This window comes from Manacus vitellinus, unplaced genomic scaffold (assembly GCF_001715985.3).
Source record: "Manacus vitellinus isolate BGI_N305 unplaced genomic scaffold, ASM171598v3 scaffold_5_pilon, whole genome shotgun sequence".
NCBI classification, from domain to species: Eukaryota; Metazoa; Chordata; class Aves; order Passeriformes; family Pipridae; genus Manacus; species Manacus vitellinus.
In genome coordinates, this window is record NW_021940682.1 from 4,360,920 (window position 1) to 4,466,673 (window position 105,754).

Genomic DNA, 105,754 nt, shown 5'->3' on the forward strand with positions numbered 1-105,754 from the left:
CGTAACACCTCCCCTCCGTTCCCCTTTTGTTTGCCCGTGCCCTGCGGGGCCCGTACCTGCTCGGCACCTCGCTCCGCTCCCCGAGTCCATCCGGGTGCGGTTCGGTACCGTTCGTGGTCCCTCGGGGCACCTGATCTGTATCCCTGATTTAAACATCCTAACAAAGGTCACCCTTTCCCTGAGCAGCACAGAACAGTTACATTCTGTCCTTCTACAGAACAGTTATATTCTTTTCTTCTACAGGACAGTTACATTCTTTCCTTCCTTTCTTTTCCCCTTGTTTTACGCTGAAAACCCTGTTGCCTTGAGGTTATTTTCAGCCAAAAAAAAAAAAAAAAGAGCCCAGTCTATACCACAGGATTTTACTAACCAAGAAAAAATATTATCCAATCCTTTTCAGAAATATTTTGATGCTCCCCCTAATATTCCTATGAGTACCTGCCTTCCATCACAGTGTGTGATCTTCCCACATAGGAAGCGCTGAACAAGAAGTTCTGTAAAAACAGCTTTATTGAGTTTGCTGAAGACACAAGAACTATGTAAATAGAGTAATGGTTGGTCACTTCCCTAAAGAGTTGTGACTCTAAATAGACACACGTCAGGGGAAAGAGAAACAATTTGTGCTCAAAATGTACAGTGCCGTGAGGGAAGCAGCTAGTTCTACAGGTTTAGTTCTCACGAATTTCATGTGTGTTCCTCTCCAAAAGTGCAGTGCATTGTCAAATTTCCCATGCTGTCACCCACGACCAACTTGTGAACGGGTCTTGTCTTTTACCAACAACTGCAGTCTCCTCATCGCCGAAAGGTTTTGCACGACTTCACTATGTAACTGCACCATTGTTTCTATTCCTATTATTTCTGTTGCTCAATAAACAAGTTTTCCTTCTGTTGTATTTTAAATGAAAATTTAAAGTTTATAGGTTGGTGTTATTAGTGTAAATATGTTATTCTACATTAATATCCTTTTTCTATCGAGGACTAAAAAGGTAAGAAGATTGGAGTCTGAACCAAATTTCAAATGCCATAAAATTTCCAGATATAAATGTTATAGCTTGAGTACATTTCTAGTGGCAAAATGCCTTTGTTTAAATCTGTTCCCTAAAAAGACTCTTTCAGGTTTTATAACCCTCTTTCCTATGATTTTGTGCCATTTATGTACACTGACTCAACGCTTTCTTAGAATCTCCCTTCTCCATCTCACCTGATTGGACCTACCCATTCCTTCCATTAGCCCACTCCACTTTTTGTTCTTTGAAAGCAAAAGTATTTTGGAAGTTAAACACTTTGAAAGATAGGTTTCTTTAAACACGCTCACCTTTATACATTGTTCAGCCCTATAAGTCAGTATTACCATAGTAACATGGTATCATTCTACCCGATCAAGCATGTGATACATGGTGATGTGACCTCTGCTTCTGCTTAGGCAGTTTGGTAGATGATAAACTAAGATTTATTTATGGATTAAGGGCAAAGTGACGTTTTTGTAGAAATAAAATATCAAAGGTTGAATGCTCCAGCTTCCAAATGTTAATTTCAACAAGAGCTCGTCTCAACAGAGATTCAATCTCGCTAATGCTGAGCACAATAGGCTCTGAGAAGCCTTGCTAACTTACCCAAGTCCAACTAGATTTCCATAAGTTGTTTGAGAGTGTATTTTAAACATAGAGGGGGGAAGTTAGAGCAGCCATAGTGCTTAGATTTTTTTTCTGAATGATGGGAGCTGAATTTCTGAAGTAGATGAAAGAACCAAGAACACTTTGGCAGTAATACCCTCATCTTTTTGGTCATGGTAGAAAGACATATCTTTTTTGCTTGTCCTCGTGGAACACTGGGGTTTCTTAATTCCTGTTTTAAAACAGTTCAATAGAAATTATAGTTATGTACTTACATAATTTCCTTTTTACCTTTTGTTTCCTGCAAATATTTGCTGTGTCCAAATCAAACCCTAGAAAACATTTTCTGAAGGCTGGGACTCTTTCTCAAGGTTCCAAGAATAGTACTTTTTTCCTTTTTTTCGAAAAATTTATTTTCATTTTTCTTTTTCCCCCCTCTAGACACCTGTACTCTACAAACTGTGAAATTCCTTAGTAGGAGCTCTAGTAGCTACAAAATATTCAGGTCAGCTGTAGACTTGTTCTAAGAAAACCTCATGTTACGTGAAGTGAGGGCTCAGGATTAAAGAGAGTGTGTTTTCTCTTAAACATTTGCCTTATACATTTGTAGGTACACCATGCTGAGGTGACCAATAAGGTCTGAGGCTGACCATAGATGTACACAGCATGGAACTGAAGAAAACAGGGTGCTCTGCCTGTCTACCAGGCAGCCTGTCTGCTTATCCTCACTGTTGTACCATTCTCTTCCTTTCTGCTGGTCAGGAACCAGGCTGTGCCATTTAATCTATTCCTACATTTTCCACCTTGTCTTTACATCAGTGCTGGATGCTTTATAAGCTGTTTAAAAAAGAATAAATAATTAAAAAAAAAAAAAAAAAAAAAAAAAGGGCACGAAGAGCAACATCAGACCCAGAACCAGTTTTAACCTCCCAGGTGCAGTTCACCTGGCTGCTTTCCAAAGCCAGTGATTCAGTAATTGCTTCAGGAGGACTCATTGCATAAAAGTGACTATAAATGGAAAATTCGCCCCTTCTAGCCATAATTAATTTTTATAACATTTTGCATAGCAGAGAGTCTCAAAATACTTTCTGTCGTTCTAATCTCACAAATAAAAAACCTGAGTCATCAGAAGGTTAAATCTGCCATTAGACTAGCCAGACAACTGGCCTGAACACAATTTTTTAACTTCCAGTCCAGTCCTTTGATCACAGGATTTCTTCAGTGCTTTCAAGCATGTCATTTCTGTTCATTATCCTGCATGTATTATTTGTGTCAAGATGAATCACATCTCTCTACAGACAGTGTAAAACTGTAAGTCAATGCTTTTATTTATTTATTTATCATAATGGTTTTTAAAGCATGTAGTGGCCTAGCATCCGTATTGATTTACCAGCAGCAACACTCAACACACAAAGTTGATCATTCTGTCACATTTGTTGTACTCAGTAAACAGATTTCATTTTAATCTTGGTGAAGACGAGCTTGCAATAGTTTATTTTATGGGAATCTTGACAGTTTAGAAATTTCTCTAAGATCAATACGGTTTGTTGTTGAAAGGGTAAAAACTGCTCTCTTGTGCAGCTGCTTGACACAATAATAGGTTATAGCTTTTTCAAGTATATTTTGAAAGCCATATACAACAGCAGAGTACAAGCCTCAATGCTCACAGCAGCTTTATGGCTTATTTTTCCAGTGGGCTACCAATTAGTGACACTCATTTAACACATTCCACGTGATAACCTAGTTCCTGACCAGCTAACTCCTTTTTCCAACGTGGCACTGGCGTGGTGCATAATGTAATGTAGTAACAGATGTGATTACGTGGGGAATAGAAAAGTCATTCCCAGCTCTTTCAACTTTCTGGGGTTTCACCTGGAAACCTCAGAAGTTTCTAGTGGAAGTCTGGACATCTGTGCCAACAGGATTGGTCACCTCCCAGGCCTCTTCAGATGAATGCACAGGAGTCCTCCCTCTGTGCTGTCCCTGGCTCCAAGTCCATGAACTCATAGGCTGAACTACCATGAGAAGTTACCCAGTTACATGTCCTGCAGGAAACCTAAGTTAACTAAGCACAACCCTTAAACAGATCTGTTAATTAATCTCAACACCAGGAACAGACAAAACCTGGTAAAACCTGCTTAGGTCAGTAGGACCACATACATGCTTATGCTTAAGCAGGTGCTAAATCAAAATGAGCAGTTTAGCAAGGAATTCTGCAATTTCTCCACGCTGTACACTTGTTTAGGGACATTTATAAAACAATATAGCCACTGGGTATAAAGAAAGAATTAAAAAAATCTTATACTGATTACACCACTCAAAAATACAGGTTAAATAAAGCAGTACAAAATTGTAATTAAGGCCAGTGCCTTCATTCATTTTCATAGACATATCTGTATTTTAAAATACAAAGAGTAATTACAAGTTGACTGATCCCTGACTAAACTCGAACTGTCCAATGATTTACCATATCCTGGGATTTTTCTCAAGGTCAACGAGTACATATACAGTGTAAGTACCCAAAAAGAGTCTACTTCAGCATATTTAGGATCCCTTGCACACATGAATAAATTCACCTGCAGCAATATAGGAGGAGGAGTTGTATCTTCTAGAAATTTACACTTTTCTAACATTTTATTGACTAATCAAACATCCTCCTATGAAGAAAAGTTATAAACATCAGCAATTCAAAACACAGTCTGTGAACAAAGACAATATCAAACATGAATTTAAATGTCATGCAAGCTGGTAGAAGAAGCACAAAATGCTTTTTCCTATTTTTAAGGTACCATCAGAATGTCATTCTGTATTCTCTTGTGAAATCTCTAATCAATTTTACAGCATAAAGGAGTGGAGGGAGGAGATAGCTGAACTAAATTAAAACAATTAAAAAATGAGTACAGAATTATCTTAAGAGACTGAGAGTACAGTTATCACATATAAATGACTGCCACTTCACATTCAGACTGAATCAATAATGAAGAAGAGAGAAATCTGGTGTTTTGAGAACCAGATGAATGGTAGAGCTCAGGAGTTTCTGAACAGTGGTGCAGAGTCCAGCTGGAGGCCTGTGGTTTACTGGTGTCCCCAGGGGTCAGTGCTGGGGCCAGTCCTGTTCAACTTATTCATCAGTGATTTGGATGAAGGGACAAAGTGTACCCTCACCACATTTGCTGATGATACAAAGCTGGGAGGAGTGGCTGACTCACCAGAAGGCTGTGCTGCTGTTCAGAGAGACCTGGACAGGTTGGAGAATTGGGTGGAGAGGAACTTAAAGGTCAACAAAGGCAAGCACGGAGTCCTGCACCTGAGGAGGAATAACCCCCTGCACCAGCACAGGCTGGGGTCTGGCCTGCTAGGAAACAACTCTGCAGAGAAGAACCTGGGGGTCCTGGTGGACAACAGGCTGTCCATGGGCCAGCAGTGCCCTTGTGACCAAAAAGGCCAATGGGATCCTGGGGTGCATTAGGAAGGCCAGCAGGTCAAGGGGGGTTTTATCCTCCCCCTTTACTCAGCCCTGCGAGGCTGCATCTGGAGTGTTGTGTCCAGGTCTGGGCTCCCCAGATCAAGAAAGGCAAGAAACTACTTAAGACAGTCCAGCAGAGTGCTACTGAGATCATTAGGAGCTTGGAGATTCTCTGTTTTGAAGAAAGGTTGGTAGAGCTGGGCCTGTTTAACTTGGAGAAGAGACAAGGGAGAGGAGATCTTATCAACACCTCTTATCAAGGGTAGGTGTCAAGAGGATGGAACCAGACTCTCATCAGTGGTGCTCTGAGACAGGACAAGGGGTGCTGGGCACAAACTGAAACACAGAATATCCGACTAGGAAGGAAAACTTCTTTACTTTAAAGGTGACAGAGCACTAGAACAGGCTGCCCAGAGGGGCTATGGAGTCCCTGTCTCTGGAGATATTCAAAACTCACCTGAACTTGATCTTGTGCAACCTGCTTCAGGTGTCCCTGCTTGAGCAGAGGGGTTGGTCTACAGGATCTCCAGAGGTGCATTCCAAGCCCAGCCATTCCATGATTCTGTGAAAGGAAAGGAAGGGTGGCAAAGGGGGGAGATGAGAGACAATAGGGGAAGAAAAGAGCAGGAAATTGTTGCAGCCCCGTGTTAACAACAGAAGAAATTACTAAACTGGCTTAAGTGTCTTCCTCACAAAAACACTATTCCCAGCAACATTCTTGGTAGTTTCAATAAGTGAAGGACTGAAAAAAAAAACCCCAAAATTATGCAGAAGTTATGTTGCATTATTGTGTTTATGTCCAATTCCTTTACATTAAGTTGACAGAGAACTGGGAGGACCCTGAGGCAACACCACTACATCCTTTTCATGAGCATTCGAGTTTGTGTGCTGAGTCTTGTGTGTCCAGTAGACTCCAAGATGGATGCTGTTTTGGTGCACTTGTGTGTACCTTTTCTCTAAGCTTTACTTCCAGCCTTGTTTATAACCTGAATTAAGGTTAATGTCTCTTTGTGTCTACCCTCCCTTAGTAACTTGAGAAAGAGCAACTTCAGAATTTCATTGGGATTTTAAATCTCAAAGACAGTTTTAAATCCTGCAACTGCAAATTACTGAACAGGTGAAAAGAATCACTATTATTTCTCACTGCAAGGAAGAATAAGCTAAACTTTTGCCCATTTTCTTACTGCCAACGAAGTAACCTGTTTAGATTTTGTCTCTATAATTGCCACTTTCTCTCAGCTGGGTAGAAGGGAGAAATCCCTTCACTTTTGAAAGGTGTGTAATCCCAGTTTCTCTAGATTAAAATTGACTAGCATAACCTAGTTTAGTTAGCATAACCTGTTCAGACTATGCCTCCTTTTTCTTTCTTTTGATCCTCTTGCCTTGTTTCTCATGTAGTGTTCTGCTGCTTCGGTTCTTTCCTGTTGGTAGAGCAGTAGCTCCTTAATGAAGGAGTTCATTACATCCAGGAAACAAGCAACAGCACCCCAAGTTAGTCTGTCTCTGCAGTCATTCTCTTTTTCTGGAGCTCTTTTGTTTGCTCCATAACAGACACACTTTTTTTTAGCTTGGATTTTCACTGCATCTCAGGGTGGGTTTTTTTGGGTTTTTTTTTAGCCAATTCCTGTTTCCCTGTAGTCTTCTCCTTCTTTTGTTGTATCCCAGCATGGTTAAAATCAGTTAGGCCAGAGGAGCAGACCTTTGAGCCGCCTGTTCAGCTTCCATTGCCGTCACCAGGATCACCACCACCGCTTACTTCATTAGGAGCCAAATGAAGTGAAGCAGGCTGCCTACGTCTGTACAGTCACATGAGCCTGGATTAAAGTTCAGAGCAGAGCCCTGCTCCCTCATTGCCATCCCCCTCACCCAGTGAGGGCACAGATTCCACCCACCTCTTGGGGTGCAGCACCCCGTAGTGCTCCGGGGATTTGGGAGCGTGGGGCCTCCCCTTGGGGTGGCAGGGCAGGCTTCATCCCAACTCTTCAGCCAAGGAGCAGGACAGGTGAGGCTGAAAGGGAGTCCTGAGGAGGCCACTAAAGCCCATGAGCAACCCCACAGTCTGGCAGCACCTCACTGGTTCCACCCCAGGGCAAAACACCCGACTCGTAAGAGGATAGAGAAGTAGGAAATCTGACTTTCAGAGGGGCAGGCTCACATTTCCATTCTGAGCCTACAAGCTGTAGGTTATCATTTCAGGCTGCTTTTGAAAGTCCTATAGGTTATTATTGTTTTCAGGATTGTTTATTTCATTATTTATCCTACAGATTTTATTTACTCCCAAGGTGTTGAGTCTCGGGGGCCTTACCGAAGAAGTACCGTGGGCATAACAGAAGAACAGCTCAGAACAGCCTGATATTTAATCATAGGCTGTAAATATCTTTTACAGACTTCTCTGTTTGCAATTTGCAACTGTTGCTAAGCATAGAAAAATTACTGAATTAGTCAGCTTCATTTGTATTTTTGCTAAGGGAGAGATTGGAACATTAATTAAATTACATTTCAAGTTTAAGGATAAGAAAGGTATGTATTCCTATTGGAAAAGTAAAACAATAATATGATAGAAAATAAATATAATATAAGAAAATTATAGCAACTATGCCAAAAGTAAAGGGCCAAACTTTGCCAAATTCTCTGTCTTCCCTTCCATAGGGTTGTAGAGCTCAACAACCACAGAAGACTGCAAGTGAGAAGAACTCCTTCCCTGGCTCCCCCCAGCTTGGACAACAAGCATTAAGCAAGCAGGAAGGTTATCAAGGAGAAAGGTAGCAAGAGTTGCCCTGTGTCAAGAGCATTGTGTCTTACTAGGAGCTCCCAGTGCAAGTGAAATTCAGAGTTTAAGTTTTATCAAAACACCCAGAAAGAGAACTGGAAGCCTCATTGCTGTGTAAGCAAACATATATTTAATCATTACCAGCTTTCCTAGATTCTGTTTCTTTCTCATCTTCCCTTAAAATATTTTGGTTTGTGCAGCAGATCCAACTCTACAGCCTTTGCACTTGAAGATGTGACATACCAGAAAGGTTTGTGTTTGTTTGAATCCACAAAGCTTTTAAAATGTGAAAAGGAAAGAATATTCATTCTGGCTGCACCCCCCTCCCCAAAGCCCAGAGGTGCAGAGCTATGCCTCTGAGTCTTTCTCACTCTGGAATTTTGCATTTCTATGTCAGCTGGGCCTCCCTGCCCTCAATCCTTAAGGCTGAGGTTCACCCAGGGTACAGCAGAAAATCTTTTGCAAGCGGTTGCAGCTGCAGCATTTTGTTTCCTTGTGAGCCCTGTATCTTTTGTCTCAATGTTATTCTTATAGTTACATTTTTATCTTGATTTTAAGTTTCTAAGTGAGCAGCATTTTTGTTTGGAAGATACTGTTTTCCCTGGTATCGTTACAACTGGCTGTGTTTCGAGTATGTCAGGAGCTTAGTCAGCTGTTCGTGCAACCGAGACTTGTTTTTCTTCTTTTTATCCCTTTCATCCAGTGGAAAAAGTTTCCTGCTGCTCTCCCTACTGATATTTGATATCCTGGCTCCAACTGATGTACGTCTTTAACTTTTAAAGAACAGCATGTCAGCTACTCTGTTAATTATGACTCTTTTTGGTTCTGAGTTGTTTGGTTTTCGGGTTTTTTTCGGTGGGGGGGGGATGTTTGGCTTTTTTTCTTGTTGCAAGATTATTTTGGAGGTGTTACTTCTCAGAGGAATGACTTTTTCTAATCCAACTCCTTCTTCTTAATAATAATAATAATAATAAAAATCACTTGGTCATGCTTTGCAGCAATTTATTTAATCTACAGAATAAAAGGAATGCCTAGGGTGAGCAACACAGCCAGTCAGCAGCTTTTCTGAATGTCTGTTACAAGTCATTATAATGCAAAAACCCAGAGAACTTGGGATATTTTTTTTTGTTTCTCTAAAAGTGTTTTCCACACTAATAGCTTTCCTGATAATCATCTTTCCTCCTCTTTTTACCAGAAATACTATTTCTGGCCCCACCAGCAACTACCTACATCAGAAAGAAAGAGTGGGAAGCCATTACTATGCAGTTATTGATCATGTTATCAAATGTATCACTAAGAGTCATGTTAAAAGCTGTCCACAATGAGTAAATGTCAAAAACATTACCAAAACCTTATTCATTGAACACAGAACTCTCTGTTTACCTTTACAAGTATTTGTTTCCCACTGTCTTTGGTAACAGAAAGCTTGAAGAGATAGAAAACACAAGTATACACAAGCAGAAACACTGAAGGAATGTTTGAAAGGTAGATTGACTGATTTTACAATCTCATGGATTAATTGCCCAGATCTATGTTATTTATAAAAACCCCTGCAATGTTGTTCATATACCCTTAGGGGTGGACAAGTGGAACTCCTGAGATGGCAGCTCTGATACGGTCACTTCTAGTTCAATAAATCGTTGTCTTCCTTTGCTAAACTGCATAAAGTCACTGGCTCAAGGTCAACTTCTTTGTGATCCTTGAAGTGTCCCCAAACCAGCTCTGCCACAGCCTCATACAAGGCAGCACCACACTGTAATGAAAAATATAGAATACACCCAGATATTTGAACCTTCAGAATCCACTTTTAAAAACCACCTTTAAAACCCCTTTGATGAATTAAAGGTCACGGCTTATTTGTAGTTCACTTTCTGCCAGCCAGGGATTTATATTTCCTTCACCAAGAAGAAAAACTTTTCCACCAAGAAAGCTGATGCCAAAACCCAAATCTCTGCCAGAATTATTTTTCCTATAATAATATCTCCCTTGCTTACTGTTTTATAAAGCAAACTCCTTAATTGCTTCCAGGAATATTCTGGACTTCTGTTCTTCTCTGGTATATTTCAACTTGTCCTTTTTTATCTTTTGTGATGCTTTTCAGCATTCTTTCTTTGGCTAGCTGTTCAAATCTGATTCTCATAATTCACTAGATGTTGTAATTGGAAAAAAAAAAAAAAGAAAATAGGAAAAAAAGAAAACAACCCTGAGGCTTCTCTTTAAATGAAAAGCTCACAAATAAGAGGTTTTACCTGACCAAAAGACCCTGGAAAAATCTGAATTTCATATGGGAAGGATCACAGAGCAGAATACAAATACAAGAACAAAGCACACTTTTAAAGCAGTTGCTGAAAGCATAAGCAAGATCAGAAAAAAGTTAGAAAATTAAATGTAATTAGTACAGGGTTTGGGGTTTTTTGAATACTGTATTGGGAAACACAGTCTTAATTGGGGGGGGGAAGGGGAGATGATAGAAAAACTGCATGATAGAAGCTTAGGCTCAAAGTTCAAGAAGTAGCTGAAACAGGCACAGAAGTAGCCATGGAGAATTTACAATTTTACAAAACCCCAAAGGTAATTCCAGTTTTACATGAGTAAGAGCTGTTTCTGCGTGAACACAAGGGGAGTGAAAGCAGTGCAGGCATTAAAAAAATAAGATAAGGTGTTTCTATAGACATAGCCTACGGAAACCTTTTCCAAAAATTAATCACTACTTTTATGTCCCTTATCAGCAAAACCAAGGAATTCATCCAGTAAAATTTATGTCCATTGAATTTAGAATAAATTAAAGAAAAGCATTTTTACCTGCAATAGTTGTATGGAAAATAGTGCTTTGGGCAGTTAAGTAAATTTTGTGGATGAATAATTTTATGGCTGATAATAATACCTGCAGTTATCACACATACCAAGTTAAGGAGAATTAAGAGAAGGGCAATTAAATCTTATTCTTGTATGGTATAAACTAAACTGGCAAAAATCTTCCAAACTTTATTTATTATGGAACTCTATATAATTTTTAGGTGATACAAAAATATGTTCACCTATTTTTGGAAGCCTTTGCTTCTTGGATACAGCTGATAATAGAACAGTGGATCACTGATATCATCTGGCATCAGACTATTTTTGGTGCCTTTGGTGGAAACCCACAAGGCCTGCAAATGCAGAGGCCAAAATTCACAGCAAGAACAACGTATTGCATTGTGTATATATTCTAAAGGATGTTAAAACATCAATGTGGCCATCTTTAGTATGTTTTTAATTTCCTGCCTGGGTGCTCTGTAAGGCTTAGAACCTTTTTCTACACTGAGTATTCAGAGCACACGCTGCTGCATGTTGGCGTGGAGATCTGAAAGAAGGAGTTCTGTCACCGAGAATTTCTACGACCTTAATGAGCTTCCCAGCCCTTCATGGACTGCTGAGGAAATCCAAGTCCTTAGAGGGATAATTCTCAGTGGTTTTTTTCATTCACAAGCCCAGCTGCATATCAACTGGTGCTGCGTGTGTAGAGCACACAGATTATCTTTTAATTTCTACAACTCTATTTTTATAATTGCACTCTCATAGGCCATTATTTATTCTGTTTTTATTAACTTGCCTGTCTTACTAATACAATGCACTTGTCAAAAAGGCAAAAGGAATCCCAGGAGGTATCAGCAAAGATAGTCACAGCAGGGACCACCTGCAAATACAAAGGTACATGGGGTGCAGAAGTAGGGGGACTGTAGTACAAAGCACTGTTGAGGCCTCATCTGAAATACCATGTGTAATTCTGGTTTCATATATTAAAAAACAAAACAGGTGGATAAACATGATTAGGTAAATGGAGACCACCATTCTCTTGTAAGAGAAGTCTGAAGCTTGGTAAGTTCCACATAGTACAAGAAAAGCTGTGTGTGTACAGAACCATTCAACACACATTTCTGCACAGATATATCCTGAAGGGAATATATCCATTTAGGCTATAAAATAATATTGGTGTGCAAAAAATAAATCAGGCATAAACTGATGCTGGAGTTCTAGCTGGAAATTTCTAATCATCCATGGAAGTTCCAAAACAGCCTTCAAATATGAGGAATGGGGACATGAAATGTCTTGTAATTAAAAAACAAACAAACAAACAAACAAACAAAACCCAAACCAAAACAGTTATGCACAGTTAAATCACAAGAAAGTAAATCACTCAGTCCTCTTTGATACTAAATAAAAAAAAAATGCACTTCTTAATGTTGGGCAGTGTAATATCCCTAAGAAATACCAGACATTCCCACATGTTTATTCTCATCAGAGAGGGAAGTGGAGAACAAGAGTTAGTAGGCTATACTTTACATTCAGTGTTCTACTATTTTCAGTTGTGGCTATTTGGAATAAGAAGGGCTATGTAGAGAGGTATAATCGAGTCTACATCCAGCCCACCCCTACGTAAGAGCTTGGATACTTCTCTGCACCTGACCACATGGTTATCTGATGCAGCAAGACAGAATTATTCTTTTTCCAGTTTACTTTTCAGCTGCAACAATTTCCACTGCTTGACTTTGTTCATCACAATTTAGGTACTGCCAGTTAACAAAGCCGTGAGTGAGGATTGCATTTTACTACATAACAAAGTTCTTTTCAGTGACTGCATGAAAGAAAAGTGTACAGCCACCATGAACAGAAAATGAAACCGTGACACGTATCTGGTTTAGGAGCTGAAGATTCACTTTCCCCTGGGAGCCATTCAATATCCCAGATAGATTTGAAATACAACTTCTCTAACAGCAGGCCCTGATAACAAAGCCTCAGTTAGAGACTGGAAAAGATCATAGCTGCAAAAGCTGTATCTGAAAGACTGAGCTATTACTTCTCTGCTGCAAGCAGATAGCAAAAAGTGTCCATGGAAACAATTTTTGTGCTTATCTAACAACCACTGATGAGCAAAAAGACTTGCAGGATGTGAGTTACAAAGGACAGGCAAATATCTAAATTGATAGGGGGAGTCATCATCCTTTCCACACTTTTCCATCAGTTCCTCTAGCTTGGTAGCATCACTCCCAAAGAGATTTTGCCTCAGTCTCTTAGTTCTCACACATGTTCTGGTCTGTCTAAGGCATCATGCTAAGAATTCCTGGGTCAGTGGAATATCAGAGTATGTGATAGACCGTGTGTGAATCTCAAATTAGAATCACTTAATAGCACATTCATGAGAATTTCTACCTGTGAAGAATAAGCAGTAAACCTCTACCAGAGTTTCCCCCTAGGCCACCAACTCAGCTTTTAGACTATGAGTGGTCTGACCACACCAACTACCAGCCCCATGTCAGTGGCTACCAATTAATTTGAATCTACCTGCAGTACAACTCATCTCTTGTGATAGTTCACAGGTTGTCTTATCTCAGTGGCACCTAAAAACCAAACCCAAATGTTACGTGCATGTTTTTATAAAACAAGGCCGTACATGGAAGCTACACAAGAAAAATGTTTCAAATGTTATCTGAGACAACTCGTGCTTTTTCAGACTTGAAGATCAATGTTGTCAAGCTGTTTCTCCACACATGCAAACAGTAACAAGGCTAAAATAATATTAGGTCTGTCTTAATTTCAAAACAATCCTCCAAACTGAAGTGAAGGCTGATGAAGTGATTAATCTGCTGACTTAAAGCACAGAACCTTACATAGTGCTTTGAGATAATCTCTTGCATAAATGGAAAATCACTGGAAAGGGAGGCCACGGATAAAATATGATACTACAGGTGACAGCAGTTAACTCTTTGGATTCAGAAACTCTGTGAGAATTAGGCCTTCAAAAATTCAAGGCCTTGTCTTCACACAGATCACAGCCATGCTTTGCAACATATTCTTTAAAGAGTTGACTTTTGCAAAAATTACACGGACACTTAGCTTTGAAAAATTATTATATCAATCTTCTCTGCCTTTCTTTGTTGAAGTGTTCAGGACTCACAGCAATAAAATCAGGAAAATCAGTAGATTTTCATACTACTGAAAGTCATCCATGAGACATCTCAAGACTAGGAGTGTAAAATTACGATACAAGTTTAGTGAATGTGTTCAAAATTGAGGATGGATACTGGAACATTTTTATTTCTCCCTGCCTCTTTCAGACTGTTAAAAGTAACCAAGGCAGGTCTGTTACACTTATGCTTAATAATGGCAAGATAGCAGAGGTCTTTCTTACACCAAGATCCTAAACTGATCCTAAATAGCTCTTATGGAATGGCAAACTTACATACAAGAAAACTCCTCTCAGCTACTGTAGAGAGGAATTTTTTGTTACTCCTTGAAATATAGTAGTGTATTTCCATATTTAGTGTTAATTTATTTTTAATTTTAGCAGAATTTTCCCAGCTGCTAGATGCCTTGAGTGGTAGTTAGCAGCCTACTTACCCTAAATTCCAACTTGAACAGTGTGCCCTCCTTGAGGCACTGACTACACCAACACAATTAGACCAGGTCCAATTGCTCTCACCAGTCTGCATCCACCTGCCCCCATAATTCTCCATTTGTAGTCCCTTCCACCTCTCTCCTCAGCCTTTAGCTGTCAGCACCTGATTGAGCACCAATGCATCACAGCTGCATAGCTTTTGTGAAAACAGGTAAGTGCTGAGAAAATACTGGCCTGTAGCCTCTGCAGCTTCTATCCCTACAGGGAAGGAAGGAGCTGGGCATAGGCTCAGGTCCCAGCCCTCACTCCTTCCTTAGACCTCGCCTGAGAGGTCTGGTGGGTCAGCAGGATCATAGCCTGGCCTTGCTACATTCTCTTAGCTTTCAACCTGCCTCTACAGACCTGATTGCTAATTACCAAGCTGCTAATTGAACTCTGTTACCATCACTGGAGCCTCTCACCTATTCTTATTTGGGTGGTGTGAGATGGCACCCTGGTTGGTGATGTCCCTGCCCCTGCCTCATGTCACCTTCAGCTCCTGACTTGTCTAATTAAGGTCTATATTTAACTTTCATGCACTGGAAGATGCACTGTCATTCTACAGAATTATTATGTATAATTAAGCGACATATTTAGCATGTTTTTGTCAAGTTGTGCTTTTTGTGATAATCTTCGCTAAGAAAATCAAAGCAGTGCCTCCCTCAGCTGCTATCAAGACAGTCCAAGGTGATGATCATAATTCTCCTGCACATAAAAGAAGAGGAAAGCAGAACAGGCCTGATGAATGAGAATTTTTGTACTTTGAAGGCAGTCTGAAGACACTGCCCTCATATTTCAAAAGCCCTATAAATTGCCATTAACAGGGTCAAATGCTGCATTGAACATGACTCTTGTCAGGAATGAATTAATATAGTACTCAGAAAACAGGAACCAATGACAGGCTTCTCCCTTAGCCAGATTTCACTCTACAAGTGTTTTTACTTAAGAAGTAACATGGTAAGTAATGAAAATAAAGAGCTTCTTTCAATGGCTGGTAATCAAGAGAATAAACTTCATTAATTCTCATTGGATAATAAGGCATGGTCAGTACTAAGACTGTCCATCTTACTTCCACTGTACATAATTCAGCCATATAAATCCACAGCTATATATAAATTAAGACTTTTTTTTTTTAAATAAAGTTTTTGTGGGCTTCAGTTATCCTGCAGTTCTTGAACTTTTATGCTTTCTCTGTGAATGTGTATTTCCTTTTGACCTCAGATGGGAATGTGCTCAGGACTCACGACAGGACTAAAATAATTATTTGCTTTGTTAGAATTAGTCATCTTTCTTGTTCCATTAACTCATCAGCCATGAGTAAAAACACTCAAAGCCTCTATTCTACTTCAGGCTTCTGTGTGGCTTCTTATACAGCATAAGATTTGATCACTAAAATTTGATTCCTAGTGCAGAACCTCAAATCCTGGAGCAGCAGCGTCGTTCTCTCATCACACCATACAATGCACATTCTCAATAGAAAACCTGAACTTGGGGCTTCTAGCTGGGGCTCTCTGCCCACCCCCTTTCCCTGAGAGCTCTGTATAAGAAGAGGGCAGATTCTTCCACTTCTTCAGCTTTTTCCCCCACCACTGGGCACCCAAAGGGAGAGTTTTTGAAATCTAGCCTGTGAAGTGCTTCACCTTGTAGCAATCACAGTTCCCTCTCCTATATTCACGAGATGTGCCAGGACCACTTTGCTAAGACGAGCTTGGCTGACATTTTCTGCAGCAGTAGCACATACTTTCCACAAAAAACAGTGATGGAAAGTGGTTTATGGGGACATTGCTTTTTGATTACAGTTTAAACTTCCAACTTTACCAGCCTGAGTTAGGAACTTAATTTTATTGCTTTGTCTGTACTCAGGGATGAGACAGAATTCAGGTCATGAGCCTCTTTGGTATCCTTTGGCTTGGCACAATGCAAACCCCTCTGTATCAGATGTTTTCACAGCACATGGTATCACTGTGTAGACAGAAGTTTGCATTCCACTTTTGTAAGAAGCTGAACATGCTGCTGAAAACCAAAACTCACTGGTTTGCTTTGTGAATGAATTTTTATTGTTTATATATTAAAAACTTTACCGTTTAATAACTTACCATGGCTGTTCCAAATGGGACAGAAGAAGCAAAAGCATCACATGGTTATTAAGAACTGCATTCATTCCATGTTTTAGAATACAAAGATTTATTGTTTTGATTTTAATCCAAATTAATCTCTTTAATGCACCAGGAAATAACTTGCATATCTTGTGAAGGATCTTGAAGACTACTCTATAGATAGTTTATGCAGTTACTATACTTAAAATAATCTCTAAGGCACAGACTGACTTGTTGAGCAGTATGTATGTGTTCTTGCTGCCTATGCCATAGTTGTTGATGAGATATACAGGGACCATGGCTTTAATAAGAATTAACCTACTTCAAAATTTCAGGATCACCATCTTTCATCCTGATAGAGATTTCAATACATAAATATACACAGTCATTAATATTTCCATGTGTTGGTGTGACACCTGAATAAATGATCTTTTGATTATATTTAGATAGGAAAAGGAAAATACCAACAGTGTTAAGCAGAATAAAATAACCAGCAAATATAACTGGTTTAATAACTAAGTCTAATTCATATTACAATCACAGTTAAATATCTCATTTGTCTCAACCCTTAAAATGAGGAAAGGCAGAAATGCTGAAAGTGTCACTGAAGGACTAATTATCTTTTAATGATAGAAATAGTGCTGCTGACAATTACATTTAATTAAATTATTTACTAGGCATTGACTAATTAACTAGGGTTTTGTATGTGTGAAGGAATCTGAGTAGCTATTATTGTTGTACTGCTTGTAACTCAATATATTTGCTACAGCATGTGTACATGGATTCTGCTGCAATCTCTGTGAACTGATATCCCAATTATGCCATTGCCACTCATTGCTCATAAACAGCACCAAGTCATATGCAATGTTATTTCCCTCACAGAACTGTGAGAAAGAGAAATGAAATCCAATTACTAGCTGAGAACATGACATCAGATCCAGCTGTTTGATTCCCCCAGTAGGTAATTGTATACATCCCTGTGTTGGTGAATATTTATTTTATCCAATTTCTTTTAAGTCTGTCTGGAAAATTGAGACCTTCATACAGCAATGGGATAATGAAATGGAATATTTTGATGGCTTTCCGCTCTTACAAATTGCTTGATGTGGACCAAATCCCAAGCTGCTGAAGTCAACAGAAGATTGACATGACTAGACTGTTGGAAAAGTGTCACATTCAGCAGAATATAAAGTGTTGAGATCTCATTTCCAAAGAAAAGACTTTCATTTGATAGCCAAGAAACATAAAGAAACCAGAAATATAATTTTAGGACTATGACATAATGGTCTTTATTTTTACCCTCTTAGTGTAAGCCTTTAGAGTAATTCTTGGCTTCTGTTTTTCCTCAAAGAACAATCAGGTTTTATTCAATTCACTAGATCTGCATGGGAATGTCATTTTGAATATCGTTGTAATTAGAGTTCATTGAATAAGCTTTTTTTCCTATGTATCACAGGACATTTAAAAGACAAGTAGATGTGGCACTTACGGTCATGGTTTAGTGCTGGACTTGGCAGTGTCAGGGTGATGGTAATGGACTCGATGATCTCAGAGGTCCTTTCCAACCCAAATGATTCTATGATTCCATGACATGAGCACATTTATCTGGATCTGATTATCTGTTGTATCACCAGGACAGGATTTGGATTTCCTGAGAACGCTTAACTTCAAAAAATTAATTCCAAAACACTGTCTCCATGTACATTCTGTTTTACTTCCCATATCATATACAAGAATATCACCAATGTCACTTCTGTTAGCCTGGGAACAGCTTGAAACAGACTCAGGACAAAAATAAACTACCCATGTGTACCATTACTCATACCTTTAATTTCATCAAATTTCCACCATGGAAATCACTGACTATGACCATTTAACTTTTACCTAACAGTTACAGCATCAAGATTAAAAAGCACTATTGAGAGATGCTGCTTTAGGCAGTGCAGGATGAAGTCAACAAAACTGAGCCCATAAGAGCCTCCCCAAGTAACTGAGAAACAAAGTGAACCTGAAGTACATATTTCAAATTTTAATTGGTCCTGCTCAGGCTTCCATCTTTTCCTTATCACACCTGCTATATTAGAGACCCTTATGGTAGCAGGAATTTGTTCCTGTGGATAGTAATAGACATTAATATTGCTGTAATCTTGTGTTTAAACAAGCTAACTACAGTGAGCTCCTCCAGTGTACATCAGAAACCTCTGTAATGAAGCCTTTGTTCATCCCAGGAGTTCACAGCAAAACTCATCTCTTTATTTCAGTGAGTTTCACCTTATTGATTTTATTGAGGCAGGATTTCACTCCAGATCCTTTAATCTAATGAGAGGGATTAGGGTTGCAATGTCATATCAGATACACAAAGGCAATTCTAAATAGTAGTGATTGGGATTTTGCCCCTGTCTAAATCCTTGTAGTGGGGACACAGCACAGCACACACAGAGTGGAAGGCAGTTTGGGGTTTTTTTCTGGGATGCAGGGGTCCTCTACTAAAGATCTATCACCCTGGATATAGGAGCCCTGCGAGCATTATTCAAAATAGTTTTGAATTGGTGTCCAGCAGATTTAAGCCAGATCGATTTGAAATGTGTGGGTTTACAAAGAAATATAGGGATTTTTCCAGAAACCAAAAACTGTCACTGCAGTTTTCAGTGATAGTTGAAAAAGCTTCCTGTTTCAAAGACTTCTTATCAGAGTAACTGCAGTAGAAATGGAGCCAGTAGCTTCTGTGAACAGCACATACAAAGCATTTTTTGTGTGTTTCAACAAATTAAAAGAAAAAAAAACAAAAAGCAAAAAAACTCCAAACAAACAAGCAAACAAACAAAAAAACCCAAAACCAAAAAATCACCACCTTTTTTATTCATTTCTGTTGAAACCAGCTCAATGCAATATAATACAAAAGCCCTTTTCCCTATGGTTAAGAGACAGCCCATCACATCCCAGGTCATGTTGTAAGCTGAGGAAAGCCTAGACTACCCCCTTCTAACCTGTATCTTGAAGGCTGGTATGTCAATATAATTGAAACCTACCCTGAAGTGATGGTCAGCAGACTGAAGTTACAGGGAAAGCCTTTTCTTTGAAGTATCAACTTCCAAACTAAGGGTTCAACATTCACGTCTGTCTCAAACTCTCTCTCTAGCATACTTAAAACAACTGAAAATAAAGGAACACGTGGATCTTTAGATTTAAGTGGCAAAATCTCCCAGCTTGCCAACACAAAACCCTCCCATTTTCCTGACACTCACTGTTCCACAAAAGATGCCTTTAATGTTGTAATTAGCAACATTATTGGTTGTCTAATTGAGTTACAATGCTATTTCATACATGACAAAGCCTGCTCAAGTAAGACAATGCTGGTTTTGAAGCATATCATACTTGTTATCTTATTGAAACATGACTTCTATTGTCATGACCTTTTCAGCAGAAAGAAAAAAGCTCAGCAAGAAGCCAATGCCAAGGTGCAAAGTCAGGTATCACATCTTTTTTTTTTTTCTTTGTTATGAAAAAAACACCTTTTAGTATTTTCTGTGGAGTTCTGGCATGAATTTTACTGAGCAAGTACTTACTATAGCTTTAGTTTCAAGTATATCCATTGTATTTGCCTAAAACTGAGGGAAATGCAATGCTGTTTTGGAAGCCTCAAATAGGTCATAAATTTTAGGGTTTTGAGTATACTTTCAGCTGAGTCCCTTCTGCCTTCCACAAGTTCCCACTGGCCTTAAAGAACTGGAATACTACTGGCATGAAATGTGTGAAGTAACATGCAAATTTACAGAAAGACAGGTCTCATTCTGCCAGTATAGAAAATCCTCTGCCCCGAGGCAGGTAAAATACACCAAGCAGGTTTCTTAATGCCTTAAATCATTATCTAATTGATCTTCCCTAGTACCTCAAAACCAGATTTGAACTGGTTCTCCAAAACAGGTGTTTTCCACGTTTCCAGTCCCTTGACTACCCAAATCTTCCATGGAAAAGCTAGATCCTCAGAAATTTTTTGAGAAAGAAATATGCATCGCATTGATCCCCGTATTTCATAATCACAGGGAGAGGGAGATGTTCACCAGGCAACACTGGTAAATCTTCCCTGGAATTTTAGTTCCTGTTTGAGACACAGGAAAAGTGTCTCTTTTTTTAAGAAAAAACCTGGCCTATTCAGAGAGTCTTCAAAGGGAAATTAAAAAGAATGTTTAGAGGCAGAAAAAAGACCAGTGACGAAAGAATGGAAAAGTTTAAGTTACTTATCTCAAACAAGTCAATTAAAAGAGTTAAATGGTAAGTCCATTAAAAAAAGTCCATTAAAAACTCCGCATGAATAAAGGGGAACAATTCTTCATTTCCTCTTGTAAGACATAGGAGCCAACAAGTAAAACCACTTTGTAAATTCAAAATAAAAAGGAGACAAATTTTCCCAAAGCAGATAGTCAATCTGTGGATCTTACTGCACCAGATGCTATGAATTAAACAAGAACAAAAATTATCTCAAAGAATATGTAGCAGTCTAGTACTGAATCCAGTAAGTCTTCTAGTATTTGTAAGAGAATAACCTGTTCTCTAAGTTCAGCAAATAAGACAAGAACAGATATGTATTTCAGCACAAAAACCCAAACCAAAACAAAAAACCCCACCCCACCCCAAACCAACAGTTTTAACTTAAAAAAAATATCTTTTTTTAAAGTTTGAGAATAAGAATCATTGAGGTGGGTTGTCTGGGAAGATGAGAGACTGTCTTTCAAAGTCAGGAGTGCTGCTACTACAAGAATAGCACATTTAGCCGGGTATTCACTGTCTTAACTGGCCATTGGTCAGGCAAATTGTCCAATCTTCGGTGAATAAAAAGCTCCAGAGTTTTGTTTGATGTATTCAAGGACTGAAGAGGGGTTTAGGAAGACTCTGGCATCAGAAACACTTTGATAGAGCCTCGTACCCATCTGTAAAGAGACAGATAAACTACATTTGTGTCCTTTTGCTTATAACATACAAGGCAGTTTCCATCTTTTGTTCAATGAGCTACACATTCCTCTTCCAAATTAAAGATTTTTTTTTTTTAAAGATTCATGTCCTTTTAAACAAAATTTTACTACATATGAGACATGCTGTAAAATCATAGAATGGTTTGGATTGGAAAGGATTGTAAAGATCTCTCGTTCCAACCCCCCTGCCATGGGCAGAGACACCTCACACTAGACCAGGTTGCTCAGAGCTCCTCCCAACCTGGACTTGAAATCTCAGCAACTAAAGTGTTTTTTAATAATTGTTGCACTGCAATTCAGCTAGCAAGAGCAGCAAAGAAACAGAAGTTTTGCCAGAAATAAAGAACACATGGCAAACTTTACTTTTACATTGCTTTAATTTTTTTGTAGTCCCACCTGCTGGTTGTTTTTCTACTCTAATGGGGAAGTTAAGACATGAGAATGGCTATGTTAACAAGTAATGTAGTGGATCAATGGCCCCATCTTTAGGGTGAAACAGTGCTGAGGAACTATCACCCATACCACGTGCAGCTCTGGGGAGTTAATTTGATTCCAGCCTTAATTTGCTGCCACAGACCAAATGCCCTTACACAGCTACAATGTATTTGATGTACTGCTACCTTACCTTTTCAGTTCAGCCCCATCCAAACGAAATATTCAGCTCATGCACTCTATTATTGCCCAATTATGTAAGCCAAAACGAAACTGAGGTGAGATCAGGAGATTCCACTCAAAAAGCATATTTCTGGTCTAAACTTAACATTAGTAGTATGTTTTCTGTTTCTGATTTCCTTCCTGGATCTTTGCTCTTTACTGCTATCCTGCCTCCAGAGCACTCTCAGAATCACAGAGACATTAAGGTTGGAAAAGACCTCCAGGATCACCGAGTCCAGCCTTTGACTTATCACCACCTCTGGTCAACTAGACCAGAGCACTAAGTGCCACATCCACTTGTTTTTGAACACCTCCAGGGATGGTGACTCCACCAACTCCCTGGGCAGCCCATTCCAATGCCTGACCACCCTTTCAGTGAAGAAATTCCTGATGTCCAAACTGAACCTCCCCTGGCACAGTTTGAGGCCATTTCCTCTTGTCCTGTGACTTGCTACCTGGGAGAAGAGGCCAATCTCCATCTGGCTACAATCTCCTTTCAGGTAGTTGTAGAGAGCAATAAGGTCTCTCCTGAGCCTCCTTTTCTCCAGGATAAACACCCCCAGCTCCCTCAGCTGCTCCTCACAGGACTTACTCTCCAGAGCTTTCCCCATCTCTGCTGCCCTTCTCTGGACCCTCAATGTGAGGGGCCCAGAACTGAACACAGGATTTGAGGTGTGGCCTCACCAATGCCAAGTACAGGGGAACAATCCCTGTTCCTGTCCTGCAGATCACACTATTTCTGACACAGCCAGGTTGCCATTGGCCTTCTTGGCCACCTGGACACACTGCTGGCTCAATGTGCAGCACCCCCAGGTCCACTGGGCCGTTCCCATTACAGTATTCCACTTGAAAAAGGATGGATGAGGAAAAAATACACCTGTTTATAGTTTACTTGGATACAATGAATACTAGCAGCAGTATGGACTGTTCCAAAGACAACTTCAAAACAAGCTAAAGAGAGGAAGTGTTGTGTCAGTGAGGCTAACTGCAGCAAGTTGGAGGACAGATAGCCTAAGATCTTCTGTACATTAATTTGCTATGCCCCACACTGCTGCATTCCAGTCATGTGGTTTGTTTGATGTATCATATTCCAGCCCATAAGATTATTTAGTCTTTTTGTAAGATTAGAAAGAAGGGAAAATAATCCAAGCAGATCTACTTTTTGGCTCAACACCTGGAGACTGCTTGACCAAAACACAAGGGTTCTTTTATGTTCCTGCTCCTGACCACACCAGTGGCACAACCCGTGTCCCACAGGTTCTCACATATCCTGGTTCCGTACTCCCACGTGTAGGACCACGCCTGATCCAACTCCTGGCCCCACTCCTTTGCTTTGCCCCAAGCTTCCATGGTACTATTTCCCAAACAAAGAGCTTTTTCAGGCATCAGAAAGTCAAAACCTGGCTACAGGAACCGTATCAAATCCTATTTCTGATAACTAAATTCCATCTAATCTATTCATAATCCTTCAAACACTGTAAATATTTGTCTTTTGATTAAAAAGACAAAGCTAAAGCCACAGGGGGAGAGGGTTGCATTGAAACTCTTTGCAGAACTCTCCCACCAGGTGCCTGGGGATGCACGTGTGCTCCAGCTCTCCCTTTTAAGGAGCCCTCATCCCAGAGGCTTCACCAGCTCCTTCCTCGGGGAAGGCAGAGCATCCCCAGGGTGCACCGGTTCCTTCCTCGGGGAAGGCAGAGCATCCCCAGGGTGCACCGGCTCCTTCCTCGGGGAAGGCAGAGCATCCCTAGGGTGCACCGGCTCCTTCCTCGGGGAAGGCAGAGCATCCCTAGGGTGCACCGGCTCCTTCCTCGGAAGGCTAGAGGCAGAGGTTGCAGCAGCGGAGCAGTCCCGAGGCTGCAGCAGCTCCTTCCTCGGGGAAGGCAGAGCAGTCCCGAGGCTGCTCCAGTGGCCCCGATGCGGGATGCGGTCCCGACCGCAGTTGGATTGACCGGGACGGCAACTCCCGGGCATCGATCACTCGGCACTCAAGCCCGCCGCCTACCCTGGGCGCCGCCGCAGCGCTACAGCGCGGGACCCATCGAGGAGTCGGCGCTCGATTGCCAGCGGCGTGTCCGAGGCCGCGGCCGCCATGTTGGAGCCTGGCAGGAGCGACCCCGGGGGCGTCCAAGAAGGGCAAGGGCAGGTCCTGCTCCTAGGGAGGAATAACCCCGAGTCCCAGCACAGCCTGGGGGCTGATCTGCTGGAGAGCAGCTCTGGCAGCCTCGGTGGATGACAAGTTGACAATGACCCACCAGAGTGCCCTTGATGCTAGGAGAGCCCATGGGATCCAGGGGTGCATTGGGAAGAGCACGGCAGGTCGAGGGAGGTGATCCTGCCCCTCTACTATGACCTGGTGAGGCACATCTGGAGTGCTGTGTGCGGGTCTGGGCTCCTCAGCGCAAGAGGGAAAAGGGGCTGCTGGAGAGGGTCCAGTGGAGGCCACGACGATGATGAGAGGTCTGGAGCATCTCTCTAGTGAGGATGGACTGCGGGAGCTGGGCATGTTTAGTCCGGAGAAGACTGAGAGGGGATCGCATCAATGCACGTAAATATCTCAAAGGCAGGTGCCAAGACGACGCTGCCCAGCGACAGGACGAGAGAAGCAATGGCCATAAACTAAACCACAAGAAGTGCCCACCCCAACGTGAGGAAGAACAGCTTTCCACTGAAAGTGGCAGAGCCCTGGCACAGGCTGCCCAAGGGAGGGCGTGGAGTCTCCCTCTGTGGGGCCATTCCAAACCCCCCTGTTCCTGTGCCGCTTGCTCGCGGTGCCCCTGCCCCGGCGGCGGGGTCGGACGATCCCCAGCGGTCGCTGACGCCGCCGCGATCCCGTTCCCGCTCCGTGGGCGGAGCGGCGGCTGGAGCGCCGCGCATGCGCAGCCGGGCCGCGCGGCGGTCCATGGCACAGGCGCGGTCGCGCCGTCCCTGCAGCCCGCGGGAGGAGGAGGAGGGCGAGGGCGAAGGGGGGGGGAGAAGATGCCGGGGAAGCTGAAGGTCAAGATCGTGGCAGGGCGCCATTTGCCGGTGATGGACCGCGCCAGCGACCTGACCGACGCCTTCGTGGAGGTTTGTGGCGGCGGAGGGGGAGGGGCGGCGCGCAGGGCCGCGCGCTGGAGGCACCTGCCGGGCCCGCTCCGCGCCCCCGCTGTGCCGGGGAACCGGCGGCGGGACGGGAGGGCACAGCCTTGGCATTGGACATCAGCGGGAATTTATTCACGAAAGGGGGTGATTAGACATTGGAATGGGCTGCCTGGGGAGGTAGTGGAGTCACGGTCCCGGGAGGTGTTCGGGGAAAGACTGGACGTGGCACCCGGTGCCGTGGTCCTGGTGCCATGGTCTGCTGGTGTTCGGTCGTGGGTTGGACTCGGTGGTCCCAGAGGTCTTCTCCAGCCTCATTGGTTCTGTGATTAGGCAGACGCGTTGTAAGGAGGAGGGAGAAGTAATAAAAGCATCTTTAAATCGTTTGTATCACTAAATATATAAGCGGTTGTATAGACTTTGCTTTTAAGGCCAGTATTCGTGTTTCCGTTTAAAATTTAAAAACGTTTGAAAAATTTGAAGATTTAAAATGTCTGAAATAGTAAAATGTTTTCGAAGAGGGTTTTCAATCAACAAATATTTAACATTATTTGCCGGTTCAAATCACTTCACTGAACCCGAAGCATCTAACTTCAACCTTCTTTACGATCACGTAGTTAACAGGCAGTATTAAGGATGGTTTTTCAGAAAGGGGTTGTAAAAAAAGTTGATGTGTAAAATAAGTGGAAGCGTCCAAGGCCGGGTTGGATGGGGCTCTGAGCAACCTGATCCAGTGGGTGGCATCCCTACCCGTGGCAGGGAGGTGGGAACGACATGATCTTTAAGGTGCCTTCAGATCCCAACCATTCTGTGATTGCTGTTATTTCTCTTACATAATCTTTGTGTTCTTTGGTTCATTATTTCCAATATAAATAACTTAGAACACTTCAGAAGCATTCCACAGATTCAGGAATCATACTCTCAGAAAAAGCAAAGAGGTGTTTAAAAATGGTGTGCAGTGAAAATGCATGCTGGTACCACAAACAGTGATTGAGGTTGGCACAATACTGAAATTAAAGGTAGGAAGGCAGAATGTCTTTCTGGAATAAATTGAAAGGTCTGATAATATTAATATCAAAATAGATTTTGAGTATAGAAGTCCTGATTTTGTTTGGTGCTTAAAAATTTGGTTGACATTAGACACTAATGCCATTGCTTAGTGGGACAGTAAGTTGGTAGTAAAGTGAAAATGTATTTCTCATGTGCTTTCCAGTGGAGCTGAAGTAGTACACTATTCTACTTTATTACATGAATGACAATCATTTAACTTAATTTTTCAGTGTTTTGTCAGCTGTTTCATCAGTCAGCTTTTAATTTAGAAAGGCTTCTCTTGTAGGCTACCTTTTAATCCAATTTAAAATTACAACTCTGGTGTGTGCTACTAGGAGACAGGGAAAACGGGGATAAGAAATACAGTTCTCTGAGTTTCACTTGGTCTGTTTTTATGCTGACTTAGGGGAAATAGTTCTCCTCCCATGTGGGTTATCTGTTCCCAACCTCACTCTCTGTGTAGTTGTGTAGCAAAGTAAATTTTGAAATTCATCTAGTTAAATACTAGCTTAGCAAAAAAGGAAAAGAAAATTTTTCAGTAAGATCAGTTTGCTTAGCTGGGTTAATATGCAGTTCCAGGAACATCTGGGCACAAATAAGGGTAAAGAAATACATAGGTGGGGGCCTTGCTTTTAGGACTGTTGTTTAGGAATAGTGTGGGAATGGCCCTTTCCACGTGTGGAGTAATTATCCTTTCCTCATGTGGAGTGGGCAATGCAGCAGGTGAGATTTATTTCAAAATAAATTGACCTTGAAACTATTGGGGTTTTTTTCTGTGTGAGATTGTTGAAAATCTTTTCAACATGTTTTTCCTCAAGCAAGAATGAAAAGCAGATGTTAAGGTTCTGGTTGATCCCTAGCCTTTAACTTCCTTGTTAAATAGTGCAATATAAACCTAGAATTAGAAAAGAAAATGAGAAAAGGTGTGAAAGCTCTTACTTGGCTCAGGTTGTGCAAAATAAGGACTTCACCAGCGTGTCTGGTCAGGAGACAATGAGCACCATGATTGCTGATGGTCCCTTCCAACTCAGAATATTCTGTGACAATTTCTTCCATAAATGTGCTTCTAACTTTGCACAGCAAACAGCAGTGTGGTGCTTGATTATCTTTACAGGCTTTAATGAACTAGCTATAGTACTGGAGAAATTCAGTTATAACAGCCTGGGGCTCCAGGGGAACTAATTTACTCCCTAGATAAGGTGTTAAAATAGGTTGGGTGGAGCTCGGGACTGCTCTGTCTTGGCAGCTTCTGGAGCAGAACTGGTGTTTAACTGGTGGCTCTGTTAAAGCCAGTGCCAGTATCACTTTATGGCACGACTTTGTGTGATGGGTACACATTCCACAGGGCTGTACTGTCCCTTCTCTGGGGGCACACAGGCTGCATCCACCCACTTTGGGATAACCAGATGATTTTGTATGCTAAGGTTTAGTCCCGTGCTTTCATACTACTCCAGCTGATGTATGTACAGTGATTTATACAGAGCTAAGTGTGAACTCATAGTTGGTGATTTATGCTTTCTAAATTAACTGTGTGTACTTAAGCAAGTGCAGAATCTCTTCAGAGTCAGGTTATGCACCTTTGCAAAATAATCAACATATTATTGAAATAGATGAAGTGTTTATTTAATACTGTCTTGAGCAAAAACATTACAAAAATTACTATACAGTTTTCAAATCTAGGCCTAAATTTAGTCTCCAAAATCATTTAGACTTTTAAAAGAAGACAACAGTTCAAAATCCCCAACTGTCTTTAAATGCAGCATTTCTTTTATATCAGCACACTCTTTATTTCTATAAGAATCTCAAATGAATTCAAAAACATAACTTTGGGTACTTGTAAATACCATCAGATACTTGGTATGTCTTGAAGTACTAATTTTTTTGAGAGGCAACCTTCAGAAAACTACAAATGTTTATAAATGTTTTGGAATGGAAGCTGCAGTGAAATAAAGGCTCTTACATGGTGCTGTGTGGTTTTGGGATGTATGGAACATCACAGAAATTCAGTTTCATTAAAGAAACCAAAAAAAACCCGCTACAAAACCCAAACTGGGTCAGCCTGAAATAGATGCCTGTGGAGACCAGATGGAGCCTCCTGAAATAGGCAATTATGTGGTTGAAGGTGCATTAATAAATAGAAATGTGGAGAATACTTAATTTTTAGTAGTGTTCTCTCTATATGTGTCACACTCCCAGGTTGTTTTTATATTTTTTAATCAATTTTCTGTTAAGCCAATTTAGAAATCTTAGAGAGACGAGTAATAGGCCATAAGCTGTCAATGTTCAGATAATTTTTCCTTACACTATTTCTAAACAGAGGGCAAGGAGAGTATACCAAGTGACTTTGAATAGCCAATATAAGCAATATTTTTGCCTTTCAAGTGATTGAGGAGGAAAAGAAACAATTTGGATATTATGAGAGTGGGATTTGTTGGAAGTGTCCTTGGTTGATGGATACTGATATATATAAATCAATTTAAAAAGCCATTCTCAGTGAAAAGAATATGATTTGTTGAAATTACTGAAATATATATTTGAAATTATTTGCATGTGTAGCTGTAATGAGTCTGTGAATTTACTTATTAGTATTTATTATTGATAATTGAATGTTTGTATTTTAGGTGAAATTTGGAAATACAACATTTAAGACAGATGTGTATCCCAAATCACTTAATCCTCAGTGGAATTCTGAGTGGTTCAAATTTGAAGTAAGTATTTTTTAAGAGTTTGCCTCTATCTATATAGACACTCTGGCTTAGATGCCCTTAATGAAATAATTGCATTTCAGGCAGAAAATGAGTTTTGAGCACTGAAGTGTGTTTCTGCCTAAATACACACAAAGCCTTTTCAGCAATCCCATCTGCAGTTATACCTTGTTTGCTAAAGGTGTCTCGTTGGCTTTTTAGGAGTGTTTGTGAAGATAAAAGCTTGCCAGCTTGGATCCAACTCAAATGTTGTTCTGGGTAATACTAGAAAAGACAAGAGTGAGGTGAAAGTGGGGGGAAAAATAGCATGGATTGGGCTTTCAGATCTGGGTACAGGTATTCTTGTATTTTTTAAAATTTGGGGTAAGGAAAGTTAATTAGTATTTGAAATGTTAACGTGGGTTGCAAGAGTGATGCACTTGACAGAGAAGAAAATGGAAAATTCCTGTGAGAAGATTACAAGATAAAGAGCTTGGACAACAATTACTGGACACTTTCTCTTCCCGTTTCCTTATGTAATAATGAGGGCACTCTGCTTTTTCCTGTAATTGCTTGTTGCTTTCCAGGATCTAATTTGTTGATGTCCTTTGACATTGTGCCCTGAACAAGCGTTTACATGTTCTTTTTTGGGTTTTTTGTTACTGCATTTTATTTATTAAATTAAAAAAATAAAAAGGTATTTAGAATAAATTAATTGATAAAACATTTGAATATACATAATGGTTCATTTATAGTGTTCTCAGATAATATCACAGGATAAACATGGTTGTAAATACATGCAAGTGATGTAGTAGCTGATAATGTTAAAACATTTTAGAGCAAATATAAAATAATAAGGATGAGTAGATTATTAATCAACATGGAATGCATGATTAAGAGCATCTCTTAATCAGCAGCACACGTTGATTAAGAAAGTAGTACTGTGGTGTTGAAATTCAGTCAGTTTTCCTTTTTTTCATCTTTCAGTTCCTGGGCTCAGTTTTGTGGGGAAGGGAGAAAGAGAACTCCTTCTCTTCATGCAGAAAGAGTTTTTCTGACAATAACAGATGTCTCAAAATTCGTCCTTTTGCATGGAAAAATGGATATGGGAAAGACAAGAGACAAACAGCAACACTGGGAAAATAATAAAAAAAAGAATCCCACATTTCAGAGAGTGGAAAAACACTTAACTGCTTAAGACATCCTAAGTGTGTGCACATGTGTGTAGTTTAATCTTTTTTACAAGGCTACATGTTACAATTCTGCAAACACTTACATGAGTCATCCCTTTGCATTTAGCAAACCTGCTTCTTGGTTTGTAACATGCAGCACAAAAAGTTGTACAAGGTCTGTCTTTGTCCTAAAAAATAGTCAAGGTATCTGCAGGTGGATTATTGCACTTATTTAGGAAATTACCTGTCTGAAATTACTGGATTTTTACAGCAGGTGGTTTAAAATGTCTTCTTTTAAGCCACTCACCAGTGGTGAAAGCACCACTAATCATAACATCAGGGTGTAATAGTTCTCTGGGATATTTGATCTTAAATTTTAATTTATTTTTTTTTAAATTTCAAAGTATGTATTGGGGAGATAGGTGGACAATCTAGAGAGTGGAATTTTGATATATATATAATCACCATAATCTTGCGTTTTTTGTTCTTCTCCCAGTGATAACTCTCTATTTCCAGGATCTCACCAGTCTCTGAAGGGTAAAATCAAAATAAGTGAATGTGTTGAACTGAAATTCCACTTTTATCTCTGCCAGGTCACTGTACATAACTAACTCTCCCCTCTTCTGTGTTTGTTTTTCAGCAGCGTTTCCCTGCACTTTTTTTAAAGACTCAGATTCCATGTTAATATTTGTTTCCAGGTAGATGATGAAGAGCTACAGGATGAGCCTCTCCAGATCACAGTTCTTGATCATGACACCTACAGTGCCAATGATGCCATTGGCAAAGTGTACATAGATATTGATCCTTTGCTCTATAGTGAAGCAGCTACAGTTATTTCGGGATGGTTTCCAATTTATGATACTATTCATGGTAAGATTTGCTAATTTAAAACAGTCCTGTGTGAGATGTAATCTCCTTCTTGTAATCTTCCTTTCTGTAGAACATTACAAAGAAATTTGTAATAATTTTAGCTTTGGGAGCTGGAAAGCTACTTTCCTGGCTTTTTTTTTCCCCCCTTATTTCTGACATGAAAAGATTTCTGGCATAGGAGTCCAGATTAGTGCTTGGCAGAATGCCTTCCACAGGGCTTGTGACAAGTGGAAAAAAAACCTTCACTTGGTATTTAAAGTAGTTACTGCAAAAATAACATTAAAAAAAAAAAAGACCCAAACATACTTTTCCAGTTACCACGTGTTTAGTAAGTGAATATCATTTTGCTGAAGTTATTTGGGGTGTGCCTTCCTGGGATTTGGGATAAACTTCACTTGAGATCAAGGGACAGGATGTGACATATCTTCAACAGGATGAAATTCCTTTTCCCAGCAGTGAGTGCTCTCAGTGCTAGGGAGATTTCATGAGAATGTCTTGGAGGGTTGAGAAAATGACGTTAATGATATTTTTGCTTTTGATTTTAATGAAACAGCTTTTGTCTTGGAAAGTCAAAGTCAGTTTATACCATTTAGCTTGCTGCTTGAGTACAGGACATTTATGTGGTTGCCCTTACTCTCTTTGTTCATTATTCAGTGTGAATTAAGTCACCTAACTGGGTTAAAAGCTAATTATAAATCACTGTTGTGAAATTGTTTCTGGTGTTTACTAGATGGGCATCATAACTGATGCATATATTTTTTATATTTAAAAGTTATATTAAAGACTTTTTTTTTTGAGAAATACTGCATATGTTTTCCTTATTTATCCTTTTGTTTGGTGCACGTTTTCCTATCATACATTTTCTTTTGAAGCTAAATTAGGTGAACACTTGTCTCAGGATGTGTACAACTTGTAAGTCAGAGAGAGTTATATTTCTCTATGTTTTTCTAGATCTGTTGGCATTTCACATCTTTTTTTTTTTTTTATTTAAGTGGAATTGGAATCAGTATATCTTCATGCTCATAACACTAGATTCCAATTATCTTTTCTCTTGGTAAACAGTAATTGATGCTTCCTTAAAAAAAAAGAAATAATGTTCTTAAATTCCTATTAATTTTTTTTTTGCACCTCAACGTGATTAACTGTGAAAATATATGAACCTGAGGCAGTTACAGTAACTGAAGGCTTCTGTCTCTTGGAATTTTGGAATTAGATCTTGCTGACTTTATTGCAATAGTATCTAAGTTGAACAACAAATCTAATGCTGTTGCTTGTGTCATATACTTCTGTGATAAAGGCTTCTGAAGACACTAGAGATCAGACTCATCAAGAAGTTGAGTCCTCAATATGTCAGAACCTGTAATATGTGAAGTGATTTTGTTACTGGGTGGGGAGAAAGAAGAAAGAGCTCAAAATAGGAAAGTAAAAAAAGTAAAAAATGAACATCTGTGTGTTAGGAAATATTCCATTATTAGTAAGATTTAATTGTGGCTGAAAACTTAAGATCTATCTAAAAGGTCTGTAATACCTTATTTTTTGTATATTTCTTCTCACAGTTAAGGTATTTAGCAAACAATTAATGTGCCATTCTGGGGTTCTAGAAAGAACCATAATTTTTTCTCGCTTGGTTGAACTTTAGAGAGTGGCTTTACTGCAATTTTGAAATTCAGCAGAAAGAGGACGTGCACGTGCACCCTGCAGCAGTGGGGCCACTGCAGCACCAGGAGGCTGATGGCCTCTTTTTCCCAATCCCATCTTTCTCCTAAAGCCCTGTCTGGTATGGCAGGTGTTTGAGGACTGTTGTTTACATCATTTCAGCCTCAAAGGCTTAGCAGAACTAGAAACTTCCTCTTGGTTGGCACCTCTGCAGCTGATTTGAGAGACAAGGACAGGTCTTCCCACTCCCCTGGCCCAGGCTGGAGTTGACAGCTGACCTACCAGTTCATTATAGTACATTCTTTGCAGAAAAACTGACTCAGTGGTAATAGAAACTGCATTAATTACTAATAATAGGGAATAATTAATAGGGATAGTTTTGTATTGATACAGCTTCTGATATCTCATGGCTTTTTATTGATAGGTATACGTGGGGAGATCAACGTGGTGGTGAAAGTAGATCTCTTCAATGACTTAAACAGATTCAGGCAGTCATCCTGTGGAGTCAAATTTTTTTGCAGTAAGTAGAGAAAAAAAAGTTTATTGGAACAGAAAACCTCTCCCCCATTTTTCTTTCTTTACCTCTTCTGTCAGTCTCCCTTATATCACCAGCTTGTTGCATAAGCTCAATGAAGATTACATTGAAACCAGTAGAAAATGCATAGAATTGTTTGGTTTGCTTTTTGTTTTTAATACATTTTTACTGTCCATACTTCAAAACAACATAAACTGGGGTTTTTTTTTATTTATTTATTTAAGTTCGATTTCAATGTCTGTGAATACATACATAGTGTTATTTTGGTTCTATATCTTGTTAAAGAGACACAAAGTGAAAAGGTTTCATAATGGTACATGTTGTAACTGATGCACTGGACAGTTATCTTACTGGTGTTCCACGGTCTCCCAGAACAAAGCTGCTTGGGCACGTCCACATTTTCACAGAAAATCACGTGGATAACTTTCTGGAATCGTTCACATCCCTTTTTATATGTAATTTTATTTTTTCTTGTAATTCTTGGCTCATAGACTTATGTCTTACATCTTTTATATATATTTTTTAACAGCTACATCTATTCCTAAGTGTTACAGAGCAGTAATAATTCATGGATTTGTGGAAGAACTTGTAGTTAACGAAGACCCAGAATACCAGTGGATAGACCGAATTCGTACTCCAAGGGCATCAAATGAGGCCAGACAAAGACTTATTTCACTCATGTCAGGTATTAAATCATGTAGGCTGTAATGGTTATTGCTGCTTTTAAAAATATTCACCATTTAAATAACTGCCTTGCTTAAGATAGTGTGTGATTTTTGGGATTAATTATGTTTGGTTTTTTTCAGTTCACAGTGTCTTCTCTTTCTAAGGATTGTACTGTTCTAACTGATGGCCAGTAGGGCTGACTTTTTTCCCCCCCTTCTTTGGTGAAGCCATCCTGCTTTTAATTTGTTGGTTGCTTGTAGCAAGGTCAAAGAAACCTGTGAAACTTTTTTGAAGATGTTCTTAACCCATATGAGGAGTATTACTAGAATTTTAACTCACACAGTTAAAATAATTAACAACTCCACCCTCTTTAGGCTACTTTGAAGTATGTGAACAAATATACACCATCTGAGATACAGTGTGCATTAATACTGGTGTTATTCCTCCCATCTGATTGAAGTCAAGCTTGGGTTATTGTTCTGTGAGTAAAGGCTGAGAGAACTGGGATTGTTCAGCCTGAAGAAGAGAAGACTTTTTAGTGACCTAATTGTAACCTTCCAGTACCCAGGAAAGATGGAGATGGATTATTTACCGGGGCCAAGAGTTACAGGAAAAAGGGGACATGGAATCAAACTGAGAGTAGGTTTAGATTAGATATTAGGAAGAAATTCTCTACTGGAGGCACTGGAACAGCTTGCCCAGAGAAACTGTGGATGCCCCATCTCTGGAAGTCTTCAAGGCAGGTTGGTTAGGGCTGTCAGCAAGGGGTTGGAACAAAATGATCTTTAAGATCCCTTCCAACCTAGGACATTCTATGTTTCTATCATTCTGATAAACTGCATTGCCTTGCACTGATTCTGCACAACATATTTACAGTTCCTGGAGAGACCAGTGATTAGAGTCAGTTGTCTCCACAGTGTCAGGTACAGAACAAAACACCCTTGTGCTCTTAGTAATTGCACACTAAGACAAGAGGCAGTCAATTCAAGATGGATAATCTTGAAGGTGTAAGGAACAAAAAGAAATGAAACATAGACACCAGGATGATAGGCAGTGGTTTCAGTTCTCTGCTTGGCCCTTAGTGTTGTTGTGTTTCTTGTAGATACAGCTGTGTTTTAAGAAAGGTACTAAAATAAACAGTGAGTTGAGTTTTGCAAGCATGTGTGGAGATCTTTAGAAGTGGGGCAACGTAGAAGAGGTCATGGAGATGTTACTCGGTGTCTTCACTGTGAAAGCACATTTTGAGAAAATAAAGTGGAAAAAAACTATTGTCATAACTGACATGAAGACCCTTTTAATATAGCTCCCTGTTAGTTTACGGGATTAAAATTTGCATATCTCTCATCTTGCACAAACAGTGCAAGTGGATAAAGTAGCACATGTGGAAGTGTTCTGCTAGATTTTATTTATGGAAGTGGTTAAGAGGAATAAAACCAAAACACCTCACAGCAAGAGGAATAAAACCAAAACACCTCACAGCAATACTGTTTCATGTCATGTGAAAAAAATGTTTCACATTGCAATCCATTACTGATGGCCACACCTGGAGAATCCTGGAGAAATCTGTAACTTCTGAGAGCGAGCCAGGCTGTTTCACAGGTCTGTGTCATGTTATGTGTTGTTTATATTAAAAAGAATATGGTCTCAACCTTGGCTTGGATGAAATCCCTAGCACTTTTCACTCAGCTAGGAACTTCATACACTACCTCAATCTTTGAGGTTTTTCAGGACCAGTACAGGCATGATTTCAATTAAGAAGTTTTGCAATAGTAACCTGTGCTGATAATTTTAAAATCAAACTTCAAGAAAGCAGTAGAAACCAGGGGCAGGAGTTGGGCTTTGATGATCCATGTGGGTCCCTTCCAACTCAGGATATTCTGTGATTCTGTGACCATTTCATTGTGACAGTGAGGATTTTTCAGTTTGTTAACAGAGGATTTTGGAAGTCTTTAATTGTCATCATAAGAGAGATACTTTCTACCTAAGTATGACCAAAACAGTCTAGCTACATAGATCTATTAAATATGTTTTTTTTAAACATCTTGCTAAGTAAGCAACAATAACACACTGTAACAGTGTGTTACAGTCACAGTCTTTCAGTCCTTATGTGCAGCTAAAAGAGAAGTGGCAATCTTTTGTTTGCAGTGGGAGAGGGCAAAAAGTATGAATTAGGTTGAAATATGCTTGAATAAGTTTGTAAATAAAGAAATTATAGATGCCTATCCACACAGGTGTCAAAGATGTTACATTGTTCTGAACTGTGTGAAGGAGTATTTAGAAACTTACCTGAGTTCCAGGACACATCTTGACTGTCTCTTTCTGTAAATAAACAGAAAAAGGAAAAAACTAATGAAAATAAAAAGTAGATGGGGAAAAAAACTGAAATAACATGTTATTTTGGCAATCAGAGTGGATATGGAAAAAAAAAAGAAAAAAGTTATGCAAGACATTGGTGTCACACTATGTTATAGGAGGCAGAGGTTGTGACCAGCTCCTTGGCATAACTGTGTAGGATTGCATTTATTACCTGTTCTACTGACTTGGTTGGCAATTCCAAAAGCAGAGGTCAAAGACCACGAAAGAGAATAGGGAAAGTTCACTGCAATTATGAGCTCTTTACCTTTTGTTTTGTAGGTGAACTGCAAAGGAAGATTGGCTTGAAGGTGCTTGAAATGAGAGGAAATGCTGTTGTTGGTTATTTGCAGTGTTTTGATTTGGAGGGAGAGTCTGGACTGGTAGTGCGAGCCATAGGAACAGCCTGCACGTTGGATAAATTAAGTAACACATCAGCATTTTTACCTGCATGTAACTCCCCATCCAAAGAAATGAAGGAGTAAGTATGAATTAGTAGCTTGCAGGGAAACAAGTTTCACCTCTCTTCTTTTCATACTCATTCAGTTTTTTACATAACCGATGTGATTTCTTTTTTTCCCCAGAATTTGTTTTCCTTTTGTAATTTTATTTGTCGGCAACTCAGTTTGTATTCCACAATTTTGAAATGTTTTAGGTTGGATTACTTATGTTATTTCAATAGAAGATGGAGTGGTAATCCTTACTTAAGATGACTTCTGAATTCATGTAGCAACAGTATTACATATCCTTGGGTTGTGATCCACCAGTTTAACTGATCATTAGTTCTGCTTTGACTCTGTGTTTGTACAATAAACATTTCTGTGGGGGCTTCTCAGGGTATACCTTTGGTTCAAGTTTGCGTATGTATGCTGACCATATAAGAAGATATAAATTTTGAATTCAGACAGTTCTGTCAGTAATTTAGACAATGACCCCCAAAAGGTCTCATCTTTTGTTGTGTGCTTTCCTTTTTACTGTTGCAAAACAAGTAGGACTATGGCAAAACGGGTAGACAGTGAACTTGCAGAGAAAACTTTTTATGATGAGAGGTAGAATTTCATGATCTTTGTTGTATCTACTGCAGCACCAGACACAGTTTGAATGCAATTTTTTGATATGCATACAGATTAATAGAAGTATACTTGCGGTCTTCTTCAAACTGTTACTACTTTATTGCTTGGGTAAATTTTCTGTTTGCTAGAGCAATCCAATTTCTGGAAGGAGAAAACAGCACAAAAAATTGTCCTACATATACTGTGTTTCTAGAGGTATTGATTAAAGTAGCCATTTCCATTAGTTTGAGCTGTTGTGTCCTGGCAGTAGAAATTAGGCATTTTTTGTTGTGCAGGCATCAACTGCTCTGCAAAATACCGCAAAATATGCTCTGACTTCTAAAAATTACTGGTTTCTATTTCAAATAATAGCTTGTTTAACTTGTCTTAATTTAAAAAATTGCCATCAAAAGAACTACTGGATACAGTGCAGCATAAAATAACAGCGGTGATTTAAAAGGAAAAAAGGTAGACCTGGTAATTATCAGCCTAAAAAGCATCCGTGAATAAATCGGTAGCTTTCGCTCTGCAGCAAAATGTGGAAATTCCACCTCCCAAATTATCCCTGTTCAGCTTGGTGGTGGATACTGACTCAGTTCAAAAAATGGGCGTGTTTCTCTAAAGCAGCAAAATCAACTAATACTTCTTATTCTTGGCTTTACTAACTTGATGCCCTATTGCCAGAGAATCAATTATGCATTCACAAGCTAGTGCTTTAAGCTGTTCCTTTCCCTCTTTTTATTTTCATCCGGACCTCTTGCATGCTAGGAATTTAAATTCTTAGAGTCTGCTTAGAGTAAGAGATCTCTTCTAGCTAAACTTCCCTGAAATCATTGATAACATAACCTTGCAACCTGTTTGTATGTATTGTTTTCTTTTCTTCCACCTTGGCCGCAAATTCTCTCAGGTCTCCGCTGGTTCATCCGCCAAGCCATGGATGCCGCTCGACTCACAACAGCCCAATTCACACTGCTACTGGCTCACGACTTACTCAGAACTTCTCTGTGTCTGTTCCCACTCTCATCTACACTGGTACGAGACTGCTCAGACTCCAGAGCTGGGGAGAGGCAGGCCACAGGCACAGTGGTCGCAAAGGGCAGGCAGGCAGGCAGTGTAGGCAGGGACCACCCATCCTTCCTCCCTCGTTTTCTCATGGAGACACCTCCTGTTGTCAGTGAAGAACTGCCCAGTGTGCAGCTGCTGAAACAAAGGCAATAGTTTCTTGGAAATGCATCGGAGTCTCTTCCACAAAGCCACGCTCTTCGTTTCGTTTTAACGTGCTTGCTTCCTGAAAAATTCAGTAAAAATTCAGTTGGTGTATCTGGGAAACGTTCACTATTGTACAGTCACTGGAGAAAATCATGTTTTGATTCGAGTTCATAATAATTGCTTTCAAGCATAATTCTGATACGGTATTTAGGTTTTAAACTGGTTATAGGAAGGGTCTGTGCCATTTGTGGAAGAGATGGTTTTAGAGAGCAGGTAAGTCAACCTGTGCATAAGTGAACTGTTTGTCAATATAGTTGTTCCCATAAAGATTCTCCTCTTTGCTCTGTTTTTAGCTGTGGCATGCTGCTGCTGCTATAGGATAAGGAAACGTTGGTTTTTTTTCCTTTAAATGCATATGTGTGTATATACATAAATGTATAAATATGTATAAACACAAATATAATTTGAAATCATTTTTTCTTTATTAAACTAACTCAAAGCATTGTGTACTTGACCAGATTTTTAAGCCATAAACTTTTCAATTTTTTTCTTTTGCATATATATATATATATGATTTTTTTGTCACATCTCATGCCTTTCATTTGGCTTAATTGTTTCATTGTAGATTATCAGCATCTACCTGTAGAATGCTGAATGGGTAAAACAGCATTTCTTTGCCTCTGGCCTCATCCCCAGTCTCGCACCTAAGGAATAGCTGCTGGCCCTGCCCCAGTCCCATCCTGGTGTTTGGATCATGCTGCTGTCAGCCAGGTCCTTTGGCACAGGATTACTGAATATGTTTCCACCTTCTTCTGGCAGGATTCCTTTCAATGAAGATCCCAATCCCAATACTCATTCATCAGGACCCTCCACCCCTCTGAAAAACCAAACCTATTCCTTTTCACCTTCCAAGTCCTACAGTCGACAGTCCTCTTCTTCTGACACAGATTTGAGTTTGACACCCAAAACTGGTAAGGCGCTTCCACCCACTTTTTGTTTAATTTGTGTTTCTCTTTTTATATTTTCATTCAACCCCTTTTTGCTTTCTGGCATTGAAGTTATCAAAATGATGTGGAAATTGGAGACTTCACATAGCACACCTCAAGCTCAAAAGGGTTTCTGTAGGGCAAAAATTTCAATCCTGCCTGTATTTCCACTGTCCTGGATAACATTAAAATTACTTTTGTAACACAACTGTATTCAAGCCAAAATAAAACATCTTGGAGCATTAAGGGAGTCCTAAGTAATTGCCTTTTTCGTATTTCCTCCATTTCATATCACAAATCATGGGAGTATATTTCTCACCTCAATATGTCAAGGATGGTGTTACTAAAACTGTGTAGTCTTCAGGCCTCATGCGTTGTGCTATAAATATACTGCATACATTTTCTGTTTCTGAACTCTTTTTTGCAAATGCAATACTAGAAACCTAGCAGCTGCTGTCTTTTTGTTCTCTTGGTGTGTGGAAATGGCTTTACATACACAGTATACACTTTGAAAGTCACTTAAATTGTATCACACGTAACTCCTGTAACAGCCATCTTCAAAAAACGTTTTCCTTTCTCCATTGGTCTGTCATAATTTTTCAACTTGTTGTTTCCTCCCTCCTTCTTTTTTAGTCTGTGGTTAGAATCATGTTAGTAATAATGTCAGCACAACTTCAAAGAGTGTCTGTTTACTCTCCATTATGTGACCAAGGCCCTGAATTTTGCTACCATAGAGCAAAATATTTTGCAGAAGTGTTTATAATTTGGTTACTTTTCAAATGATGTTTTAAATTGTGGTATTTGAAGCTCAGAACATTCTTGTCTCCATCTAATTAGACAATTTTTAAGCATATTAAAGCAGATTATTCAGTTTTACTTGATAGCACCCCTTTCAAGAATTTTTCCTAGGAGATAAGTTAAATGTTGCATTCAAATGGAGTTGTATTAAATATTTTACCTGGTTTATTCCCTGGATATCTGTTAAAACTGTTCCCAATTAGGAAGCTGTCTTTCTCAGTGCTATCTTCTCTGTCCCATTTTTAAAACAAGCAGGCAAACAAAAGCAGTTTATTTTTTTCTGTCTTTATTTTTAAATTATGACTGTTTTGTGGATGGTGATCGCTTGTTTAAAGGACATACAGATATAACTGGATGCTTATGATATAGAAGAACCATAAATTCATGTGTTTGGTTTACTGAATATTTGAAAACTCTTTCATTTTTTCGTATTTTCCATGGTAAAGATCATTTCATGTAAAGGATTTAAATATAACATAGGCGGTCATCTTTATAGATGTAAATGTTCTCAAATTAGGAAAGTGGCAACTCGGTGTGAATTTGTTAGGGTTTTAAAGCAGCAACTTTACCTCATTGCTGGCAATATCATGGAGGTGGATGGACCCTTTTGTCTTTAGTCAGTTCATTCAGAACAGAAACAGATTGTGTAACTGGTAGCTCTTATTTTCAGGGAGTTTTCAAGTATGTGAAGATATTTTTATCTGTCTTTTTAGTACTAAAGCTAACAGTGGGCCCAGTTTTGCTTACCAGCACTGTCTTTTTAGCAGCTTTTAACTCTGCTGCTGAAACTTTTCCCAAAAGGATTTGCTGGTTGCATATAAAGATTCCATATCTTGGTTATGACAAACTCTATTTTGAATCTTAATAGATTAAAAGGACAGTTTAATGACAGTTTAAATGATTCTTGAGTCATTCATGTTACCTTTCACCAAAAATTTGGTGATGTGCATATATATAACATACTAAACTCTGTATGTTGTTTTTAAGAATTCCCTGTATATGTTTAGACCTCTGTTTTTTGTTTCCCAAGACTGTTGCTAAGTTGGAATATTTCAGTGTGAAAATAGGTGATGTTAGTGTTTAAAAAACGTTAAAGAAATGCAGACTTCTCATGTGGCACTTCAAACTTATCAAAATTATCAGATTCGAGATAACCATTACTTGATTTGGCTGATGTGAAAAATGAAGTATTTTCTGATATTTCTGCAGTATATTATATTCCTCTTTATTTCTCAGTCAGGTATTTTGTGTGTTCACGTGTCTAAGATGGAGACTGACCTGGAGAAAGAGTGCAGATACCACAATTTCACAATAGGAGTTAACAAAATAGAGGAGGTTGAAACTTGGATCAGCTTAAGCATCTAGTTTTCAGTAACTCCAAATCAGGAGAATGTTACCTTAATGTATTTTGTAAAATACAACTGTGCTTGTGTTATCCATTCTGGTCTATAAATACACATGCTGAGAAAGCTTATTTGGGCTTGAAGTTAGACTTCTGTGAGTAGTGATAGATTTTCTGCCACTGCAAATGAACAGAATCAGGCTGATGAAAAGCATGACCTATTTTAATCCAGTAATACATTTGGATGTCACATAGTATATGTTTGGAGGAAATTCAGAAGGTGGGAACTCCTTTTCTTTGTGGGAACTTAGAATTCTACAAGATCTATTACTTTAGAAAATCATAAACCAAATCCATGACCTCTCTGGAAAATAACTTTTTCTACCTAAATAATGAAAGTAATCAGATTAAGTGTGTGCAAAGACTATGTTACTTTTATTTTACTCCAAAGTATTCGTTATCAAATTTTGTTTGAAATTTAAAATAAATGTCAGATTACCATGGCTTTTAAAAAAATAATTTCCAAAGGAAAATAATCCAGTCATGATTTTTAAAAACATGCTTCTCATTCACATTGTGGAGCTGTATTGTCATTCCATTTCTTTGTGTGTTGTGAAATAATTTAGCAGTAAGTGTCGATTCGTTTAGAGAAAACAAAAATGCTTCATTTTGATTTCTTTTGTCCGTTTCTTTAGTCATCTTCTGAATCTACATCTCTTTGTCTCTATTACTTTCCTCCACAGCACCTTCCCCACAGGGACCTAGGATTTTCCTGTTTCCCAGCTCCCCTACACTCTCTTGTGATTCCCCACATCTTAAAAAGTCCTGTCTCCTCCTCTCGGGGTCTAGCATTAAACCTCTACACTCTAGCCATGTCAGCCCAGTTGTTCTGAGGAAAAGTGTTTCTTTCACTGAAGAGCTGCTTCTGGCTGCTTCTGGTAGGATCTATCTATTATGGCCTTTTAAGCAAACTTTTAAGGAAATGTTGTTGCTATTTGATACGGGGGCAATTAACACCCAGCCTTCTATAACCCTGGTTTTGCTCAGTTAGCCTCTGAAAACTGCTGGCTACATGACTATTCATCCCATCTCTCACCTCTGCCCCAGGAGCTTGAAACAGCTTCAGAACTGCTTGTAGGATTTGAAACATGTAGCTTATGCTACAGAACTTTCTCCTTTACTCTTGCAAAATTTCCTTTGGTAATTGGACTAAAATAATTTACCTTTTTTTTTCAATCACCTACATTCTCTTCACTTTGTTGTTCCTGTATTTTGCATGGAGCAAATGTTCCTTGCACTTGCTCATTAATTCATTCATAGTTGGTCGAAACAATGGTTATCAGATGGCTAGCAACTCTGCTTTTTCATTTAATCTTCTAAACTAAGCCCGTGTTTTTAATTTTTCTGCCCATTTTTCCATTTCACTGACATGCATTATTTTCACAGATTTAAATTAAAGAGTTGATATTACTGCTTTTTTTTTTTTTTTTGTAGAAGCTATTTTGGTTAGTTTCTATTTTTTGAGTTTGTTTCATGTCCAGTATTTATGCTCTGTTTGTCTGTATTTATTATTGTATAGTCCCTGGCAATGATGTTTAGAATCAATGCCAAAGAGTAGAAGCAATTTAATCTTGTTTAATGGGACTATACAGATACTAATATTTTTGTTTCCTTATCCAAGAACAGCTAAAAATATTTGTTGAAAATCGTAGTATTTTTCTATCTAATTATATGGTAATGGTAGCCTAGTAACTCTTGAAAATGAATGAATTTAGGAATGATTTTACATACATTATTAAGTCTAGTATTATTTCTAGATCTCCCAGTCTTTGGTTAAAACAAATAACTGCACTTTGATGTATATTTATGGTTTTGCTGACCTTTATCAGATGCTTGATCAGAAGAAAAAGGAAACTAGCAAGGAATTGTTATGTTAAATTAGTTACAAATTCTGTAAAAGAAAATCTTGGCTTCATTCATAACTGTTTGCACTGTGGTGTTTGTATTTCATCCTGCTCCTGACACCTTTTTGTTCTTTATCCTGTGCTTTCCTATACAACTTAAGTGTTTATTTTTGCTTTGTTGAATTAGCTCTGATGTCTTTAGAAACAAGGAATACCAATGATAGTATGTCTTTAGCCATGAAATATTACTAAGAAAATCTGATTCACCAGCATTGTGTTTACTTTAGGAAAAACACAATCTTGGTATGTGTTTGTTTTTTTTTGATTTCTAACCATAAAGCATAAAATTTACTGTCATACACATAACCTGCATCTCAACACGCTCAGTTAAGGTCCTTGGGAACAGGTAATTCAGTAGCAAGGATGTCTTTGTACCTGATAAACTTTCTCTTCAGAAAAAAATCCTGTAGTTGGGGGTAGGGACGGAGATAAATCTGAAAGAAGGGAGGAGGGAATTACCCATATTGTGCAAAATCGGAGTTTATCTCTTATTTTCATTTACAGATAATGTGCGGGTTATGTGTGTGCAAATATAGTCATCAAATAAGTGTGGTGGTTTTAAATGCTGAGCAGTAACCCTTTGGCTTATGTGAAGGAATCAGATGAGTGAATATTTCATTGCCTAAATATTAAAGAAAATAAAAGTAAATTGGAGTTTATATTTTAAATTAAAGGATGTGCATTGCCATTGCAATTTTGTTTTTGCTCCTAATCATGTGTTATGTAGCTACTGCTGTAATTATGTGTCCAGTCTCCTACCAGTGGTTAGGAAAGGTGATTTAGTTACTCTGAAGCTGTTAGAAAGCCAGATTTTTATTACTTTCATTTAAAAAAAAAATAATGATAGTAGTGAGAGATACTTAACTACAGAGTAATCTGGCAGAGAGGCCCTTTTTGATAGGTTATGTAGAAACTTTCTGTGAGCAGCAGAGAAGGCAGATCTACATTTAAATCACAGGCAAAACTCCCAATAGCATGAAGAAAAGTTATATGTGACAGGAAAGAAATGCAAGCCCAGATCTTCAAGTCTTTGTATTTTGGAATTGTTTTTAATTCAGATTGACAGCAGAAAAAGATCTTAGATTGGGGGGGTTTGTCCAAATGCTATAAAACTACTGCTAGTCATGTGAAAACCTAACTCCAGAATACCCCTCCCAAACCCAAATTAAACTGTGATGCTCAGCATTTTTAAAATAAAATTATGGAGATCATTTGACTGTTTTCAATGACTATTGTATCTACTTTCTAATTTAACCTTTGATTGCAAATTATAATATATGTTTCTTTGAATGTCATTTGTACTGATGCTCTTCAGGAATGGGCAGTGGGAGTGCTGGAAAAGAAGGGGGACCATTTAAAACTCTTTTAAGACAACAGACTCAGTCAGCTCTGGAACAAAGGGTAAGGCATTTTATACTTACATTTCTGATCTACTAAAGTGAAAATTTAGCTTATAGTAAGTTGAATGTTTCCTGTTACTTTCTGTTTAAAAATATGGGTAATTTTTGGGTTTGAAAACTTTTTACAAATGTTGAATGTTTAGCCTTTATATACACAGATTATTTTATTTTAATATATTACTAAAGTGATAAGAATAGAGAAGCAATTAACTGTGAACAGCACTCAAGTGGTGTTAAAAGAAAAAGTTCTAGGAAAAACTACTGTTACTTGGTTTCTGTAAATTACTGATATGTAAGTGTAATACTTAATAAATAATGGTAAAGTTTTTACAGAAGCCAAATTCAGAAACATTAGAACAGCTTTAAACAAGGTAAAATTCCCTTTTAGAATTGGGAAGACTTTCAGTTTTGGGAAGTAGAGTTGGTGCCTAATTTAGCCTTCATTGAAGGCTAAATGAAATGTGTGTGCATGTAGCCCTTAAATGAGAACTTAAACCTGAACTACTTGCCGAGCAAAAGAAGGGGTTTATAGATTTAAGCTTTTCCTCTGTAGGACTGAAAATGCCATCTGTCATTATACTGAAGAGACTGTATAATAAAAACAGTGGGTTTAATTCTTTGTTTCTGGTTGGAATGAGTCCTTGCAACTTTGTTTATAGATTACACACTGCTTTTGTCAAAATGTTATTAGTGAGGTGTCTTGAAGGAAGAAATGTGACTATCTACCTTATTCCGAAATAAATGCAAGTTTAATTACTATTTCTGAGCGCCTGACCTGCTGCCATAGAACCATGTATGTTTGTTTAAAACAAACCCACCTGCATCTGTGAAATATAAGTGAATAGCTGCTGTTTTTGAGTAAGTGGATGATTCTCTTCTCATTTCTTGTGTCACCCATTGCAAAGGGAGGATCGCCCCATAGGTTCTGTAGACGGCGGGTACGTTGGAAATCACTGCGTGACTCTTTGTAGCCCTTTCTTCTTCTGAGGATTTCTAAATCATTATTTGAAGTATTTTCAGTTTTCTGCTTTGAGGATTTCTTTGTAATCTTCATTTATGTGGTTTTTGGGTTTTTTTTTACTATTTGTTTTGTTGTTTTTAAGAGCTCTTATGACATCAGCGTATTTTTGCTTCGTATTTTGCACGTTGATACGTTTCAGTTAAAATTTTAATTTATGTATAAGTACAAATCCATGGCTTTTTGCTTTTAATGTTTTAATTTGGCAAAAGGAATGCTTTAAAAAGAGCCTTTTTTTCTGTTTACCTTGGATTTTGCTGGCATTTCAGACATTTCATGGCTGATCTCTCATTTCCTTAGGAAGCTTTTTAAAGACAATAACAATGTAAATTAAGAGCACTTAATATATTCTTAGAGCTTGAATTATTTGCATATTATTTTGATAAGGCCTGTGTATTGTCTAGTAGAAAAATACTGTAAAATGGGATGGAAATGTGTTGTCTGTTAATTGATAATGATGTAGCAAAGCATGTGGACTGTTAATTGATAAAAAAAGTTTATTCTGTCTTCTGAAAATTTCATATTGGATGTGTTTTTGCTATGGTGTTACCTCTTATTTATTTACCTTAAAATTGAATTACTTAACTAAAATGAATAACATTTATAAGTTATTTTGTCTGTTTTAATATTGTACACATAAATAGTGTACTCTAGTTACTTGTCTGGATTACTAAGGGAAAACAAAGAATAAATCAAATATCTATAATATATTTCCACATGTATTAGTTATATCATGGAATCACAGAATGCTTTTTGGGTTGGAAGAGACCTTAAAGATCATTTTGTTCCAACCCCCTGCCTTAAAGATCATTTTGTTCCCCCAACAGGGAATCTTCCACTAGACCAGGTTGCTCAAGTTCTTTTGAGTCTTATTTAGTTTATTTGGGTATATGGTACTGCTAAGGCACATTGAAACTGGTTCATTTAACTGGATGTCTCCACAGCTTTTTTAAATAAAATGTGGTTTTAATGTATTATTTAAATAACCCTGATTAGCAAACTCTGTGCTGTTTGCAGAAGGGTAATCTTACTCAATTTCTTCTGTGAAAATACATCAGCTGTGGAAAACTCACGTGTTGTATTGTAGGTTAATAAATTTAAGCAATTCACAGGATGCCTGTAGATGGCAAGTGTAACTATAGCACACATGCCTTTGTGTATATTTTTAACTATAAATCAACAAGCTGTATTTCCATCAGTGGGAAAATCTGAGCTTACTCTACTCCTAAAAAATTAGCCTCTGTTTTTGTAGAAATGGCCAAATGCTGCTCTTGATGGTATTTAGTATCTCCGTTGACCTCAACTTGGACAAATGCTGTTTTATTCCTCCATATTTGCATTCTGCAAGAGCCTGAGAGATCTTTACCAGTGCCTTTTCAAAATGGGGATCTGTTGATCTTCATCTCTGAAAGGCATTGCTGGACACCTGTTGGGTCTGAGCTCTCGACCCAGAGAGCTCAGTTCTCTGGGTGATTCCTTTGGCTGAAATCCTGACTTAATCATCTTTTCTTTCCAGTGCCTTCTTACCCAACCCATCCCCTCAGTACAGTTCAAGAAAAACTGTAAGACTGTTGGGCCACCTTGTGAGATGGCACAGTAGGTGTGCTTAGAATAAAAGCACATTCAACCAGGAAATTGCCAGTATTTTAGTGTGGACCAGTTCCCCACACTGGTTCAGCCCCAAAAGCTCTATGAGCACACCTGAGCATTATCTGAGGGAGTGGTTCAACCATGGGAATGAGTGAATGGCTGGAAGGGAATTGGAGAACTGCTTCAGCTGGCACTAACAGCAAATGATGTGTCTGTAGCTGTGTTCCATCTGCTTTTTCATCATTTTGTATGTCTTTGTATGAAATGTAGTTCTAAAAAGAATACTAGCAATACATGTATGTGTGTACACAGACATTTTTAAACATTGTATTAAGCAAATATTTATGAGAATTTTATTGTAACCTTATCAAACATCCCCCAAGTGACAACTATAAAATCTCTATGTAGTTGCAAGGATGAAACCAGTGACAGTCTTTTGGGGTCTGTGCAGTCAATGACTGTGAAGTGGCACAGTGAATTGGTAAAATGATTGATAATCTTCAGTTGTAGCTAGGAAACTTTAAGTTCATCCTATTTTGTCGCACACTGGAATACTTTGCTTAAATCACCTTGATGTAAAGATAGTCCTTTGCAAATTGTAGTAATAGAGGAGATTTATAATATGAGAACACAGCATCTGGTTCTTATGAAATCTCTGTTTTCCTGGCAGTAACTATAGATGTATAATTTTGAAGTATTACAGATTACCACATGAAATTGAGGCTGGAACTAGTATTTGAATAATATAATAATTAAACCCCCCAAACCTCTAAATGAGCTTAAAAAAGAAAAAAAAAGGAAGGGGGAAAAAAAAAACAAATGCCATCTTATGAAGCTATGGAGTTCCATCTGTGTAAGAATGGATGAGAGACTGTTAAAGGAGTCATGTCAGAACGGTTCAGTGAGTCTGATACCCAGATTTGTCTGTGACTGGAATTCACTGATAGCACATAGGTCTAATTTCATCATATATTGTAATACAGACTTGCAAGTATTGATATATTGATTGAGAGAAAACCATGTCATTATTTGAGGTTTTATTCCTGATTTGGGGTGTAGGAAATCAGGCAAACAGGGAGTCTGAACACGCTAAAATTACTTGCAGCACACAACCTTATGAAAATAAACAAAAAATGAAAGCAACTTCTGCATCTCCATATAAGTTAAAAAAAAATTGTATTTACTTAAGCTTTGGAGTATGGAGTGTTGTTTACTTTGTTCACTCCATACTGCTTTAGCATAGTTTAGGTTTGAGTATATGTATGTATATATGAAATACAAATTTTATATATAAAACCTATATATATATAAGCCTATACAAAGTATAGGCTTAATGGAATTTCATATTGGTGGCATATGCAGTAAACTTTTTTATTGATTTCTGTAGTTCTGGAAAAGCTAATAATCTGAATGGCATTAAAGTGTATATGCAAGGGACAGAACAGGTGTGTATGTTAGATATTTAAAGATAAGTTAGGCAGAATAAGTGTCACAGAATTCCACAGGGAGAAATATTATGAGTGTACTTGAGAATTACTGAGCAATTGCTGTTACAGAGCCACAGTGAAATAGGCTTCTAACAATATGTTTATGTACTGCATTTTTTCCATTTTTCAGCATGAAAGACATTCAGAAAAGGAGTTTAGGCTGTTATAGTCAGAGCTTTTTTGACTATTCTGGTAACTTGCAAAGCACTTTGATCTGTTAGAACCTTCTGGGGGAATCTTTACTGTAAAGCTCTCTAGAGATGCATCAATGCTCCTGAAGACACATTAGTTGAACAGGTTTGCAGAGTCCTATGGTGAAATCTTCCTGCTTTTTAATTGGATCATAAGACATGCCTGCAGGTTTTGGTGGGTTTTTGGGTTGCTTTTTTTGGTTTTTTTTCTGGTTGTTGATACTATGGTTGCTGATTTTGAAAGTCTAAGCCCAACAAAAATACAGAAAGCTTAAAATTTGTAGGACCTTTTAAAAGTTTTAACAGTACTTATAATAGGGGCAGTAAAAATTCTGAAGTAATAATTTTTAAATTCACATTGGGTTTTAGTTTAAGAAGACTTTTTGTGCCATGTATTGCTGGAAGAACTGTCATCCTCATTTAATCTGCAGCATGTATGCTGTTTAGGTAGAAACTCAATTGAGCTGTGCTGTTCCAAATGCTTCAAAGTATGTGAGAAAGGATTCTATCCTGTACTTTCTCTCATAAAATTATAGTATTTTATTTTTTCCATTTATCCAATTATGATTATACAAACAATGATTGCATGATTTTTCTTTTATGTTGTTTCTGCTTCTCTGCATTTAGAATTGCTAAACATGAATTATTGCCTTTCCCCCATAAGTGTGCTATTACATATATATTAGACATTTCATAGAATGTCTCTGTAGAAAATAAAATCTTCAGTTTTGGGCTCAACTCCTTTGAATAGGACTTGTTTTTCATCACGAGTAACATGAAAAATAGCTGTTATCACTTACTTTGCCTCTTGGAGAAACTGTGTTCTTGAGTAGTTTTGGAAACTTATTATCTCTTCATTTTACTTATGAATTGGTAAAAACTAATTAATGCAAATGAATTGGAAGTGAATTTCTTAGGTCAAAGAACTTATAATTGTATTTCAAAGACTTTTGCTTCATTCTACAAGATGGATTTTTACCTCTTATATTTAGAGCTTGTGAGCAGAGCAGTCTATTAATATTTTTTAGGTATGTTTTCCTGTAATAAGTCGTTCATCATTCTTGCAAGACTACAGTTTGTTTCACCCTGTGCTGTGGAACCAAACTGCAGTCAGTTGTAACAGTAAGACCTAAAAATGGAAAAAAAATATTTACTTTGTATGAGCTCATGAAAGTAGATTTCTGTTGTTTAGTTGCCGTGGTAAAAGTGATCAATAGAGGCTTCATCAACACAAGTGTGTAAAGTTTTGATTATTTATCACTCTTGTGCTAAGAAACACCTCTATGGGGGAAAAGTATTCTTACATTGTATAATACCTCTGCTTTTATGATACTCTGGGTATATGGAGACACATGGTTACATAGTGCTCAGTAAGCCTGAAAGACGTGTTTGGCCTCATGTAACTGCTCTGCTTGTATTTCAGGGAAATGTATCGATTCATTGCATGTTTATTGGCAATCAGCAGTGGTTGGTAAGCAATCATTTGATGTTTGTTTTTAATCATGACAGGAATTTCCGTTTTTTACCCTGACGACCTTTCCACCAGGCTTTCTTGTCCACGTTGGTGGTGTTGTCAGTGCACGGTCTGTGAAGCTGCTGGATCGCATCCACAATCCTGGTATGTTGACACAAGAATGACCTCCTTGCTCAGGACCTGTCGTAGTGATCTCCTGCTTCTAATCTTTGTAACATATCATCATTTGGATAGATACAAATCTCTTCTAACAATGTATATTAAAAGCAATGTTTTTCAGACAGTCGTTTGAGCTGGAAAAATGAGTTACTCAGAGGGTATGTTTTTAGTGAGAAATGTTTCAGCAAGTTAAAGAATATTATAATAAAGTACTTTGAATCAGTGGCTTTGCACTGAAAACTGTCTCTGAATTATTGAGGGCTTAATTAATTTTTTTACCACTTCATAGAATTTAAACTCGATGCAAATTTTCCATTCAAACACAAATTAGATGAAATGCATGATCTTAACTATTAATGTTTTCTAATTTTCAGCTCCTTGAAATCCTTAAGGACTAATGGCTACAATTTACCTAAATACGTGGTTTTTAACCTCTTTTGATACAACCTTGACAGCTTTGTTCTGTTCTTAAAAGCCCCATACTGAACAGTACTTTAAGATTTTTATTTAATATTTACCTGGAAATCCCAGTACTAGAATGTGTATTTTGCATGTTCTAGTTCTAATGTTAGAATTAAAAGACTTTTGACTCTGAAGACTTTGTTGGTTTAGTCACTGAGACAAGATGATGAGTGCTCTGTAAAAAGCTGGAGTTGACAGTGCACTTCAAAATGCAGAGGAGAGTGAAAATAGCACCTACAGTGGTTTTGCATGCACTAGTCAGTAGTAATAAAACCAAGTTTGTGCAAATGCATCTTTAAAAGCAATTGCAAAAAATGATCTTCTTTTCTTTCTTCTTCCCGTGGCCCAAGGCAAGCAATTCTCCAAGCAAGTAGATTGTTGCTGACCTAAGGATTCAATAAACTGGCAACATGAAATAAAATACAGGACTTGATTTGAATTAAACACCCGTAGTGTAAGGGATTTTTTAAAGCATGTGACTACACAGTATTGTTCCTTTTTTCCTATTTGTAAGATCTATTTATACAGTGAAGATGAAAAAAAAAGTCAAAGTATAATTGAAATGCGAGTCTTCCCTTTCTTTGCCACAAAGTTATTTTAGGCTGCTGTATTTTCAACAGATTTCTGATACAGATCTCTTACATGCAAAATTTACCATATGATAAATTTATTTAAAACAAAATGAAAAAAAAAATCAGTTTTGCTCAGAAGTTTTAAAAACTAACCTCTTGCATTATGGACTCCTTTATTTTTACCAACTGACTGAAAGCAGGATATGGAATAAGATAGAGATGCGTGTTTGCACAGCTGCAGTTGTTTTTGTGGGACTTGAAAATTACTCCTGACAAGTGAATGTAAAACGTGTGCTGCCTGGAACTCCGTGTATTGCAAAAGGGGGAATGAAGGCACATGACTATGAGAGGGAAGGTGAAGTAAAAAAAAGAATCTGCTTATAGTTATGATCATGAAGCATTTGAGTCAAATAAGTCTGTGAAGTATTAAAGGAAGAAAATAACCTGGCAGATGAATAAATCAGGAAAATGCAGAAGAGGAAAGAATGTTTGAAGGTGGATTGAGAACTTACAATAAGACAATAATTGCTATACACTGTACCCTTTGGTCACCCTAGTGCTAGATTGCTATAGCATGCTCCTTTTTTCCCTTTCTCTTTCAGCCTCTTATTAACTCTGCTGTCTGTGTCTTTCCAGTTCCTGTGGATTGGTGTTGTCAATTGTGTTCTTGTTGGTAGTTTTTTTTCACTATTCTGCTCCTATAACTGATCTACTAATTTGCTGTTTTGAACTCAGCCTTTGTCGGAATTATGGGTAACACAAGATCATACAAACTGCTAGACTGGAATAGTTTCAATTCAGGTATTTTACTAGTCATTCAGTACTACATATGCTGACAGAAATTATGGCAGCTCAGTGAAGTTCTTAGAAATGCTGTAGAATATTTAGGTTAATGCTTCAAATTCAAATCTCTTTAATCATCAAATGCCTAAATGTCATGTTTTAATGTTGTTAAAGACTCTCTTTAAAATTACGAACCATTGTTTTAGTATAAACTAGTATTGCTAAGAATAATTTAATATCGATCTGGAAAGCTGAATGTTCAGATATTTATTCTGTACTAGCTTTCAGCTCAGCATCCATGAAGGAAGTAATTTAGGGAAAGAGAATGGATTCTTACTTATACAGTTGGGATCATGTCAGGTGTGGAGTTTTTTTTTTTTTTTTGCTCTGGTTTAGTTTTTTGTTTGGTTGGGTTTGGTTTTTTTTTATTTAATGGGGTTTTTTTTTGTTTATTGGTTTGATTTGGGGGAGTCTGTGGGTTAGTTTTGTTTTGTTTTGCATGAGCTTACACGTTCTTTAACAGTGGCTGTACTTCTGTTATTTCAGGATATTGATTCATATGTTTGTTCTAAATAATAGATGTAAAAATTGCCCAAAAGAATGAAAAAGAGAGAACTATCTGTTTAAAGATAAGGGTACCATGTAGTCCAGGATTTGTTGGTTCATAAATCTTGTATTGTAAAATGCAATCAGCTTGCAGGAATTACAGCATAATTATTTGAACTTTTAAATCACTCTAATACCTAACTTGGAAAAAACCCCTATATTCTATTTTTTTATGCAATTTTAGGGATCAAAATATATAACTTCTTCAAACAGCTACAGAAAGAATAGATGGGTTGCTGATGCAGTTTATAGGAAACCTGGCGTGTTAGGGGGAGAAATAAAGACTTTTCCCCTTCACCCTCTTCCTCTGGAAAGGTGACATGCTTTGGAAGACAGGCAGGCATAACTTCTCTACACATAACATCCAAGGCAGCAGACCTTGCCAAACTTTGATGTTTTTTAAAGCTGGCACAGTAAAAAAGTACAAAGCTGACCTCTTGAGGGTTTGTTTCCCATGGAAACAAACTTTCCTTCTTGGTGCTTCAGTGTTGTAATGCAGCTCTGGGTCATGCTCTGAAGTTCAGCTTAAGTTATCTTCTATACATTTTCCATGTTACAAGTAGTTCAATAATAGGTAGAGCCTAAAACTGTTGGCTCATTTTGTACCTGTCCCTTGCTACAAAGAGCATTCTGTGATATTATAATTATGAGCTTTTCTGGTTTTGTTGGTTTTCTTTGCTTGTTCTAAAGTGATAATCTTTTATAATTAACTTTCAGTATGAAAATTAAATTTCAGTATGAAAAGAATATTATAAAATTCTCAGATCTATTACTGGTGTAGCAATAGTCTGATCCAAGGTGTTAAAAATGGGTCAAAATTTTTCGTCTTGTATGCTACCTTGAAAAGTTTGAATTAATTATTACTTCTTCCAGACCATGTTTAGCAGGATGTTACCATAGAAGAATTATATTAGAATAATGGAGTAATTTAGTTATGTACAAACACAAAACATGCCTTGAGCTGGGGTAGAAAGTGATCCATAATGTAAGCCTGGGAAGCAAAGTGAAAGTTGTGAATTGTTTCTTGACAGAATATCCAAAACTGTAGTCTGATTTTTTTTTTTAGAAATTGCAGGAAAAAGAAGGCATATATATATATGTATATATTCATGCATTTTATACCCAGAGGTACTTGTTACCTAAAAATATTGGAGTAGAGAGGTCTAAACCAAACAGTCATTGCAGAGTTAATACCTTGCTGAGAACTGTCTGAGACACTGAGAACAGTGTTTCTGTTGCCTGACCTGTGTCAGTAGGTCTGTAGTAAGAGCTGATTAATCCTACTGATTAGGGACTGAGCAGGTTACACCCATATTCCTGGAATTCTGTTTCTGTTGCAGTGCTCGATGTGCTGCAGGACAGAGAAGAAAGGAGGAAGAGAGTAAATCAGTCACTGATATGTGATAATAAAATTGCAGATTGCATACAAGTTTGCTCTGTCCTAGACTGGAATAATGAATATCCTGTGCAGATATGTCACTGAGAAACCAGAGGAGAACATTTCTATTCATCTCCACCTTCTAGAGCTTTATTGCTAACTCTGTTATTATTGGCTAATTCTTGGCCTAAAGGAGAGTAGGGATTTATACAGCTTAGGGAAAACAGTGCTACATCTTTACATGTAAGCAAGAATGTAATCACAACCATAAGTGGGCTAAAATTATTTTCCTTTCTGAAAATGTTCAGGCGTCATTTCAGCTACCTGCGTAGCATAGAAGGATATTTCTTTTTTTTTTTTTTGCAAATGACAAGGAGATTGGTTTAATTTTGTGTAAGATACAACAGGAACATCTGAAAAGTCAGAGATTTGAAGGTGCTTGAAAATCAGACATGGAAGTAAAAACTGACTATTTCATTAATGGAAAAGAAACTGCTTTAACATCTGGGAATTGCATATAGTTTGATGACAGAATTGGCTAAAAGTTTGTAAAATACAAAAAGGGCACATAATACAGTGGAAGATACACACTGGTGCTGTCTATCAAAAAGAATGTTAAGGATATACTATAAATACAAAACTGTTGAAGGAATCCTGGGTCCTGAAGACTGGATCTTTGTTAAAAAGTTTGCTCTGAGGTTAAATACAGAGCAGAAAGGTTCCTTAGGCAGTGCAAGAGCTTGTTGAATAGAGGCTGCTTTTCCATATGACTGTTTGATAGCACCAACATATACAGTATTCTCACACAGTTAAATTTTAAACTCATCTAGGAAACTACTCCAGTAGTTCTTCAGCTCCAGTAGTCAGAAACATGGAAGGATAAAAGATTGTTAAGAAAATTCCTAAGCAACTCCTGAGCTCCTTGTGTGATATCCAGTCTCGCTCCTGGAGTGTGAAAGTCTCCGGAGCTTGTTTTGTGTGTGAGGAAATGCAAGAGGAAAGCTTGGATACGCTTTGGTTCTGGAACTGAATGTTTTCCTTTCCCAGAAACACAAACATCAGTGAATGCACAGATTACATTTTGTGCTTCTGTCTGGGGTGTAAATGTGGCCGATCTGTAAGAACACAGTGGAAAATGTCAGAATGTTGATGTTAGTGTCTGATGTGGGTATCCTTCAGAACCAGTAGGAAAACCCCAGCATTTTAAGCTTGACCTCTTACCTTTTCTTGGAGAATTTCCAGGTTGACTTTTTGTCCATCAGTGTGTGTTGATATGATAACGAGAAGTTAAAGCACTTGTCAGAGGCTTTTTCTGAGCAGAGTGAGGGGTTTTTCAGTAATAATTTAATCTAGTTTTCTGCAGCCTTTCCAGAGGAGTGAATATTTCTAAGTAATTTTTATGGTTAATATGTATGGTGTTTGAATATTATTTCTTAAAGCAGATACACCCTTGTATGTTAGTGAAATAATTTTCTTTGGAACTGTGCATTAATTTTTTTTGGTAGATATTTATATAACTGAACAAAGAGTGATCACTGTCAGTGAGCATAGAATAATATTCACATGTTCTGTTAGAAATTTGTAAATTAATAAACTTGGCATTTAAAATCTTTGTTCAGAATTCTTTACCTAAGTATAAGTAATATTATTTAATCTGTTCATATTGATTTAAAACTCTCTCTGAAATCTGGCTAATGGTGTGAAAGCCAACCCAGACTGTTCCTTACACAAATACTCAAAAAAAGCTCTTGCTTATTGCACAACTACAGTTTGTCTTTGAATTGATAGTAATAAGAGAAGGAATCTTGGTCTTGCAGAAAATTGTTATTCTTGCACATAACTCTTCCTAATTTCAAAATATGGGTCTTGATTAAAACTATTATCTTGATACCATTTCCTTCATGGATTGCAATGAGTTTTTTCCAGTCTTGTGATGTTTCATCATGTGGTTGCAAACATACAGTTGTAGAACTACTTTCCTCACTCAAAATATATTATTCTTAGAAGAAAACTAGGATGATTCTGGTTGAAAGGGCACCTTCCCAACTGCTACATAATTACAGGTAAATTTGTCCTTGTAAAATGCCTACGGACAGTATTGTAGGAAAATATACAGACAGATAACACAAGTTCTAGCTGACTGTAATAGGATTATAGAAGTAACTGCGATAAGGGTTAGTGGATGAGATCATGATCTGAGCTGAATGAGGCACAAGAGATTTTCTTTCTAAGTGCACAGACTGAAGTTCCTCAATATGTCATGATTCTTAAAAAGAAATACCATAGTCGTGGCTTGGTTTTTGTTTCCTGGTTCAGTTTGTACTTTAGATTTTGTTAGACAGTGCAATTTGTCTTTTGCACTAATATATTGACTGGTTTTTGTAAGTTGTGAGGTTTTGGTCTTATTGAGGTCCTGAACTTGCTCCAAAAAGCACTTCTTGGATTCAGGAGTTCAAAGAGGTCTTTCTGACTAGTTTGTCTTAAAATAAATAGTTGTGAGTGTATAGAAATAATGAATACAGAGATACTGTATTAACAAGGAATAGGAAATTCAGAGGCAGTATCATTTTGTGCCAAATAAGACCATCCCATTTCTGCAGTTATAAAATAGATTAAATGTGTTTTAGAAAGATCTGTCTTATTACAGTGTTGTGTGCCCAGCTTTGGGTAATAGGCACTTTGCTGTGGCAATTTGAAGCTGTCCTTTGAAGATTGCTCATGTTTTAAAATAGGTTGCATTTATTGTACCAAGATGACAAAGGAACAGAGACACAAAATAGAATAAGTAGTTACTTTATTACTTAGCGAGGACTTCACCATTCTAGGAGGAATGGCTGATCAAAATAATAACTGTAAGCTGGACTGACAAAGGTACATATTTAGGCCTGGAACCAGTTTTCCAGAGGCAAATTTATTTCCTATATTTAACATTTTGTTAGTTCTGGACAGTAGTTTGAACTTTTATAATTCTAAGGGAGCATGATGATGTTGAGAATATAAAGTTATTCAGGATATGGCTGAGAGATTTAGCTGGTTGCAATTTAAGATAGAATTTCAAAAGCCAAATCTTGAAGTAGGATTTTCATAATTCCCATTTAGGAGCGAGATAGGTAAAAACATGTCCTGATCAGTGTTAAAACTCCCTAATGGAAATATAATTCCATATGTTTCTGAGTTACATACATTTACCCATATAAGAGATACAGAAGCTATTGAGATTCTGTTAATTCTGTTTCATACAGTATCTTTTTATTGTTTTCTTTTGTAAGAAAATCCAGAGTACTCCCCACCCTCCTAGCAGTGATGTAGGTGTTTTCATGGAATTCAGAAGATAAGAAAAAAATTCAGGCGTTTTGATGGGAATGTTCTAAGAGGAACACCTCACTGCTTCTCTTGGGGTATATCTTGCAATTAAAGCTAACACTCCTCAGTAGTGAGCTGCCACTAACTAAAAGAAATGATGAATGGAATTTCCTGTATGGTTTCTGCCATGTACTCTTGGAGTCTTCTGGTGGTCATGTAGTGATTTGGCCTGACTGACCCAAAAGAAACTGCTCTGCAAATGAATGGGTTTGTGTTTAATCAAGCAGCTAAAATACCTCGAACCTCTGTAAACAAACAAAATCTGGGTACAGTTTTAATCATTAATATTCTTTAAAATTGTTTCCTGATTGATTGAATAATTTCTTCAATTGAAAGAAAGTGAACAAACTTAAACTTGCTTTTTATTTGTTTATTCAGCAGTTTGGGCCTGAGAAGTGAGATCCATGCTCTCTGACTTCATCTGGTAGAAAAGCACAATATTGTTCTGCAGGCTGGATGTTTTATTTGTAGTTTAAGCTTCGTAGGAGAAAGTGTACTTGTTCTCTTTGGTGGTGTTGGCTGCTGGTTTAGTTTTCATTTGATATATCCCAGTAATCTACTTCCTTTGCTTTCCGTATCATAAGCTCAGTTTTCATTTTTGCATCTTAAAGATTATAGGGAGTAACATGTTGTAGTTTTAGTTATTTGCTACCCGAGTTTTGTGTTTAAATTTTGCAGTTTAAACTTTGTGTTTAAACTTTATCCACTTGTTCAATCGTTAAATATTTTAGAAAGTTGATAGTGTCAGTGTTTATGGGATGACCAGAAAGGATTAAAGAGAACTTCAAGTTCCAGGGAAAGGTGCTTGTAAACCTAACAAGGGTGACAAACCAGCCAAACCAAACCAACAATTCCCCACTTCTTTATGTATGAGCTGATTAGTAGGTTTGATTTGAGAAGATACAAAAATGAGTGGATATGGCAGGTGTGGATAATGGCTTTGCATAGTGACTCAAAGATTGAATTTGAAGTAATATTATTTGTGTCTCCATTACCATTTTTGAGACAACAGAACAATGAGTCATTTATAGACTGTGAAAACTTTCATAGTATGATTGTCCTCCTTGTTTCAGAATGTTACATTATAAATGCAAATATTTACCAAATGATACAATGTATAATAGGTTGAAATGAATCATACAGTTCCTGCTTCAGAGTAATTGCCTCAGGATGTCTAGGGATTCAGCTTTAATGCAGGAACTCTTGAGGATGAACTGTGTAATCAAGAGTCCATTCCTAATTTTTATTCAGTTTTTAAAGCCATATATGCACCTAGCTTAATGCAGATTCTAGCTAAATCTTGAAAGACCCTGTACCAGTGAACCTCTAGCAAATAACTTGGGAAAGGTGTTGCTTCTTATGAATCAGAAAGTATTGGTAGTGTCTAGGATTATCTCCAGGTGAAAGATTTGGACAGGATATTGTCCTGTCGACAGTACAGCTCATGGGAGTCAACCTCATGTTTTGGAGGAGATAAGTGACTTGATGGTGGATAGGGCTGACTCAAGTAGCATTTAGGGCACAAGCTAAATACAGTGCTGTTTGTGTCTCCTAAAGCTGCTGCATAAAATGAGCTTGGGAAGTTTAGTGGAGGAGGTTTGAGTTGGCACGATTTTTATAGAACGTGGTACTGTTAACAACATTGTTTCTCAAGTCCTCAACTCTGGAAACAGTGTGCTTTGCTTCCACTGGGTTATAAATATCATGCCAATTTTGAAACGTTAATAAAACGTTAGTAGGTTGAATATTCAGTCTTTGGTTTCCAACAAAAGGCGCATAATAGCAGTGTAACTTCTTGCAAACTTTTCTGCTTCGAGTTGTAGATAATCCTTGCCATAAACTACTTGGTAGATTTGCTAGACAAGCTTGTGATTGAGTGCTCTGTATGCTTGCCTTTTTGCTTCCACCTAGAATCCAGGGCCATTACTTTCTGTAACCATTTCAGTGAGCTGCCATAGTTTTCAGTCTGTACTGTCACCTGATCCAAGCATGCGCCAAAATACCCACCGTTTCTGGCTACTGTCTGCTGAATCTGCTTTGCAAACCCTTAGTTCTTTAAGCTTTTTGCTTAGCAAAAAAAACAACAGGCACTCTTACAGAGTGTACTGGACACATGCCATCCTGCTTCCCTAACTCCTCTAATTGTTTATGTAAATCCTTAGCTTTACTAAACTTGTAAATGCTACAACAGCATCCCCATGTGAAATTGTGTGGCTCATGTGTCAAAAAAGGCTGCTTGTGAAAATATTTGTCAGAAGAATATGAATGCTACACATTGCACTGCATTCAGTGTTTTGTATCAACTTATGATTGCAATGTCACGGTGTTTGGTTTTGATTGTAGACAATAATTTTGTGTTTTAATACGAAAAGGTAAGTTCATGTAAACTGTGAATGTACGGTATTTATATATAAACGCAATGATTTGTATTTTTGGCCTCTTTCTGGAAGAAAAAAATTACTTAAATGTGATATGCAGAGGTCCAAGTCTTCTTTACTAACACTTGTTTATGCATGACTCTTAGAGAAATATTTGATCTTGTGCAATAATAAATTGCTGGATTTTTTTGAATATATTGAGCCTGATCCTTTTTACACTGAACACAATGGCTGGAAAATTCTTCTTATCTATAATAAGATTGAAAATGCTCCATTATATTACTATAGTTAATAGTTTTGTACTACTGATATTGAAGAGATTCTCAGACTAAAAGGTTAAATGTTGCTTTCACAAGATGTAGTGTTGAGCAACTTCACAACAGTATGTGTTTTCCATTATGATGAGGCTTTCTGGTAGATAAGTTAGGTGAGAAAATTAGTGACTTGTTCCTAAACTTAATAATTTAAGCTATAAATTTTTGTGTAGGAAAGCTAAATGTTTGCATAGGGTTTGGGACCCGTCACTATTTCTACCTTTTCTGTTCCCCTCAAGCATACCTGTTTCCTTTCAACATTTCATTCCATTTCAGTTCTCACTGTGACTACATCACACCTTTTCAATATGTCATATTCTTGTCTGCAATCTTATCTTTATTTCACAGCACTTTCTCTGTTCATCCTCAGTCACTTCACCTGTTGCTCACTCTCATCATGACTTCACATTTTCTTGCACTCTTTGTCATAGAAAGGTCATTGGTGACAAGTAGGAGCAGTTTTTGCCACATGGTACCTAAAGGTATAAAAAGTTATGAATTAGAAAATTGGTTGTTTCTTTGGGTTTTTTGTCTAGAAAAAGGTTACTTCTCCTTTGCAGGTGTTTTCCTGTGAAGTACAAAAATTGGTGTGACTGTTGAGTCAGTGTTTATAACCAGCTGCCTGTACTCAAGTCTCATTGAGCAAGAATTGTTCTGCATGGTCAGAGAACCACTTTTCTTACACTTTTATGTTATAGAGAGAAACATGTTCCTTATCAAAGCAATATTTCAGTCTATGACTGGAGGGGGAAGGAGGAATTGCTCCATTCCACCAAACAGAGTTAGAGATAACATTTGCAGAATGTACTTGTGGTCTTATATCTTCCATACAGCTCTGCTTTTTGTCAGATGCAGCTTTTGTCTTACAATCCATTTCCAAAGTTGCTCCATTCAGCCAACCCCACTGCTGCTACCTGGTGGCAGCAGGAACAGCCTCTGTCCAGAGATGCACACACCAAAGAGAAGATATTTTGCTTCCTATTTGGGGTACCACAAATGGTTCTCAGAGCTGAGCTTGGGAGCTCCAACCCTGTGATGTGATGGGTTATTTCTGTGTGATTCTCAGTTTTGGAAGCTGAAGTGTGAGCCCTTGCCAGCAGGTGGTTGAGCCATCTAAGTCATGATTACTGAGTATCATCCCCAGCATTTGATATTCCCAGTCAGTGAAAGGGTTTTAACAGTGATTTCACACTGAGAGTGTGAAGTGCAGCATCTCGAGATTCTACCAGTAATGCACTGAAACCTGCTCAAGTGAACTCTGATATAATGAAACAAATCAGTTCATGGAAACCCTTTGGTTTGTGTCTTAATGTGTATATTTTTGTCAATTGCAGAGAACATTCCTAAGAACTCACTGTAGGGTTTTTTTCTGTTCAGCATTCATTTCTTAAAGCAAAGGTTGGATAAACTTCAGTCTGGGCACCCAGGCTGCTGTTAGTCAGTGCAATGCTGTGAGTTACACGACATTGATATCTAAAGTTATGTGTAATTGAATGTAAATACATACCTCTGTGCTCTTCCTTTTAATTAGAAAATGATCATTAGTTTATTTTAGAAAGATGAAAGCCTAGTTCTAAATGCAAATTGAGGCAAATTCATGAATGAGTACATCTTGCTGTGCAATGTTTTTGTTTCAGTAAATTTCAAGTTATGTGTATATCTACATCTCTCATTTTTGTTTGTCATGTTGTCAGAGAACCTAGTGTATGATATGGGGTTATCATACACGATAAATATTCCTGATAGTACAAAATTGGTTCCAAATAAATCCCAGGTTTTGACCTTGATATTGTAAATTATGATTCAGCAAGGAGATATCAATGACTGGAAGTTTGTATCTGTGCAAAGTTCAGTTGACTTCAGGGAAATTGTATAAGAATCTCTCTACTCAGAACCCTTGGTAGCAACTCAGTGCCTGTTGTTTGTTACTGGTTTTCCCCTTATGTATCCAATTAACATAGTTTTCAACTAAATTCATTGGTACAGGTAAGCAATTTTGATAGAAGAAACAGCTGATAAACTGTAATTGTAAATGTCAGTATTTGTTGACTTCATATGTAAAAAAACTTGTGATACAAGAGCTTTAGTTCTGGGAACTAATTGCTGAGCAGTTAAAGTAAATGGATTGCATGAACTTATTCTAGCAGCACTCTTTAAAAATATTTTTAATGTAGTGCTCAAGAAAAGCAGACAGGATACATTTAACATGTAACCTCCAGGACAGTAAAGGTAATTAGAATCCGTTGGCAGGGACAGGGAAAGGTGAAGTTACCAGGATACTGAAGAAAAAAAAACACTAACAAATGCATAGTCAACATATATCTTCTACTACTTAATGTTGTAAATATACATTAGTTTCAAATCCCTATTTCTTCTCGAAGTTAGAAGTGCCACAGAACTGTCTGTTTGATTAGTGATGCAGTCTTAACAAATTATTTTAAAATCTCGTTAATAGAGAGAGAACTACTTGAAATGGGAAAAACTATTGAGGTATTTCAAAGACATGAAGTGTATAGCCAAATAAAATATTACTTTACTATTACAAATACTGTTTTGTTACTGTTAGTAGTTTTTCAGTATGACAGAGTATCTGTGATGCTTTATTGCAAGTTACCTGTTGTTGGAAGTGTGGTCTTCAAGTAGGCAGAGATTGGAACAGTATCTACAGTATTTTGGTGTTATCCATCTTGTCAGAACCTGTTCACATGGGGGATAAACAAGGAAATTAATGAAAAAGTCCCATTAGTGTTTGCTTGAAGTGTGATAACTAGGAAATAAAAAGTGACCAGGTACAACAAAATACTTGAATATGAAAAATCTGACTTTTCAGATTAATTGCATGAAACTTTCTGTTGACATCGTGCAGAATAGTGAACTGATTTATACTTTGTCTTTCAGATGAACCAGAGACACGAGATGCATGGTGGGCAGAAATCAGACAAGAAATAAAATCCCATGCCAAGGCATTGGGTTGTCATGCTGTAGTGGGCTACAGTGAATCAACTAGCATTTGGTAAATCATGATGATGATTTGATTTTCAAAATGCCACAGAAAATGTTATTGCATCTTCGGTGGATTAAAAATTAACTCTATCTGCACAGTTGTTGGTACTGTCTAATATACCTACTTTAATACTATACTATACCTGTTCAGTATACCTACTTCAGAGAGTTTAAGTGACTTTGAGATTTCAGTATTGGATTTTTCTTTTTTTAAAACGTTTGATTTGGGTTTTTATTGGGTCTTAATTTTTTTTCCTTACAAATATTACTTTTTTTTTTTAATAAAGCCTACATATTTACTTTTGTAATAACAATGTTAATTTATCTACAAAGTTTTCTAAACCTAATCTGCTTAAATAATTAAGACTCTCTTCAAAAGTGTATATATTGAAGTTTCATTATTAGGTAACAACTGGCAGACCAGTACTTGAATGGCAAACTTCAAATTTAAGGCATTTTTTACTTGTAAGTTAAAGGAGAATATGCTGCCTGATAGATGTAGAATACTTCAGGTGTAAATATTCTGTATTACTTTCTGGAAAATGTGTGTCATTATTTTTGTCTTTCAGACCTACAGTAGTGTTTAACATACTAAACTGCAGCTCTGCAGCAGTCTTTGTGAGATTGAATTCCAAAATTCCATTGTCTTACTGTGTTTCTTTTGGCTAAGAAAAATTCCAATCTTATGTATTTTAGTGGCTTAATAACAAACTTTGTGAGAGGCTTGGAATTTGGGAGAAATAATTTGGGGTTTATCTAGCCAATTGTCCTTCTCTCTGCCCCCTAGAGACACTGGAAAGTGTCTCTTTCTAGCTCTGGAAAGTAATCTGTGAAGAACTACCTGGGCAAGGGTATCTGGTAGTATAAAACAAAAATACTCAGGTTCATTATTTGTTTTGAATTGCTTTATGAAAGGAACAAGCAAATTCAGACATCTGAATTTGTTTTCTGTCAAGCTGATTTTGCCTAAATACTTTAAAGATAAAAACACTAAAGATTTGCTTTTTTAAAAGAGAGGAGTTGGAAAAAGAAGTTTCACTTCACTTTGTAGTTGAAAAGTTGAAGAAAGAAATACAGAGTTACACAGTGTTTTAGTGGGAGCACAGCATCTGTCTGAAATCCACGTGAATTGCTTCACATTTGTTGCTCCTTCACATGTATTGCTTCACTGCAGGTAGAAAAAAAACAAGTGCTGAATATATTCATCTTTCACAAAACTTGAAAACAATTTTTGAAAGTCAATTACATTTAGAGTAGAAAAAGAAAAGAACTTTACAGACAAGGCATGGTTTGTATTCCTTATGTTGTCTCGTCTGGTTATGTCCTGTCTTGCTTGGTGTATTAAAGACCATATTTATCTCAGAATTACTCCATCACAGAGGGATGAACTTGCAAAAAATGAGAAGTTTATTCCTTTGGCTGTCAATCTCATTGTAAAAAGCTACAGGGAAAGAATATACAGAGTGTAGGTAGGCAATCAGCTATTGGGTTATTTCACACTTTCATTCTTCTTAAGGAATTTAGTGTGGTAGTATTTGGTTATTGATGAAATAGTTTATTAGAGTTCCCATCCTTACTTGCCAGTTCAACTTTATTCCATGCTTAAAGCACAAGCCTCTGTGTGTAAGTACTGGTCTGCCAGACACGTGTGAAAAATTATTCTGGAAAGAGAAACAACAAATTAAAAAGGCACATGTATAATTCTAGGAAATGTGAGGAAACTTTTCTCCATATTCTTCTTTAATATAGTATTTTAAGTACTGAATATTACAGGTTTGTTTCTTATTTAACAGTTTGAGAAATATTAAAAGCTCTGTGATCTAACACTCTTAGATCTGAGTTTGAGCTCTAACACTCCTAAATAATATTATCAGTTACTTTACATGCTATATTTGCCATTATTCTAGTTGTTCATACACAGTTTTTACTCTTTTGCTACTTCTTATCCTCCAAGAAACACCTTTGTCAGTGTTGTGTTGTAATTTCATTTTGAAAATTGAATGTTCCTAAGATGATGAGGCTCTCAGCTTCCATTTTACTTTGGTAAACAATTACACTTTGGGTTGGTTTTTGGGTTTTTTGGGTTTTTTTAGTGTTTCTTTGCTTTTGTTGGTTTGCTAACCATAGAACCATTGTTAACCATAGAACTGAAAACCATACTTAAACTTGGTTAGCCTTCCTGTTCTGTTCTGTTATTTATAACATAGGTCAAAGCTCATTAGTCTTTCAGTTCAGTTCTTCTCATTCTTATTTATATGATGGTTTAAATGCCAGAAGAGTTGGTGAGATCGAATGGATAAAATTGCACAAATGTACAAAATTAATAGTAATATTAAATTCATGGAGTCTTTTTTACCAGCCTTTTAATCTAATAGTTCTAGAAGAAATCATCACTGAGCAGTAGGAATTCACTTTGTTGTCATTCTTTTCTCTTATAGTGAAGAGGTCTGTATTTTGTCCGCGTCTGGCACAGCAGCTGTACTGAACCCTAGGTTCCTTCAGGATGGCACCATGGAAGGCTGTTTGGAACAAAGGTTGTCATGGCAGCCTGGCTTCTTTTCCATAGGGTCAGAGAAGGGAGAGGTTGATTTTTTTCCTCAGAGCCAAGATAGTTCTTCTCTATTAGGGTAGGTTACAGTGTTACAGTGCAGGATGCGGGACCAACCACTTTACTGCTTTTCACTAACAACAACAACCACAGAAGTAATGGAACTCTGCACCAAATTAGATATTCTGTTTTTATTTCTAACAGTCTGAATAAGGTAACACATTTGACTACTAACACAGATCATAACTCAGTTTTTTTTCTTTGCTGCTCTTCAGGTATCTTTCTCAACTTTATATCACACTATAAAAATGGCAGATGTTTGATGGAATACATAAGCCAAAAGCAGCTGTAGCTGTAATATGTGTATATATGCTCTATATATACTATTTAAGAGCTGCATGGGAGATAAAATAGCTTCCTTTTGAGACAAAGATGGTGCCAGATTATTACAAAATGTTTTATTTGAAGTTTGTGAACAAAATCGTGAAACTGAAGGACAAACATGAAGTTTCCATTTGTTTCTGCTTTTGCAAATAAAATTTAAGAATGGGTATTGCCAAACAATTACTTTGGGGAAAAAATAATTAAATTAACTAACGCATACTGGTAACTTATTATGTGTTCATCAGGATACTGTTTAAATATTTCAAGGGATTATTGTGCCTGTAAGCAAGGCTATTTATTACACTTTAGCATTCTCGTTACTTTTTCCATAATAAACCAGCCAATGTAGTATTATTTATTATTCTTTTACTTTTTTGCTCGTTATCTTCTAGCGTAGATAGACTTTTAAAAATTGTAGCCAGAACAAAAATAGTTGTCTTTGTAGTCACTATATGATGGAGAGAAAGAAGTGTCATGTTTATAATATAAAGGAAATTGCACTTTTATCAAAATATGTATTTTGGTGCTACTAAGAGTCTTGGCATAGACTAGAAATGCCAAAGAAAGGTAAAACAACAGACAAAGCTAATGCTTGAGACAAAATATATTTGCCAAAGTCTTATGCTAAATAATGTTCCAAATCTATCAGATTTGCTTAAGCACCTCTTCAAAATCACTGAGAATTGTTTATATGAAACAGAATAAATCTGCAGTGGTGCAGTTAGCCTGTGCTTTCCTTGGTCATATTTTTATGGTGGTCATTCCTGGGTATTGTTTGTGGGAGTGGGACTAAGTGTTTTAAGTGGATAACAAGTTTTACCTAATACCTTATCTTAGGAAATAATCTTGCTCTTCTTCTCACAATGTTAATATATATTGTGTTGCTTCTCAGGATGGTTGGTTTGTTGTTTATATTCTGCTCATTGAGTTTGTGTAGGTTTTTGGACACAGTCAGTGTAAAAGAGACTTTTCATTGTGTTTGGTACAGCAAATTCATCATCCAACTGTTGTACCATGGACTACATTTAGGAGTTATGCCTAAAGGCAGCTCAGTAATGTTTTAGGTTTATATAAATTGTGCTTTTTCTCAATCTCTACATAACAAGTTTCAATGCAAGTTTTATTTATAGTGTTTTAGCTAGTATCAATTAACCTAATTGTATTCTTCTAATTCATATAATGTAATACTTATCACATTGGTATAATGGAGCAGAGTAGAGCTGCAGTGTATAATTTAAGTAGGTGCCTGTAGTGTTTATAGACATGCACTTATTGATCATTGTTAAAAAGATGCAGATGTTTTAAGTATGTTCTCCATAATGTATTTTTAGGATTGAAGAAGCTTCACCACCAGGTTGTGGATTTTGCCATATACCATATGATGAATTGAACATGCCATTCCCTGCTCACCTCACTTACTGTTACAACTGCAGGAAGCAAAAAGTTCCTGATGTCCTTTTCACCACAATTGATCTTCCAGTAGAAGCAATAGTTATTGGGAAGGGATGTCTTATTCAAGCCAGGTATCTATAAAAATGTTTCCTTAGTAAAGTTTTGGAGATCCTTGAAATAATTCCTGTTGCTAAAATCCAGTATGTCATCAAACGTCATATTTTTATGTAGAATTGCTAGGTATTAGGGAACAGGAGAAGGAAGAGGACAGCCTACTCCTCCCTCTATGTTGTGTCACCTCCGTTGATGGACATCTGTGAACCTACCCATGTTGATTAACATTTGCTAAATATTCTGCTTTTGTTTTTAATTGCCAGTGAGGATTGTTACATTTTTTCTGCCTGGATGTGAACTTTTTTCATGCTTTCTCTTGCTGTTTGGGACTGCTAAAATGGTTAGATACAGCTCTTCCACTGGAAACTTAATCATCATAGAATCATGGAATTGTTTGAGTTGGAAGGGGACCTTGAAGATCATTGAGTTCCCACTCCCTTGCTGTAGGCAGGTTCACCTGAATGAACTATTTCAGCCAGTTGTGTTAATTCCATGCTGATGTCCATAACTGAACATCATCTCTGTGGAATTGTTGGCTGTGTCCTGCTTTATGCTGTGGTCTTTGACTTTGGAAAAGGGAAAAAAGTGGGAAAGAAGGAAGGGCCAGCTATGTACAATCTGTATGGGTGGCCAGCCACATGGATAAATAACTGATTGGATGTTTGGGCTGAGAGAGTAGCAATTTATGTTTTGTAACCTACCTAGATGGTCATGACTAGTGTAACAGAGTCTGTGGTGGGACCTGTCCTGTTGAACCTCTTCATGATGTGGAGGGGATGATGGACTGCATTTTCTTCAAGTTTGCCTGTTACACCACAGTGAGTGGAACCAGCCAATACGGTACCTGTTCATTTTTGTCCTCCTCTGAGAGCAGGACAGACACCAGGAAATGATAGAGCAAGTTTGGAGGGCCAGCAAGGGAGTAAGGAGTACCTGTCCTATGCTGAGAAGCTGCAGGTGCTGGACTTGTTCAGTCTGGAGAGGGAAGGGATTTAGGGACACTTAATAACAGCCTGCCAGTATCTAGAAGGAGGTTATAGAGCATGTGTAGCCAGGGTCTGCACATTGGGAGAGTGAGGCCCAATTGAAGCAAGAGAGATTCAGAGTGCATGAAAAGCCACTTACCCATGAGGACAGTCAGGGAGTGGGGCAGATTGCCTTGGAGGTTATGCAGTCTCCATCTTTGGGGCGTTTTCAAGACATGACTGGCCAAAGCTCTGAGTGATTCTGCCCCTCTGCTCTGGTGAGACCCCACCTGCAGTGCTGCATCTGACCCCGAGGGCCTCAGCACAGGAAGGATATGAACCTGTTGGAGCTGGTCTAGAGGAGACCAAGTTGATTAGAGAGAGGGAAGAAAGGCTGAGAGAATTGGGATTGCTCAGCCTGGAGAAGAGAAGGCTTTGGGGTGACCTCCCAGTACCTGAAGGGAGCCTACAAAAAAGATGGAGAGAGACTACTTACAAGGGCCTGGAGTGACAGGACAGGGGAGAATGGCTTCAAACTGACAGAGAGTAGCTTTAGATTGGGTATTAGAAAGAAATTCTTTAATGTGAGGGTGGTGAGACACTGGAACAGGTTGCCCAGAGAAGTTGTGGATGCCCCAATCCTGACAGTGTTCAAATCCAGGTTGGATGGGGCTCTGAGCAACCTGGTCTAGTGGAAGGTGTCCCTGTCCACAGCAGGGGGGTTGGAACTGGATGATCTTTAAGGTCCTTTCCAACCCAGACCATTCTATGATTTAAACTCTGTGTTCAGCACCATTTTGGAGATTTACTTTGTGTTAAACGGTGGTCCCCAATATGTCTCTGGAGCACTTGCAGATGTGTCATTTTCTCGAGAATTCATTTCTTAAAACATTCCCATTGCTCAAAAAAAAACACCCCAAAACCCAACAAAACAAAAAACTGAAGCTATAGAAAGATTTTGAGATGAGCTTGTTACAGTTTGGTGAGTTAGTATGTTTTCCTGATCATGTAGCAAATGAGGTCCATGGAAGAAAGCGTTGCTCATTTGTGTCACTAAAATGGACAGCTGGCATGTGCTCCTTTCCAACAAAATTTCTCTCTGAAAGTATCCCTGGTGTGGGCTTTGAATTTCAGCCTGTAGGACTAAACCCAAAGAGTGACATAATATAGCCAGAGATGGAATTGCTATACTCTTTCTTTTATTCTTTCAAGATAAGTACTTTCAGTCTGGTTAATGCTTGAGCTGTGAGGGCACTTGGATGGGGTTGTTTTTCTTTATTCCAGTGTGTGTCTTCAATAACTGTATTAATAGGAATTTTAAAAGTCCTACCAGTAGATGTCATTTCCTATGCTTGTACCTGAAGTGTTTGAGGTTTGCAGCAAGAGAAATGAATGTTTACATTTGGGGTCTTACTCAAAGCAGAGCTGAAAATACAAGTTTTCAGATGACACAGTCTGAAGGAGTTCTTGTAAAGAACTGGCATTTTATTTTACACTTGCAGCAATCCAAAAGAATACACCTCATCAGTTCTGAGGCTTATCTGAAAAGGGCTGCAGGAACTATCCCTTGAAATAATTTTTTTTGAGGAGGTATAATGGTGGTGTTTAACAGCTACCAGACAACTTGCAATAGCAGGAGAGCTGTGTTTGTCTACAGAATTTGCCTTGTAATGATCAGGGCAAATTTTTAACAGTTGCTGCTATGTAATAGGAGTGTTAATATGTTTAGCCAGACATCCAGTAGATGCTTATCAGGAATCTCTAGATAAGGTCTTAATGTTGCATATTTATTCTATGCTGTCAGACTGTTATGACAGAAACCCTGTGTGATGAGTGTTGTTTCTGTCTGATAACAGTCCTTAAGCATATTTTAAGAAATGAGGTATCATTCGGTGATTTGCAAAAAATACATTATTTGTAATTTTTGTGCTTGATAATCTGCTTTGATAAGGAATATTTTTGAATGCTGCTGAAGGTTATGTATTGTTCTGTTTGATAAGTTTACTTTTTATGTTACCCATTTTAAATGCTAATAGAATACAGTTTAATATAGTACAGTTCCTATTAAAAATCAAACCTTGCTTATTGAGAGTCGGTACCTCAGTCTGCCTTGATCTCCCTGATGAGAATTTAGTATTTTACTGGATTTTAAAATACAGTAAAAAGAAACTGATTGTATTCAGTTGCACAGTGAGGAAAAAACTCAAAACACCCTGTGATGACTTTGAATCTTCACTATCCCATTAGGACTCTGTGTCTGCTGATCCCTGCAGATCTCACGTGCTGCTCTGTGTTCCCAGGTTATGCCGCCTGAAGAAGAAAGCTCAAGCTGAAGCAAATGCAACCTCTATCAGTAACCTCCTGCCATTTATGGAATATGAAGTGCACACACAGCTGATGAATAAACTGAAGCTGAGAGGAATGAATGCTCTGTTTGGGCTGAGAATCCAGATCACCGTGGGGGAAAATATGCTAATGGGGTTAGCAGTAAGTACAGTTTGAATCTTCAGGTTCTTTGGCTTTCTTACAGTATTTTTTCAAGAAGACATAGCAGTGTTGTGGAATTCGGAGTGACTAGAGGTATTAAAATGTCATTTTAAGAATAAATGAACTGATGGAAAGGAAGAAGGTGTCTAATTATTGTCAAATCAGGGCAGACTGTCTTTCATCAGCAGAGAAGGAAGATGCAAATCTCTTGAAACCTTGTTAGGGGACAAGAATACTAGAAAGGGGATGAGAGGAAAAGAGATTTTAAATGGTTTAATGGCATAAATTTCAGAAAAATGATTGTGTTCTTTAAAGGTCCTGTGAAAGAGGTCCCTGTTTCTCAAATTGCATTACAGTTCCATGACAAGTAAGGTCAGTTTAGTCTCAGTAAATCTTCTGGTTAGTTGCCAATGAGAGGAAGGTTTGTTGCCTCTTCTGTGATGGCACTGAAGAAATAAGTGATAGATTGGAAGTGTCTTAGAGTCAAGAATTGTTCATTAACAGTATTTTTCTAACCTCATTCTGTCATGTTGGGTTAGAATAGTGAAATGTGCTACTTCTTCCTGCATCAGAGGGTGTTTGGGTAATACTGACTAGCTTGCATGTTCTTTTTATCTTCAGTGATCTGTTTTCTGTAAATAGAAATAGGATTGTCACAATTTCAGTGACACTATAAATGCTTGGGTCAAGTTTTAAATCCTCAAAACCATCACTTGCTTATGCAAAATATCCTGGGACAGAGGTTTTAATTTTTAGTCTTTTCAGAATTTTTAGGTAAGTGAAGTGCTCCACTATGGAAAAATCCCATGAGAAGGAGAGAATTTACTGAAAGAGTAGTGGGATTTTTTCATAAGTGGGATTTTTTTCCTCATAAGTGAATGGGAGAGAGAAATCCATTCATTGTGGCAAGAGGCTGTGCTGTGCATGTCACAGTGCTGTCTGTTACAGCACGAGCATTATGGAAAACTTTATCTGCAAATGTTAGCAGTACATGCTTATGTAATTGTCTTTTTTTCTTAATGACTTTTTAAAAGTCTGCAACAGGTGTTTATCTAGCAGCTTTGCCAACACCTGGTGGTATTCAGATTGCTGGGAAGACTCCAAATGATGGCACCTATGAGCAGCACATATCTCATATGCAAAAGAAAATAAATGACACGATAGCAAAAAACAAGGAACTTTATGAGATTAATCCTCCGGTAAGTAAATCTTTCATTCTTAAAAATAAAACAATCTGAATCAAACATACACACAGTGTATATCCATGACTGCTTAGCGACTGAATCATTGAACATAAGTTTCTTTATTAATAGAGATATAGATCTTTTTAGCTGTATTTTGGGAAGCTACTGGATTTTTCAGATCTCTTCAGCCCCATAGCCAAAAGAATCCTGAAGAAATCTGTAACTTCTGGGAGTGAGCCAGGCTGTTTCACAGATCTGTGTCATATTATGTGGGTTTTTTATGTTAAAAAGAATTCGGTCTCAACCTTGGCTTGGATGAAATCCCTAGCACTTTTTACTCAGCTAGGAACTTCCATACACTATCTCAATCTTTGAGATTTTTTCAAGATCAGTACAGGCATAATTTAAATAAGAAGTTTACAATAGTAACCTGTGCTGGTAACCTGTCCCTTCCAACTCAGGATATTCTGTTCTGTGATTCTGTGATTCTAGATCAGTTTGTACTTATTTAGATTTATTTCACAGTGAAATTATTTTCAGAGTGTTCCGATTCTTAGAACTGTTAACAAGTTGTTTCTGATTGAAATTATTTCTAAGCTATGTAGAACATCTGCTAATTCTTATATCCTTTTTAGGAACTACCTGAAGAAATCATAGGGTCTCCCATTCCAGAGCCAAGACAACGTTCCAGGCTATTAAGATCCCAGTCAGAAAGCTCTGATGAAGTTACAGAGCTTGACCTTTCACATGGGAAAAAGGATGCTTTTGTCTTGGAGGTGATTAAACGTTTTCAGTACTCATGTTCATACTTTTTCTTCTCCTCAAATAGATATTAAAAAAAAACTGAGAGAAGTTTTCTTACTCATCTCCAAGGACACATCTTAAATTGTGTAATTTTTTTTCCATTTTGTATCAGTAGAAATTGCTAAATACTGGATTTTGCTTTGTCTTTCTTTTTCTGTTCACTTAAAGCACAGCTGTATTGTGCCTAGGGACAGTATCTGAAAAAAGATTGCCCTGCTGTTCATGGACATGTAACAATATCTAGAATAATAATTAAGAGCCGTTAAGAAATGCCCTTCTGCCTACTTCAAGCAGCAGATCAGACTGATCAAAAACTTAAATATATTTTTATAAACATTGAGGTTCTGTGTTGTCCCAATTTAGCAAAAAAGGAAAAAAAAACTTGTATATTCTTTTGGTTTCAAAGCTCTTATTATTATAGTTGAATATTCAGAATAATTAGTTTTCAGAACTGTTGGTATTAAAAGCATTCAAAAAGCTGCATGTGTCAAGAGAGCAAATAAAAGAAGACTTGCTTTTCTGAATTTCAGCTGATGCTCTTCACAGTTAAAGAATTCATAGCTTCCAACAACACCTTCCAATTCTTTCTACAGTTACAATTAGAAAAAAGAACAACACCTGTAGATAAAGAACTTCTCTATTCACTAAAATTCAGAGATGTGATTTTAACATTGTACAGTTTTGAAGGAAAGTAGGCAAGTATTAAAGAAGGGCTAGAGTTTTGATCATCCTGTGGATACAGGTATTACAAATACCTGTCCCTGGCTAAGAAAACACTTTAAATTACAGCCTGTAATTGCAGCCTAAGATACATTCAAGACTGTTAATCTTCACAAATCACCATCTTCATAGAAAGTAATCTGGATGAAAAGTTGTAGATAGGGAGAATAAGAGTGCTGTAACAGCAGTTCATTTGAAAACAGAGGTATAAAAAGAGAGTGGAAAAATAACAGGTTGGGAGAGTTTGGTGTAATAAATTCAGATAGGTTAGTGCTTCTGCTTTTCTTTGGTTTTCCAGTGCATTACAAAGTAAACTGGGAAGTCCCTAAAAGTAACTTTGGTGCCAGTTAACTCTCAAAGTAAAAAGGGAAGAGGACAGTTTTCAGCAAGTATTTTTTGCAGCTGGTCTTAACAGGGTTTTGATTTTAATCTGACAGGAGCAGAATTGTTTCCTCAAAACAAAAGTTATGATTGATGCTCTCTGAGGCACTGTATTGAAAATCAGAAAATACTTTGCTAAATGCAAAAGGAGTTGAATACCTTTGTGAAAAATAGAGGATTTTGTAAGGCATTAAAAAACAAACAAACAAAAAAACCCAAAAAAACAACCCAAAGACTACTAAATACTGGAAAAAACATAAGCCCAACCTTCATTTCTCTTGTAAAGGCTGTCAAATAGAAGACAGGCAGTGATAACAAAAACTCAGCATACTTTTTCTGTCCAGTTGCCTCATGAAGTGTGATACGTTATACCAAAGATCAGCTGGTTAAGGGGGGTTGGAACAGGGGAAGTTTCAAGGTTCCTTCCAACCCAAACCATTCTGTGATTATATACAACAAGCAGAGTTCAGCTCTTTTTCTACAGTTTTGGAGAATTCTTCCTTCTGCCTTATTAACTCCAGTATGGACTCTAGATCCCCATGTGTAAGGGAAAAAATCTAAGTACACTGTAGTGTACTATAGAGTGCATAAAAGTAGTACTAATGCTAGCAAGAAAAATAAGATCTGATGTTTAAGGAATATGCTGGTCCTAGAATATACATCCCTGTGTTTTGGTAGTTCAGTCTTTATAGAAAAAAAAGACTTTTTTGCCTGTGAAATCATTTACTACTGCCTTTGTTAAGAGATTGCATGTCAGAAACAATATTTCAGAAGCTTTAATTAGGCTCCTGACTGACCTTTGAAGAGTAAAATCATTGTTCACTGGAAATATGTAAGAAAAAGTTCACTGTGATGAGGAAATGCTAAGAGGTCCTGGGAAGGCAATTGTGACAAGTAAAGCTGTCTGGGTTTTTTTATTATTTGGGGTTTTTTGGGAGTTTTTGAGGAAAAAAAGAAAAAAAAAAAGACAAAACCCTCTTACTTGGAGAGGGACAAGGAGAAACAATACCTGACAGAAAACCTTTTAATACTGGAGTTAAATGATTTCCAAAATACTTGCAAGAAAATGTTAGAAGTCAGAGGTTAAACTTGGATCTCTTGCAGATCAATAAGGCAGAATAAACCTAAAGACACATGACAGAAATATTTAGAGAAGGTAGCAGGGCACATAGCAGTCTGATCTAAAATAAGGTTGGAAGGACTAGAGGTTATTTGGATTGGGAAAAATAATAGTCCCCAAATTCACCTTTTCCCATTCCATTTTCTGCTGTTCTTTCTAAGGAAGGTTTTTAAAATGCTGGGAAGATTTTCATGTGTCTTTAGGACAGGCAAAGAATAATCACAGCAGTGTAATACAGCTTAGCTGGAAAAAGCTGTGAGTTATTATGTGGAACCTTGTTAAGCATTTTAAATTGTTTTATAAAGTCTCTTTATATTATTATCTACTGCACTTTTCTGTGTATTCTGTGCACATAGCTTTATACAGTCTAATTAAGGGAACTATTTTTTGAGTGTTAAGCATATCATAGGCTGCTAGTTAAGATTCAGAGGTCTGGTTCATAGAATCCTTTTCAAAAATCTCAGCCAAGCTGCCAGATACAGATCTTTTGATGACAGAATTTTTACAGCTTTTTGAGACTTCTTACTGGCACAGCAATGTGATTTTCATCAATTATTCCTTTTTACAGATTGATGATACCGATGCAATGGAAGATGTACATTCTTTACTGACAGATGTTCCACCACCTTCTGGTATAGTTAAAACCTTATTTTTCTACTTTATAGTAGAAAAGGAAAAACTGGAACTAGTTTTATTAAAAATTATTTTAAAAAAATGCCACAAGAACTGAAAATATTACTGTTTCTGAAGATTTTTGGACTGACTGACTAATTTTTAGGTTTCAAATCAATTAAAGTAGAACAGAAAACTAATTATTGCCTTATATCAATCATCTTTATGCTATTTGTGGATGTATACATTTCTGTCATACCCTCCCTGATGGAACTTCTGGATGTGGAGAAGAGGTTAATGTAGTTGTCCATTATATGGAAATTGCTCTGGACATTGGGTTGTCCTTGTCCTCCTTGTTGTCACTGTGAGTTTCCCCATGTTTCTTCTGAGCAAGTAACCATTTCTAATAACTGGTATAAGTGTTTATAATTTTAAGTCCTGTCGAGCTCAGAACCATCCTTGTCATAGTTATCTGTTATTACCACCAAATCTTTTATTCCTCATTGATTATCCATTGTCCTGCTGCAGTTGAATTTACTACCTTAAAATAAGGCCATTAGCAGTCATCTCATTTTATCCTCTTTTGCAGATAAGTTATGAATATGCTTGAAGCATAAAATCCTGAGTTACAGATACCTCTTCTGTGAAAATGGAGAATTTATTTTGTCTCTCTTTTTCCAGTCTTATAATAATTGCATTTCCTTCAATGACACTTCATTCTTTTAGTCTGGTAGGAAGTCCTTGGTGAAAGAACTTACCATGTGCTTTCTGATGTCCCAAGCAGGCTGGTTCAGTCAGAAATCTTTTGTTTATATACTTCTTGAGAGCTTGTGAGCTATGACTGTTCCTTAGGAAAGTCTTCTCAGCTCCTCTGCAGTGTCTTGTTTTTCCTTCTGCCCATTAACTCCCTTTTCTGGAATAGCTGCTGTGGGCCAGTAAAAGAGATATCTGTATTAGGCAAATAATTAGTAGATCCCAGTCAGTAAGAGCTCCTCACTACTTGAAGATTAAAGAATCCTCTCCTCTGGTAATGGAGCAAGTTTAAGTTAAGAACTCAATGCCATTTAGTCAGCTGTTTGATTTTATTTTTTTTTTGCCTTTTCTCTTGTTTATATGAATCTTTATTTTTCATTTGCCCGCTTGTCTCCTTCAGACACATCTCTAAGATGGATTCTCTGATGGAAAATAAACATGAGACTGGTTTTCCACTGTTGTGGAAAGCTCTACTTACATCAGTGGTGAACACTGATGTAAAAAAAAAAAGGGGACATGTTTTCTGCTCTTGTGTTATCATCTCTTCATATTTTTTCCATATCTTACTTGATTCTTTCATATAATTTCTGCTTTTGATGTTCTGAAAGAAAATCTATTAATATTTATATCTTCTTCAAGCTGCTACACAATTTCTTTTCTAGCTTATTTTTTGCTTTTATATTGGCTTTACCAGATGGGCCTCTTTTCTGCTTATTTAACTATATCTTCAGACTTTCAGCATTGCCTATTTGCTGTTTATAACTTTTCTTACTTTGCTGATTAGTTATTTTTTTTTAAGTGCTGTTTATTTGGACTCAGTCTCTAGATAGTTTCTTTACAGCATCTTTATGCTGTCTGTCAAAGGTTGGCTTTTCAGCTTTTCCTTTCGCACCTTGTAGATAAATTTCCTCATTTGTACACAGTTTATCTGTTAGAAATTAGGTGGAGCAGTTGTGGATTTTGGGTGTTTGCTCTCCCTTCAAGAATACTACATTTGTTTTTTGAATGTCAGTCTCATTTCTGGTGTGTTATTCAATATTCAAAACTACATGAGGGAAAATACTTGCATAACATTAAGGTCACATGTTTCTTTAGAAGTATTTTTATATGTCAGTGTATAAAATAGACTTTCCCAAATATTTTCTTCACAGGTTTTTACAGTTGCAACACGGAAATTATGCCTGGTATAAATAACTGGACACCAGAAATTCAAGTAAGGTTATTTATTCAAAGAAAATTGAAACTTGTTGCTAATTGTGTTGAAATATGCTCTAGTAATTTAAATATCTATTTGAGAGCACTACTTTTCAAAGATAAATTAAAAGGATACCCTTAGGTTGGAAATAAAAGTAGTGTTTTGGTAAGAAAAACGGGGTATGAGAACCTGTTTTTTTCAGGGTTTTTTCAGTGCTGTTGTTTAACAGAGAACCTAATACAAAAATACAAAAGTAATTACAGTAAATATGAACTTCAAGATTTTAGACTTCGTTAAGATCTTGGCTAGATTTTGAAGCCTCTAAAACAGATTGTTGACTGTGTTACTTAGCACGAGGTACTGAGTATGATAACATGTTATGCATTATTTTCCTTCTTTATGAATTTGTTTTGGTTTTAATATATTGGATAAAATATATTCCCTCATATTGGCAAAAAAAAATGTGTGCTTGTTTCTAATTCAGATGTTCACAGCAGTAAGAGTATCCAGATTAAGCAACATTAATCCAACAAATCAAACACTTAATAAGAACTTCAATGATCTCTGTGAGAATCTGTTGAAGGTAAGAATCTTATTTTAAATATTTTGTAATTGTTCAAATGGAAGCAAAGTAAAATTATGCTATACTGAATTATGCTATACATTTTTCATAATTACTTTTTGAAATTAGACTACAAAGTGTCTGTAATTAGTTTGTAAGTTGCTCTAGAACTAAATTCAGCCTTTTTAGTATATTAAGGATTTCCAAAGCTTTTTGAATTTGAAGGAGTCCTGGCATTCTATCCTGACTTTTCACACATGTAATGCTTCTTCAAGAAAAAATTAATACAGAATCACAGAAGCAAATAGGTTGGAAAAGATCCCTGAGATTTGAGTCCAACCTTTGACCAAACCCCACCATGTCAACTAGACATATGATGACACAACTTCTGCTATGAAAAGAGTTTTGATTCTTAATTTCTCTGCAATAAACCATAGATTTGTTTTTTGAGTAACACAAACATCTTGTCTTCAACAGAGCTTGTATTTTAAACTCCGATCTATGGTTCCCTGCTGTCTTTGCCATGTAAACTTCACAGTTGCTCTACCAGAGGATGAATTAGTTCAGGTGAGTGAACTGCTGCTTTTGACTTTCAGCATGTAGGCATGGCAGTCTGGGCCTTTAATTGCTGTTTGCTGCTCAGAGTGAACTGGGCTATGATTTGATTTATTTGTATGTCTGGTGAATTTGGAAGTAAAACTCAACAGTTCATTCTTTTTCTTCACTGAACATTATGGTCTTGAGTTCACCAGTTTTGGTCCCATCTCCCTGCTCAAGCAGGATCATCTCCAGAGCACATGGCACAGGATTGTGTCCAGACAGTTCTGAAATATCCCCAGTGAGGAATACTCCACACCTTCTTTGGGCAACCTGTTCTATTGCACAAGAGAGAAGTTCTTCCTCATGTTCAAGTGGAACTTCCTGTGCATCACTTTCTGCTTGTTGCTGTCATTGTAATTCTCTCATTTTTTTTCTTGCCATTTCAAGATGATGTGTTGTATTTTCATTATTTTTAGACAAAATTTTTTTTTTTTAGAAGTACAGCATTATTCTTGTGTTCAGTGAAATACCATTTTCTCTTACAAATACTATGATAATGAATTTCAGTGACCTTTTTTAATGTCTGTTCACCAAGAAAAAGGAAAGAACTGATGAACAAATCCACAAATGTGGGACAAACACTGTCAGGCATATGATCTAACAACAGACCTTACTATTACTATTACCTTTTAGGCTCTGCTGTTGAGGGTTTTAATGGGTATGCTCTGATGATTATTTTTCCCCCCCCCATATTCTGTTTCTGTGCAAAAAGCTGCTTGTTTTCAAAATTATTTTTGCAGATTGCACAAGATATTAAGTTACCTAATAAGCTATTTTTGATTTGCAGATTGCAGTCACAGCTGTTGCAATTACATATGACAAAAACCAAGCATTACAAGCCAACAAAACCCCTACAGAAAAGTCACAACAAAGAGGTAAATATTGTGAGGCATATAAAGAAAAGAGATAGTATTTTACTTTCTTTTTTTTTCCCCCAGTACTTAATGAGTCTGCATTTTAATTTCAGTTACATATAGATAGTTTTACAGGGAGGTTCTTTCAAAACATAGAGGTTTTTTAGAGTTCATGTACGTACCTCCAGCAGGATGACTGACTTATCAACTATTAGGTATTTGCTTTACTTACAGTAACACAAAGATAAAATGTGGTATTTCCTTATTCCATCTACCGTATTTCTTGGATTATTTTTAACTAAAGAATCAGTGTAACAGATGATGACATTTCCATTGTATTTTGAAACATGTGGTGTAAGTCATCAGAGAATATTTGTTCTTATAGGCACCGAATTTTGCCCTTACTTCAAGAAAGTAGAAAATAAATTATTCATAATACTTAAAGTTAAAAAGCCTTCTGAAAACCCTTAAGCAGGTCAGTAATGGTTTTGGAGATCAGTGAAGCATATGGAATATGGAGGGAGTAGAAGAGACTACTATAATCTGCATATGTCCTCTTGCTAATGAAGCACCATCTTATGCTAGAAATGTATATATGCAATCTGGAAATGGGAATTCAGACAAAATTTTAAAGATGCTAGATTCTGAGGAATGGAATTAGGTAGTGGACAGAGCCATATGCTTCTAAAACATTAGTTATAGCTGACTTCTTCAGCATATTGTTTTCTTTCATGTGAAATAAATCCAAATGTTAATTTTTACTGTAATGTTTAGCTGACATATATCCAACTGCAGAATCAAAACTAAAATGCATGAATTGACTTGGTATTTTTTCCTAAAAATACTAAATCAAATCCTGTTCAATGGAACACAGGTTCTGTTCAGTGTTGCAGCTGGATTTATTGTCAGACACCTAACTGTCCCTACAGAACTGCATAACTATTTGCATATGCTGAAAAAATCTGTTACAGTCAGACCTGACTAAATTGAATCTGCTAATTATTACTTGCAAATCTTATTTTGGGGGTTAATTATCAATTGGGAATATTTTCATTGTTGAAGCATCTACAGATAATGAAGAACAGCTACAATTTCCATTGGAACTTTGCTCTGATCCACTTGCTTCTCAACCATTCTCTCCAGCTAAAGGTCAGTTAAGTGGAGGAATGTTAAACTATTGTTTTTAATTGATTTTTGGGTTCTGATCTTTCATGGTTGCTACGGCTTTAAAATATCTGTACTTTCACATGCTTTAAATATTCTTTGCTACCTAAGCATAATGGGTATATTTACTTTTGAAGACAAATTTTTGTCTTCAATTTTGTCAATTTGGATGGGTTGGCTAATAATTCTATTGGGTTTTTTATAGATTTCCTGTAGCAGTTCTATCTTTCCACTTAGAATATTGAAAATGCTACAAACCACTGGGTGTTTGCTGTCATTTGACTTAGTTATAAATTACCTAATAATTAGGCTTGCTGCATACTGCTTTGCTTCTGTAAATGGTCCATGGAAAGTACATCTGTCTTCTCAGCCTCAGATAATTAATCTGATTGTTTTCATGGTGGGGAACACTTTATTTAGCAAGTACTGGTTGCATGCTGATTTTTTTTTTTAAGTGAAAGGAGTCTAAACTTGTATAGTTAATAATTTGTACAGTGCAGCACACTTCAGCTGTTAAACAGCTGCTTTGTTTTTTACCTGAGATAGAGCAGCATTTCAAGAATGGTTGTCACAGTTTTTTTACAGCTGCATGAAAAATCAGGTGGTCATTCACTGAAATCAGCCATCTTTACTTCCTTCTCCACTGTTGGATTATCTACTCACCAAAATAGCTCCTGAAAGGAAATTTAGTATCTGTGGATTACTGTAAATCTTTTTTTACTAAGATGTTCAAGAGCTCCTTTTCTTTGCCCATTACATCAGTTGTATAAAGAAAGGTACCTGTCACATTTACCTGTACTTTCAGAGGTCATATTAATTTCAGCAATAATATTCTCGTTGCTTTGCAATTTTTTTAAAGCGTTTGCATGTGCTTAGCTTTTAATTGGTCACATTGTGATACTGTTGACCTTTTATTTTCAAAAAGAGGAACTATCCAGAAATATCCAGACACTGGAGAGTATCTGTCCCTGTTAGTGGACTGTGTTACCTGTGTACTGGGCACTGACCAGTGGAGGGCAGCCTGTTTCCATGTATCCCTTTTCCTGATGTTTTTCACATTCCATATCGTGCTGTACACAGCCTTAGAGCTTTTCAGCTGGATAACTATTCCATCTGTCATTTCTTCACATCTAGAGTCAAGCTTTCATTATAGTTACATTTACTTAGCAGCTTATTTAATATATTGCTACTTTTCTGTGGGATTGTTATTTTAGAAATATTTGTGTACAACCTTATAAAATAATGAATTTTAATAAATAATCATATTAAAATTACAAAATAGATTTGGTAAAGTTAATTGTTTATAGTAATTTGTCCCTATCAAAGCACATAGGATACTATACAGACGGGGTGGTTTTTTATTTTGTACTGTAATTTTTTTTATAAGAATCATAGAATTGTTTGGGTTGGAAGGGACCCTAAGGCTCATCCAGTTCCAACCCCCTGCCATGGGCAGGGACACCTTTCACTATCCCAGGTTGCTCAGAGCCTCATCTAACCTGGGCTTGAACACTTCCAGGGATGGGGCAGCCACAGCTTCTCTGGGCAACCTGTGCCAGTGTCTCACCGCTCTCACAGGAAAGATTTTTTCCTAATATCTAATCTAAACCTACTCTATTCCAGTTTGAAACCATTTGCCCTTGTCCTGTCCTTGCATGCCCTTGTAAATAGTCTCTATCTTTCTTGAAAGCTGCTGTCCTGTACTGTGTGACTCTGCTTAATATATTCTCTGAACGGACTTAATTTTGTCTTATTAGAAACCTTGGAGGGTGCAAGCTCCCACACAGGTATTCCTGCTGCTCAGAGAGGTGAGTTTACTTTATTTAGCTGTATGCCAGCACGGAAAGAGCATTCTTGGGATATTGGTATACTCTTTTTGGATGTGTCTTAATCCAGGAAGCGTTTACTAGTTAACTGAGAATGCATGCTCTGGTGTGGCTTAATGATATCGTAATATTTTGATGTGTTTTTTAATGACAAAAGTCAGATTTGTTAATAATAAGTGTCCCTCTGTCAGATATATTGAATACCACTTTATCTGACAGAAAATGATTTCCCTGAAAGAGCTGTTTTGCTTGTCTTAATTTGAAGTTAGCATGTGTTCCTTCCGTTTCTTCAGGGTAATGAAGAAATGGTGTTTGCAAACCCCTTTTTTTTTTTTTTTTAAAGATATGCAAACACTCCTGCAACTAATACCAAAAAGTCATAGCAGAAACAACTCTTACTTCTTATTGTAATGATAATGGGAGGGGGTGTTGGAGGGAGGATGTTGGGGCAAGAAGACAGCATTTTGTAAGAATTCATTTGTGTTTAAAACCGAGGTGTTGTTTCAGCTTGTGACTCTTATCCTCATCACCAAAGCTTTTTTTTCAGTCTGTAGGTTAGTTATTGATAAAGACAGTTGGGAAGTTTCAATTATGACCAGCAGCTCTTTGTGAGGAAAAGAACAGCAATGAAAATTGAAATTAAAAAAGGCTTAAAATAAAGTTAAAGAAGCCAGAACTTAATACCTAAACTGAGATTTAAAAAAAACCTAATCTAGCATAAGTCGTTAATGACTGTATTTGCATGTTTTTTCAGTGATGAAGTCCCAGTCAGGCAGTTGGTTCAGAGCTGGGACATCACCAGAAATCGGTATACTGGTTTGGACAAGTCCAAACCTCTACTGTAACTTTTCCTCTAAACAGACCTGGAAAGGGATGGTTGTTCTCTCTCAGTAATTGCTTCCTCAAAAGGAGCATTGAGATGAGCAAGAGACATCATCCATATTTTTTTTCTGTTTTTTTTTTTTCTTTTGTTTTTCTGTCTGTGTTTTCAGCAACGTCAGTTGATTACAGTTCCTTTGCAGACAGATGCAACAACTGGATAGAGCTCATTAAACTGAAAGCTCAGACCATAAGGCGCGGATCAATTAAGACAAGTAGGCGGCTGTTTCTACCACGTTATGATAATCTGAGACATATCTCTGATTTCCCAGTGGTGACTAGTGGAGTTCCCTGCCCAGCAGTAGCATTGCAGAGCGCGTGTAGAATGAATTCTGAGTGTGAAAACTGCCGACATTGTTGACGTCTCTGTAAGCTCCCGTAGGGTTTATGAACCAGTAGCACCAAAAAGCCAACTGTAGCATTTCTGTTCACTTAGTAAAAATTAGCTCTCGATAAATGTTGTACGCCTACTAATTGTATAACATACACTGCATGGATGTAGGTGTATGTATGATCTTGGAAAATTTGGGGTGAGAAACAGGAAGCAATCACCAAGGTGACAGTCAAGGCAATGGGCACTAAATTAGCAAGTGGTGAGTTGTTTTTTAGTAGTTCTTTGGCCACAGGTCTGACTATCTTGCTTAAATTAGCAGAGATTAATACCTGTTTTAATGGAAAATGCTGCACTGGGGAAACACAACAACTTTCACACTTCCTGTAATTTGTTCCTCCAGCAGAATACGTATTTCAAAATGTTGGCACTTTTTTCTTTACCTTCACTTTATAACTGATTGTTGTACGTGCAGCTACTCGCCTCAATGTTTTCCTTTGCAGGAATGCCACTCTCCCAAATAAATGCCATTTCAGCTTTTTGTCTCCTTTTGCATGCCTTGCATGATGATTTTCCTTTCTCACGTGGTATGGCTGAGCATCACAGGCAGCTGAATGTTGTCACCAAGCTATTTGGAAACCATAAAGAAGAGGTTTTTTGTGTTTTGGGCAACGGTGGTCGATCCTGATAGTTACTTTCTCCTGTTTTTTTCCCCCATCTTTTCAGCTGCTTCACTTGATAAAGCAAGTCCACTGGCTGAGGGATACTTACGGCACCGTTCTGTTCCGTCGTGCACCAATTCTACCGTCTCAGTTGTTAAGATGACACCTCTTTCTTTTCTGCCTGGGGCTAAAATAACCAAATACCTCGGGATAATCAACATGTTTTTTATAAGAGAAACCACTTCTTTGCGTGAGGTGAGCTGTGTGCCCAGGGATTAGCATTTTTTTTGTTAATTGTAATAAGCAAAGGTAGATATCTGAAGAGTTTTGAGTTGGAGTATGGCACAGCCAGGGAAGCAGGATTTGTGTCACTTGAGGGCATGTGCTGAGTGGGGAGTAAGTTCCATTGCACTGTTCTTGTTGGAGAACACACAGAGCTGCTTCATGTTTGGCAACGTTAGGAAAGGGTAACTTAGCCATTGCCATTGCTGTTCAGTTGGATATAATACTAAACCAATGAGTTCCTAGACAGAACTGTATGGAAAAAATGGATCTTTTGACCAAAGTGATAGTTGGGATCATTTGAACCCAAACCAGAGATTAAGTTAAATGCTAAAAGAAATAAATTCATAGAATCACAGAATGGCCTGGGTTGGAAGGGACCTTAAAGATCATCTAGTTCCAAACCCCTACCACCAGACCAAATCATCCATTCTTCTCTCTTTTAGCAAGCTTAATGATTAACTTTCACAGCATATTTGGATTTTAAAATTCTTTGGTTAACACAAGGTTACTCATGTTGTAGGTAACTGTTGTGCTGATTTTTACCATTGCATTCCATGCATTCTCTGTAAAAAACCTCTGTGTGATGAATGTCAAAAAGTATGCCATGGAGTCTATAACCACACAACCAGGTTACAGGTGTAGCCAGTGATACTCAAACAGTGATCTCCAGTCTGGGTCTGGAAAACAAATAATCCTCTGAGGATGCCAAAATGCAAGCCATGTTCCTTATCATTTTCATGTCCTTTGGGGGAAGTAGCTGCATCTTTCTGCTTTTGGCCACAAGTACCTTTTGCCTGGTTTGTCAGTGCTGAAGGGGGTGCTGTTTCTTAATGATTACACATGGATAAAATCAGAGAGCAGATGTTAATAAAGCTGATCAGCCTTCATGAGAAGGAGCTGTGAGCTCTCTAGAGAAATTTTGGTCAGACAAACTTTTGTTTGGATTTTGCAAGTTATGACCCCTTTTAACTTGGGAAATCTATGTGTGAAAAGGACAGTATTTTCAAAAGGTTGTATGGTCAGACAGGGAAATGGTTATGTGACATTTCTATATGAAGTGCAGCTTTTGTAGATACAAGTTCAGTAGCTGATAAGCAGCTTTGGTAACTGTGATACCAGATCCCAACACAGATGGGTTGCTCAAGAATTTGATTCATCTCCTCCATGAAGTTGGGACAGTTGTACAGTCTCTGGGATACTGTCAGTGTGCTGTTTCCAGCACCCAGGGCAGCTCATTTAAATTGCTTCAGCTACACAGGCTGTGGTACAAACCAGTCATAACACTGGTTGCACAGTATTGCCCTGAGGCTGTAACAGTCAGAACAGAGCACTTGTTATATCCAGCTCCAGCAATGTGTTTCAGGTTCCACAGGAAAGTAATTAGCAGCATTTCTGGTGTTATTGCTTACAGAATATTGAGGCCCTGTGAATGCTTTCATAGGCTGAAATGTGTACCAGAATCAAAAATGAATAATAATTTAAAGTCTGATTGATCCAATAATTTTAGGTTTTGCTGTTTACAGGTGGGTATTTTTAATCTTTTTGTTACTTGCTGTCATTAAACTTTGTATTAGGCTTATAATGTATTTTTTTCCCTATCAGTCGCTGTAACTGTTAAAAAATTAGAAAAAATCAAAATTTCATGAGAACAATAAACTTGCATTGAATTTTGATTTTTGTCTGCAGTTGACTTCATTCCTGCTTTATGCTAGGATTGATAAAGTTATAAATTGCCCTTTTGTTTATAAATGTTCATCCAGGATATGTTTTTTTAATGTCTGTATGAACCTGTTCAAGGTAGATTATACTTCTTCCAGTAGATATGAGTACAGCCCATATAAATTCAGCTTAGTTCAATCTCCTCTTCTGCCTGACTCATTTTCACCAGTGACACACACACACATGTGGGAAGTCTTGGTGGTCTTGCCTTTCATTTTGAAATTTTACAGATATTTTGAACCAATAGTGAGCTCTGTTTGATCAGTTCATTTTCATAGTTTTTTTCTGTGGATTTTTATTTTTTTGGTTGGTTGCCTGGTTGGTGTATGTTTTTCCTCACTGTGTAGTTGTTCACATTCTTTCATAAGGGTTATCTAGGAAAGTCCATACTTCTGTTGTTTTCCTTCTCCTTTCACATCATTTTAAATTATTCAACTTGGCACCAAAGAAGTAAAAATTCCCCACAAGCACCATCAAGTCAAAAAAATTAATGAAATGGGATGGCTAGAAGTTCCTTTGGGCTTCAAGGAGGAAAATAAAATAAATAAATAGCTTGAATAGCTCAAGTCTCTGCTCTGTCCCTTGCTTACTTTTTATTTTGAAGGATCGTTTCTTTACTGAGTGTTGAGAACTAATGACAGTCATTAACATACATGAAGTTGGAGTGATCAGAGGTAATGGCCACTCCTTACTGGTAATTTCCAGTAAGTCTAAATCTTTTTAATCCTCAGTATGAATTATTCTTTATTTGATTTCCAGTTATCAAAAAAAAAAAAAGACAGTATCCTTCCTGATGAAAGAATAAAGTTGTTATTGAACTGTCATTGGAATGTTAAATGTTCCTGCAGAGGTGTAGGAATGTCTGAAAAGCATGAGTATATGTAATATACTGACTGCAGAGAATGAGTCACAAATGAATAACCCACTTGTCATACTTTTCCTCAGACAGTAAGTTCATAGAATCACAGAATGGTTTGGATTTGGTTGGATACTAAAGATCATCTAGTTTCAACCCCCTGGCATGGGCAGGGAGACCTTCCACTAGACCAGGTTTCTCAAAGCCACATCCAACCAGGGATGGGGCACCCACTCTGGGATGAATTTCTTCCTAATATCTAATCTACTCTTTGTCAGAGTGTGAAGCTATTCCCCCTTGTCCTGTCACTCTGGGCTCTTTTAAATAGTCTCTTTACATCTGATCTTTAACTGTGACCAGCTAAACAATTAATAGCTTTTAACTTCTCTGCAATACACCATTTAGGATGCACTGAAATATTCAGCTTATAAATATTTAAGAAAAGTATTCAGCATCTTGTATCTAGACCTAACATAACATGTAATATATTTTTTTTCCATTTTAGGAGGGTGGTGTCAGTGGTTTTCTCCATGCTTTTATTGCTGAAGTGTTTGCCATGGTGAGAGCTCACGTTGCAGCTCTAGGGGGGAATGCAGTTGTCTCCTACATAATGAAGCAGTGTGTTTTCATGGAGAATCCAAACAAAAATCAGGTAAATTATGATGTGAAGTGCTGTTGTGATTAGTATGATACAAATACACATTTGATGTATTTAAAAACCAGCAGCTCTGGAGAGCTGTGTCTGCATAACACTTCTGGATATCTTGTGATAATGTTTGAAGAAGCCAAGAGACTTCTCGAACACCTGCCTTAACACAAAATTAGGAATATGGGTAAAAATACTAAGTTTACTAGAATGAAGTAAATTGCAGGAAATTGTTGCACAGTAGTGCTGAACTTACTTAGTTTTCCTGATGTTGCAGTGCAGGATTTTCATCCAAACTCCCTGTAAAAATACCTGGAGTTGCTGATATAAAATGCTTCATTTTGTGCATAAAGGGACAAAGCCTTATTAGTAACGACTAACAATTGAATACAATTGTTTTGGCAAATGGAATATGTTCAAAACAGTAGTGAAAGCAAGTACAGCTACCCAGATATTTCATTTGTGGTGTCTTACAAGACTCCCTCTGCGTGTTTGATAGCACACAAGTGAGTGAATGTAAAAGCAAACATGGCACAGATTGCTTCACTAATGAATTCTAATGATTTGTCTTTCTCCTGATCCCCACTGACTTTTCTGTGTATTTATATCTAGCAGATATAAGTAAACATAAAATACTTTAATAGTTTGGTAACTGAGTATTGTCTTTTTTCCCAGGCTCAGTGTTTAATAAATGTCAGTGGCGACGCCGTCATATTTGTCCGTGAGTCTGAGCTGGAAATGTTACCAGCACAGCCTTCTACGGCTGTTCCTCAGCCCACAAGTTCTGCAGGAGATGTCACAACATGAAGACAGAAAAAGTGGAATAGTCTCTGCCAAATATGAAGATTATTTAAAGTGTGGGAATGTTTAGGTTTGCATCTTCAAAATCAGTCTCCGTAACATTCATAGCCAAAATCCAAGACAATCACTTTTTTTTTTTTTTTTTTTGTGGTTTAACTTTATGTAAGAGTCAGGGCAGGGTACTGGCAGGTGTGCACTGGTTCCTTTGTTACAATTCCAGGCTGCAGTGAAACCTAGGGAGCAGGTGAAACACTGATAGGAGAGTGTGGATTAGAATAGCAGGCATCACATGGAATTGTGGAATTAAGCAATAATTCTGTTGTATTTTTGAGCTGTTCAACAGGACTACAGTAAGTTGTAATTCAGAACCACTTCTGAAATTGGGTGTCATATGAGCTGACTTTCAGGTCAAGGTGGGAAGGAGGTGATTGTGTTAGCAGCCTTTGTCCAAGGACCAAGAGATTTGTATCCAGGCCAAGAAAATGCAGGCTGGAGCCTGAATTTCCCTTAGACTGTAGACTGTGAAGAGGAAAAAGCAGCACCAAAAAGTCACAGTTTAAATTTCTGCACACTAAAACTATTTTTTCTTTCTTCTTTTGTTTTTCTTTTTTTCTTTGTTTTTCCTTTTTTTTTTTAATGTTGGGGTTTTTTGTTTTGTTTTTATTTCTATGGACTGTTTGTGAACTGCTGGCTTATTATTTTTATAATCGTTACTATACAGCAGATGTTTGGGGTGGGTATTTGAGAGAGTTTTTTTGTTTTGGTTTGGTTTTTTGCTTTTGTTTTGGTTTTGTTTGTTTGGGGTTTTTGTTTGTTTGTTGGTTGTTTGGGGTTTTTGGTTTTTGTTTTCGTTTTGGGCTTTTTTTTTTGTTTTTGTTTTTTGTTCTTTGTTTTTAAAAAGCTGCTAGACCACAGTGCAGTGTTCCTGGGCATGCCTATCACGGGGGAAAAAAAAAGAACAAAAAGTTCCAAAGTGTGTTTGGTACTGTTAAATGATGTTCACTTCAATATTGACAAAACAAGTCTTTCTGTTATTTAAGGTTTTGTGGAAGAATTGTCCTGAGGTTCATTTTCTTAAGGCATGAATGATCTTTTGTAAGGATGACATAAACTGTCCCCCAAAAGTCACTTGTGCAGAGGTTATTCTGCACCTTCCTTCCCATTAAACATGTGGGAAATGCCTGGCTGACTGGAGATTGATTTATGGCTGTGACACTGGTTTCTGCAGGTTGGTTTTGTGAAGGGGGGTTTGTTTGGGGTTTCCTGTTTGGTTTTGTTCTTTTCCAGTGGAAATGAAGGTACTGCAAAGAAAGGAAATTTGTGGTTTCCAGTAAATGTCTGAAAGGTGGTGATATTTTAATGTAACAAAAAAATGCAAACTTTGATTTGAAGATGCATTCTTACTTAATTCTGACAATATCATACATGGAACTTGAACAAAGGTGTAAACTTGAATGTAAATATTCTGTTTAGTGTTGAAATTATACAATGGCATGATTATTTGTTAAAACTAATTATTTCATTGTAAATGAGCATGAAAATCATTCTTGCACAATAAATTTCTTTATAAAATTTATTGCCTTTTTATGTGTGTAATAGGTAAATGTGTATTGATGTAATACCTACTAAAGATGTGCCACCCCGATTCTCCTCAGAGGAACATTTTTTGTATAGAATGTTACAATATCATTTGTATCCTGGGCTGAAAATTGTATCCTTGGCTGCATCCAAAGCAGTGTGGGCACCAGATGAGGGGGGGATTCTGCCCCTCTGCTCTGGCACCTGCAGTGCTGCCTCCAGCTCTGGGGGGTCCCCAGCACAGGAAGGACATGGACCTGTTGGAGCAAGTCCAGAGGAGGCCACCAAGGTGGTCAGAGGGATATGGAGCACCTCTCCTGTGAGGAAAGGCTGAGAGAGTTGGGATTGTTCAGCCTGGAAAAGAGAAGGCTTTGGAGTGACCTAAATTGGGGCTTTCCAGTACCTGGAGGGAGTCCACAAGAGAGAGGGAGAGAGACTATTTACAAGGGCCTGGAGTGACAGGACAAGGGGGAATGGCTTCAAACTGAAAGATTTTGAGTAGGTTTAGATTAGAAACTAGGAAAAAATTCCTTACTGTGAGGCTGGTGAGGCACTGGAACAGGTTGGCCAAAGAAGTTGTGGCTGCCCCATCCCTAGAAATGTTCAGGTTGGGTGGAGCTCTGAGCAGCATGGTCTAGTGGAAGCTGTCCCTACCAGTGGTGGGGACAACCCCCAACACCCACCCCAACAACCCCTGAACACCCTCCTCAACACCAGCCCCCCAGCTGATGAACTTTGACGTCCCTTACAACCCCAACCATTCTATGATCCTACAATTCTGATATTTTGGAAAATTAATTACCCTTTGTATTTGAAGTGTTTGAATTCGGTCCTTACCAGAACACATCACTAATATACTTAATCAGCTTTCCAATTTCTGCAGCTGTTGCAACCAAAGCTGCCATGAATTAATTTGCCTGTGAACAGTTGCAGCTCTCTTGATTATTTTGCAAGGCAAATCTTGTTCCCCTTTGAAGCTGATGGCAGAATATGAATAATTTCAAAAGGTCTTGGATCTGGCACAAGAAGTTGTTTTCAGCATAAGTATTCAGCATGAAATATTATCTGAAGTAGCACATTAAGGTAGCTGGTTTTGATTATTTTTCTTTTTTGTGGGGTGGTGGTTGCTTCTGTGGAAGCATTAATGTCATCTTTTCATTTCTAGCTGTTTAAAGGTCACAGTTTCCTGTAGTGTGTTTCATTAGACATAGAGGAGGAGCTTTCTCATCTGGAAATTTTAATTCTTCTCTAATTATTTCTCCAGAAATGACAAACATGGGTTTTAACTGTTATTAATTGGGATTTGACTTTTCTTAGTTTGTCCAGTTGGATAAATGTAACCTTTAGAAATTTGTACAGTTAAATTGCATTGATTGTTATTTATATTTCTCTCCAGTGTAAAAAGGAAAAAAAAAAAAAGGGATAAGTGTGTGCAAGCACACTTTGTCAGGAATTTACTCTGGGAATAGCTGCATTGTCTGTCTCAAGCCAGGAGCTTTCTCATGCCCTCCTGCTGGGAGGGAAGGAGCAAGTGAGCAGCTGTGTGGTGCCTGGCTGCCTCCCAGGGTTGATCCACAGCATTGCTGCTTTCTCTTGGCTTGAGGAGCCCAAACATCACAGGGTGGAGGGAAAGTAGCCCTGTTCCTATCTGCAGTCCTTGGAAGAACAACCAAGTTTGGGTTTAAAACCTTCATTTCAATATTGTGAATAAACTAGGTGGTTTTGTTAGAATGAAGTGGTAGCATCTGATGTAAAAATCCACCTTCTCCAAGCACTGCTTTACTTGCAGCAGAAAAGCTGGGTCTATGTCAGGCTTTCAGGCATGGAGAACTGTCCCCTCCTCTGCAAAATAGTAGCAGAGTAGGGAAGAGCTTCTGCAGGTGATGCTGGTGCTGCTTGCTGATTCTTTCCACCTCTTTCTCTCACTATTATAAGAGATGTGTAGTGCTTGCTAAGCTTGGAGGTGAACAGGAATAAACTTGAAGGGAGTTATTGGCTTCATGATGGCTGGCTCAGTGCTTTAGGAATGCATCTTCTGGAATAACATCCCACTTTCTTTTTTCTGTTAGAAGCTGGTTTTCAGAGCTGGTTGGAAAATCCTCATTTTGCATTATTTATCCATGTTATTCTCCAAGTTTGTGAATTCTGATGCACACATGTGAAAGGTGCAAAGTGGGAGCAAATCTCCTCTAGTGAATGGTGTGAGGTTGATTGTGACTCCCTTCTCCCCAGGTGGAATCAAATTTTTTTTTTCTTGGTGTTCAGTTGAAATCAGAATTTCCTAGGAGATGAATCCTGAGGCTCTGGTTCACTTTTGTCAGACTGGAAGGCAGCCCTGCACCTAGAGACTTACTGAGAGGCGGATACATGAAAAGAGAAGCAAGACAGATGCAGGGGATTACATACAGTTGCAAAGAGTGAGACATCAGTGACTGTGAAGTTTTGGGGAGAGTTTTCAGTTCCCTTTGAGTGTTCAGATAAGGGTAAGAACCAATGGAAGCTTTGATGATTGATCTGAGCAATAGAGTTTTCTTGGCGAGCACATTAGGAACAACTGTGCTGCTGCGGCATCCATGGATCTGCTGAGCCTTGGGCTGTGTGGCAAGAAGAGTTTTCTTGCTATGCAGAATGTGTAGTTTTGCTGGATGGGAGAAAGCTCAGCTTTGACTACTCTGCAATGCAGAAATGAAGCAAAAAAGGATGAACTGACTACTTGCCCTGTCTGCAGAAGAGTGTTGGGCCCTGGGAGCACTAACAGGTCTTACAGTCTGTGCCTGGCCTCATCCCACCCTGCCCATGGCCCCATTTCAGCCCCTGGGGCCACCTGCCCCAGCAGTGCTGCAGCAGGGCTGCTCTCCAGCCCCCTCATCCCTGCCCTGCCTGGCCATGGACACTGCTGAACTGGGGCTGCCCCAGTGCCCCCACCTGCCCTGCCACCCTGGGGAGCCCCCATCGCTCCTGGGGGCCTGGGCAGCAGTGGGACACGGGTAAGAACTGGGTTTGACAGAATAGCTTAAATTTTGAATCATCATCCATTTTAAAACTGGCATAGCTTACATCAGTCGTGGTAAGTCTGACACGCCAAAGGTTTCCAGTGGCAGGAAAGGGCTCTGACTTCCTGGGGCTCTCTTCCAGGCACAGGCTGGCTTTCTTCTTGGGTTTTTGAGAAGTCAGTTGTGTAAACTCTGCCTGGGATGAGAGCAAGCCAGGCTGCTGTTCCTCGTTGTACAAACAACCCCACCAGGTACCACTTCTCACGGGTAACGCCTCGAGTGTTTCACAGAATTGGTTGGTGTCATTTCTCTGCTTCATGGTTGAAGTAACAGAGACAGAGAGGTGGGAAGGAACACCCCAAGGCCATGCTGGGGACCAGTGAGAGAAGCCAGTCTTTCTCCAGGCATCAAAATGCTGTCCTTGAGAGCATGGTGTGACAAGTGACAATCAGCCAGACACAAATCTGTGTGCTGCTGGGTCTGCTGTCTTTGTACCCACGTCATCTGCACCAATGTAGCTGGAGTTAATGATCTTGGATAATAATTTACTGTGTGTATGGGCAATTTACCGTGTGTATGTGTCAATGGGCAAATTGTTGAGTGAAAGATGGAGTCTGAAGGTTTTTTATTTAGTTTTTGGAAACAGGAGTAACGTTTCAATTGATTTACACATTTTTAGTATGAACATGCACGCTAACGTTAAATGATACTCATTTATTTTTGTTGCAAAAGCATTTCCATTAATGTGTACAGATATTTCGATGTAAATTATAGGAAGGAGAGGCACTAGGGTGATATTCCAGTTTTGATTTCCTTTTCTTAAAATCAGATGTCTATAACACTTCAATCACGGAGAACCTTTGCCTGGAAACCTTGTGAGATTTTTGGAAATGTCAGAGTAATTACAACCTTGTGAACAGAATATTGACACCTAAAGAGCTCTTAAATTTTGAGGAAGTGCAAAGAGAGCCTGGGAAGCTTTGCAGAGATGCCATTATCTCCTGGCATGCACTCTAGAAGCCAGAGGAGCAAGTGAAAGCACTTACAGGCTGCAACCCTTCCTTTTCCTGCCTTCCTTCTCTGCCCAGTCTATCCATGTCATCTCCCCACCCGGCACCTTCCCTTCCTGGGGTCTTGCCCTGGGCTGCACTTCCCATTTCCATTCCTCCTCTCCCTGCCCTGTCTCTGGAGAGTTTGGTCAAACACAAGTAGGCAACAACACATGGTCTTACCTTCTGCATTTGCTCAGCACAGAGGAGAAGAGGCTGCTGTGTTTGAAAGGGGCAATGGCAGGTTCTGTTCACACCTCTCTGTCTGCATTGCAGAGCTGTGCTTGGAAATTCAATTTCCAAGCTTTTACTGAAATTGGTGATCTATTTATTCTTTGGGCTCAGTCCAAGTGCAGCTCTCAGTCCAGGTGCTGTTTGCAGGAGTGGAAACGGCTGAGAGAAGGTGAAATGAAGAGTCACTTGTTATTAAATTGTCATAACGTCCTTCCTCTGTCTTCCCTGGTGCTCAGCTCCTGCCCTTACACCGCGTACTGCGAGCTTCCTCACCAGTTCACTCTGTCAACTGGAGTTCTGTGTGCAGAGTGATCAGAGCACGCTGGTCTGGAGGGATCTCTTGTTCATGTCAGAAACCTGCAAACAGGCTTTTAAATTGTCACTTCGATTTTACGTATATCAGCTGTTAAACTCACCCCGAGGCCATGTGAAGGGAATGAAATTCAGCAGTGATGTGTTCTTGCCATCGTTTCTTGTTGACAGTGCTGGAGCACTATTTGTTGAAGGTGAAATGCTCTTGGTGTGTCTGATACCACTGATGGTTTTGACTGCCTCCACAACGAGCAGCAAGCAAATCTGCAGGCCATCTCACAGTCCAGAAGAGTTCGGTGTCACTGGATTATTTCCCTATTGCCTCTGCAGAGTAAGAGGGGCTGAGATAAAGAAGGGAAAGGCAGGTGATAGGATAGATAAAAGAAGGTAATGTGGGCAGGAGAAATAAGGAAAGAGTATAACATGAAGTTGAGTGTCTACCAGCAAAAAATGACAGGAAGGAAAATAGGTAATTGGAGACACAAAGGAATGATGACTCCCCAGCCAAAATGAGCAAGAAATACTGAAAATAAAGTAGGATAATGTGTTATTTCAGCAATTGCTACAGTAATGTCTTGCTCTTATGTGAATCTTTTTATTATTAGGACTTGAATCCTGCTGCCAAGATATGTCCAGATTTACAGTGAGGGGCAACAAGACTGACCCACGGGAATCAGCTTTTTGAATCCCACTTTGAGAGTTACGATGTTTTACCACTGTCACCGTGTTTAATGACCTACGTTTACCACAGTAAAAAGCAGGACTGATGGTCTGAGGTGTCACCACTGCACTTCTATGCTTGGGATTCACAGTTTCAGTGAGTTAATTGCCACAGAACAGTCCAGTTCTCTGCCCTTTTGTCTTGGAGAAGGTCACTGTCATTCCAGAGAGTGGAGAGCCCAGAAAACATGACCTGTGAGGAAAGGTTGACTCAGCTGGAGCAAAATAATGACCTGGCTACCATCTTCAGGGGCTGTTTCCTACACTTGCAGCAGGCAGCAGAAGCAGCTATGGCCTTAAGGCAGAACAGGAAAGGTTCAGGCTACACTCACAGCTTTGCAGTCATGAGGAGCAGGAAGCGCTGACCTATTGCCCTGGGGAGGCTCCATCAAATGCCTTGGAGAGCTGGGCAGATGAGCATCTTTTAGCACTTGCATGTGTGCCTCTGAGCAGAGGAGAATTGTATGACTTCCCAAGATCCTTCTTCCTCCTATGGATTTACATGAATTCAGTTTTGAGCTGAGAAAAAGATCCAGCTTTCCAAGGACTCGGGTCTGGCCTGAGCTGCTCCTCCTAACCCATGTTCTGGTAACTTCCTAGCAGGAAGCAACAAACTTAATTATACATGGGGAGAAACAGACATTGCTTTTTACAGTTGCCTTTCCTATAAATAAACTGATATTATTTAAATAATGTAATTAGAGTGGCATGAAATCCAATGTAGTTGTTGTTGTAGTTGTTCCCTTCCTAGGAAGAAAGGTCTATTATGATTTATCTGAACTCATCATAGAGTTTAGACTCAAAAAAACGCAACCAGACCCCTCAGAAACAAAAAGGGTTTGTACTACAGCAATTAAATCAGCGTCCAGATCACTTACGTTAAATGGAAATGTGAAAATAGCCTGGACAGAAGTTTGCTCAGATCCCAGCGATAACGATAATTCAAATACATGTGCATAAATTTAATCTGATATTCTGCAATAAAACAATTACATTGTCTCATTTAATTTAATGAACCACAAAGCCGTTAGGTTTTGCAATTAAAAAGGTGTGTGGGACAAGCAGCTGGTCTCCCAAGCACCCTGGCTGTACTTTAGGGACAAATTTGACAGGAAATGATGTGAGACTTTTCGAAGCAGTTGTCCAAGCCATTAGGAATCTGACATTAGAGGCTTTGAGTGATTAATGAGTTCAGTGGGTTAACCATAGAATTGTTTGATATCAAACAGCCAGTCTGTGAAAGATACTAACAGTGTGTCATTAATTTCTCTGCAGCTCATTCTATTGCGAACTTGCATTGCCAGCTGTTCTCAAATACCTCCTGTAAAGCAAGTCTAGTGTAGAATGTGTGTTGAATCCTAGCAGTTGCTTGTGTGATCAGTTTGCTTCCTTTTAAGCCCTCAGGTGAGGTTTTTTCTGACAGCATTGAAGAGCATAGTTCAAGCCCAGTCAATAAAACGTGGGGGTACAAGCTATAGAACAATGTAGAACTTTTAAGGAAATATGAGAGGCCATATGGGAGGTTTGAGTTAAAAGGATATTGCAACTGGGCAAATACAAAAGAAGGTGTGTGGGTTTGGTAACTTGCTTTGTTTAGAAGTTTGTTCAAAATTAATGGTGTTGCATTTTCCTGCGAGAGCTTTAAGGAAATCAGAATAAACGCTTTGCAAGAAATAACAGGAAAGTTAAAAGATGGTATTTAAAGAGGAGAACAGTCTGAGTGTTGCCCTTCCTTTGCAGAGTAATTGTCCACAGAACTTAAGCACCAAGGAGCAGTTTTCCCACTGTCTTCCCTGGTTTCAGCTGGGATAGAGTTACCAGTGGGATGGGGGAATGAGTGAGTGGTTGCTGGTACTTAGTTGCTGGCTGGGGTTAAACCACGACACTGTCTTGTGATGCTACTTGAGAAGGGGAAAAAAAAGTACACTCCAGTGACAACCAAAGATATTTTTGGCTGGCTAGACAGAGATCTCATTCATGTGATTTGCTTGAATGGTATAATTATGATATTAATTTTCATCATGTTGCCTAAATACAAATGCAAGTGCCAGAAACAGAAGACTGAATTGGCAACCAATGAAATGCAGTTAACACACAGGAAATATTTTAGACTAAAGTAATTTACAGATTATGAGAATGAGTGGGAGTGAAGCAGCAAGAGAGAAGGAAAATATGATATATGGAGATGACAAGAAATCAAATGAAATACAAATTTCACTTGTATTGCATTTTACCAGCTCTGCTTACTTTCCCCCCAAGAAAATCTCATATTATATTAGCCCTGACAATCTTAATGATGGGGAATTCAAATATTTTTTGACCATTCTCTGGCATAATGTCAAAAAAATTCTTCAGTTGCTAAAAATCCTGCTGTTGTAGGTAAGTGGGGACTGTTCAAAACAGTTGTAAGACCAATGAACTGGTGAAAAGAATGTAGAGTCATTCAAAGGATGGATAGAAGCATGTATGGCTGGAATGAAGTGAGGAAACACCCAAGCACTGATACAACTTCTGAATAGTGAGTGATATTTTAGCTGTTAACCTTCAAACATCTACAAAAGATTGGAGAATTATTTGTGGGACTAAGGAAACTTCTGAAAATTAACTCTCAGTCTTGGATGGATGAGGCAGTGAAATATTCATTAAATCTCTTTTCTTCCTTGGCTTTCCAGTTTATCAAGAGATGTGATTCTACTCCTCTCCTCTGGTGAGACCTCACCTGCAGTGCTGCCTCCAGCTCTGGGGGGCCCAAGCACAGGAAGGACATGAACCTGATGGAGTCAGTTCAGAGGAGGCCACCAAGGTGATTAGAGGGATGGAACACCTCTACTGTGAGGAAAGGCTGAGAGAACTGGGATTGTTCAGCCTGGAAAAGAGAAACCTTCAGGGTGACCTAATTGCAGCCTTCCAGTATCTGAAAGGAGCCCACAGGAAAGATGGAGAGAGACTATTTACAAGGGCCTGGAGTGACAGGGCAAGGTGGAATGGCTTCGAACTGACAGAGCATAGGTTAGATTAGATTTTAGAAAGTAATTCTTCCCTGTAGGGGTGGTGAGGCACTGGAACGTGTTGCCCAGAGAAACTGTGGATGTCCCATCCCTGGAATGTTCAAGGCCAGGTTGGATGGGGCTCTGAACAACCTGGTCTAGTGGAAGGTGTCCCTGCCCATGGCAGGGGGGGTTGGAATTGGATGAGCTTTAAGGTCTCTTCCAACCCAAACCATTCTGTGATTCCATGATTCTGTGATTCTATCAAATATATTTGTGTTATTTCTGGATCCATATAATCATAACACCTATGACAATACCTGAGCATGTGCAAACATATTGGTGCTGTGGGAATTCTTACCTAGAGATGCAAAAATACGCAGCTGACTTCATGATTTTTTTTTTAACTGTCAAAAAATTCTAGCTAATGTTTGGAGATGACCCAGCAACTACTCAAGAGGAAAAACTAGATGTTCCTTGAAGAGGAACAGGGACAAAACATTCTGCTCCTGAAAACCAGATTACAAAATTTAAGGAAGACACTGGAAATTAAACACTGGTCTGATACAGAGATAACATAGAAGCCAATAAAACAGTGAGTCACTGATATCATGGTAATTACATTATTTTTGAAACATTTAAACTTACGCTTGGGTTAATTCCTATCTTGTTAGAAAATTGAGTTAAGTGAGTAGGTTAGCATGCTGCTTCTTAACAGACCCACTGAAAATCAACTCAAACTCTGTAAGCTCCTCAGTAATCTTTTTTCCACCCTGTAATAAAAGTTTCAGTTCCCTATGAAATTAGGTAATACACTCAGTAGAATTTGGTCTACAAGATCCTTGTTTTATTAGAAGGGATGATGGGTAGTCAGCTCAGAAATGTCTTGCTGAGTTTTACTGGGTTTAATAGACTCTGCCTATGGTTTTATAATGGTATTTTAAAGCTACTGTGAATCATTTGAGTTGTGAGTAATTAACCCCTCTGGAAATCTGGCTCCTGAGGATGTCTCATGTTGAATAATCATAAAATGAATCACTGGAAGTAGACATGGGAATATTTTGAGCTGATCACCCAAAAATTTGGAGTCATTGTTTGAACAGATACTGACTCAAAACCCAAGTGTATCTGCTCCTGCGATCTGTGTCATGAAGAAGAAACAATATTTGAATTAATCTAGATGGCACTCAAGGCAGAGCAGCAAAAGCTATAGTTAAATCCTAGGACTGACATTTTTCCAGACTGCAGCCCTTATCTATGCTCCAATCATAAAGCCTCTGTCCCCAAAGAACAGAGCATCCTTTGTTACGATTATGTGCTGATGCAAAGCAGCACTTGCAGATGTACTCAGCTGTTCTTCCACACTCATTTCCTCTTCATCCTCCAGTAACTAACTTACCTTTGTAAAACTACAAACACACATACAAACATACAAACAGACATACAAACTACGAACAAAGCTCCCGACTTTCCTTCTGAGGATTTATCTGTTTATTCAGTCCCTGTTCCTCTTCAAGGAACAACCAGTTGTTCCTCTTCAGTAGTTGCTGGGTCATCTCCAAACATTAGCTAGAACTTTTTGACAGTTAAAAAAAATCATGAAGTCATATTCAACATACAGCAACAAAGCTCCCAACATTCCATCTGAGGACTTATCTGCTTATTCAGCATTTATGGATTTTGAAAATCTGTAGAAGAAGAAAAAAAAAAAGCAGACTTTGCAAGATCTTTGACGTTTATAATTATTATAACTGCAAAACACAGCACATTATTTGTTCCAATAATAGGTCTCTGCGGCAATAGAGTGTTTGCCCCTCCTCCAGGTCTCAGCTGTGGGAAGTATTTTGACAGTTGGATCCACAGTGTGTAACTACATGTGGGCAGAGTTGTGTTTTCTTTTTGCTGCTGAAGAGAGACTTTCAAGTTTGCCACAGTTCTCGGGCATTTGAGAATGCACATTTTCCTACTAAAATCCTTTCTTATGCTCTCCTTCCCTTCCGAGGGAGGGAAGTTGTTGATATCCACATTTGTGCTTAGTAGTATCACTCTCTGGAAACGCTTCCTCTGCTATTAGTGGGACACTGCAATGTCAAATACAGCTTACTGTGACAGCTGGGACTGTAAGATAAAATTCCCCTCTAAGCCTGGAGCCAGTGAATCGCCTGCACACCCCTTCTGTCTCCCAGGCCCCTTCGGAGGCTGGCAGCTCAGGCACCGAGCTTGTCTTGGGCCTTTCCAAGGGCAGGTTCCATCCATCATGACGTAAATCATGACTCCTGGAATGGGGAGAGCACCCTAGCAACGTAGTATTGTAATAAAAACCTCCCTGACAGACCTTTGCTCTTGTTTGGGAACAGAAAGTAGGTGATGATGTGCACTGGTATCCCACACAGGCACCACCAAACCATCACTGCGAGATGTGTGAGAGCTCCTGGTTACACTCATGACCTAGAAACAGAAGTCAAATCTAAATCCAGTTCAAACCTAGAAGAAGTTGAAGGCAAGAATCTGAAGAATCCAGTATCAGCTTCGAGAAATCCACCCTTGCAAACCATGGGCTCCCTGTTCACACAGAGTCACAGGCTCCTTTGCTTTTATACTCTTCAGAGTACCGGTAGCTACTGTTTGAGGACTCATAGATAATGTTTTAATTTCCATTTCCCTCTCTGAAGACAAAATTCTAGAGAGAGATACCGATCTCTTTTTTTTCCTCTCAGTTTGTGGTTATGGTGGCTATAAATAGCAGCTTTCACTGCAATTTAGAGCTTCCTCGTGTCCTGACATGAAGAAGCTTAGTGGTTTCATGCAGTTTGTTTAAATGACCTACATTTCAAAGCTTTTCCAAACACTGATGGGTTGGGAATCTCACGAACACAGACTTTCCTGTGGTGATTGAGAAATTGTGTCTGCCCTGCTGCAACTGAGGAACGTGGAAAAGAGGGAAAATGGAAGTTCAGTTAACTTTGTCAGTCCACTTTGTCTTTCTGTTGTGTTTTTCTAAGCTTCTCATGCTAGGTATTAATATGCAGACCTTATGGATAGTCATTTCTCTTCCTTTTGTAGCTCAGGCCGAGTATGGCAGTCAGGAGAAGAAGATACTGTATTCACTTGTGGAACAGATTTTACATGGCACTTCACTAGGCATTTTTTTTTCCAGCATTTTTTCAAGAATATTAGGTCTGTTTGAATCTTCAAATCCGCAAAAGACACTGTACTATGCAGGTAAGGACTTTGCTTATTGTAAAAATTGATTTTTGAATGACACTCAATGTGTTATCTCAATTGGCTTGACTTTCAGACTCTATGTTTTACATTCCAACCTATGTTTTGGCCCCAACCTATGTTTTGTTCAGCAGAAATCCTGTTAATGATGGTACAATTGCACTTGCCATCTTGGTGTAAGGGGACACATTAACAGATGACTGATTAATTTCAAGTCAAAATTTTTGTTCTTTGCTTCATTTCTGATATACCATCAATTTTATGTTATTCTTTGTGCAACAGTGCTAAAATATAATAATGTCACATTTCCCACAAAGTGAATAGGTAGGTTGAAAAGTATGTTGAGTCTCCAAAAAAAAAAAAGAGCTTTGTTGATATTTATGTTCCCAACCAGCTTATGCTATCTATTAGACTCTGCCCCACCAGCTGTTTGAATTAATGACTTGTGAAGCTTTCCTTCTAGATGACAGACATCACAGTGTGATGTTTAGTAAGACAAAGTCATCCATCTCCTGTGTCTCTTCTCAAGACAGAAAACTGTTATTTCCTTGCCTTTCAAACAGTTTGCAGGACTAAGCTTGAAACAGGGTGAGCCCAAAACATTTGTTTTTAAAGGGATTCACATTTGAATAAGTAACTTGAGAAAAGCAAGCATGATGAAGCTCCAGAGCTAAAGATATCTGTGTGTCTAGAGTCTGTGTACTCTGGGTAGCACTGGTGGGATCACATTAACTGACAGCTGTGAAGGAGCTGCTGTGGTCTGAGATGCAAAGTATGGCTGAAGTTCACCAAAGGAATGTGCAGGTTGGTCCCAAGTCCTTGATCACTTAAGTTTTTAGTGACAGTGTTGACGTCCTCTTTGGGGGATACTGCAGATCCCTGTGGGAAGCTGCCCTTCCCTGGAACCCACGTAACTCACTGTGGGCAAGTCTGTGTGCTCAGACAGCCAGGAAACCCCCCCTGTCCTGGGCTGCACCCAAAGCAGCGTGGCCAGCAGGTGAGGAGGGATTCTGCCCCTCTGCTCCACACTGCTGAGACCCCACCTGCAGTGCTGCATCCAGCCCTGGGGTCCCAGCACAGAAAGGACAGGGACCTGCTGGAGCGAGTCCAGAGGAGGCCACCAAGCTGATCAGAGAGATGGAGCACCTTTCCTGTGAGGAAAGGGAGAGGATGGCTGAGGGTCCCAGTCATCCTTGCTGAACCTTCTCTTTAAACACATTTCTGCATCACCTTTTCCAGGGTGGACAACTGAACAAATCACATCATCTGGATCTACTGTTAATTCTCAGCTGGTCTCGAAAGCAGAGGAGCTTCCTGATGCCTCACACACATTCATGTGTTTCTTCCTAATAAGAACTTAAGGATCATTTCTTATAGGAAGAAAAGATAGAGCAACAACGTTAACAAGCTTTTTCCTCTCCTCTGTTTTTTCTCCCATCCACTTCATCCTATTCTAGAGGGATTACTTCTTGCAAGACCAAATTTATTATGTCTCCCTCTATGTCAGAGATGACCTTCTCATGAACAGGATTCTTAAACAACACTAAATTATGAATGATGGCTTCCTGACAGCCACTGCTCAGATCGAAATTTCAGCAAATGTCAGACATGAGGTCAGCATCCATTTGAGTCCCCAAGGAAAAGGAACTACACTAACAAGGGAAGAGCCTGCTTGCTTTGGAGATGTGCTTGGAGTCTGTATGCATGTGTATGTACATGTGCCACTGTTCCATTTAAATTCATTTTATTTCTTTTATAAATGGTGCATAATACAATAGGACCCCTCTAGCCACAATACATTTGGCATGACAGTTCTAGCACAGAGAATCATAGAACAGTTTGGGTTGGAAGGGACCTTAAACAGCACTTAGTTCCATGGGCAGAGACATCTTCTACTAGACCATGTTGCTCAGAGCCCCATCCAACCTGGCCTTGAACACTTCCAGGGATGGGGCAGCCACAATTTCTCTGGGCAACCTGTGCCAGTGCCCTCCACCCTCACAGTACAGAATTTCTTCCATATATTTAACTTATAATTTCCATCCTACAATTCGAATATTAATTTGATATTGTAGTTACAATTCTCCCCTCCAACAGGATTATATAAAATCATCTGTCATATCAGGGGCTTAAAATGCTTTATCAGCGAGAATACACATTTGTGGGTGGTTTTAACAGAGCCGCAGAGTAAATTCTGACAGGGAGAAGCATAACGGGAATTTGCCAACAGGTCTTTGTACGGGCAACTCTGTGTCCATTTGTGGAGTTCACAGTGTTTGTGTTATTCTTACAGAGTGAGATTCAGATCCCAGTTTTTTTAACTGTATCAACAGCTGGAATGCAGAGAAATCAGCTCGTTCACAGGCAACAGCACACAAAAGCTGGCCTACAATAATAGCTCAGATGGGAGATGATTTCTGAACATTTTGCTCCTGTACATTGGGTCAAAAAACATAACACTGAGGATTTATGGCAGCAGGGAATAAGAGCTGGGGTTAGACAGAGAATACCTACCCTTTTCAGCTTCCTTCTCCCTTAGAAAACAAATCCAACCTTCACATAGACTCTGCTAATGAAGCATGAAATACTTGCAGAGCTGATGACACGGTGCAGAGCAAGGAATTTTAGTCAGGTGGTAACTGAGAGCATTTGGAAGACAATGGATTTACCAGGTATATGGCATGATAACAATTTCATCAACTAAAAGGATGCCATAGCCTGAAAGCTGATTCCAATGCAACTCCTCTGCTAAATTCTGCAGAGAGGAAAGTGTGTGGGATGTTGAAGTGAAGGGGGAATCCCTGTTATTTTGGAAGTGAGAGAGCTGAAAGAGAGCGATGCCTGTAGGAGTACAAGATTCTCCAAATGAAAGCAGGCAAAACCTGGATTTTTTTGAAGGATGCAGCTCTGATCTTCGTGTGTGTTTTGGCCTAGGAGCAAGGGAAAGAGAACCTGGCTTCTAACGCTTGAGAAAGGTGTTGGCTGAGCAGAGTGTCAGCTCCACCCGCAGGGGCAGGAGGGCAGTGCAACAGGGAACAGAGGGGATTTTGCCGGTGCTTTTTGGAGGGAAACCGGGAAAACCACATCACTGTCTTTTCTTTCTGATCAGAGGATAGTCACACTATTTCTTCTGAGTGTTTAGAAGACATATTATTTCGTGCTCTCAGTTGTTGCTTTCCTCTGTGCTGATTTTTAAAGGCACCTCTCAAGAACAACTTTTTTTTTCTTTTTTTTTT

At 38.2% G+C, this 105,754-nt stretch overlaps 2 protein-coding genes across 10 annotated transcripts in view; one reads left to right on the top strand and one right to left on the bottom strand.

The window, feature by feature from the left end:
- Positions 1-156, bottom strand: part of ETNK1 (ethanolamine kinase 1) — a 33,320-nt gene extending 33,164 nt beyond the window's left edge. Inside the window, exon 1 of the mRNA XM_029963390.1 lies at positions 57-156. Coding sequence (XP_029819250.1) covers positions 57-156 — 100 coding nt within the window. The remainder of the gene's footprint in view (positions 1-56) is intronic.
- Positions 157-24,876: 24,720 nt separating this feature from the next.
- C2CD5 (C2 calcium dependent domain containing 5) lies at positions 24,877-90,995 on the top strand. 9 transcript variants are annotated; one of them, XM_018080511.2, is made up of 28 exons: positions 24,877-25,053; positions 28,737-28,823; positions 30,670-30,841; positions 32,922-33,017; positions 33,562-33,717; positions 36,333-36,531; positions 39,131-39,282; positions 42,181-42,375; positions 44,717-44,802; positions 50,597-50,705; positions 52,490-52,555; positions 63,475-63,589; positions 66,018-66,206; positions 67,843-68,034; positions 71,283-71,469; positions 72,504-72,668; positions 73,289-73,429; positions 76,247-76,310; positions 78,195-78,256; positions 78,723-78,821; positions 79,278-79,367; positions 80,188-80,275; positions 81,317-81,403; positions 83,176-83,226; positions 84,237-84,338; positions 85,181-85,371; positions 88,482-88,628; positions 89,298-90,995. In XM_018080511.2, exons 1-28 carry the CDS (start codon positions 24,964-24,966, stop codon positions 89,427-89,429), a joined length of 3,510 nt encoding a protein of 1,169 aa, XP_017936000.1. In that variant the 5' UTR covers positions 24,877-24,963; the 3' UTR covers positions 89,430-90,995. The 9 variants fall into 9 exon arrangements, with proteins under 9 accessions (XP_017936000.1, XP_017936004.1, XP_017936006.1 ...); XM_018080515.2 differs by lacking the exons at positions 39,131-39,282; positions 42,181-42,375 and adding an exon at positions 38,010-38,134; XM_018080517.2 differs by lacking the exons at positions 39,131-39,282; positions 42,181-42,375 and adding an exon at positions 38,010-38,134 and having other exon boundaries at positions 66,018-66,113; positions 84,267-84,338.
- Positions 90,996-105,754: the final 14,759 nt, after the last annotated feature.

Bases quoted from the DNA above. Each gene is read 5' to 3' on its own strand.
- C2CD5 (XM_018080511.2), top strand. From the start codon at position 24,964: ATGCCGGGGAAGCTGAAGGTCAAGATCGTGGCAGGGCGCCATTTGCCG. The intron at 80,276-81,316 runs GTAAATATTGTG...TCATTGTTGAAG, and splicing joins AGAAAAGTCACAACAAAGAG to CATCTACAGATAATGAAGAA. The intron at 85,372-88,481 runs GTGAGCTGTGTG...TTTCCATTTTAG, and splicing joins AAACCACTTCTTTGCGTGAG to GAGGGTGGTGTCAGTGGTTT.